This window comes from Mauremys mutica, chromosome 7 (assembly GCF_020497125.1).
Source record: "Mauremys mutica isolate MM-2020 ecotype Southern chromosome 7, ASM2049712v1, whole genome shotgun sequence".
NCBI classification, from domain to species: Eukaryota; Metazoa; Chordata; order Testudines; family Geoemydidae; genus Mauremys; species Mauremys mutica.
Genome location: NC_059078.1, coordinates 119,598,826 through 119,743,004, shown reverse-complemented (window position 1 = coordinate 119,743,004; position 144,179 = coordinate 119,598,826). Strand labels below are relative to the sequence as shown.

The 144,179-nt window shown below is 42.8% G+C and overlaps 1 long non-coding RNA gene across 1 annotated transcript; it reads right to left on the bottom strand.

Annotated features, from left to right (window-relative positions):
* Nucleotides 1-54,773: 54,773 nt before the first annotated feature.
* Nucleotides 54,774-118,469, bottom strand: LOC123373811. Its single transcript, XR_006580864.1, has 4 exons — nucleotides 118,255-118,469; nucleotides 62,076-62,210; nucleotides 60,917-61,140; nucleotides 54,774-54,868 (listed from the first exon to the last, which is right to left on the bottom strand). It is a non-coding gene; the product is annotated as an uncharacterized LOC123373811 (long non-coding RNA).
* Nucleotides 118,470-144,179: the final 25,710 nt, after the last annotated feature.

Below are 144,179 nucleotides of genomic sequence, written 5' to 3'. Positions count from 1 at the left end.
AGTCAACAGTGTGTCCTTGTTGCCAAGAAGGCTAATGGCATTTTGGGTTGTATAAGTAGGGGCATTTCCAGCAGATCGAGGGATGTGATCATTCCCCTCTATTCAGCACTGGTGAGGCCTCATCTGGAGTACTGTGTCCAGTTTTGGGCCCCACACTACAAGAAGGATGTGGATAAATTGGAGAGAGTCCAGCGGAGGGCAACAAAAATGATTAGGGGGCTGGAACACATGACTTATGAGGAGAGGCTGAGGGAACTGGGATTGTTTAGCCTGCAGAAGAGAAGAATGAGGGGGGATTTGATAGTTGCTTTCAACTACCTGAAAGGGGGTTCTAAAGAGGATGGATCTAGACTGTTCTCAGTGGTAGAAGATGACAGAACAAGGAGTAATGGTCTCAAGTTGCAGAGGGGGAGGTTTAGGTTGGATATTAGGAAAAACTTTTTCACTAGTAGGGTGGTGAAGAACTGGAATGGGTTACCTAGGGAAGTGGTGGAATCTCCTTCCTTAGACGTTTTTAAGGTCAGGCTTGACAAATCCCTGGCTGGGATGATTTAGTTGGGTTTGGTCCTGCTTTGAGCAGGGGGTTGGACTAGATGACCTCCTGAGGTCCCTTCCAAACCTGAGATTCTATGAAAGGCTGGGCAGATTTTAGGTAGTCTGGGGAAAACTGAAATGTTATTGAGATACGCTCATACAGTTTCTGTAGGATGGATAGAGGAATTGTGTAAATCATTGATAGATGTTGGTTTAAATGGTGGTGTTGAGGAACAAGAGGTGAAGAATGAAAATAGGATAAGGAATAAAGGGAATGGATATAGAAAGAAGCAGTCAATCTCTACTCGAAGGTATGCTACTAAAAAGGCCTGTTATAAATTCTATCAACAGTTGTTTATTAAAGATAAGAAAAGATTGCCACGGATAATTATGGGAGAACCGGATAAGTCAAATGTTGCATTCGCCTGAGTGAGATTGAACAATATTATGTAGGTATTTTAGATAATATTGGAGATGGCACTACAAGAGGATGGTTCCCCAGCCATTGAGAATGTGAATAATGATTTATTATGTGAATAATGATTTATTACTGAGTCCGATCTCTATGGAGGAAGTTAGGGAGGCCTTGCGAGCTATTCATAAAACTAGTTGCCCAGGCACCGATAGGGTAACTATTAATGATTTATGGGAAATTTTTAATTTGGACTCTCAGATTCTCTCAAAAAAATTTAATATATGTTTTTTAAATATGCAGATGCTGGACTTTTAAAAAGAAAATAGAACTATTTTAATCCCCAAGGTACAGGATGAGGAAGAATTAGTTAAACTGTCTTTGTTGTAGCTATGGATCCCTTTATTAGTTGAATTAGAATCGGAGGGGTCTGGGTTTTATGTTCAGGGAAATAGTATTACATCATTGGCATTTGCTGAAGATGTGGCTATATTAAGTAGTTCTTATCAGGGGATGAGTAAAAATCTTGAGATTTTAGATCGCTTTTGCATGAATACTAGTTTACAGGTCAATGTCAAGAAGACAAAAGGGTTTCACATATTACCTTAACATAAGACTTATGTGATTAACCCTAAGAAGAATTGGAAGTTAGGAAGTGAGAGTATCAACGATGTGCAACCAGGTCAGTTTGAGAAATATCTGGGGGCAAGAATCGGCCGCTGGATTGTGGTGTGGGAGGTGTCTCTAGAGGTTAAATTGACCTTAAGCCTACCCAAAAATTAGTGATTTTACAGACATATATTTTACCTAGGCTATTTTATCTTTTGCTTTTAGTCGACGCTCCCTTTTATATTTTAAGTGGATTGGTTGTTTTTGTTAGGAAAGTTGTTAAAAATATTTTACATCTTCCACGGTATACTACAGATGGGTTATTTTATGTTTGGGGAAGAGATGGAGGGTTAGCATTAGCAAAATGTAGTTTGCAGATTTCCAATATGTTGATTAGTAAATGGAGGAGGCATATAGTTTCAAGGGATAATTGAATTGATTTATCTTTCATTTATGCTGGAGAAAATTTAGTGGATAAGATTTTGATGTATAGTGCTGCTACTCTTAACCCGACAAAATGGAGAGATGAGGAATTTTTCCAGATGGTGTAGTTTGAAGTGTCAGGAGGTGGGCATTAGGTACTTTAAGAATATTATCAGTAATTCTTTCTTGAAAAGACCTTGTATGGCTAAATCTTCCTCCTTAATTGCTGCATGACAAATGAGGGCTAACGTTTATCCAACTAGGGAGACTTTAGCAAGAGGAAGAGAGAGTGTTAATGCTATATGTAGATGGTGTGGAAAGGTTAGGGAGATCATTCCACATATATCTGGGCAGTGCTATAAAACTATAAAATGCTCGGATTAAGAGACATAATAAGGTAGTCTCAGCTGTGATTGATAAAGCTAGTAAAGGTGGGTGGAAGACAACATTGGAACCACATCTTAGAAATAGTGAAGGGAATTTGCATAAGCCAGATGTTGTTTTTGTGAAGGGCGATTTTGCAGTTGTAGTAGATGTTACCATTCATTGGGAGGACAATTCTGACAGTTTGGAAAGGGCCCACAAGAGAAGGTTGACTATTACTCTGAGTTGGAAGAAGATATCAAAAAGATATCCGGGAATATAAATGTCCACTTCTTTGGTCTCATAACTGGGACTTGTGGCAAGTGGAATGAAGGTAATAATGATCTTTTAAAGCTGCTGGGAACTGAGAGAGGTAAGAATTTTAAAGAAAATCTTTGCAGGCTCATGCTATATGCCACCGCTAACATGATGGCCATGTTCAGTGATGAGTAGAGATCCCGGATTCCCATTCCGTGTATCCTACTAATATTTATTTCTCTTTTATTTCTCCCATATTTTAATTTCAGTGGATCACTGGTTCTTAGTACCTCTGTATCCATTGGCTACTTACTCACCTGTCCTTTCTTACATAGTGGTTTTAATTTATGAATCCTTATTAATTAGGATTAATATCCTATTTTAAATTATTTTTGTATCAGATTTTTTTTACTGGCTGCATATAATAACCCAGAAAGGGCAAGTAGTCACGCCTTTACAAATGTAAGCACTCACTTCAGGGCTTTGCTGAATCAGGGCCTAAAAGATTATAGAAAGCTACAGGCAAGGCAATGGAGTTGATATGAGCTAAGAGGGAGTCAGAGCTGTGGAAATAATACACACTAGTGCATTTGAATGGATGTGTGTCTGATCTGAATTATATCCTCCCGCTTCTGTAATGAAGAGGTAAACCATAGTCATGTTCATAGTCATAGGGTTCAAAGCCAAAAGAGACTACTGTGATCATGTACACTGAGTTCTAATATAAACACAGGTCATAGTATTTCATTGTATCAGGCTCTAGTAGTTGACGTCTGGTTAATTTTAAAAGGACTAATATGGAAGGGGGAAAGGGAAAAAAAAGCCCTTCCCCGGAATTGATGAATGCACTTCCAGCTCACAACTATTTTATAGCCGTGGTGGTGTCTGAAAGGCCTGGCTGTGTGTCAACCAAGCGTCAAAGCCTGAAGTCTTTACTAATTTTTAACTCCCTCCCTCCTCAAGGAAACGACCTCAAGATTTAGCTAAAATATATTCTATGTGGCTCTATAAATCTGAATTATGGAAACATTTCTCCATCTTTTGCCTCCAGGTCTTTACCGCATTTAAAGTCATTACTGGAAAGAGGATGAGGTTTTCAGTAGATTACAAGTACTGTGTAAGCAAACCACTGGACCAGAAGTATCTGCATAGCCAGGTATGTCAGCATCAGCATATCTCAAGACAGCACACTTGATGGGAGAGGGTGGGAATAAATTCTCAACTGCAGTTATTTCTGATGTTTCCTCCGAAGGAACTGTAATAGGAGCAATATTTTGTCATGATCAATGTGATATGCGACATAATTGAAAGTTTCACCTGGCTCTCTCTTTCTGCCATTTGTGTATAAAATGTAATGTCCTGGTTGCCCCCTGCCAACTAAAATCTGTATATCAAAGAGAGAGAACAGCATCCCTGTGTATGGCAATAAAGGCATCACATGTGAACGACAGACTGTGGCGAGAGGAAAAAAAAACAAGTTGCTAAAATGTTAAAAATGAGTCTAATGTGCCGCAAAGAGGAAATTGAAATTCCTTGGAAAGCAACAGTGGCATAGAGAATAATTAAACAGCTCGGAATGCCCATCTTCAAGCCTTCACTGGCTTTCACTGAAATGCATCATCATTTTTAGATGCTGGCATGGAGAAGGGAATGGAATCTGGAGTGATCTCATGATACTGAAAATGCATAAAAGGGTCTGTCTGATATTTTTGTTCTCCTGTCGCTTGGAACCCCATCCATTTTTGTTGGAAGCGCATGGACAGAAGCTCATTGTAGACATTAATAATGGGAGTAAATTAATAAAATGTTGCAGCATTTTGTTAAACATAGGGATTGGACAAACAAGGTTCTGATCAAATAAGGATTGGCCCATGCCCTCACTCAGTATTAACTATTGACAGTGCTGGCAAATTTTTCAAGAATCCAAAATTGTTTCCCTCACAAATCAGGATGAAAAGTCAAAATCTCAAATGTTTTTGCAAAATGAAAAGCCTTTTTTTTTTTTGGTTTGGCTCAATGGAAATGTTATGTTTTGATAATTTTGAACCATTGTGTTTAGATTTCAATTATATTTTACTGTTTTAAAAAGTTTGATACTATAATGAGCTTACGTTTCAAAGCAAAAATGGTTTTGAACCAGAAAACCAACATTTTTCATTTAGAAAATGTCAAAATGGGATGTTGCGACAATTTCAAAAAAAAATTTCCAACTTTTTTTGGGGTGACAAGTTCATTGAACTGACTCTTTCATGCAAAAAGTTTCGGTTTTGACAAATCGGTACTTTTAAACAAAAATAATTCCACTGAAATATTCCCACCAGCTGTACTATAAACGTTTTTGACATTGCAAAGCAATTATTAATTTTACTCTTGCCCTGATACTTGTGTGTTCCATCTGGGACCAGAACTGGAAATACTATGAGAAAACTTATCCTCAGATTCCAAATCTGATCATGAGCAGGAAGTACCAGAAATTTTACAAGAAGCCAGTTATTAAGATATCTGCAGCCCAATTTTGCATTCCCAGAATGGATAAGCATCCAAAATTCATTGGGTGCTTATCTCAGAAAAAAACCCAGCCTCCAAACCATTTGAGATGTGCTTCACATGAAAGCTTATCTAGACATATTCAGGCCGGTTTGCTTTTCACATTATGATAGAAATCTTGCAGGAATAGACTTCCTGGTGAGATTTTCAGGTCTTCCTGGTTTCATCTGGGCTGCAAATGCCATGGAAGCTGCCCTTCTTTTGTTTTTTTTGATATTTCTGTATTTGGCTGAAACTAGGACACATAGAGGTGCACAGAAGTTTAAAACAACGTCTTTGGGGCTCTATGCATTATATTCAAATGCTCACTTGGTTCCTGTACCAGAAAAAGACATGCTCTAGTTTGATCACAAGTTTTTGGGCTTGAAAACATCCTCTTGTGTAATAGGGATGAATAATTCTTTCCACTGCAGGAATCACAGGGAGAAATTCAACCACCTTCATTATGCAGGAGGTCGGGCTAAATAATCATTGTGGTCCCATCTGGCTTTAAAAATCTATACATCTAACTAAAGAAAATTGGATAAAGATGGATACATTTAAAAAAAGCAAGCACGGGCCTGCATCAGAGTAAGGAATTGGATATATCTGATAGGGAGGAAAATGCAATTTTGATTCTGAATTCAAGAAGTGTAGCCTATGCCTATCTTTAAAAGAAATTAGCTCAACTTTTTTAAAGAAACCTCAAAAGAGATTCAGTTCATTTCAGATTCTAGGCAAGGCTTCAGTTCAGTTCTTATTTCATCCAAATCAGCTGATCCTTTTAATTCTATTAAAAGTTAACTAGATTTTCCCCACCAGACCCACAATTCTCCATGTTATGGTTCTGTGGAGAGAGCCCCCAGACCCACACTGACTTTAATGGGCTTCAGATCAGGCTCCTAAAGCTGCTGAGAATCCTGGAAAACTTCTGCTCGGTTTAGTTTTGTTCCTTCCTGTTGTTTCCCCTTAATATAAAAGTAATGGGATAGGGTAAAATTATCCCCTGTGCAGAGGTCCTGCCCCAAAGCCTGTTCACGACATCCCTCTTAAGCCTGGAGGGGCTTAACTGGTGAATAAGCTTCATGTGCAAACTCTATAAAGACGGGGATTTCTCCCTTTTAAATATGTTCTAACAGCGATGACTGAGTCACAAGTGTTGTTACACGTATAATTGACATTAAATTTGTCTGACCAGTAGCTGCATTACTGGGGCCAGATTTTCGAGAGAGCTCACCATAAGCATCACAGAAGGGGGCCGCTGGGTGCTGAGCACTTTTCAAAATCTGCCCATTAGTGTCTGTGCTGTTGCTCTGCTTCGAACACTGAGGTACCTCAAGTGTGAAAGACACTGCAAAAGGCCAAATTCTCCTCTTGGTCATAGAAATACTATATTCCTATTCTCTTCTTTCCAGAGTTCTTGCTAGAATAATTGAAAATAAAATGCACCATTGTTCTATGGGAGACGCAAAGGGTCCAGTTCTGCAAGCTGAGCTGTGCAGAAGGACCCCTGCTGGGACTCTGCCCACATGGATCAATTTGCAGGATTGGGGTCTAAATGATTTCACTGCATTGTGACTCAATTATTGCATCTGATGTCTCAGCAACACCATCCCTCTCAGCAATGGAAGTATTGACTCACCCATTGCCCTCAGTTTTCTTGGTATGGATTTCCCTGCCCTATTTCAAGGAAAGCAATTCCCGCTCCCACCCACCCCTTTGCAGTGTTGATCCATCATAGCCTTGTTTGCAGGGTACTTAGGATTGAATTTTTAATAGATTAAATGAAAAGTGCAGCAACTTTGGGGACTTTTTTTTTAAACTGTCAGCATGTTCCCCTGGCATGCGGGACCACTGCAAGCCACTTCAGGGGCTCTTAAGGGAATCCGGGCCACATGCATAGAAATGAGGTTGGTGGATACACATAGACTGAAAGCCAGAAGTGAAAAGTGCAGAGGCACCAGTGCTAGAAAGTATAAGACCCGGTAATTATAAGAAAAGCTAGAAAAAGGTAGAAAAACCACCTTTGCTTGGAGCAATCAAACAATCGTATGAATCTCCATTTGTGCTGGAATATTGACTTTCACCCATTGCTCTACAAAAATAAAAAGCAGTTGAGAGAAAAATGAAAAGACTTTTCAATTTTATCCTAACAAACATACTTTAACCTCTCGGAAAAAAACACAGCTGGGCAGCTTCTTCCCCTGACTTATAATTATCTGCAGCAGGCAAGAAATTACCTCCATGACTATCAAGGAAAATAACAATAATAAAAAAATCCCCCATCAGACCATACTAGTTTCAAGCAAAGATTTCCCAGGGCACCCTGTAAATTTGAGTATGAAGAAGGAGCAATCAGATTCCTAATAACAGCTCTTCTGTTTGGGCCACTATAGAATCAAAGTAGTTAAGGAACACAGAGCTAGAGAGAGAGAGTCGTAAATGCAAAGAGGACAGGGAGACAGGCAAGGAGGTGAAGGGAGAGAGAGACAAGGGAGCAGCAAGGGTGCACGCTAGCAACTGGCCCAGAACCTCAACAGAAAAGACCGTATCAAATGCAAACAAGATGTCCGTGATTTCCGGGAATTGCTGACTTAGGAATGCTCAAGGCGGCCAGTTATCCCTATGCATCCTTGTCCATTAGTCCTGTACAGTTCTTGGAAACCCTTTTTAGGAGCCAAACTCTTATCTCCTTTCCCTCCTAGCCATTCCAAACCAGAGCAGCTAAGCTTGGCATGGCTTGGATCCCCAAAGGCAGGGGAGAAAGAATGCTCCACCCAGGGTTCAGCGAGGTAGCAGAGTCTCTGCCAGAATAGTGAGGCTGCAATAGCTCCATCTGCAGGGGGCCAAAGAATGGTGTGGTGATGGCACTTCACTATGACTTTACAGATGTAGGTTCAATTCCTAGTTTTGGCAAAAACACCAACCCTGTGTGACCTGGGCAAGGAATTTAATCATTCGGTGCCTTAGTCTCCCTATCTGTAAACTTGGGGAAGTAATCTTTATTTTGTGTGCCTTGACTATTTCGATTGTAAGCTCTTCTGGACAGGGACTGTCACTTATTCTGTATTGCTGACCACCTCCTTTCCAAAATCATGAGCTTCTAGTTGGAGCCTTTCAAGGGCATTATTTCTAGCTTTTCTCCGCCATCATGAGAAGCAGAAATTCCTTTTTCATGTATTTCTTTAAAAGCTGAGATTCCTATCCAATCACGTGACTTCAGGAGCTGGGGCTTTAAGAAAAACACTAAATATTGCATGGCTGGGGTTATAAGCACAAGAGCTGGTAATGCTGTTTACTATGAGTCTGTACAGCACCCAGCACAATGGGGCCCAGACTTGGAGTGGTGCCTTTAGGTGCTACTGCAATACAAATAACAACGATCTTGCCAAAGCAGCCCTGGCCCTCCCCTGAAACTGTCTTGTGTGGGAACATGGGAAGGGAGCATGTGGCTCTGAGCTTCATGCTCAAAGGTGGTGTGGCCCAGAAATCCTTCCCCATCCGCTTGAAGTAAAATGGCACCAGCTCTGCTGAATTTGGTACCCTGTGAGGCCAAGGAAGGAGAGGCGAGGTTCTGTCTTATGACTTTACACCTAGGACCCTCTGTGCAGCACGTCTCCCTAGACTGATTCCCTGGGAAGGAAATGAAGCCCAGCACAATGGAGCTGAGAAGTTCACAATACGCCTGATTAAAGGCGGCCAGAACAAACCAAGCTGAGGCAGACATGCCAAACCTGTGGAAAAAATGCAGAAATTGGGCTTGTTTTTGGCTTATTTGGTGTGTGAGTTGCTTGTTGGCTAGTTTTTGGCTTGTAGTTTGTTGCTTGTTGTAGATTGTTGCTTTTTTTTTTTTGGTCGGCTCCTGGCAAGGGGAGGCAAGCAGGGGCAAGGGGAGAGAGTGTCAAGGGTGCACAGAAGGCCCACCACAGTCCCAGACTGCACGCCGGGGGATCTAGTCACATAGAGAGTTGGGGTTCTTAGGGATTGGCTTGTTTTGGCCTTGTTTTGAAATGGGGTTCGCTTGATTTTTGGCTTATTGTGAAAGTTGGGGTGCTTCTTTACCGCCTGAAAGTTGGCAACTGTGATCTGAAGCCTTCCTCACCAGGAACGCTAACAGCAGCAAAGGCTGAGGATAAAACCGCACTGACAGTTCCTGGGATACAAACCTTGCTTTGAGTCCAGATCTTACTTGATGCTTTTCAGGCCTGGTAGTTTTAAATGAGATGGAAGCCTAATTTAACAGGCAATAAAAGTAATGTGGTAGAAAATTCTGCTCACTCTGGACCTTGAAGCTCTGCAGTCCTGCCCCTTTACCTAATTAATACTCACAGCCTAGCATTTTGGGTGGCTTTCCTGCACTGAATTCTGACCGCTAGCCAACTAGAGTCATAATTAGCCTTTCCCCATAAGTAATGATGGCAGGCTGTATAGGTGTCTGACTGAATATTTAAGCTTTATAATGCAATATATATAGTGGAATTAATGATTGTGACAAGAAAGCCATCCATGGTGAGTTGCTGTAACGACCACTAGAGTATTTGGGTCAGGGTCCTGGCCCGTTCTGACCCCTTTTGTGATGCTCCAGTGGTGCAAGGAGGCTTTAAAATGAGCTAGGCCAGCCAGCTAAGGATCATGCCCATGTGGGAGAACCTAAAGGCTTGTCTTCACTATGGGGAAGTGGTGCAATCAATGCAGGGGGTGTCAATTTAGCGGGTCTAGTGAAGACCCACTAAATCGATGGCAGAGTGCTCTCTGGTCAACCCCATTACTCCACACCTCTGAGACGAGTAAGGGAAGTCAACAGGAGAGTGTCTCCATTCAACACAGCACAGTGAAGACACTGAAGTAAGTCAACCTAAGCTATGTCGACTCCAGGTACATTATTCATACAGCTGGAGTAGTGTAACTAAGTCAACTTACCTGGTAGTGAAGTCAAGCCCTAAGATGCCACAGAGGCATCCTCCAGGATGAGTCCTTGACCCCTTTACTGATATTGCCAATAAGGATGCTAGTTATAATGGTGATTTTTGTGACATGAACAATTGTCCAGTAGACGCTGGATTGGAGGCCACTATCACATTCCACATAGGTCAACAGATGGTGGTAACTGATGCTGACCTGAGCTACATTAGAACCAAGAATAGTATCCCTTCAACCAATTAGTTGGGACCACCCTACCACTTTTACCTTGGAATTAAGAGGCTCGTAGATTTTAAAGACAAAGGGAGCATTGTGATAATCTTGCCTCACCTCCTGCATTACACAGTGCAGAGATTTTTGTACTGCATATAAAATTCAAGACATAATGATCAATCCAAATAAAACATTCTATAGATTCCACATTTCAGAATGACACACAGAGAAACTGCAATAGAAACACACAGCCCTGCATGTGGAAATCTCACCATGTAACAACAACCCACAGTGACAAAAATAACGAACCATTAAAATCCAACACAATCCTACCGGATGAAGGCAACATACAAATTCAGGGAAGTCAGCAAAGGAAATTCTGCATTAGTTTTTTTTCTCTTCTTACGTAGTTGACCTCACTGAAGCAGTTTCAAGGCTCATTCTTACTTGTGAAAGTAGCTTGGCCAGAACAGAAGCATTCTGGGAAAGGAGGAGTGGGGGAGTGGTATTTTAATGCTAACTGAGTTATCTGTAAGGCTTGCAGGAAGGATGCAATGACAAGCAGGCCTGACTGGGGTGGAGAATGGCAGCTGACAAGTGACAAAATCCTAATAAAAAATTCATTCCCCAAAAGTTTTCTAATTCAGAGAGCGGATGGATTTTTTTTTCTATTAAAAAAAACAAAACAAAAACACAGAGCTACAATTGTGCCATGGTAGTTTATTCCTCTCATGGCAGTAGCCCTGAAGGAGGTTGACTCTAGCTAGAGTGGATGGGCTGCAGGGCCGCCCAGAGGATTCAGAAGGCCTGGGGTCTTCCCGCCACCGAATTGCTGCTGAAGACCCGGCACTTCTGCGGCGGGTCCCGGGGCGGAAGGACCCCCCACCACGGGTCTTCAGGCACTTTGGCGGCGGGTCCCAGAGCGGAAGGACCCCCCGCTGCCGAAGACCCAGAGTGGAAGAAGCTCTGTGGGCCCAGGTCCCACGAGAGTTTTCCAGGTCCCCCGGAGCGAGTGAAGAACCCCGCTCCAGGGGCCCTGAAAAACTCTCGTGGGGGCCTGGGGCAAATTGCCCCACTTGCCCTCCCCTTTGGGTGGCCCTGTTCACAGAGGAGTGTCCTCCAGCCCACGGTCTTGGAGGAGAAGAAGGAGAGGACAACATTTCTATTCCACAGGTTCTTACACCATGCCCAGTACCATGGCATCTGAATGCCTAGATGATCATAATGAGGTTAACTAAAAATTACTTGGCCTATGCTCTAGGCCAGTCTATTGCATACATCCCATGTTTGACGCTACTGCTGAGTGACTGAGGACCGTAGAAGTTTAAGCCTCAGTTTATAACAAACAAGTGGCTGCATCATGGTCATCAGAAAGGACAGAACTAAAGATCGTCACCAGCCAGAGCACAATGCCTATCACTAGACTTCCACAGCGAATTCCTGTCTGTGCTCATGATTTCCAGGTATTGGTCACCTACTTCAACAAGCAATTAAAGTGGGAGAGATTTAATGTACTTTGGGAAAGTTTGCCATGTCTTGGAGTGGCTGACAGAACTGTGGTGTAAATTTAGATGGAATAAAGAGGCTCAAAGAGTCAAAGGTACAGAAAAATCAATAAAAGCATTTGAAATATAAAGTATTAAGTAAGGCTTTTATTTTATCAATGTTCCTTATTCCCTCTCCCTTTAGCAGTAGAGTGTTTTTAGACATAAAACCCCCTTGAGTGATAGGTTTTTAGGTGGCATTAAAGATGGTATTAACTGTCTTTTTGGGGGAAAGGAAAATTAGTTGAAATGAGCTGGAGCTATTGTTATTGCTGTTGTTAAAGTCCAGTGCTGTTTCATAGATGACAAAACAAGACAAACACACACAAAAAGAGAAAGAAAAGGCCAGCAAAGATAGAAAACACAGCTTCTGTCTCTGGTGGTGACTTTTGCATGCAACCTCACTGCTCGAAAAACACAGGCCCAGCACCTAGTCTTATCAGCCGCTCCAAGTCCTGGCAAATTTGTACCAGTGTTGGGCAGTTTAGGGCATTGCATTTAGCTGCCAGGCTTATGACAATGTTGCAAAATATGTGATCTTGACCCGCTAAGCTAGACTCTTATTAGACAGAAGGAAAAAGGAAAGAAATTCATGGAGCATAAGTCCATCAATGGCTATTAGCCAAGATGGGCACGGATGGAGTCCCTAGCCTCTGTTTGCCAGAAGCTGGGAATGGATCACAGGGGATGGATCATTTGATGATTATCTGTTCTGTTCATTCCCTCTGGGGCACCTGGCATTGACCACTGTCAGAAGACAGGATACTGGGCTAGATGGACCTTTGGTCTGATCCATTATGGCCATTCTTATGTTCTTTAATAGGAAAGAGAAGAAATACAGTGGGGATGGAAAAGGACACATTTGAGGATGGGGGAAGGGACAAAGTTTCACATCGCAGGCGGTGTTCAGGTTTTAGCAGGAGCAGGTAGGTGTCATTTGGGTCCCTCTCTCTGGCCTGGTCTGCTCAGAATATCTCCCAGGATTAGGACAAATAAGGTCTAGGATCCCAGAAGACAGTAGGGCTGGTAGCCATGATGGCAGCTTGCTCCTCCCCCATCTTCCAGTGAGCCAGTGTTGCAGTAGCCTCTTTTGTCCCTCCAAGTCTCTTCTTTTAAGGGCCCTAAAACATAGTGATGGGTGGAATAGCCCATCCTCTCATTTTGCCAACCAACTAGGCCTGGTTTCCGACACACACATTTTGATTCACTGATTTCCAGCTCCATATTTGTTTTGGTTACCAGCCATGATCTTAACAGAGTCCTTGAGTTATATCAGTAGGCCCTTTTGTTTGGACTATTTCAGTCTGTTTTCTTTTTGCAACTTTTCCCATTGACATTTATTGTTGTAGGTTATTATGACACTTTATAAACTTTTATTCACTTTCACATAGTTAGGTTTACAAGTGGGATCAATTTACAGGCCCAATTATTACAGCACCACTTTCCATGGCTTTATTTGACACTCTTTCTGAGACTCGATTAATTTGCTGGGAATGCTGCTGTCAGGGAAGAGCATTTGGTTTGTTCAATGATTTTCCCTAGCGCCGCTCTTCAGTACTGCCGAACACATGCAGTGCAACAACCCACACAGTACATTCAGGACTGACTGAGAACTTTGTACACTTCTTGTTCTGGAAACCGACAATCCATGTAAGGTAACACTTCACTTGCTCCCCTTATAAGTCAGAGGTTTTTTATTTTATTTTCCAAGGAGATAAAAGCTACTCATGCTGTAGACTTGAAAAATCACCCGAGCAAGGAAAGCAAAACCTAATTAGCAACCTAAAGAGAGTGCACTTTTAAAGAATTGTCAAGCTTTGGCTTCTCACATCAGCAGCAATCAAGCTTGGGTGTAATCACGGGAGGATGAGATAATCAGAGGAACCACAGATAACCCCTGTTATTGGCTATTTTAGGATAACAGCCACACTACAGCCAGGCTCCCTTCAGTGAAGTCGTAGCTGAGAGCAAAGGGGATATATACAATGCGGCAGAGCAGTATATATGTATATGAGGCAGGCCATGCTCACCCCTTCTGCTGGAAGTCAGTGGGTAGGACAGGAAGTATAAAAGGCGGGTCTGGGAGCTCAGTTGTGCTGCAGCCACAGGAGGAGCCAGATGCCTCCTGCTTGCTCCCAAGCCGGAAGACTGTGGCAGGCCCCTGTGGAGCTGAGAACTGGCCAGAGCCACCAGAGCCAGATGCTGACCAGACCACAGAGGAGTGGCCAGGACTACCACAGGCCTTCTACCCTGATAGTCTGGACAGCCCTCTGCAAATCCAGGCACACCCCGAGGGGAAGTTAGGAAGTGGCCCAGGGACAGCTGACCCTAGTCTGACTGCGTTATTGCTGTAGATCTGGTCAATGTGCTGCGGTCAGGATCCCTGCTGACCCAGTGGCAGATCCCTCTGCCACTGCTAGGGCCCTGGGCTGGGACGCAGTGGAATGAATGGGACTGTGTCCCCCCTGCCACCCCAACCCTGGGGCGCCAGTCTCCTCCTCTCTAGGCCAAGGAGCCAGTGTTGGTTGGCCATTAACAGGAGCTAGGATGCCCGAACCCCTTGCTGCTCGGCTCCTGACCACAGGCCTGAGCTATAGACTCTCACTGCCCTGCCCTGACTAAGGGTACGGGCTACTTAACCGTGTTTGTTGCTTGGCCCTGAACACAGACCTGAGCTATGCACTCTTATCGCGTCACCAATTCCCCACGATAGGCGACGTACAGAGACGTAGGGAGGCGGAGTGGTCTCCCATGGACCCGGAAGAGGGGGAGAGAATCCCACCGCTAAACCACTACAGACTAATAAAGGTTGCAAAGCATTTTCAAACAAAGCCTTTAAACTGTTGCGTTCTGCTCCACTTCTGAAATGACTTAGTGCCATAGATAAAGCTGAGCAAACAATTGCTTTTCTGGGTCAGTGGCCAATCCAAAAAATCTGAAAAAATCATTGTTTTGGGTTGAACCAAAACTTAATTTTTTCTCATTATCTGCCCCCTCTTCCCGTTTAATTTTGAGTCAAACAAAACATTTTATTCAACCTGAAACAAAAAATGTGATTGTTTTGTTACATCTTCAGGTGCTTTTTATGTTTTTAAAACAAATCTCGCTAAATTTCAAAACAAAACGTCACTTCAAAACAAAAAAACTGAAGTATTTCATTTCAAAAATGCTGAAATGGCCCATTACAATTAAAAAACTGTTTATTTGGCTGAAGTGATTTGCTGAAATTGACCCACATTACTGAATAGTTTTGATTGAAAAATGAATTTTGTGGTCAATCTGATAAACTGTTGGACATAAAAAGAAAAAAGAAGCTCTAGTTGCAGTATGCAGCCAGTGTATAGAGTAGGGATGAGTAAATACAGCTGAATAAAATACTTGTCCTTGAGTAATGCCTTCATGTGGACTTCCTAATGCACTTTTGTCTTCTGCATGTTGATCCTTTAGACAGGAAGGTTTTCCAGGGTAATGGTAGCCTACACAGTGCCTCTACAGCCCTAGTAAGTTACTGATGCTTAACAACTAACAGATATTAGTAATTATCCCCTCTTCTCAAAACTCAACTCAACATTTTTGATGTTAGAAAAAAGGTCATCTTTCCCATCTTTCCACTTTGTCTTGGTACGTCTTGGTTTTATCCAGCACTGAAAGCAGAAACACTGACCTACTGGGAGGAAGTGACTTGACCCAAGGCAGAAAGATACAGCTTGCAAGGGAGACTATTTTCAGCTCAATCCTAGATGAAAGTCAGCGTGAATATGATTTTCTGGATGCTTATTCAAACCAACCCGCTTGAGGAACACAGAGAGAAACAGATAAAAGAGTAACTGACATGGTGTGAGTTGGGGAAGGAAATGATGATGAGGAAAGAGCAGAAGAATTTAAACTGGCACAGTACAAGAGACTGACGAAGGGTGAATATGATTTGGGTAGGTAAATGCTACAATGAAGACAAGGAGCAATTGTTCTTGGATACCAACAATAGCATTAAAAATAATGAATTAAATCAGAAATAATGGGCCTGATTCTCCTTTCTCCACACTAGTGACAATAGGAGTACTTGTAGAGAAAGGAGTGAGTAAGGGAATCAGATACTGGCCCACAGGAGGGATTATGTGGGAATTAACATCAAATGCCGGTTGTTGAGTTTAGTGTACAGGTGACTGGGTAGTACTGGTGGCTCATGATACACAGGTCAGACAAGATGCTTTGATGGTTCCTTCTGGCTTTAAGCTCATGATTCCACGAACGTGCTGCTCAATTGGAGTAAAGGTGACCAAATCAGGCTCAAACCTTCTAAAGAACATATTTTCAAGAAATACACACTGGAAGACCAGGTGCCAGGTCATGCCAAGGCCCTGGGCCTCACCAGTCTCTGACAAATGCATACCTGGAAGCTAGTCTGGTTCACCTGCATTAGTATTGTTAAGAGAGATATTAGAGTTATCAGAATGTGATTAGTGTTTAGACTTTATGAAATACGTGTAAGATTCTGAATGTATTAATCTTACTTATAATAGCTATATCCCATGGTATAAGGTAATAATTAAGTGTTTTGCACTGTAACTATAAAAATGTTTACTAAAGCTGTAAACTCCCACCTCCCCCAGTTAGGGGAGAAGAATTATCAGGTGCAAAATACTAGTTTACTACAAGAGGTGTTATCTCCTCCCCAACAAAAGAATGCCTATAGACACCAGACAAGCCGTTGTGGGACATCAATAGACAGAAGACTTTGAGTGCTTCCCCCAACACCTCTGAAGACAGTCCATGCACATACGCTTGTCCCATCACAGTTTGAACACTGGGGGAAGGGAATAAATATGGCTGGCCAGAAGAAACTTAATTCCTATGCTTCTTGAACAGTAAGGGACAAAGATTTTTAAGCATAGGCAAAGGGTCCCCAGCTGTTTAGCTTGGGTTAGCCCTAAAGGACATATAGCGCTGGCATATTACAGCAGTTTCTATTACCTTTTGAAACCTGACTTTAATTATTTTTGTGTCTATGTTTACCTGCTTTAACCTTGCAAATAACTTTCCTATTTCTTTTTCCTAGTTAATAAACCTTCAGTTAGCTTATTACAGGATTGGCTCCAAGTGTTGTCTTTGATTTGAGATCTGAAGTACAGTTCACCTGGGGTAAGTCACTGGTCCTTTGGGACAGGGAATAACCTGGATATTGCTGTGATTTTTGGTGTCAGGGACCATCTACCACAAAAGGCAGGCTTGCCTGCATGGTAAGATAGACTGCAGTGCCCAAGAGGACCATCTATATTAGGGCTGTTACAGTGTATTAGGAGTTCACATTTGATACTGGGTTGGAGAAATCTAAGCATAGAACACACAACCAGTTTGGGGGTTTGCCCTTTTTCTTGACAGTCTGCCTTGAGGTTGGCTCATGGTTGTGATCCACACCAGACAGCGGTACATTAGTGGCTTGTGATATACAGTCAGACAAGAAGATTTGGTGGTCCCTTCTAGCTTTAAACTCATTGTTCCAAGAAGGTGCTACTCAGTAGCTCCAACCTTCTAAAGAACATCAAGAATAGCACACGGTCACTCCAGGGAACTGGAAGAAAGCAAAGAAATAGATAGTTCCATGGCGCTGGAAGTGAGGAGACCTAGGTGCTTTTCCCAGTTCTGCCACCGACTTGCTGTGTGACCTTTGGCAAATTCCTACATCTATCTTTGACCGTTTCCCTTCCCACCCTGTCTGTCTTTGAACCAGGGATAGTCTCTCACTATGTGTTTGTGCAGTGTCTAGCGCAATGGTAACCTCATCTAGGTTGCTCCTCTTGGTGCTACAGTCATATAAATAATTATAATGAAGAGATCATTTTCATTAGAGATGAGTGTTAAATAGAAACTCATTCCCAGTGTGTAAGCCTCATGTTGTGAATTTCCCTGACATACAACTGTGTTTGTGAACACAAGGGTTAAAGGAAACATTGTATGTTTATTTCAAATGAGATTATTGTCTAACACATATGTTAGCGCCAAAAGTCAAGAGGTTTAAGTCGGTTTCCACCTCAGAGATTGCCTAAATAATTATTTTTAGGCATACAAGCTCTTCAGAAATAGTTTGAAACAAAGTATGTTTAATCTAGTCTATTAGTTTAAGAGCTGATGTACCAAAAATATTTGACTTTTGTCTTTTTATAGATCTGGCAGTAAAAACGGTTTAAAATAATATCTCCTTTGAGATTATTACATTTTTGTCGGTAAAATATTTTGCTCCTTCGGTTGCTAAAAAACAAAATAAAGGAGGTTGTCAAAAACAAACATGCTACAGTTTGGGGGTGGAGGGAATTGTTAATTCTTTTTTTCCACCAGGCTTAGCATATAAATAGCTATTTCCTTCTTCCTTTTCCCAGCTCTGATGTGTCATGTAATGTAGGGACAAAAGAGACACAATCCTGTGGTTTCTCCTTCTTTGTGAGTTTATAACTGCAACAATCAGGAACAAATGGTTCCTGATTTTATATCTATAAGACCAAATTATTTCCACACCATTGGCTACCATTTATACACACACACACACACACACACACTAATATATATAGGTTACATATAAATACATACACATTCTCCTTCTGTCTATATGTTACATACACAAACCTACATTAAAAAAATGTTAAGGTTACCAAACCAAGCACTCAGAAGTTAAGAAATGTTGACATTAAAGTTGCAGAAACACATTAATTAATCCCTTGTGCATATGCATTATGAATGATAGTCTTTAATTATATTATTGATTCTTTAATTACAGGCTACTTGTCCCAATCTATTGCTGCCAGCTGCCTACCAGTTCCAACTATAATAAATTAGAAGTGTCTCTGAATAAATCTGATATCATTAGGCTCCTGCATTATGGGTGTCACTGCTTCACCATTGATTTCAACGGACACAGGATCAAATCCATAAAGCATAGCTGGCATTTGATGGAAAGTTTTGAAAAACTTTTCATTTAGAAATAATTCTGCTTTCATTTGGCATTTTCTCACAGAGAAAATGGGATACTTTGCTTTAAAACGGGATATTTTGCTGCTTGAGTTTATTCTACACTAGAAGCTGTAATTTTCAATTTATCACACTCTAATAGTTGCCATGGTAGCTAATGTGATGTCACAAACACAGGATGATGATTACAGCAGGTGAACTCTGCAAAATGGCACCTGTAAATATTTGTTTGAATTCCAATACAGCAGTTTGATTGGAACATGCTCATTTCCCGTGTTGTTTGTAGAAAGAAAACACACAGCCTATACAGCAGTTATCCTCTGGAGGGTGGGATATAAGAGGTGCACAGCCCTCCTGTTGGATCTCTGCACAGGGGCGAAAAGCACCTTTTCATTAGTATATGCACATCTAAACTTTTGTTCTCGTGAACACTTTGGGAATGGTCATTTTTTCATATTTTCCCTAAGACAGGGGACATGTTATGCACTATTGGTTATTTTCCAGTTTATAAACTTTGAGTTATCCAAGCAGCAAATAGAAAAAATATCATATGGTTGAGGTGACAGTCAGGAGTGCTAGTTTTATTATTTGTTGGGAATAAGATAACCAATGAATATAGGTTTGGGTTTTTTTTTTTCTTTTTGCAAATTTTCTTTGGTGGTACGTCTTCACCATATGTTTTGAATGAACAATTTTAACATAAGAACATAAGAATGGCCGTACTCGGTCAGACCAAAGGTCCATCTAGCCCAGTATCTGTCTACCAACAGTGGCCAATGCCAGGTGCCCCAGAGGGAGTGAACCTAACAGGCAAAGATCAAGTGATCTCTCTCCTGCCATCCATCTCCACCCTCTGACAAACAGAGGCTAGGGGCACCATTCCTTACCCATCCTGGCTAATAGCCATTTTCAGTAGTGGGGGGTTCTATCATATTCTGGAAGCAGCAACTTTGGTCAGACAGTGCTTAAAGTTTACCCACCCCCAGCAACTAGGCTCGGTTTAATTTTTTTTTTTTGAGGTTCATGATTCCTTGTGAACCCTTCCCTGCCACACTTTAAGTACCGCATGGGCATGATTACAGGCCATCATCAGTTCAGGAATGCTTTGGGAAGCATGTAGTCATGGGGTTTCTGAGAAGTTTTGGTGGCAGTCCAAGGGGGCTGAAGTTGCTTTCTCAACTAGTCTAACGTGAAACAGATTCTCTGTACAGAGCAGCCAAAGGCTGTTTGAGAAGGGTGATTTCACAAAAGGAGCACAAAATCAGACTCCTCAGATTACTATCAGCATAATGCCCATAACTGCCACAGTAAACTTAGTCACAAAATGGTATTTTAGTTTACAAAATGACTGTGGATACTTTTTATATATTCATCCGGTGCGAGTGTCGACCTCATATTTTAGAGAAGTCCCCACTGCAGAGGCAAAAAGCATCACCCATGAAATGCAGCAGGCAGACCCCAACATTGTGACTGCTGTTATTTCTAGAACAGGGGAAGGTGATGCTCAGTCACTTACAAAGTCCGCATTTAGACCCATTAAACTTTCCAAGCCCCAGGTTTGTGGGGCAGTCCTCAAAATAACAGGGAACTCTGGGATCTGCTGTACTTTGATCAGCCAATTGGGGGAGAGGGAAAGAGAGAAGAAACAGAGAGAGAGGAACCAAAGGGAGGAAAGTAAAGATACAGGTGGAATAGGGCTACTCAAGAATGTGGTGTAAAACTACAGAACATTAAAAAAGCAACCCGCCATTTGCAGCTGTCCTTAGAAGAACACAGGGACTAAGGTTGGGCAAGCTGGCTGGAAGAAAGTAAGGACTCTCTCGCCTTCCCTGAATCTTCATCCATTTCCAGAAGCAATTTTTTATTTTTTTGGTTTTTTGTGCCTGGCATTTTTAGATTGAAGACGGGCCACAGATAAAGGTTGTTTTTTTTTATCTCAACGCATCTCCTAATAGCTACACTGGAAGAGGACCCCTGACGCTAGAGGGCTCTTTAATCTACCTGACAAAGACATATCACGATCCAACAACTGGAAGTTGAAGCTGGACAAATTCAAACTGGAAATTAGGCTTTTTTTTTTTTAACAGAGAGAATAATTAACCATGGGGCCACCTTTTCAAAGGATGTCGTGGATTCTCCCATCGTTGAGAGTATTTACATCCAAACTGGCAGTGTTTTTATAATTATTTATATTGTGGTAGTCCCCAGGAGCCCCAGTCAGGGACTAGGATCTCATTGTGCTAAGCATTGTACGAACACATAAATACATTCCAGTACAAAGACAGGCTATTGCAATTAGTGATGAAATGCTACGCAGCCTGTGTTAATCATGAGACCATATGGAACCTAATGGTTCCTTCTGGCCCTAGAATTGATGTGTATATTCTCCAATACAGAATTTTGGTAGTCCAAATGAAACCCGCCTCCAAACCACAGCTGGTGAGGTGGTTCTGTTCAGACCACCAATAATCTGGATACTAATTTGTGTTTCACTTTCTGTGTCTAACCAGAACTAGAAACAGAAGTGCATGAAAGCTTGCAAGAAATTCTGTTGTTACAAAACTTTTAGAGCAGTTTTACAGATTCAAAAGGTTTAGATAATCTGTGGATGACAATACAGTAACTCCTCACTTAAAGTCATCCTGGTTAACGTTGTTTATAAGTTAGGGAACATGCTTGTTTAAAGTTGTGCAATGCTCCCTTCTAATGTTGTTTGGCAGCCGCCTGCTTTGTCCACTGCTTGCAGGAAAGGCAGCCCGTTGCAGCGAGCTGGTGGGGGCTTGGAACCAGGGTGGACCAGCAGCCCCCGCTCCAATCAGCTCCCCGCTCCCCTAAGTTCCCTTGCAGCAGCTGCCCAGCAGGCTATCAATTGCCAGCAGTTCAGCCGTCCCTCCCCCCACTGCCATGTGCTGCTCCTGCCTTCTGCCTTGGAGCTGCTCCCCAAGACTCCTGCTTGCTGTGCAGGGGGCGGGGGGAGGAGGAAGAGGAGGGCTAATGTCAGGGTGTTCCCCTCCCCCCTGCTCCTGCACCCCGCTTACCCCATCTTCCATAGAGTAGGGGGGACACACGACAGGGCTCAGGACGGAAGGAGCTTGCTGGCAGCAGCTGCGGTCTCAGCAAGCTGATCTAATTAACAAGGCAGTGTACTTAAGAGTAGGGTCAGCGTACTTACAGGAGAAATGCGCATCTCTCTCTCTCACACACACGGTGTGTGTCTCCGTCTCTGTCTGCGATGCTGTCTCCCCTCCCTCCATTCCTGATGCCTTGTAGAGTGTGAGAGTTAACCCTTGAGGGCTCAGCCAATTGCTAGTTCATCATTTAGCAGTAAGACATTCCCTGGAAAATATCCCACCCTCAGACTCCTCCACCTCAACCAAGCTTCACAATCATCATCACTGTGTACCAGTATTAAATTGTTTGTTTAAAACTTATACTGTGTGTGTGTATATGTGTGTGTATATATATATATATACACACACACACACACACGCGCACACACACACATATATATTAGTCTTTTGTCTGGTGAAAAAAAATTCCCTGGAACCTAACCCCTTCATTTACATTAATTCTTATAGGGAAATTGGATTCGCTTAACATTGTTTCGCTTAAAGTCACATTTTTCAGGAACATAACTACAACATTAAATGAGGAGTTACTGTAAAAAATGTTGGATGCTCATCTGAACTGAAATTGAATTTGAAGTTCATATATGCTGGGCATGGTTACAAAGATTCAAAGGTTGTCCTCTCATTCCGTATTTAAGATGTGAAAACATATTGCTTGCCACGTTCAAAATGTCCAAGCATGTGTTTTCATTTATCCTTCTTCATTAAAAGGAAATTGGTCAGACTTGCTTCTGAGGTGCAATAAATAGAAAGTGGCTTTTGAACATGCTGTTCATGTTAAGTTCTTCCTGGGAAACAGTTTTTTTTTCCATGCAGAAATTGCTTACAAAGCAAAGGTCTTGTTTATAGATTGTAAAATATTAATGCAAACATAATAACCTTGGAATTGTATTTTCAGTTTTTTGGTCCATTTGCGATTGTGGGAAAAAATAAGTGTGTGAAAGGTTTTCGATTAGTGCTGGAATCCTCTTAATTCTGAGAACACAGAAAAACATTAGCCTTGTCTTTTTGTATTCGCTCCCAAGAGCTGCATATTTCTATTATTTCTCCATAAGGAGCAAATCAGGCAATTGGTTTATACCCTCCAAGCTATTATTCCATCTGTCCTAAATATTAATATTTCCGTGGTTCCAATCCAAAATAACATGAGATTTTCAAATATGCTCTGGACCTGATAAGAAGCTCATTGAAGTCAAAGGAAAGATTCCCATTAATTTCAATGGACTTTGGATCAAGCCTTCTCTGAACTAATGATGGGTTCCCTGTTACTCCCTTTATGCACATGGAGTACCAACCACTACCATGAACGGGAGCATTTGTAAAGTCCGAGGCAAGCACTGCCTCCCTTCTCTTCACCTGATGTGCGTTATTGTTAACTGCATTGGGAGTAGCATGACAGCCCAATGAGAGCTTAGAAGGACATTGGTGAGGGAGTGTGTACATGAGCACAGGCACACATGGTCAATACTGGCAGAAGCTGGTATAGAGCCTGGAGACCTCTGGCAGTGGAAACTCAACCGGGGTTGAGACTGTGGATCTACAAACCAGCCACAACTTCCTCTCTGCTGGGGAGCCAACAGAGCCTAAAATGTGCATGATGCTGGCCATAATGAGATTGTGGTCAGGGATGCACGAGTTCAGTGCATTGCTCAGCTGCATCCGATGATGGTGGAGTTCCTGTGGAGCTCCTAGAAGAAATTAAAGCTCCGTTCCACTGGCTGAAACACCTTGGGGGAGGTGGGACACAGGCTTCAGCAACACCACCTGCCTTCTTTTTGGGTAAACTTCCCTTGTGATTCCAAGGGCCAGGGAGCTTAGCTATTACAGGGGTATTTGGCTTTAAAATACCTAGGCCTATCCAGCCAGCCAGAGTGGTGCTCTTAGTGTACACCCATAGGAGACTGATAGGCTGGAAAGGGCTTTAGGAGCTAGTGCAGCAAATGTAAAACTATATGGCTTGGATTTTTTGGGAGTGCCTAAGGGAGATAGGTACCCACATCCCAGTGAAAGTCAATGAGAGTTTGTGCCTAAATCCCTTAGGGTCATTTTAAAATCCCACTTTATAAATAAATTCCCCCTGCTCTGGAGGCCCTTGAATGCTTCCTACAAGGTCACTGGGAAAGCTAGATAAGATATGCCAGCTGCTCCTGACCATCTCTTCTGAACAACACGAAGAGCAGCAGAGCCATCCGGAAGTGTTGGAATCCTAGGAAGGCTGAGTCCTGGCAGCAAATCCACACTTGTAGTATTTCCCAGGATTGGAGGTCAGGCTAAAGGATACCATGTCCCCTTCCTCGGGCAAGCTCAATCCCAGTATTGTCATACCTTGAACTAGAAGATTCAGAAACTGGAGAAAGTTCACTCCCCAGTGCCCTAAGACTAACATGACCAGAATATTAACTGGTGAGGTCTTCACCTTAGACACTCAATGTGGGTTAGCATGCTAGACTGAAACGAGTGGTAAACAAACCTGATTCCCAGCTGTCAGAGAGGTTGTTTTTTTCCTAAGAATGTTTGCATTGTACATGTGTCATTCCACTTGTCCTCTTATACCTGAGGAAACTTCTGTCTAAGGAACTTGCATTGCCCTCAATCTGTATGCATGACTGTAAACCCCCATGTAAACCCCAGTTGGGAGCGGTCCTCATTTAGCCTGAATTGTGAAACATCTACTCTTCAAGACAAAGGAATCTCTAGTGACTCTGGGCTTTGTTCCCCTTTAAACAGAAAGCTATTGTGTTTCCTTGCATCTTTCATCTGCATTAGGCCTTCTCTTTTTCTGCATCTTCGCAAATGGATTAATTGAGCCCGAGGGATCATAGAAATCACACAATTAAGAAACAATGCTCACAAAAAACATCCTTGGCAGGATCAATTTGTTAGTTAACATCCTGAGGCAAAGCCCAGGCCAGATAACAGACACTACTCCAGCAAACTGATCATTATTATTCAGGGATGGCTTTGGAGAAGATTAGTCCATCACTGACAACAAATGAGGAATGATATGGCATAGCAATTTGTGTAGTGCCACTGGGAAGGTCTATGTTTTAACTGAGATAGAAAACGGCTATGGAGAAAAAATGAATTGTAATCTGAAATCAATTGGCCAACCCATTCAAATTCAGAATTCACACCCATCAGACCAAAGTCTGATCTCTACAGTTATACAAGTATGAAACTGGAGTCACTCCACAGACTACAAGAGAGTAACTCTGGATTTATCACTGGGGTAACGCAGAGCAGAAAATGGCACATTGTGTTTGGAACAGTCAATGACATCCTATCATTCTGTACTGGGCCCAAATACTTACTTCAGTAGAGCTACTTTGGCATGACTGAGATCAGAATCTCATTGAGTCTGAGCTGCAGTCTGGTCATTGCTTATTTTTCTGGGGTTACACTATCATTATTATTGGGTCAAGTCCTAAGATTTTCACTCAGTCCTTGCTCAGGAATACTCCCAGCAGGGGCGGCTCCAGGCCCCAGCATGCCAAGCGCGTGCTTGGGGCGGCAAGCCGCGAGGGGCGCTCTGCCGGCGCCACAAGGGCGGCAGGCAGGCTGCCTTCGGCGGCTTGCCTGCGGAGGGTCCGCTGGTCCCGCGGCTTCGGAGGACCTCCCACAGGCACGCCGAAGCCGCGGGACCAGCGCACCCTCCACAGGCAAACCGCCGAAGGCAGCCTGCCTGCCGTGCTTGGGGCGGCAAAATACCTAGAGCCACCCCTGACTCCCAGTGACCTTAAACTGGTGATCTTAGTCCAACAACTAGTTCATAGCTATCCAGATAAAGCCACCACATTGCAATTGCCACTAATTGGGTCTTTGTTGGCAGCCACAATAGAAGGATAAGGACTGAATGGGTAGATAGACCAGACCACCAGTTGACTTATGTTGGCCAGATGGTATAAAGAAGATTGTCACTCCTGTCCTGCACCTGTAAATAGTGAAACTCCTTCTTTATATGGGCTCAAGAGGATGTACATCATATTACTCTAAAAGGAAGAATAGCTGAATAATTTAAGTACCACTTGCTGATGCACTGAGTAGTAATTATGTGCTAAAGACTTGGCTCCACCAGGGGCTCCCTATGTAACTTTGGGGAAATTGCTTCTTCATCTGTGAAAGAGGGAGAATAATACTGCCTTTCTCCCACCCTTTGTTTGGGTGATTCACTATTTCAAATTGTAAACTCTTCGGGACAGGGTCCATCTTTAGCTGCGCGTATACACAAAGGCCTAGCACAATAGGGGTCTGATCTCAGCTGAGGCCTTTAGGTATTAGAAGAATACAAAATAATTTCAAAAGGTTACAAAGAAATTAGAGACGTTTGTGTCAAAAGCCAGCACCATGTGACCTGCCAGCTCTCGGTAGATGTAATAGATTTGGGCTATCTTATAGCAGCCTCCATCTGTCGGAAGAAGCTTTATTCTTCCGTGTCAGTTCACTCCCTGGGGTAACCATTGTCTGTGCTTCTCAAGGAATCCAGGGAAACCATCTTTAGCTGGGGTAGAGAGGCTGGAACAACTTGTATAGTGATGAGGCTGAAAGCCATTGAACTGAACTGTAATCCGTGTATATGATGGAAACCACTTCATGCCACGGGGTGCGACAGGAACCCCAGCACCCCTAGTCCTAGCACCTATGAGCTGGGGTAGTTTTTTTATCTGAGCCTTCTTAAACCATCGCACCCCTTGCAGACTCTTACTTCAAAGTCTGTGCAGCAGTCCCTTCCCCGCATGAGTCTCTCACACCAGTAATTTCTGTACCACGATTTCCTGGCTCTTCCATCAGAGCCTGAACTCGCCAGGACTCCCAGAACAGTCTCCTCTCTTGTCCATTTGGTCTTCTGGAGCAGTTCCTTTCAGGTGGCAGTCCCTTAGGAGCACCACCCAGCCATTTTTGCCTTATGGAGCATTTTGCAGTCTCATGTTCTCTTCCCTCTCCCCTCCCCACCATCTTATAAGAATCAGCTAATTAAGTTCCACTTCTTTCCTCAGGTGCAGAGGTGGTGGGCCAATTAGGCAACCAGGCCAGCCCCAGACCTCTGACCCCTTACTCCTCCTCAGTGGACCAGACTTGGAGAGCCTCAGGGTTATTCTAACACGTCAGTGACTTGCACTGTATTACTGTATCCACACACAAAGCTTTAAAAAAGAGAGAGAGAATCTAATCAGTAGGAACCGCTTCCTGTATTCATTGCACACCCACTGGATTAGAGGAGACAGGATTAATCCCCAGCAGGAGTAATATAGCATCACTGGAAGATAGCGAAATAAAATAAGCAATGCAGGAAGCATCAGGAGGGCTGCAGCTCTGCATAGGGTCTCTTATGCCATTGCACCTGAATCATGCATGCATGCATGCAAAAAAAAAAAAAGCAAGAACATCACAGCAATGTAAAGTTCTACGTATTAATCTCTCTCTGCTTCCTTATTGCCATATAAAGAACGCTGATTTGGCTGCTCCTCACTCCCTGCTGATCCACAACGTCAGTCCCTTGCTTTCATGAGCCACCCTTAGGAAGTCTCTCTTATTTACAGTCTGCTGTATCTGTTCTTGTTAAGTCATGAAAATATCGTGTTGACTCCAGCTTGCCAATCTTCTTTATACTTGACAGGAGCCTTCTTCCTAATAGTGTGCTGGTAGGAGCTGAGAAAACAGCAGAGCACTTTTTGTATAGAAAAACAAAACAGAAGGAAAATAAACTTTGTCTCCAGCCATGACTTTAGCCTACGCCGCCTGCACAATACAAAGGGACAACCAATGTTCCTCTGACAATAGTACAGAGGTAGCAGAAATTCCTGGTACACTGATACTGTAGACCCATGATAATAATGATACTGCTGTCTAGATGCTAATGGCTCTCAGCTATAAATGTCTCTCTTATCAGACCCAGTCTCTTGGTATTCTCTGTAGTTTGGGACCTGAAGGCAAATTGGCTCAAACGCAATCCAGACAAGATCGAGGTTATGGTGGTTGGCTGGGGAAAATAGCTGAAGGAGACTGAAGTGCTATCTACCCCCTCAGCTGAATGAGTTTGCCCCTCCCACCTCTTCGGTTAATCAAATTCATAGCTTTGTTTAGCCAACAGCAGTAGCTGGCCTGACCTTAGGACTGGCAAGGTCAGTAAATTCCAATCACCTCCCTTTGACTGCTCTGGCAAATAAAGGGTACAGCAATTAGGATGCAACCTTCTTATTCCGCAAAACAGAGTGGGTTAAGGAGCAGCTCAGTCCCCAGATTCACATCACATCCCTTGACCTGCTGTTCCCCACAACTTTTCTATCTGCCTCCTCAAACAATAACCACTAATCCACCCATAAGGGGGTGTCATGATTTATGGACTCACGGTCTACATCAAACAAGTGGTGTCTGTCAAAACAGCTACAATTACACAAACTTCCACCCAGCTTGAGTGACAGCGATGTCTCTTTTGTTTACCACAGGACCATACTTTGGCTATAACTCTATACACATATAGCACACAGAGATTTCTAGTGACAGAATCATATGCTGCAAGTAAATATATTACATAGGGGAATATGTACTGCAGCTGTGAAGCTTCCCAGCATGAAGTTTCCAAACTCCGCCTTCCATACCTCAGCACTTCTCTGGAAAGGTCAGCTGAAGTCTACCAGCACAACCCAAAGTCTTCATTGCCACCCTAAAGAGGAAGAGGGGGGGCTGATCTTTGTAGTTCATCTTTAATAGCTAACACACAGGGGCGGCTCTAGGCACCAGCAAAACAAGCTGGTGCCTAGGGCGGCAAAATGTAGGGGGCGTCCCCTGCTGCCGGGGAGGGTGGGAGGCTGGGCTGGCGGACCTGCCGCAGTCATGCCTGCGGGAGGTCCACCGGAGCCCCGGGACGAGTGGACCTGCCGCAGGCATGACTGCGGAGGGGGCGCTCGTCCCGCGGCTCGGCTGGACCTCCCGCAGGCATGACTGCAGCAGGTCCCCTCTTCCTGCAGCTCCGGTTGAGCTCCCGCAGGCATGCCTGCGGGAGCTTAACCGGAGCCGCAGGAAGAGGGGACCCGCCGCAAGACCGGGGAAGGGCGGCGCAGCGCACCGCACTGCTTGGGGCAGCCTGATTTCTAGAGCCACCCCTGCTAACACATCCCTCCTTCAAGGATCATTAGAAGAATCACCAAAGCCCATGGTTCGAAGGGTGTCAGCTATCACGTGTGGATCATAGACATGATTCTCCTCAAACATATGATGGTGTAAAGCAAAAGTAACTCCTGTTAAGTCAATGCAAAACTGGCATAAGTGAGAGGAGAAACACAAACCTTTTTGTCTGTTTTGTCACCATCTCACTGGACCAGATCCTGAGACTCTTAGGAACATTGAGCATCCAGCAGCCTCAAATGATATCTGCGGACTTCTCTGTGAATATGGGAATCAGGATCTGACGCAACGTGTTTACAAATGAGTGAGAGCTCCCTCAGTTCAGGTCCAGATCTGGATATGGATGGTCTCAAAGTTTGAGATCATTTCAATCTGGAGTTTGGTGTTGCTGGAGCCAAGCAGAAACCACAGGTCCGGATCTGGAACTCTAAGCTGTCCAGACGCAGGATTTTGCTTCAGGCTCATCTCTAAGTGTCATTAATATAAACACATTTTGCTGTTCTATTTTTATGGGGGGTTTTAAGGTTATGAAATGAGGATTGTTTATATGAAAAACCCCAAAGGTTTTGTTTTTCCGCAATATTTCACAAGAATCATCAGCAGGCTATCACTTCATTATTAAATTTAAAAAGCAAAACCAAAACCTAGAGCACTGCAATACTGAATATTTACAGGCAATAACGTGTCACTTCTGCAGTCTACACTCAGGCAAGACTCCCATTTGAAGTGTCTGGGAGTTTTGTCTGGACAAAAGAATGAAGAGTCAGATGAAGAGGGAAAACTATTAATCGCAGCCTCAGACGACTAATATCCTCACCACTTTAAGGACACCACTAGAGTCTGATTTAGAAGATATCCATGAGTAACTTCCAAACTTCCAAAAATTGCTGGGAAATTTATGGTGCAACTCTTAATTGCTTCCTATTTATGTTGACCCATTTTACTGGAAATACAATCAATTCCCTGTGGCAAGCCTTTAGGAATGAGGCAAATCATGGCCTCTGCTCACTTTAGCAATGCAATCACTTTTAATCAGCGTTTAATTAGGATTTAAACAGTATCAACTTGTCCCTGTTGCAAGGCGGTAGCTCCGCTTAAACTTCAATTACTCCTACATTTAAAAATCAATTGCAAATAAAATGTCCTGCTGATGATGCTAAAGAGATTAGAAAGACCAGAATATGTTCACATGGGAGGCTTGTCTTGTCAACACGATTGCCGCAAACGGCTACTGTAATAAAGGTAATTCTGCGGTAATGCAATATTAAGGACATTATCTAATCAAAGGCTGTATATACAGAGCTGCCAACAAAACACAAAAGTCTCAGAAGGCAGGTAGGTTCTTGTGCCTGACTTAATTGCTTACAAAGGCAATGGACCACTATTGATTTTTGGTTTTGATCAATTTGTAGGATATTTTTTTAAATCCATCAATAATAACGTTCCAGAGCAACTGAAAAATAATTTAATTTTTTGATGAGTCCAAGATTTGAAATAAGAAGCTAATTTGGTACTATAATTTATTATTGGTATTAAAATATTTCCTACAAGCTTTGGTTGCGAATTGGGTTTCATTGTGCTAGGCACTGGACAAACACATGGTATGAAAATTTCCCTGCCCTGAAGAGTTTATAATTTAAACAGGCGAGGCAGACCACAGGAGAAGAGAAAGGAACAGAGTTATTAATCCTATTTTACAGATGGGAAAATAAAGACACACATATATTAAATGACTTGGCCTCAGTCAAACAAAAAGTCTGTGGCAGAGCCAAAAATTGAACCCAAATCTCCTAGGCCTGACTCCATTACCCAGATCGTGCAAGCTCTCCTACTGCTAATGGTTGCAAAACCACGCCCTTCATTTTACAGCCTTCCCCTCTGTAAAAGAGAATAACACTTAACCAGCATGCTGGTGTGGCAGGAGGCTTAAAGTCAATGAAAAATGTTTGTACAGTTCTTTTTGACTCTCCAATGGAAGATGCCATAGATTCAAAAATTCATCATCACCATCAGAATGTTCTCACCTTCCAAGGGTCCTCTTCTAGGGCCTTCTCATCTCACCATGATGGAAATGAAGAGTGAGTTACTGGGGACAAAAAAGGACAACGTTAGTGGAAGGGAGAGGAAGACAGGCCCTAAATGGGTAGGTTGGGATCATCACATCATTTTAGCCACCATACAATTATCAACTGATAATTGTGCACAACCATCCCAAATCTCTTTATCAAGGAGAGTTTGGTAGAAAATATTGAGGCAGCTGGCAAACTAACAAGAGCAGGGGCATGTGCTACTTTCACCATTCATTTTACAGCTGTCGTTCAGAATGTTAGCTAAGGAAATGCCTTAAGCTGCTTTATTTACAGTATCCACTGTACAGGCACATAGATTACGACCACAGATATTATAATAAAAGAAAGATCAAACTCCACACCGATTACCTACAGACCCAACCTGCCAGGGTTGAAAGGGAATTCTCATGGCTATATTCTATTCTGTCATGCATCTGCATACTGAACCTCCGAAGCAGTGTTCCCCTCATGAACCACGCTACTTTGTTTTCCCTGTGAAGGGTTAAAATCCATGTGCATTTTATATAATAACCTGGTATATGGTTTGTGCCAGCTCTTTTCCAGACCCAAAGTCCAGAGTTTGGTCAAGAGACCAGAGGCCTAGCAAATAGTGATTAGCTAAGAAAAACGCAGAATAAACAAGATAACATTGCCTTTGCTAAAGGTATGCTTGGTCTGTAGAAATGCCAGATGTTGAAGCAATAACTGAATAATTATGTTTCATCCAATGTTTCAAATTGAACAAAGGATCTCTGTTCCTATTGTATTAGTCTCTTCTGTAGGGAGACGTCCTTCCCACAGATCCAACCTTGAGTTTATGAAAAGTTGGCACATGTCAGTATAAGATATGGCATCCTTCCACCTCACCTTCCAAGGGACCAATGCCTGCCTTTAGACACAAAGAAGACAATCTTTTTTGCCATATACTTTCACTGTTTCTTTGCTTTAACCCCTAGGAATGTACCTGTTGGACAGTCAAAGGAGTTGCTCCATTTCTATGGACCCCAAATCAGAATTCAACATATATATTTTATACTAGTCATAGTTTACCAACGTATTAATTAAATGTTAACTTGCTAACTTAAGACGATGGGCGGAGACATTATGTAACCTGTTAACCATTGGCTAATGTGCTATCTTGTCTCGCTGCAAAACCTATCCCGGGATGTGAAACTGCCTACCCCGTCACTTTCCCCCGCCCATGGAAAATCAATTGATTGGCAGTGTCTCTGAGCCTAATAAGCAAGGTGACACTCCGCCAGTGTTTAGTTAATAAGAATTGGCTGTAGCATGGTGTAGCAGGGTGGACCCTGCTTCTGCTGTGAAGGGGTTTAAAAAGTGGCCTGGCAGGGCTTGAGAGCGGTGGCTCTCAAGACTGAGTTGATTGGGGAAGTAGCTCCAGCTGGGGGCCACGCCCCAAACAGAGCAACAGGGCCTTATAAGAAGGCAGGGAAGCCAGAAGCCAGGCAGTCTCTCTCTGCCTTCAGAGGGCGATGGGCCTGGCTGCTGGAAACTAGAGAGAAGGTACCTGAGTGAAGCAGGGCTGGGGAAAGGCTGAGGAGCTGGGAAGCTCCAGCCTGGAAAGCCCCAGGCTGCGGCCTAGCTATAGGCCAAAGGTACTGTGGGTTGCAGAGGGCAGCCCAGGGGTAGGACAAAGCAGCAGGTCCAAACCCTCCTTTGCCGAGGATGAGTTGGCTGATACTGCAGTCTGCCCCAGAGTGTGGGGCTAGACAATGACTGGCAGTAGCCATACACTGAGGCAAGGTGGGGATAGAAGGTGGGGGTTCCCTGGGGAGGGGGAAACCCAGTTACAGGTTAAAGGGGCACCGGGGTCCTGGGAGGGACACGGGGGCCAGTAGTTGCAAACAGGTGGATCACCGGCCTGCAGAGGGCACTCCGGAGCTGGAATAGAGCTAATTCCCCAGAGCAACCAGTAGGAGGCGCCGCGGGGGTGAGTCTGACCTGTTTCACATGTATTTGGGTAAGATCTGAACTATTCATTAGCCTGGGAGGTAATGTGTCTGATCCTTTGGGATTGGTAGAACCTTTTCTTTTATATGATGAAATAAGATTTTCAGAAATCATCATATTTGACTTAGGTAGCTGGATGGAGGCCTGAGGCTGGATCACTTTAAGGGAACTGTGTTGTTTGTACTTCTGAGTAACCAGTGAGGCAATAAAGAAGCTGTTTTATGCTGGCTTTGTAAATTTAAGTATTGGAATATCCACCAGTTTTATAGGGACTGTCTGCCCCATTCTTTGCAGTTCCCCCTATTCGAGTGACCATAGCTGGCTCCCCACTAGGACTTCGGTCACAGATGGAATGAGGAAATTTGCATTATCAGAATGAGAGAAAAATGATAAAATACTAATGAAAAAGTTAAAGGCAAAGAAATCATGACATAACTCCATATAGCAAAAGATCTTGTGATAAAGAACTGAACTGTAAACATGAAAAATTAGAGTGGGAGAGAGCGTAAAATGAATATTATACATCAAGATAATGAATAATAAATAAAACTACCCTGGCTGTTAATTTTAGGCTTGGATGAGTAAAAATGTAGAGCAGCAGCTCCCACAGGCTGAATGCACTGGAGCAGCTATGAAAATCCAAAGTTTCTGTGTATTGCATTTTGACAGCATAAGTCTATCAGAAGTCAGTGGCAGGTATTTTGCATTAGGTGGATGGGATGTGCTTATTCACACCTTTGTATTGTTTATATTATATGTGTCTGTTTGTTTTAGGCTGTACTAGGGTAAAAGTAATCTGTTATGATTAGGGGCACATACGCTGAAAGCTTTTGATTTTGTTACGGCACATGGCTGCTATTCTCCAGTGTCAAATTTCCCTTGTGGACACAAAACAAAAGAATGGCATTGTGAGAGATTTATCAAGGGTTCCAGTGTTTTTGCTCTCCCAGAGATAATCTGCTTTCTTTTCATTTCCGTAAAGAAACAACAAATCCGAATGGCTGCTAGAACATCAACAACAGTGCACATTTAATTACAAATATAAACTCTGTGAGGTATCCCATCTACTGCTGATGTGTGTTTGCAATGCTGTTTTAATTTTCATAGGTTTGAAAAGCATCAAGGTATCTTACAGTAGAACTCATAGTTACGAACACCAGAGTTACAAACTGACCTCATTTGGAACAGGAAGTACGCAATCAGGCAGCAGCAGAGACAAAAAAAAAAAAAAAAAAGAAAGAAAGAAAGAAGAAAGCAAATGCAATACAATACTGTGTTGAGTGTAACTACTAAGAAAGAGGGAAAGCAGCATTTTTCTTCTGAATAATAATATTTCAAAGCTGTATTAAGTCAATGCTCAGTTGTAAAGTTTTGAAAGAACCACCATAACGTTTTGTTCAGTGTTACGAACATTTCAGTCACGAACAATCTCCATTCCCGAGGTGTTTGTAACTCAGAGGTTCTACTGTATATCCGGGAATATAGTCTGATGAATATGTCTACCTGTAGAGAAGTTTGCACTTGATTGAATCAACAGGCCATCCTTACAAATTTAAAGTCCAATCCACTTTCTATGGAAGACAATGGCAAAACACATGTTGACTTAAATAGGAGCAGCCTGGACTATGTCAGCTTTTGTAGGGTGTTAGAAACTATCACATTTGAACAAATAGTTTAGAGGGAATACAATTAAAAGTGCATGTTCTAGTTATATGTGATGTATTTATCAATAAACTGAGATGAGTTTGGAGGCATGACATGTCACATCCGTCTTTCTTGCACAAATGCATGTACTTAACACTACAGCTGTAGCCCATTGTTTATCAGAGAACCCATCAGACATGGAAGTGCAGTGCCAGTCACCTGTTTCATAGGTTTCTGGCTGTGAGCATAATGAGAAAACAGCCAGAGCTATCCTCAGAAACAGAGGGCAGAAATATCACTCTCTGGAGCCACCAGGCAATTCAAAGAGCTCTGAATGCTGGATCCAGTTAAAACAGCTGAAAAATCAAGGAACCATCACCGGGGGAAAATAATCATCTAATCTTCAGCGTGACTGGTTTGGCTCATGAATATCAGGGACAATGGGTAATGATGAAAAGAAAGGAAAGTGTGGACAGAGCAGTAGAAATCTTATCTGAAGCCTGCTGAAGTGAACTGGAGTCTTTTCAATTACTTCAATGGCATTTGGATCTGACCACAGCACACCACCTTTACCTCTCTCTCTCTTTTTAATTGAACTTTTTCCTCAAAGTTGCTGGGAGAACGAAATCCATCCAGATCTTTGGAGAATTCAGAATGACAGACACCCTTTCTACAGTTAAATGTGGAGGAGACACTTCATTCAGAAGATGCTGCATGGTGCTACAGATGCAGCAATTGATGAATGATGAGTGATAGCCAATGTGGGACATCATGTTAAGGTATGAGGCTAGAAGTTAGACCGTGAAGAGCACTGACTGAGGAACCTCCAAGGGTCAATGGTGCTGTTGGCCCCGCTGTGGATGGTTATTCACATTTTATCCCAACCTCTTTGATCTACAAAGTTTGGCTGGAAATCTGACCAGAAAAGGCTCAGTTATAGCAGAGATTGTCGAAAAGTGATTAAGCATTTTGGGGATTTTTTTGTTGTTGAAATTCTAAAAACTTCCAGTTTCATTTTCTGCCTCAGACAGAGGCACACGACACTGAATAATAGTAATAAACTCTGCCATTTTCAAAAGCTATTAGTGATTTTAGAGGTGCTTATTCTTTTAAGAGCTCTGAAAATAGGCACCCAAAATCACTGATCACTTTTGAACCTTTAGGTCACAATACAGTTACCTGAACGTTGCTGGAACTGTAAGAGCCGTTTTAGTCTGGGTTATGCTCAGAGTGCTAGGTAAAAGACTCAGGTTGGGTCATATTTTGGACTCTGAAGTCCACTACAGACTTTCTGTGGAACGTGCCAAGATACTACAAAGAAGGCAGCATTACAAAACCCTAAAACAGCTATTTTATCAGAACCGGTTCAACCATTCCCAAGGGAAAGTATTCATCAGAACATCTAATTTCCCCATACTATGATGATTTTATTATTTCCATATAATAGAATCATAGAATATCAGGGTTGGAAGGGACCTCAGGAGATATCTAGTCCAACCCCCTGCTCAAAGCAGGACCAATCCCCAACTAAATCAGTTGTGCCAATCAGTATTGAGCCTCCCCTGTGCTGGATACTGTACAAACACAAAGCAGATGGACAATCTCTGCCCCGAAAAGCTCCTGATTTAATTTGTATTAGCACTAAGAGCCGTGATTTTTCTGACTAGCTTGTGAGTAGAAGCCCAGTCACAATATAATGTTTCACCCAGTTGATTAATGTGGATATAAGAGTGGTTTGATTTGATTTTCCAGTAAGGTATGTTTTGGCAGAAGGAAGAATGATTTCTGTAATTCCACAGCAAAGAGGGAGTACACTCAAACATGGATACACTCTTGAAACCACCATAATTTTGGCATTACTCCCAGCTGCATGGTGACTGATCAGGTGAGTAACCCACTGTTATTATGCTCTGCTGTTAGACAGGTGGGTTGGCAAATAACTCTACTGCTTTCCCCCTACTTGTGGCCTCATTTCAGATACTTCAAAACATCCCCTCTCCTTCCCTAATCTCTTGACTCAGTAGTAATTGGCACCAAGCCACCCTGGTTTCACACAAACAAGCTTCAAAATAAGCCTGTGCACATATTTTTCTCTTCCTCGCATATTATTAACTCTCTGCCCACTCTGGATCCATATGTGCCTTCTTGCTATACCATAGACCCCACCCTGCAAGCCCTTAGCTGCATGAGTAGTACCATTGCTTTCAAGTAAGGGTTACTCACATCAGAAAGAATTTGAAGGACCAAGGGCTTAGACATCTATCCTGCATTGTGTCGTACTAGTGCAGACTCATGCATGCGCCAACGAGTCTACACCAGCTCAGGGATTCACATTAACAGATCTTTATGCAGGACTGGGGACTTCATTTGTAAATTTGGTTTTGAATTGCAAAGTTTCTATCATGATCCTATTTTTCCCCAGATGAGATGGTGTCAGATCAGGGTTTTGGTAGGGTCTATTTCTTAATTTGCCTGGCAAGTGAAAAACAAACAGAGAAAGCCAACATCTTAAGGTTAAAGCTTTTCCTAGCAATAGGAACCTCTGTTGGTCTAAAGAGCTCTTGCTTACTAGCAAGCTTTTCCTTTGATTAACTTCAGGGATATTAGACTTCATAGATATTAAGGCCAGAAAGGACCATTCTGATCATCAAGTCTCACCTACAAAATCCTGCTCTCTTCTTATATCGTGGAAATCAAACCCAAAACACATGGGTGAAAACCAGAAATCCTACCTTCTAATATTTTCCCTTTCATCCCGGAGATAGATTGAACTGCAGGGTTACCTAGGGTGACCATACAGCCCGTTCTTGCTGGGACAGTCCCTTTTTAAAGCCCTGGCCTGGCCTTCCCAACTTTTTTGGCAAACGTGGGTACTCGTCCCATTTGCTCTTGCCAGCTGATCAAACGGGACAACCAGAACAAATGCCCACTTTTGTCAAAAAAGGTGGGTGTGGAGGAATGTGGGTGTGTGCGCGAGTGGTGATGCCAACCCTGTGCAGGATGGGAGGCAGGACTCAAGCGAGCAGCGATCCTAGCCCCAACCTCGTGGGGGGAGGAAGGGCAGACAGGGCTTCGCCAAGCAGCTTGGGCCAGCTCCATGCAGGAGGGGCTCAGGTGAGTGCTTCGGGCCAGCCCTATGCAGGACGGGGGTTGGGAGAGCTTGGGGGAGCCCCATGTGGTGTCCCCATTTGGGCAATATGGTCACCCTAATACTAGACAATATGTTCTGGTGATAGCGGCATGAATACATTGAGAGATTCTTGCATTTAAAGCTATGTCTTGCCTATTTTGTTTATTTTTTATCTTCAAGGGAGTGTGTAAAAATGTAGACATGAACCCTAGTTCAGTAGAGAACACGAGCATATTCTTAAACGCGGTGCTGAATAGGAAATAACAACCATTTGCCTAAGTTAAGCGTGGACTTAAGTGTTTTGCTGAATCAATTTTGCTGGGCACAATTACTTCAGCAGCGTAATATAAACATACCTGGAAATCCTATTGATCCAAAACAACCAGGCTGTAGCTGCTATAGGGAAAAAGAAAACCTCTGTCTAGTTTTTTTTTTTAAAAAACAAAAGATCTTTACATTGCTTAATGGTCATTAATTACAATGTGTTCATTAAATTCGCCACTTCTAATTAGGCTGATGTGCAGAGAGTGCGTTAATGTTTGACAGTAGTACAGGCTACAGAAATAATACCTTCCATAATCAGACCCCTAGGCTAATAGTACCTCGTTTGAAACACTCCTTATCCACTCTATGTGATTCTTATTTCTACTGCTGCAATCTACCTTGCTGGAGAACTTTCGGTCAACAGGCTCTCCATCATCAGACCTCAGTTCAGACCTGGGAATGCAGCACCCAGCACAATGGGGTCTTGGTCCACGACTCGGGATCTTGGACGTTACTGCAATAGAAATAATAAATAATCATTCAGACCCTTCTCCAAACACCACGGGAGTAACTAAAAGGACTCCAACTGTTTGCAGTGTCCAAAATGGTAACCGTTTCTTTCAACATTTTTACTAAAAGGACAAACACTTAGATTCACAAAGGTATTTAGGCTCTGAACTTGAGCTAAATTGGTTTTTTCTTGACCACGCCACTGGATGGGGAGTTGGTCTGAAACCATCTATACAGCTGGTCTGATCATGAAAAGAATTATTAGTGAATCGTTTATTTAATGGATAATGCCAATTATTTCAGATAGCCTGTTTGTCATGAATAATGGGATGAGCACTAGTCAATAGTACAGACCACATAGCCTGGGTTAACATGATTTAACATGCTCAAAGAGAGACTTCAGCAAAATATCCTAGTGTGGTGGGGGCTAATTAGTTACAGACTATACAATAATAAAGACTTGCATGCACGTCACTGAACTAACATGCCATTAATGGGCTAAACATGCTAAGATTCAATCTAAGCAGTTTTTTAGAACCGAGCTGTAAAATGACTTGAAATACAAGGGGATTACAATGGAAATGCTGTCCAAATCCTTATTAGAGCCTCACAAACAGTGGTGCTACAGTAATACTGAAGCCTCACATAAATGGAAAACGCAGGTAGGTGTTATAAGTTTGTAAGAGTGCTGTGAGCTTGAAGCATTGCAGTAATGGACTGATCCTCTAACGCTCTAGCTGGGGTTATTCTGTGGCAGAGAATAACGTAGGTAAAACCAGTCCCCCATATTTTGTGCTAGTGTCTGTGTCCCTGCGCTGGTTGAAATTGCCACAGTTTCTCTCTTCTTTCACGTGGACCACATCCTATATACGTATTTGACAAACTGCAGACAATGTCACACCTCACAGGCTACCATAGAAATCATGGTCTCTTTCTTCTGTAACTTCCAACCTTTCATTATATTTTGAGGTGTCAAATTGCAGAGGGTCTCTTCAGGCCAGTCTCTTTGTGTGGACTTGTCACCCATCTCGAGGCCCCTTCCTGCCTTACAGCTCAGTGATTCTATGAACACCCAAGTGAACGGCTGCAAATAGGTGATGTGGAGGGAAACAAAACAAAACAAAAAGTAAAATGATCTGCAGCTTCTGTCTCTCTGATCTACATTCTATGTCATGCAGCTGAAACAAGAAGGAAAAAGTCTTCATTAAATTATATGCTGAATGCAGAATGGATAATAGGTTCTGGATGTGAAGCTGACTGTGCTCTCTGCAAATACATCATTACTAGGAGTCCAGCCGTCTTTCTTTCTCCCTCCATCAAAACTGATGGTCACTTCATCTGATTTATAGCCTCTCATCTGAGTCATGGCTAAAACTATTGCTTGTCAGGTACACTTGCAAGAGACACTTAGCTATATTAGATGGGGCTGTGATCTGTTTTCATCTTGCCCTAAATTTCATTTGAAAGTGTAGATAGAATGTCGTATGTTTTTCTTACTAATGAACCTGACAAGCATCTTTTACCAGGAAATAACATCTGGGAGGTACACAGAAGGCTATTTTGGGTATATATTTTTTCTGCTAGTAATAAAAGTCTTAACTGGAAGACCACTGGAAGGTCTATTGGAATTCATCATAATAATGTTTCATAACTCATCTCTTAATTATTTAGAAAAGGAGGAAATCTCAGTTAAGAAAAAAAATGTGTCTATGTTAATTCCGCTCATCTGAGGATGATAAGAGGCAGCATATATTTTCACATAAAGTGAAAATATGAACCTAATTATTTTTGGTGATATAGCAAAGAAATAACCATGTGGGATCTTATTATATTGCCGAAAACTGAATTACCTTCAGCATAACCATATCGAGTGAATTACTTTAATGGCCTGCTTCCTAACTCTTGCGAGTGATCTCATAGCAATCCTCTCGTAATCTGAGAATGTACATGAGAGCATAAATGGGTTTTCCTGGTTTTCAAACTCCTCTCTTGTATTCCTAAGCATGTCACAGAAGTTAGGGGCCATATTAATCACTGATATAAACAATGTTACCTCCACCAGAGTCAATCATGGCACCCTATTATGCCAGTGGGGAATTTGGCCCAAGGAAAAGGCCTTATTCAAAACATTTCCATCTTGATGTAGAATCCAAGATGGTGCCCCTGTGGAAGAGCAGAGGGAGCTGCCACTTTATTTGATTTGATAGTTATCTTGATTCATGGATCACAAAGCCAGAAGAGCAAAAACATTCCACCTCTAAAATTTGTGAGAAGAAAATGAGCTCATCCTAAAGCTAGCCAGTTTTTTCCCTATTGAGACATTGTTTCAGTTCAATGGAAATGTTCACAAGAAAATCAGTTTTTGGTGAACATTTTTTTTTGGGGGGGGGGGGGTTATAAAAAAAACCCCAAAGCTGAAAAATGAAGTATTTTTGTTTGTGGCAAATGAAAACTGAAATGTTTCCATTTTAAATAGATTTTTTTTTCATTTTTCAATGTGGTATTCAATTTTTTGATGAAAACTTTAAAAAAAACTTAGATGAAAATTTCTTTTATACTTAGCTACATGCAAAAGTACTTTCCTGAATGCGGGCCTGAAGGACTGAAACCTTCTTCCCTTAATTGATACCTTATAGCAGCCTGTTTTTCAGAGGGTGGATGCTCAGTATTTTCTGACAATCAAGCTCCTTTACAGGGCCTCAGTTTGAGCACTCAATAACTGGGGTACCCCAAATCACTAGTCACTTTTGAAAATATTGACCTAAAAGTCTACGGTCCTTAATCTCCACTAGTTTGTTGGTAAAATCAAATAAACCTTAATAGACTAATAGAAATAATAATATTCAACACTTACTAAAGAACACTTTATATCTTCAAAGCCCTGTGTAAACAATACATAATTATTCCTCACAACCCCTTTGTGAGGAAGTTTATCTTCAATGTTGCACACAAGGGATAATGAAACATAGGCCATACAGGAAATCATCCGTTAGCATTAAAACTTCCTGGCTTCTAGCCCCATGTTCAGTTCACTAGACTATGCTGCCTCCATGTGCAAGAGGGCAAATGATACTTGCTAATTTGCATAATACTAATTAAGTATATGATTGAAGAAAGTAATTAGTAGTTGTTCTGCAGTTTGTTTTCATTATCTCAAGTTGAAATGTTGGTAAATATGTAATTTCACGTTGAACTTTTAATTATGCGGCAGTTGGGAATAATGTAGTCACTTTAAAATTAGTCACCATGACTTGCAAAGCAATGGGAAGCCAGAAGGCATTTGCTTGAGAGAGATGAACTCTAAACACACAGTGTCCATATGCTGGCACCATTCCATGTGCTCTTGTTGATCATGGAGACCTTTGCACATAAAGGTTTGTTTGTCTGCATTGCTGTAAATAGTTGTTTATTATAAAATCCTTGACAAAAATAAAGTTCCTTCTTGAAGGTAATTTGTTGGCATCTAAGAAAGGACTGGCTCGTTGTGACACCAATTTTGAACAGCCTAACATTAAAGGAAAGTAATAATTTGTTTTACAGCATCAGGTTCAGACTGTTCAGTGGCTTTTTATTTATTTATTTATTTGGATAGCCAGCGGTACCCTTAGCCACTCCCAAACACACATTTAAAAAGAGAGACATCAACAAGACCGTGAAGAAGTAATGTGCATTATCCGAGCAGGTCAGACTTGGTCATTCTAATATTCATCACAGCACCCTGCTTAGCTGCCCGGGAATAATAATACTGGCAGCAAACATTCAAAGCGGCAAGGAACAGCTGTTTGCATCGTAGCCCTGAATACATCTCAACCCATTCATAATTGGAACAAACTCAACTTGAGTAACAATGGAACCCTAGTGATGGAATCTATTTTCTAAATTGGTCAGTCTCCCTGCTAATGGTTCATTCAGACGGAAAATGACAAAGCAGATAACCATTAATTAATCGAAGTAGATTCTCCTATAGATGATGAAACACCATTTGGCAACTCAGTAAATCAGGGAAGAAAAGAATCTGGATTCAGCGCATCTGATGCTGAACACGTTGCCTGAATGGAACTTTGATCTTTCACAGTAATGCTGTGCTTGCCAGCTACAGTAAATCCATCAGACCATCCTTGCTGCTGTCGCATGCACATAAAATAGAGCAGGAGCCTGCGTTTCTTCATAGTTCTGGGATGTCAGGCTTATTTGACGGCTAGGGACAAATGACATTTTCAGTCAGGATCCATGACGCGGGGCTACAATTAAACTCTAACCTTTGTGCTTCCACACGTAAAACCCTTGTTGACTTTAATGGGTATGGTTGCCTCTAAATAGGTGGGAACAGCATCCAAACAAAGCAATACATTAAAGTTTTAATGGATCATTATTATTATTTGTAGTACAATAGTGCTGAGCTATTGCATCCAGCATCACCTGTGGGGAAAATGATCTGAGGCTCCCCTATTTCAGCCTCACCAATCTTTTTTTGCCATTATTTCCCCCCCACTTTCCTTCACCTTCCTTCTCCCTGAATTTTCTCAGTCTAGTGCTGAACTGGGTCACTTCATGAGGTGGAATTTGCTGTGCATAGATATGCAGGAGGGAAGCTTGGGTGTAGTGAGATAGGCGGTAGGGTTGTGAGGAGGGAATGGGGCACAAGAATGAGTGTGAGGAGGAGAGAATTAAGGAGTAAAAGTTTGAGTGTGGAAATAGCCAGCAGAGTGAGAAATTAAGAGCCTGATTCAACATCATAGACGTCAGTGGGGCATATCTATTGACAACATTGGTCATTATATTGGCCTGGTGCATTGATACAGGAAAGCACTTAAGCATGCACTTACGTCCCATTAAAATCAAGGGACTTCTTGAATAGGGATGACATGTCTTTAAAAGTTTTTCTGAATCAGGACCTAAGAATATGAGGGAAAACCAATGAGGAAAAACATGAGAGGTTAGGGAGAAAGAAGAAATTAACAAGCCACTGTCAAAGAAACTGGAAGAAAGAGAGGGAACCATTGATAAATATCACAAAACAAGCAGGGGAGGAAAGAGTGAAGGAAACACAAAAGCAAGGGAAATAGAATCACTACAGATTGTTTTAGAGAATCATAGGGTTTCAAGGGACCTCAGGAGGTCATCTAGTCCAACCCCCTGCTCAAAGAAGGACCAATCCCCCGACAGATTTTTACCCCAGTTCCCTAAATGGCCCCTTCAAGGATTGAGCTCACAACCCTGCATTTAGCAGGCCAATGCTCAAACCACTGAGCTATTCAATACCACTTATAAATAAGTGTGCATACAGTTTCATCGAAGATTTAGGGCCAGCTCCTCTGCTGGCATAAATTGGTGCATTTCCATTAACTTTCAGTGTGACCATGAGAATTTCCACTGAAGAATCTTATTCATAAGTGTCTGAGGTGCTCTTTCTACTGCTACTTTTGAGGGTGCTGCTGGAGAGGAGCTCAGATAGGTGACAGTGGAATTGAGAGTCATTCTGCTTGTACCTGCCCGTTTTCTCTCTCTTTCCCTCCTCCCTGTTCTTTCATTCCTTTTTCCTTCCTATTTCTCCCCTTCCATTTCTCTCTCTCTCTCTCTCTTTGCCATCTCTATCCTCCTCCTGCTTTATTTTATTTTTATTTTATTTTATTTTTTTGGCTCTATCCCTTTTGATATTTTCCTCCTCCCATTGTCCCTTGTGTCTCCTTAATTTGCCTTTCTAAAATTATTGAATTTTAAGTCATAAGCCATCAAAGCTGCCTGCAACCATATTGATAACAAAGGCAATGTCATTAAATCATGTGGCCAACACCTACGAGAACGATTAAGACGACTCCAGTTACACCAGCCTGAGTGAAAACAGAGGTGGTGAAAGATGAAAGCTGCTATATGCAACAAAGGGAAAGAGGGGAGGAAGCTTAGTGACGAGAATTTACTAAGGCAGCATTGAATCATGTTTGCAACAATGCCAAGAAATCAGCCAGTTTTAAATCCTTCTTTTGGTAAATAGTCTGAATCTATTTTTCTTCTGATTCTTTATTCTGATTCTGTAGTGATACACTAAGCTTCTGAGAGATGTTTCACAAAGGAAGAGCATGAAATTCAGCGGGGCTGGAACAATTTTTTTAGAGGAGGTACTGAGAGCCATTAACCCAAACTGTAAACTGTGATATGATGGAAACCACTTCAAGTCAGGGGGTACAGCAGCACCCTTGCACCCTAGTTCCCAAACCCATGATGAAATTAGCATTAGTCATTTACAACCTAACCCCCTATATGACAAAATAGCATTCTGAATCCTGATAAGCATTCATGTCAATTTTAGCCACTGACTATTTTATTATTAATATTTGTAGTTTTTAACCTTTTTTGTTTTTTTCTAAAAGCGTTTTTTATTTAAAAACAAACAAACCCCACACAACCCTGACATCTAATGTACTGCTCCCTTTGGGGCCAAATCTTGTTGTCTTTTACAGTGGTGTAAATCTGTTGGCCTTAATGGAGTTACTCCAGATTTATACCAATGTAATGGAGAACATAATTCAGCTATGTATATAGAATTATTTTCTAGTGAAGTTCCAGATACAATCTAGATTGAGCAGTGTAATCTCGGAATGCCTCTTGATTCAATTAAATCTTACAGGAGTTACATCACCTTTCTCCAGCGATTCAATGTACAGTTCAAGCATTTTACCAGAAGTGTTAATAACTGTGGATTAAGAGTTAAGTTCCAGTTAAGTGCATCTCCTTGGAAGCTCACTGTAACCGGAGAACGTCCCTATCATATATACTTCAGTACATTACTGGTATCGCCAGTGTAGACCAGTGCTGCAAAATGAGTGATTTCTCTTTTCTGTGCTCATGAAGGAGACACTCTAAAAGCACAAGCTATACAGCCTGGCAGATTGTAAGGCTTCTCAGTGGGCAGGTTTCCCTCATCCTCTCTGCTAATAAATATTTCTGCCACTCTAGTTTCAAGCTGCTTCTGAGCTGAGAATGCCAGTTATGAGGAACAAGGCAAACTCTGTGGTAGCTTTTTGTGTTGTGGACCAAAGTCCACCAGAGCTCGTCAACTCATTTTCATTTGGGTCCTGATGAGTCATGCCTTGGTTTCCAGATGCTAGAGGCCATGTCTGCACTAGAGAACTTACAGCAGCACAGTTATACCAATGCAGCTGTGTTGCTGTAAGATCTCCAATGTAGCCACTCTATGCTGAGGGGAGAGAGATCTCCCATCGACATAATTAAACGTCCTCCAACAAGAGGCAGTAGCTATATCAGTAGGGGTACATCCACACTACCTGCCGGATCGGCGGGTAGCGATCGATCTATCAGGGATTGATATATCGCGTCTCATCTAGACGCAATAAATCGATCCCCGAACGTGCTCCCGTCGACTCTGGAACTCCACCAGGGTGAGAGGTGGAAGCGGAGTCGATGGGGGAGCGGCGGCCATCGATCCCATGCTGCGAGGATGGGACATAAGTCAAAATAAGATACATCAACTTCAGCTACGCTATTCTTGTAGCTGAAGTTGCGTATCTTACATCGACAGCCCCTCCTCCCCCAGTATAGACCAGGCCTAGGAGATGCTTTCTTGCTGACATAGCACTGTCCACCCTGGCGCTTCTTGAGTGTAACAGTGTTTTTTTCACACCACTGAGCAACATAAGTTATACCAACAAAAGTGATAGTGTAGACATAGCCAGAGTCTAGTGAAGTAACCCCCAAAACAACAATATTCAGGACCAATGTCCAACAAACAAGACCCACCCAGAACTAAAACTTTCCCACTACATCCATTCAGCTACTTCATTTTAGAAAAAGCCAAGGAGAACAATTGTGTAGATACTTATTTGCATGCACCTAATGTCTGTATGCAAATACCTGCCTTGTGTGGCAAATTATGTGTTTGCACTTCCCAACAGTCTATACGAGGGCAAGAAGAAACTGGAGACGAGAGTGCTATTCAGTCTAGCAGATAAAAGTCCAACACAGTTCACTGGCCACAAGTTGAAGCTCAACAATTTCAGATGAGAAATAAGGTGCGAATTTTTAATAGTGAGTTAAAAAAATGTACCAAGGGTTGTGGTGGATTCTCTCACTGACAGAATTTACCAAGGGTTGGGGTGGCTTCCCTGTCTCTGGACACTTTTAAATCAAGACTAGATGTTTTTCTAAAAGAGATGCTGTAGTTCATATGGGAATTAGTTCAGCAAAATCTGATGGGCAGTATTATACAGGAGGTCAGACTAAATGATCACAGTGGTCCCAGTTGGCCTTAGACTCTACAAAGTGTATGAAGGGAGAGAAAGAACACTGAGTGACTATTGTTGCCTAGGTTACCAATATACCCCAGACAGGAATGGGCTGACTCTGACCCAGGAACAGGGCAAAAAGTAACAGGATTCCTTACATAGCTTTAGATAATTCTATTAAGGAGTGTAGAATTCTCAGCTCAGGTCCTGGCAGAGAAGTAACAGAGGGAAACTGATTTTCAAATGTATTATTATTTATTTGTATAGCTGTAGTGTCTTGAGGCCTCAATCAGGGTTCAGGGCCCTATTATGCTAGCTGCTGTACACGCAAATACACAACACAAGAATTTACAATCTAAGTAGGTGAACACAACAAACAGATGGGTGCAGCACAACAGGGCCGACTCCAGGTTTTTTGCCGCCCCAAGCAAAAAAAAAGGGGAGAGGGGCAGGAGTGCTGCCCCTTGAAAAGTGCCGCCCCAAGCACATGCTTGGAACGCTGGTGCCTAGAGCCGGCCCTGCAGCACAAGGAAACAGTGTGATAATTATGCTAAGTGGAGTAGGCACAGTCCTAGCACACCAGCAGTCTAGCAGTTGTTGAATAATTGTTGCCCAGCAGCACCACCCATGTGAGTTTTAAGGAGAGGTTTGAAAGACTTAGCCAAGTTCAAGGTCACAGTCTTTGTCTGTAAGGTACTCAGTGGCCTGGGCCCAGGATATCTACAGGATCAAACAACACTTTAAGATAAAGACCCAAGGTAAACAATTCCAGTCCTCGGGCACAGTGGAACTTTCTGACATAAGGGTGAAGTTTGCGCTTTCTCAGGGCCAGGCCAAGACTGTGGAATAAACTCCCACAAGAACTAAGGGCGATCACAAACCTCACCGCCTTCCACTCCAAGTGCAAGGTACTAGTCTTTGCTCTGCTTTCCCCGAATATAAACACGGAGCAGTGTGCACATATATATTAAACCAACAATGCCCCCTACCAAACCAAACTCTCCTCTGTACACATGATTCTCCCCCTGTGAAAAGGATGAGAGAAAGAACAAATCACACATGACAGAGGTTAGTTACAGCACTTAATGCGCTGCTGCAAGACACTCAGACACTAGCGTGTTGTGGGTGGTACAAGAACCTAACTAGAACAGAATGACAATGTAATGGCTTTTTGGAGAACTTTTACGAGACGCTCCTCCCATGCTGGGGAGAAAGACAAATAGTGTTTGCGGGAAACTGAAGTGATAAAAGTTGGCATCATTCACGGAGCTGGAATTGATGGCTCCAAACCATATGAGAAATGATAGGTAGGTGGATGTTAATCTGAGAGGGCCTTAAAAGTACAGATGACAGATTGTTTGATCCTGTGGAAAAGGGGGACTAGTGACAAGACACAAGTGGGTTGGAGGGAAATAACGTATTTATCAGTAAATATTATGGGACTCATTCTCATTGCCACTAAAATAACATTCATTGCACAAATAGTGTAAAGGAGCCTTAAAGTGGGTGCAAATATAATTGTCTCTCTCTTTAAGGCCCCTTTACTCTGCCAGGCGCAAAGTCTATATATACGGTAAGTTTCTCTCTATGTGGGACTGGAAGCAGTTTAATTACATTTTTTTAAAGGGAAAAATTCATTTTGTCTTTAAGTTTCAGGGTGGGGGAGTCACTTGCTTTCATTATTGGCGCAGCAAAGGGAAAATATGAGGGAGAAAAAAGAAAACGAGAGGGTGAGGCATTAATTGGCAATTTCCTTAAATACACCTTCAAGCAAAATGCTAAAGCAGAATGACAGGATGGCTTCTTTTTCTCCCCTTTATTTATTATAGAACTGGTTCCTGGCCAATTACCGGCTTCTGTCTGTCGAATGAACAGCCGAGGCAGAAAGGGAACATGCCCTCTGCAAAGCGCATCAATTTCATAAATACCGTTAAACAATTAAGAGCTTGTAAAACCTGTTTTCACAGAAGATGGGCGGGGGAAAGGAAAAAGAATGTGTTTTTATTTAAACCAAGAGGCTCATAAAAAGGGAAAGCGCAAGGAAGACAAAAACAAAGTGCTTTTCCAAATCGTCACAGCCCTTTGATGCCCGCTCAACGTGAACAGTTGTCAAACATTAGGAATTTTTTTGAATATAGGACCACAATCATTATTGAAGTAAGCACATTGGGCCAGATCCACAACTGGCGTAAAGCTGCATATCTCCATTGAAATCAAACCCTCCAGCAGGATAAAAAGTCACTAGAGCTATGATGGTTAATACCCGCAGATGATTTAGCCCTATGGTCTCAGTGCTTAACACGAGGCATTAGTTTGGCCCATCAGTCCAAATCCTAAAGTTTGTCTGCAGGGTGGATCAGAGTGACACAGAGATAGACTATGAAGGAAAAGGAGAGGAAAAAGTCTTCCTGGCACCAGTTCAAAGAGAATTCAAAAATATTTTTATTGCGTCCTGTAAACTATAAAAGCTTTTTTATTTATTTTTCGTGTTGAATGTTCATTGAAATCTTCGAGAGAGAACACGCAAAACAGCGGAGAGAAAATGCTCCTGGCATTGTTTCAAAGCAAAACGACAAAAATAGCTGGAAAAATAACCAATACAAATATACAACCTATTTCAATGTTGCTTGAGTTTAAAAAACAAAATGTAATTATTTTCCCTGAAGTCTCAAGACAAGAATGACCAAGTGGCACAGAAATGGCAGTGGGTTTTTTCATTTTCTTTTATTTATATTACATGCGCCAAGCAAAACGCAAAACTGTATACAACCACTGTATAATGCAAGGTACTTGTAAATCCTCCCCTTAGTGTTTCATTGGCTTATTAAGTTGTGGTGGAGGGTTGGAGGATGACATTTTCTTGGGAAGATTCTCCCGGCCACATGCAGCTCAGTACAGCTGTTACTAAACTCAGATATTTATATAACTTATTTCTGGACTTATGTCCTGACCTAAAACCTACTGAAGTGAATGGGAGTCTCTCCACTGACTTTGCTGGCTTTCAATCCAAGCCTTAATTGCTCCTAGCACAGCACCCTTCCTTCCTTCCCCTGTAAAATTACCATAGCTCTAAGTGCTCTTAAATACGAAGAAAACTGAACAACTTAAAGGAGAGCCTCTACCCAAACTGTAGCTTTGCTACTCATCTTCCGAGTTATCGGAGAAAGTCACGTCTCTATGTGCTGCTGCTGTTCAAATGAAATGAACCAGATTTTCATATACTCGTTACTAGAACTGGTCAAAACTTTCCAAACAAGTTTTTGAAGAGAAATATGGTGTTGTTTGATGCATGGACTCTTCCAGCCTAGACAAGCTTTTTCCTTCCAGGGCTTTTGTGATGAGTTTGGTCACAGATACCCCTTGGGACTGTCACCCGATGTGTTGAAATTACCTCTGAGCCCATTTTCCCTGCCAGCTTAGGACTTCCAGAACCCCTGTCTTGTTGAGCCAGACACACTAGCCTGCTGCAACACAGACCGAGGGTCTGGTCCACGCCTGCAAAGCTGCAGACTTAACTGAAAACAGCTCAGCAGGTTACCTATCTCCAGCACCCAGACCCCCAGTTTCCAATGGGATCCAACCCCCAAATAAATCAGTTTTACTCTGTATAAAGCTTATACAGGGTAAATTCATAAATTGTCCGCCCTTTATAACACTGATAGAGAGATATGCACAGCTGTTGCTCCCCCGGGTATTAATCACTTACTTTGGGTTTATTAATAAACAAAAGTGATTTTATTAAGTATAAAAAGTAGGATTTAAGTGGTTCCAAGTAATAACAGACAGAAAAAAAAGTAAGTCACCAAGCAAAATAAAGCAAAAACACTCAAGTCTAAGCCTAATACATTAAGAAACTGAATACAGGTAAATCTCACCCTCAGAGATGTTCCAATAAGTTTCTTTCACAGACTAGACTCCTTCCTAGTCTGGGCCCAATCCTTTCCCCTGGTACAGCCCTTGTTAGTTCCAGCAAACATCTCAGGTGGTAAGCAGGGGTTTTCTCATGACTCGCAGCCCCCTTTGTCCTGCTCCACTCCCTTTATAGCTTTAGCACAAGGCAGGTATCTTTTTTCTCTCTGGGTCCCCACCACTCCTTCTAAATAGAAAAGTATCAGATTTAAGATGGATTCCGGTATCATGCGACATGGTCTCATGTCACTGTAAGACCCCTTGTCTCCATTCTTCCTGGGTTGGCTCACACATACACAGGAAGGCTTGCAGGTAAATAAATCATTTACAACCAATTGGCCTATCAAGATTCGAAACCACCATTAATGGTCCACACTTTGCATAATTACAATAGGACCTCAGAGTTCTACTTCATATTTCTAGCTTCTGATACAAGAATGATACATGCATACAAATAGGAGGAATATATTCAGTAGGTTATGACCTTTGTTATGATACCTTACAAGAAACCTTTTGCATAAAGCATATTTCAGTTACATCATATTCACACTCAAACATCTTTCCATAAAATATATGGAGTGCAATGTCACAGTTTTGTCTAGTCTAGTTTTAAAAATCCAAAATGATGGGGGCTTGGTCACTATTTCCACCTCTTTCCTTGGGAGACTATTTCGCAGACAAACATGTTTCACTATCAAGAAGTTGTCAATGTATTTAGCCTTCATTTGCCTTTTCTTAACTTTAGCCCTTTGCTACAAGTTGTACCTTCATGTATCCCCAGGAAATAGTTGGTGTTCACAGCCTTCAGATAACTGTAGACCCTGCTAATGTCCCTCACCTCCTTCAATTGCTGTTTATTTATTTACTATGCATATTTTGCTCATTTAACCTTTGTGTGTGTGTCAGTCCCCCAGTCCCCCTGATCATTTCAGTTCTCTTCTGAACTCACTCCAATTTATCAGTCTATTTTGGGAACTGAACACAGTATGCCACGTACCATCACACAGAGTCATATTATTCACCGGTTCTGTCACATGGACACTTTTTGTATGTGGAGAGCTGGCTTTAGCCTTTAGGCCACCCTCTGAAGCAATAATTTGCTGCCAACCCCCAACCTCAAAATTAAGCAATTTCTGTCCACATTCATTAAATGAAGAGACACGCTGCAGGAGGGCCAAACCCACATTTTCCTGACATGCTTTGCATCGATCTCCATTCCAGTTGCTATCTTCCCAAAGACAAGAGCTAGAGGCTCCTTATTTTTCAAAATTAAAGCTGAGATTCAACTATACATTTCCGGCTCTAATGGCAATTTTCAGATATGTCATCCAGAGTGTCTTAGACTATTTCAATTTGCATGAGCACAATATCTACCTATCTTGGAGGTTTGTATGGCCAACTATCACTGTGATATCTGAGTGCCTTCCACATAAAATCAATAGCAAAGGCCCTAGTGGACCTCATGGTACTTCAGCATGAGGTCAGGCTGCTGAACTTTACCTGGATATTCTGTTCTTCTTCACTTCCTGCCCTTAACTGCTTTAAATGGCTATTGTGTTTCATTGCAGAAATGGTGGCATTTCCTCTCTTGGGCAAAGTGAGTTATAGGCTCTGATTGTGCCCTTGTGTGATGCCCTACACCTAGCAGAGGGCAGCCCTTGGATTTGAGCTCCACAGAGCCCCTGTGCTGGCTCTGTGTATTCATAGAATATTAGGGTTGGAAGGGACCTCAGGAGGTCATCTAGTCCCACCCGCTGCTCAAAGCAGGACCCATCCCCAGATTTTTACCCTTGTTCCCCAAATGGTCCCCTCAAGGATTAAACTCACAACCCTGGGTTTAGCAGGCCAATGCTCAAACCACTGAGCTATCCCTCCCCCCAAATTTTGAAGCCCAAAATTCTATTGGCCTTTTTCACAGCCATGAGCCTATTGCACACATTGTCCAAACCTCTTGTTTCAGTGCCACTACTTCCCATTGGGTCTATGAGGTTTGGATTTTCTCCTCTAGATGTGTATGCCGTGTGTTTTCCTTATATAATCTCAGTTTGTTCCTTTATACCTAGGATTCAATTCCTGCTCTATTCCATTATATTCTTTCTGTCCGCACTGCTGCTCACAATTCCTCTTAGTATATTTTATTTATAAATTAAGCCTCACATCCCCTTGAGAGTTCGTAAGGTGGAGAAAATATTTTCATTTCCATTTGACAGAGGAAAATGAGGCCCAAAGATTGTGATGACTTGCCCAAGGCAAGTCTACCAGGAAGTCAGTTGTAGAATCAGGAAAAGAATCTGGCAGTCCCATGCCCTAGTCACTAGACAATACTTCCTCCAGTGAGACAACTTTTATGCTTCATGCTGTGCCACACTCAGAGTCAAATCACTGTAAATTTTCATGTGGCTACAGACCTGAGTGGGGAGATTGTCTGAACCAGTTTGAAGGATGGGGAGAGTGCTGGTATCTGAGACTGTCGTAGTTATGTTTAAAAGGATTGGACACGTGCAGTGGTAGTAGCTAGGATAAAATTTAAAAGGTTATCAAATTTCATGCTTCACAGCATAAACTGATCGTCAGCTGGAGTCAGGAAGAAAGTCACCCGTAGTAAATGTATGAGCTGAGGCAAGCAGAGTGATCAACCTTATAATTTTATTCTAGCCAATTTACTTTTAGTGACATGTCTGGAATTTTACATCTTCTTCTGCACCATCTGAAATTGGCCATTCTCAGAAATTAGATGAACCAATGGGTATCTTGTTGTATGGAAAATCCATTGTTTTAACTGGCCCTGAATTCCTGGATGATAATAGAGTAGTAAGCAATCTGGTCACCTCAAGAGGAAAGCTGGGCAAAAACTCCATGCTGAAAGGAAGAGTTTTCTATTACATTTTGCAACATTTTGCCAAATAGAATTCTATCAAAATTCTGAATTCAGCAGCACAAGGCTAAACATCACATCAAACACTGTGCAGAGGGTTAAATGTAAATCATTCTAGCAGCAGCTGAAACTCTATTTTTCAGGCTTTTGGGTTGTTTTTTTAAATACATTTGCAAGAATTTGAAAGGTGCAGGAATCACAGTCCTCTCTCTGGAGACTGCAATCCTTTTTTACAAAAGCAGGGCAAATCCCTGGATGGTGTGAGTCAGCAGAGTTTCACTGAACTCAATGTAACTAATTGCAGATTACTTCAATGAAACAACATCAATTTACATCAGCTGAGGATCTGACCCTGCACAGAGTGGGTGGTGTATTCTGGGTCATTTACTTGCTGTAGCAAATCGAGCACTCACCGCCGCGGCGCCTCCTGTTGGTCAGTCTTGGGAATTAGCTCCTCAGCCTCAGAGTGCCCCCTGCTGGCCGGTGTCTCACCTGCCAGGCCCCTGTGTCCCTCCTGGACCCCGGTACCCCTTTCCCTTGGGGTGCTGCAACCTCTTCATGGGCCACCTTAAGGAAGAATTTCTGGGCACTAAAAATCATGCTCTTAATAAAGACACTGGATTTATGACTTGTTACAACAATCTGTAAGCTACTAACCCTTTTTGTCCTGTGACTGGAGATGTAATGGCCAATTCATCTTGAATGGTCTCTTGGAATCTGTTCCACCTTGTATTTAGTTGTGACACCATGAGCACCTTTCCCAGACCTGAAGAAGAGCTCTGTTTAGCTCAAAAGCTTGTCTCTTTCACTCATCTCGACTCTCTATTATCCTTTTGTCCATTTATCTGAGAGTGTGGCCCAATTTCCATTACCTATTCAGTCACTGGCCTTTCTGCAAAGACTGCCAAGTTTGATAATGGATTTTATAGAGTGGACATCTTTAAAACATATCCACAGGAATTAGGTGTGACCATCAACACCTTTCACATAGGCTAAATAACAGGAAAGAGATGTTAAATAATATTTATTGGCTTTTGGATTTCAAACACTTCCTGGGGTTTGTATTGCTTACATTGAATAACTGATTTTAAGTTTTACCTAGCAGGTAAAGTAATTTGGAAACATACAGTGTAAATGTAAATTATTCTTGTCGGGTGTTGCAAAGCTCCCAGTATTAATTCTCCCAGCCATTCAGTCCACTCCATGCTCATCTTTTGATTGGGATTTTTTTTTGTCCCCAATGACTGAAAATGAGAGGAAAGTGTATCTGAGCAAGAGGTTACAGAAACAATTACTCAGAGAATAGTCAAAATAAAACACAAGATAGTCTCAAAAGTCAAATCTTTTCAACTAGAGCTATTTGCTGCTGCTCATCTATTTCAGATAATAGTGAATAGACTGTAAAAAATATCAGATGGCAACTATATGATTCCTCACAAAAACAGAATAATTTACTATGTTCACATCTCTAACAAACATGAAATTTGATGTAAAGAAACAACCGCTGCCATGTATTTTCTTGTGGAGATATAATTTCTAATGATAGGGGCTAATTAATACCATTCTCTGAATAGCATGAAGACATCAGAGATGGTAATTTTGGTCTGAAAAGGAAACAAACAAAGTGAAAATATTTTTGATCAATTTAAATGTTCCCTTTAAAGATTGAGTTAGAAAAATCACCAGGGTTTTCCAGACAAACATAATGAAAGTTACCCATATAAGGTTGTAGCTTTGATTTTCTTTACATTAATATAACCTCCTCCTGGAAATGTTCTGCTTCCTGCACTATTTTCTGATGCCAAATGTCGCAACTTAATTACTTGCTTTAAACCCCAAAGTAAAGATGTTTCTAAACCAGACAAGCAGATTATAAAAATGATATTGCTGCCTGTTGAGCTTGTGTAGAAACATAGCACGGAGCTGTTATTTTCCCTAAATGGTTTTCTAGCTCCTACTGAAAGTTTGTTTCCAGCTAAAAGTTTTGAAACAGTTTTCTTTGCCAAACCTGGACTATGCATTGAAGTGTTAATTATTTAACACTGGTAGTACAGAAGCACCCAAAAGGTACTAGGCACTGTACAGATGTACAGAAGGACAGAGTCCCTGCCTGACCCAGCCTATGATTTGGCACTGGAATGCTTAGATCCCATCTCAAGCTTTTTTTTATGTGGGAATTTACCCTGATTTTGGCCAATGGTGTAGCTGCAGCAAACCTCTAATGTCGACAGTCAAAGCCACTATTTGCATCAATTTGCTTGAAACACAGTTCAATATAACTAAGAAAATGCTGGCTTGCAGCAGTTTATCCTGCGTTCACTATGAGTTTGCACTGATGCATCATGCAGCTGCACTAATGGCTGGCCACTCAAATGGCTGCAACCTAAGGAGGGCCCACCATGGAAAATCCTAGTGTGTTGAGGTAGGTGATATTGGTGAATTTCTTCTAAATCAGTTTTGAGCCGCTACCTCAGTGTGGAGTGGTGTGCTGCAGGAGAGGCTGCCTTCCAGGTGAGCTATAAAACCAACATACTGACCATTAAATAGCCCATGGCATTTTTCACAAAGGGCAGGCTTTCACCCCAGTGCCATTGGCCACATTCCAATTATGGTAACAACCTAAATGCTGCAGATCAGGAAGAAAAGCAAGTGAACAATGCAAAGAAGTCGATTCTCATAATATTGTACAGCCCCGCCTGAAACAAGGAGGGCTGGAAATTTTTCAACTAAAATCCTATTTGTCATCACATTTTAAAGGCAGTTTGCTACAGTGGACAGAAGAAGACTGACTAACTCTGATAAGGTTTAGAGAAGCACCTACTTTTGGAATTCTTAGCCAAACGAACAGGGACAAGGAATACAAACAGAGGAAGAATGAAGAGTACTTGTGGCACCTTAGAGACTAACAAATTTATTTGAGCATAAGCTTTCGTGGGCGAGAACCCACTTCATTGGATGCATGCAGTGGAAAATACAGTAGGAAGATATATATACATAAAGGATGTGAAAAAATGGGTGCAGCCATACTAGCTATAACGAGAGTAATCAGTTAAAGTGGGCTATTATCAGCAGGAGGAAAAAAAATGTTTGTAGTGATAATCAGGATGGCCCATTTCCAACAGTTGACAAGAAGGTGTGAGTAACAGTAGGGGGGGAAATTAGCATGCGGAAATAGGTTTTACTTTGTGTAATGACCCATCCACTCCCAGTCTTTATTCAAGACTAACTTAATGGTGTCAAGTTTACAAATTAATTCCAATTCTGCAGTTTCTCGTTGGAGTGTGGTTTTGAATTATTTTTGTTGGAGTATTGCAACTTTGAGGTCTGGTATCGAGTGATCAGGGAGAGTGAAGTGTTCTCTGACTGGTTTTTGAATGTTATAATTCTTGACATCTGATTTGTGTACATTTATTCTTTTGCATAGAGACTGTCCGGTTTGGCCAATGTACATGGCAGAGGGGCATTGCTGGCACATGATGGCATATATCACATTGGTAGATGTGCAGGATAGTCTAGTGGTTAATGCACCAGCCTAGGACTTAGGGGTTTAGTTCCCTGCTCTGCTACAAACTTCCTATGTGAACCTAGGTTTAGTCTCTTAGCCTCCTTGTGTCTTGGTTCCCATCTATAAAATGGGGCTAATAGCACTTCCATACCTCGCATGGGTGTTGTGAGGACAAATACACTAAAGATAGTAAGGAGAGCTGCTTGGATAGTAAGGAGAGCTGCTTCTGTTTTATGGCCTAGATTCTGCCCTTGAAATGAGGATGCACATTGGAAACTAGATTGTGCCATAAAGACAAAGCTTAGATTCTCACTCCACTTTGCACCCACTGTTAGGGGTGCACAATTTAAATGTCCTTGTCTATTAAAAAAAACCAAATCCTTCACTAAGACAAATTAATAAAAAAGGGAGCTAATTTTCTGGAGTAGTAACACAAGATAGACTTATGGAAATGGAGACAAAATTTAAACAACTAGAAAAATGAGCACACCGCTAGCTAGTTCCTTTGTTTTCTTGCTTGTACTCCTTATGCTCATGCCCTAGATGTTGTTATTTAGGTGAACATCTTTTAAACAGAGCCGTGTTAGAATAGCTGATGCTTCAAGAAGAATATCTTCAGAGCACCTCTTTAAAGGCCTGATCCAAACCCCACTGAAGTCAATAGAAGCCATTCTATCCATTTTAGTGGCCTGGGATCTAACTTTAAGCTACCTCCATGCTATAGTACCTCAGTGCAATCTATTAGATGCTACCTATGCAAATGTACTTCCTCTAATCTAGAGGGAACATACAGCGTGTACACCATGTGAAATGGTTCCAGATCTAATCTATGCTGATCGGATAACCCCTTGCAACAGCTGTTGGCACAGGTGCTGTGTTTGTATTTCTAGCTTTCCTGTTTGCTTGGCCAACGTGGATTGCTATTAGAACTCTCTTCTATTATCAGCTTGGTTTGGTAACAATGCTTTAGCATTGGTAAGCCCTTCATTCCAAAAGAGGTCATGGGAAAAACTCTGTCTGCTTCAGTGTAACAATGGCAAAGTGTAGGCCGTGTCAAGCTAAACATCGTTGACTGTTAAGGCAGGCAGATTGAGCATGTGGGACCAATCCGCGACACAGTTAATGGTCAATGAACTAATACTGAAGCTTCATACACTTCTTCTGTGTATCTGGAAATACTATATAGAGTTAGAGCATTAATAGGAACAGTACAGTGCAGCATTGTAATGAATTGTACCTTGATATAGAATAATTGTAAGAACTAAGAAAAAAATCCCTTTGAAGCATTATTTGAGGCTTGTTCCTGAAAAGCTGGACTAGGCAGAGGAACATCTAACTAAATTGAAATGTAGTGGGCTGAACTCATTCCTGCTGGAACTCCACTTTAGCCAGGGGAGGAAAGGAAACCGCCTGATCTGTTTGAGACTTTGTCTCACAGGTAGACTATAGAATTGAGACTATAATCAGATCCACCATTTCATAAGCTGTACATTGTAAGGCACCGCTGAGACACTGAAATGCTTTCCATGTGGGAAACACAAATAAATAGAAGGCCGGAAAATGAAGGGGCGTGAAAATCAAACTGGGTTGACAAAAATGTAAACATTTCTCAATACCACTGCAATGTTCTTCATCTGCAATCTGGACTAGCTCAGCAGAGAGCCTCTGTTCATTAAAACCACATTCAGTTGATGAAGAGCTTAAACAAACTGAATGGAATAATCATTTGATTATTTTATATCAGAGGGGTAGCCATGTTAGTCTGGATCTGTAAAGAGTCCTGTGGCACCTTATAGACTAACAGATGTATTGGAGCATGAGCTTTCGAGGGTGAATACCCACTTCGTCGGATGCATGTAGTGGAAATTTCCAGAGGCAGGTATAAATATGCAATCAGGAATCACTCTAGAGATAATGAGGTTAGTTCAATCAGGGAGGATGAGGCACCTCAACTGCTAGAAGAGGGCCTCATCCTCCCTGATTGAACTAACCTCGTTATCTCTAGCCTGATTCTTGCTTGCATATTTATACCTGCCTCTGGAAATATCCACTACATGCATCCGACGAAGTGGGTATTCACCCTCGAAAGCTCATGCTCCAATACATCTGTTAGTCTATAAGGTGCCACAGGACTCTGATTATTTTAAGCTGTCATACACAGTATGCTGTGGGGATAATGTCTTATAGATGCACATGTTCAGCTAGGGAGACCAGATGTCCCGATTTTATAGGGACAGTTCCGATATTTGAGGCTTTTTCTTATATAGAAGCCTATTGCCCACTACCCCCATCCCAATTTTTCATACTTGCTGTCTGGTCACCCTATGTTCAGCAGTAAAAGCCTATACAACATGCTGTATGAAGGGAATCTGAAGGGAACCTTTTCTGACATCAGTAAATATCTGATACTGGTGGGGGTTTTGCCTTATTTTTGTGTTATTTTGGAATGTCTGTGTTCCAACTGGAACCAGAAATGCTGAGATACTGCTAAATAGTTCACGCTGAGGGTATTTCTGTCTGGGAGCAGAGGTGCTGGAAATCTCATGAGAAAGCATATTCTTGTGACATTGCTGGTCTAATCTGGGGAACTTGTAAGGTTTGGGTAACTTGGATAAAATTCTGGACTTTTAGATATTCATCCATACTGGGCTTGAACTACAAACCTTTTGAGTTGTACTTAGAAATGAATAATGGTACTTAGCATTTGTATAGTACTTTATATTTCCAGAGCACTGTACAGATATCAACTAGAGCCTGCCACAAACCAGACTGTTTTACTGAGGACAAATTAGATTAAATTTTTTTTTAAAAGTCTAAAATTTTCTATGGAAAAAAATTGAAAGCCAAAATATTTCAACTGTATCAAAATATTTCTGTTTGGAAATGTTCCTGTTGTATCACATGGGTGTTCTAGTTTCAATGCCTCATGCTCCATTCTCTGTCAGCTGGGCTCCCTGGTCAGATATCATCTCCCATGATACACCATGGTTTCCACTTATGGTGAGGGAGGCAGTTGCACCTTTCAGTTGCTTCCGATTCAAAGTCCCTTTCTGTGGTGCATCATGGGAAATGTAGTCTGGCTGAATAGCCTGGTCCATAGAGGTGAATACGGATATGAGGAAATCAAATTACAACTCCATGAGGTACAATGACAGGATGTCCTAACTCAAATATTTAAGCTTTCAGCTACGTATTTCAGTTTTTGGCATTTGTTTTATTGTTGAAAAGTCAAAATTTTCTACAGAAAGCAGATATTTTTCACAAAAAAGTCAACTAATTTTCCATCAAAAAACACTTTCAACTGAAAATTTTTGACCAGTCCTAACATCAAGTACTTAATCGTCACAACTATTCCGTGAGGTATGTAAACATTATTCTACCCATTCCTTAGGTGAAAAAAATTGAGAAGCAGAGTTTAAAACTACTTGATCTATCATTACACCTCCAGTTTTTGCAGACACAGGACTAGAATTCCTGGCTTTTAGCCCAGTGCTCAGTTTACTGAATCAGACTGCCTCTGATCAGAATCATTAATTATCTCTGGCCAAATTGTATGTTGTGAGGAAAATTAATTTGCATAAGCTCCCTGGAAGTTACAGAATCTGGGGGAAGAATCCAGACAGAAATGCTGCAAACATTGCTAGTAGTTGTTATCCACTTGATTTTAAATTCTGACTATACCGATGTGTCCCTGCTACGCGATACAGCTGGGAAATCCATGGGAATATGACTGAGAAGTGTGCAGATGTAACCACAAAATGAGACTTTTGCTCCCCCCACAATTTACCAGACAGAATCTTTGTGCTGCTGTTGAATAACTGAATGACACAAAGAAGGCAGATTGGTAGTGTCTCATCTCAGGTGATCAGGGCCACTCTAGTTCCCTGAATATCATCCTCAGTTGAGCTTGGCTGCATATTAATAAATGTGGTGGAGCCTTGAAGCAGAATATCTCCTTCTTTCCATCCCTGAAGTTGTTGGGATGCCAAAATTGTCAAATTAGAGATTCAGCTGGAAGAAAACAGGATACAAAAATAATCAAAACTAGCTGATCAAGACTAATTGTTGAGCTACCTGATCCCCTCTCCAACTTTGCCTAAAGTTCTACAGATCTGATCACTCATGATCAGGCTGACTTGTTGCATCTGCCATTAATACAGCTCTCCAATTATTGGTGAAGAGTGTCCATGAATTGTTTTGCGTGGGTTTTTGCTACATATAGCATGAGGTTGCCATTCAACTAAAATTTTGGAGCTGAAAACCCCCAATATTTTGGTGAAGTTCAGATTCATTTCTGGATCCACATTTTGTGCCTGGGTCAAAATGAACCCTTGTTTCCCAAAGTCTTTGAGGAAATTCAACTCTGGTCAAGGGCCAAACTCCTGACTGATGAATCTGGACCTCAATAATAAACTCTAGGATTTCTCTAGGCATCACCAATTTTCACTGCGGAATAACATGAAATGTACAAATCTGAGATGGGTGAACCGCAGAAGGTTGAATTTCAGTTGTGTTTGGATAGGCACCGAAGGTTAGATGTTTATCTGGACTCTTTGGACCTCTTCCATCTGGAAAACTGGATAGAAATCTCATGAAATCAAAGATTGTTGGTGTGATGCTGGCAGAGCAGCTCATGCCGAGGCCTTAAGCCTCATTCAAGCAATGACAAACGCATTGCTGGGAACCAGTCTAGTTCCCTTATGTGTTAGCATGGTTAAGATGGGCACTGGACTTATAACAATGTTGTTAGTGTTTAGACTTCATGAAATGCTTGTAAATTGCCGCATATATTTATCCTAATTATAATGTCTGTATCCCATGCTATAAGGTAATACTTAAATGTTTGCGCCATAACTGTAAAATGTTTGTTCTGAACCATGTAACTCACCAAGCAGAGAAAAAGCTTCACCTAGTGCAAAATGCTGAATTCTTACAAAAGGTGTTACCTCTTGCCCTTCAGGAAGCACTACTGAATCCAAATGGGCCACTGTGGGACATCCGAACACAAAGGCTTTGTTAATTGCCCCATAACACTCATGAAGAGGCTCTATGCAATAGGGCTTATACCATCAGCTTGGATTCTGGAAGACAGAAATAAAACTAGAGGACAAGAACATTTTCATTTCTCACTCCCTTTCTTTTTGCTGTTTGGACTCTCACAAGGCTGGAGCTCGGAAACACGAGCATTGATCCCCAGGGTCAACCTGGGTTAGTCCTAAAATACATTCAGTGCTGAAAGATTGCTACAACTCTGTCACTGTTTTGGAACCATAGACTGTAACACGTTTGTGTATATATGTTTGCTTTAACCTGTAAATAACTTTCTCATTTCATTTTCCTAGTTAACAAATCCTTAATTAGTTCACTATAGGACTGGCTACAAGCGTTGTCTCAGGTGTGAGATTTGAGGTACAAATTAACCTGGCGTAAGTAACTGGTCTCTTGGGATTGGGAGCAACATGAATATTTTGTGATCTTTGGTGCAACTGGCCATTTATCATTTGCACTAAACTGCTATAGTACTTTAGGAGTTCACATTTGTTACTGGGTTGGTGAAATGTAACGATAGAACATACCCTCCATTTGGGGTGTCCTGGTGGCTGGGAAAGGATTTCAAATCTCTTCGAGTTAGGAATTTTTAAAATGTGAACATGCAATTTCCTTCTACCCACTACCACTAACGAAACAGGAATGGGCAGACTCAAGGCTAGCTGAGGGAACCCAGCCTGGGTAAAAAGGTTGTTGTTTGTACACAAAACATACTGCATAAAATTTGACACTACTTGCTTCCAACTCACAAACCAAGACACAGGGACAGGAATATACAAATCCAGAGGTAATGAGCTGAAATGTCCATTGAAACAATGAGGGATAATTATTTTGTTTATTTTTAACCTGAGAGTCAATAAAAACAAAAATGAGTCAGAGACGGAGCTATGTGGACACTACGCACCTTACCACGGTGCCGCTACAGCCATGCCATTGTACGGCACGCAGTGTAGCTGCTCTTTGTCACCAGGAGAGAGCTCTCCTAGTGACAAAATAAAACCACCCCCAAGGAGGGGTGGTAGCTTCATCCCGCTGATGAAGCGCTGTCCATACTGGTGCTTTTGGTTGTTACAAGTTTTGTCATTCAGCGTCGTTTTCTCACACCCCTAAGCAACAAAAGTTTGAACAACAAAAGTGCAGATATAGCCAGAAACATCATCAAAGCTGATCAAAAGAAAGACTTACAAAAAACAATGAAAAGGCAGTGAGAGACACACCTAAACCCCTGGGACAAGGGTGACAGGATTAAGGAAACTCCCTAGCCTCATTTGCATTGAAGATTGGACAGGGAGGCATCTCCATTAGCATATAGAATAGAGAACAGAGATTCTACGGCAAGAACCACATGGAATTCTGGGACCAGAAAAGCAGGGAAGCACTGCATCATGGGAGATCTCTGCTCCAGATGTTAATGAGTCCACGCCTACACACACCCTGCTCAGTAGTTATCAGACCAATTCTAGTAATAAATCCTTTATTGGTATCCAAAATACTGAAGCTGCCTAACTGCATTGCGAGCTCCCTCCAAGGAACACGGCCAAATAGCCAAGAACGATCAGTTCCTATTGTCTAGGAACAAAACAACTTTGGTATACTCCCTTGAGCCTGGACTGGTGGCCAGGACCCGGGCAGTGTGAGTGCCACTGAAAATCAGCTCGAATGCTGCCTTTGGCATGCGTGCCATAGGTTGCCTACCCCTGCCTTAGTGGCATAAGTGATTTAAGACACCCAGGATCAGGTCCTCAATTGTATTTAGGCTCCTAACTCTCATTGATATCAATGTGCCTTCCACATTCCTATTGCCTTGGAGTGGTTGGGAACATGTGCAACGTGGTACACTGTTGTGACTAATGTTCTAATCTTCACCTGTCTTGGAGACACAGCTGTGTAGCTGAGCGGCTTTGACAAGCGTGGTGTCAAAAACCTGTGCTGGTTAGACTCTTTTCCCGCTCTGTGGGCTTGGCTGTTCGTCTGATCAAAGCTAGCCAGGTTGTTGAGGAAAATCAAACGGGTGCCTTGGGATTCTTTGATACAGAGCATTCCTGTTGCTTCAGAATCTCACTGGGTTTTTTTAATGAGCAAACTTTCTCTTTAGAAAATTACATCCTCCTTTTAACACTGTGCTACAGTTATGGCCAGGGAAGGGTTTTAAACTCTGTGGACATCCAGGCCGAGCGTTTCAAAGCAGCCTAAGGGCATCAGGACCTCAATGGCATTGAAATCTAAAGGGAGTGGCAGCTAGCTCCCATAACCCCATTTGAATATTCTGACCCCAAATGCTTCTTTGTAATAGTGATCACTCAAAAAGGTGATTTATTTTATTCTCAGTAACATAATGTGTTTAAATCAGTGTAGCCACAATGACTGCTTTAGCAGCTGTACAAAACAATTCACCTCACCTATGTCCTCTCCCCTATTAAAATAACTTCTATTCCATAACAATGGTCTCTAGTGACAAATCCACAAGAAAGAAATACATTCTCTATTAATTAATTCCATACAGAAAATCAATGGCATGGACTCAGTACACAATGTTAGACTTCGCCTTAATCAAATACACACAGGATCACACTCTGTACACATTGTGACAGTATTTTATTTTGTAGTCCCCAATGAAATGAATGGACCAAAAATTCCAATAGCTAAACCAGGCTGAGATTAAATGCGTGTACAGTTAATTCTGATGATCAATTCTAACATCCCTATGGGACTCTGACATCATCCCAGGTTCAGGCTGGGGGACATTCGGATATCACTCTCCTGTTTGTCTGGATGAGATGCACTTCTAGAGTAGCGCATCCAGTGTATGAAGGAAGTTTCTGTTCTAGATCCAGAACTATGGACTACGTACGTCACAATGCATTTTACCTGGATGTGTCAAGATAGGCAACTAAATAAAAATGACTCCTTTTCAAAATGGTGTCACTGCAGGTCCCATTGACTTCAATGGGATTTTGGGGGTTCTCTGCACTTGTGAAAATTAGGCCACTCTTTCATTTAGGCCTAAATATGAATTTAAAAGTCTAACTTTAGGCATCCCGGTTTGAAAGTTATGGTCTTTGTGTTTTCTTTTATAAAACTGATGGATATACAGACAATTGCATGGAGTTACACTGAACTGCATCCAAGTGGTTAATGCACAGGGGGCCCATTTTTAATTTTTGAATGGTGGAAGCAGTTCTCCATTACACTTTCTTAATTACTAGAAATGGTTTTGTCCAGTCTACACCAGCACTGAAGCCATTTCCAAATGGGTTAAGGGAGCGTTTGGGTATCAGCTGCAGCAGGACACAAAAAGATGGACGTGCCTCTGACAAAGGAGAAATATCCCCTTCTTTACTTGAATTTGCTAATGAAACCAACTAACTCAAAATCACTGTTCAGATTCTTCTCCTAGGAAGGCTAGTCCTGCAGCTCCTTCTCTCTTTTCCAGGTGAGGTGCAATTCTCAGGACTGAATGCTTCAGTTCATTCCAGAGATGGTCCTCTATCAGAGCAGTCAGCTCTCTGACACCTGCTTCTCTGAATAATGCATAGTGGATTTGGAGAACATCTGGAAGACTGGATAATCTCATGCAGACTAAGTGCTGTGTCTGCTTGGAAAAGAGTTATTTTTACATCTGCCTTGACACATGGAGCAGGGCAAGCCAAGAAGATGGAAAATAAAATAAAATAAAATATTATCAGTTGCCATATTACAAATCCTAAGCAATCTGTAGTGTTCTTAAAACCCAGAACCCTGTGGCCAACCTGACATTTATGCTGCAGAATGAATTGTTGTGATATAAAATGAAGTAGTACTCCATGTCCCATTGAAACATACTGCATTGCCTCGTTGTTACACTCTGCAAAAGAGTAAGTTGGGAAATAGGAAAAATATCATCATAAAATTTTTCCAACCAGCTCTCCTCTGCATACCACAAGCAGCACAGAATTCAGGGCCTGAATCTTCAGCTGGTGAAAATTGGCATAGCGCTACTGAAGCCAGTGGAGCTATGCCAATTTACATCAGCTAAAGATCTGGCCCATGATATCATCCAATCAGTTGCTAATTCAGAATCAGGAGATTCACCTTTTCTACTCCATGGCAGAATGAGAGACTGAAAAAACAACAACAAAAGACCCAAAATAGGTGAGTATGTTCATGCTGACATTATTAATTACGTTGGGGCACCACGACCAGGAAACAAAAAGCAGCTGCTGTACTTCCTGCAGCAAATATTAGTTATGTGCAAATGCATACAAACAGGTGCATGTGCCTCACTTTGAAGATCTGGTTCTTCTGATCCTGTCCATTATTTCTAGACTTAAGGTTCGGACTACGCTAGGTCAGAACTGGGGAGAAGTTAGGGAAGATGCTGATCCACATAGAAACCAGTCTTCCGCTTTCCAGAAAAGGCATGTAAGCTACTATGGTTCTGAGAAACAGACCCTCTGTGCCACACACAACCCAACAAGACAGCCATAGGAGTTTCTGTGGCAGCCAATGGTAGCATAATTTCACAGATGTTGCTGACATAGTAGGAGCAGAATAGGGAGTATAGGTGGCTTGTTAAACCTAGGGCTATCCTCTGCTAATCCTGCGTATTCTTGGTCTCTTCTCTTCTCACACTCCATGCTTGTTACCTCATTCCCACCACTAGAGGCTACATGTCACAGAGTGACTGTAGAATGTACTGAACTTTGTGTGTAGGGAGCAGTGGTGTTACTCTCCACTGGGTGGCCCATGATAGGCCCTACTATAACTATAGTATGGTAGCACTACCTATTAATGAGGTTGCCTGACACTTCCAATTATAAGCTCCTGTTTTCAAGAGTTTATAGCTTTACCAAACTTCAACCATTTGGGATGTAATTTTCAAATCCCAGGTGTCAGTCTGCCCTTTTTTTTTCTTTCTTTCTTCCTTTCATCCAAAAGAGTTCAGCCATTTCCAAGAATGAGGCTAGGGAAATATACATTGTTATGTCCCTCTTAAAAAAATAAATTCTGGTGACTTTTCCTTTGAGCAGGTTGAGTGCCCCTCATGAATTGGAGATACTTGAAATTTGTGGGGCAAAGGTGTCCTTTGTCTCAGGGAGGCACCTTTTACCATCCCTGAGAAAATCCATCCAAATTTGGCCAAATTTTAAGTCTTTGGAAAAGCACAATTTGCACAGGCTCGGGAGAGACTTCTGATGATTCCATCCTCACTGAGCATGTTCCATCCTCTCACAGCTCCCAGTGTATGCAGCATCTCCACAGAGCAACTGAGGAAGTTCTAGACCAGTGCTATGGGGGGAAGCAACAAGGGGTGACCTGGATTTTCCCTGTAAAGGCTGCTCCAGGGCAGGGTGGGGCCGGGCACTGGAACTGAGAGGAGTGATCCTGTCTCTCCTGTGCTCTCAAGATACCCTGCTCTCCTCCCCTACTGGTACCCAGGCAGCGTGGAGGAGGAAGCCATCTGATTTGAATGCAAAAAGAAGACAAAAGATGGACGATTGGGGTGGGGGAAGGAGTAGATTGTGACAAGGAGTCTGAAGAGACTAGGATTAGATGAGGGGAGAAAAACTAGAACTGAGCAAAGAGACTTGGACTGGCTGTGTAATAAAAGAGGCCATTGTCTCTAGGAGCCCTGCCTCATTTGTTGCAGAAGTTGGAAGGTGTGTGGTGAATGAGGCAGGGTTCACTCTCATGGTTAAGGAAGTTGAATGCTGCCCTGGAGAACTGGAGTCTATTCCTGCCTCTGCCACAGAGTTCCTATATGATGCTGGGCAAGTCACTTATACCAAGCTTTTCACAGGTGGCCGCTAGTTTGCGTGTTCCTCATTTTATGGGTTCCCAACTTGATATTCTGGGATCTGCTCTGCAGATGTGCTGAGCACTCACTGCTACAACTGAAGTCAGTAGGAGCTATGCTTTGAACATACAACATTATGTAGCACTTTAAGTACTATGAAAATTCAAGTCTTAGATCTCTCAACTTGGGCATCCAAAATTAGTGGTAACTTTTTATCTTAATCTCTCTGTGCCTCAGTTCCTCATCTGTAAAATGGAAACAATACCACTCCTTCTTGTCACAGGGGTATTGTGAACATTAATGTTTGTGAAGCCCCTTGGTCAGGGGTCAGCAACCTCTGGCATGCGGCTTGCAAGGGTAAGCACCCTGGCGGGCCGGGCTAGTTTGTTTATCTGCCGTGTCGGCAGGTTTGGCTGATCATGGCTCCCACTGGCCGCGGTTTGCTGTCCCAGGCCAATGGGGGTGGCGGGAAGCCGCAGCCAGCACATCCCGCGCCACTTTCCACTGCCCCCATTGGCCTGGGACGCAGTGGGTACCCTTGCAAGCCGCATGCCAGAGGTTGCCAACCCCTGACCTAGGTCCTATATTGATAAGCACCATAGAGAAGCCTATGAGGAAATTAATATTGCTGTCTTCAAAACATGCAGTAAATAAGGCATCAGACCACACACTGAACAATGAAGAGAAAACAAAATATTGAGTAGCTCATTAAGTCAACATTGTCCATCCTGTGTACTGAATGAAGCAGGGGACCTGTTGGGAACAAATAGTATGTGATCATGTAATTAAGACTGTATTATAATACATACACACAAGGATCTCAACAAAGGTTTCATGGACAACCTTAACTCTGGCATTTCTGAAGTTTTGAGTGGTTGAGTTTACAATCTTAATCATGGTCTTTTAACATAGATTTTTGTGTGTAATATTATCTAAGGAGCATGCTTATGGATCAAATAGTGGAAGCTTATGTTTGTGCAGATCAAGGTTCTACCCCAGCTCTCCTAGGTTTGCAATGCATGATTTGTATCCCATTTTCTACCACCCTAGGATACATTGCAGGATAAGAATCTGTCCAGGAGCCACACATTTTTTGAGGCAAATCCTCCCCACCTTCCACACACTTTAAAGTAGGAAGAGGACTATGTAGCTCATAGTCATCCACCATTTTGAGAGGTTGAACCTGTGCTCACGTCAGGGAATGTGCATTTTATGCCTATCTTATATCCTTGAGTGATTCGAGTGCTGCAGAGGCCTAGTAACAGCTTTACTGACATAAAGAAACACTTGTCTGTTCCTCACCCCCGCCCCAGTAATTAATATTAAAATCAAAAGTTCAAAAAGTACCAGGGCTACAGAAGTTACACATGCCAATCAAATGCCAAAGAACCATCTAGCAATCAGCCCAGAGTCCCAGTGAATGTATTAATAAAAACGTGACCAGAGCTTGATAGTGTTAAGTCATTAATTATGTAGGTGCTTCATGTTTTATTGATTTGTTCTTTAAGCGGTTGGAGGGGTAACATGAGTCTCTGAATCATAATGGTGTCAAAAATCTTCATGCTGCAACCTCAGGCTTCTTTTTGAACTCGGTATGCGCTATGAATAAGTCGGTAGGATGCTAAAAGATACAATACCACGGTGCAGCTCCTGCACCAGGAACATCCATCTTCCTTGTTTGTAAATAGACGCAACTTCCTAATTGCCCCCGTCGGTCATCATTCACTCCCCCCAGTCCAATGTCAATGGACTCAAGAGTTAATTTGGTGGAATGCTGACAGGGGCGATCTGAAATTTGTGTAGGAGTTTTTTTGGCCCTGGAGGAGAGAAAACGCTGTGTGATAAGCTGGGGGTGACTTGCAATCTGATTCTTGGTTACATGGAAAGTTTTACACAGTAATAATCCAGTTTCTGAGTCACACTTTAGCTTTCTCACATGAAACTCTTTAACTGTCAAGCTGGCTAGAGCAAGACGCAAGGCAGCCAGCATGATATTTATATCCTTTAAAAGTGTATTTTCAGCTTAATTGCAAAGGCCACATTTTTCTCAGGGGACCTACCCTAGCCATACCATGTCCTTGGCTTGGCTGTGCCATAGGCTTTGTACTGTGTGAACCATCTGGTTGGATAATCCTTGGCTTTGCACAGCTATTTTAATCTGTGCCTTTATACTGTGGGCCAGACTCTCAGCTGGTGAAAATCAATATAGCTCCAATGACTTCAGTAAAGTTACACAGATTTACACCAGTTGCAGAGCTAGCCCTGTACCAGCTCCTTTATTATAATCCAAAAGTCATATTTTGTTCATGGTCAATGTTCTGCTTCCCGTCAGAGTTACATGCGTACAAATATTGTCATGAACATTTCAGTCTAAACAATTACCCCGCTGGCATATATAGATGTTTACACCAGCCATTCTAGGTCATCAGGGATCTAAGAACAGGAACTCCCAAAATAACATGCCCCTCAACCATGGGAATAGAGATACAATTATCAGACATAATTCATAAGAAATATGAAAGTTCTGTCCCTAAGAGAAAACACCATCAAAAAAGTGACACATACATATACAAGTATCAGAGGGGTAGCTGTGTTAGTCTGGATCTGTAAAAGCAGCAAAGAGTCCTGTGGCACCTTATAGACTAACAGATGTATTGGAGCATGAGCTTTCCTGGGTGAATACGACGAAGTGGGTATTCACCCACAAAAGCTCATGCTCCAATACGTCTGTTAGTCTATAAGGTGTCACAGGACTCTTTGTTGCTTATACATATACAAGGCTCCGAAGTGATCTATTCTATTCATTAGGATAAGTGTACATGGAATATATCAAAATTGTGACAATTAAGGATTCATAAAGGTTTCAAGATGTGTTTCATGAGTAGTACTGCCAAAGGCAACTGTTCAAAGATCAGGAGTGAGCCCTTCCGCACCAAAAAAAAGAGAGAGGTGTCTTCAAAATCACAAGATTTTTCATCAGTAATTAATCTGGGGTTCTCTTTATTGCCATTCTTGTTTCTGAGCCTTCAGGAGTCACATTTGCAAGCTTTTCTCCTTAAATACAGAGGGTAAAAACGTATTTATAAAAAACTGGAAAGACCAGCAGCAATGCCACCACAACAATACCATGTGACTTAGGTAACCAATCACACAATGTGTCCAACAAATGCTCAAAGTAACAGCTGGAACAGGGCGTTGTTGGGCAATATGTAGACTGAAATCCATTCACCTCAACCATCCATTGGAAAATGTGAACAGCAAACAAATTCATGCAAGTCAACCTCTGTATCAGGATAATTCACAAACTGAAAAGGGATGAAAATTCATCCTGGTTCATATTTAACGAAACCACACTCATAGTCTCCATTAAGCCCTCCCCACTCTCCTTTCCGGTATAATGAATTTTTAATAAGAATTACTATTTAACAACATATAGATCCAGAGGAGTCACCAGCTTTACCACAGAACCAGATCAGGGCAGGCCTAAGGTTCAATGGTGAATCTACAGAACTCACTCCAGTGGAAGTTCTACTGAAGATACGCAGATTCAGCATATTCCCACCCTCTAGATAATTTACTTTGGAGGCCGTAGTAGCTGCCTTGGTTTCCCTGTTGGGAGGGTGGGCTGTTAGCATCTTGGGTTGCTGCAAATACCTGATGGAATTTCCTCTGCCTTCATTGAGGATTTATGCCAGCTTCTGCTTCTCTGGACCTGGGAATGATTCTAGCCCCTAAATCCTTAAGTTGTGAAATCATAATGCAACTCCAATGGCTAAGGATTCTGACTTCAGATGAGAGAAATAAACAGGAGAATTTAGAAACATAGAATCAGATTCTCACCTGGTATAAATGGGAGCTTCTCCATTGACTTCAATGGAGCTTCATCCATTTACCCCAGCTGAAGATCCAGCTGAGAGGGCCCATTTTTAAGCAAATGCCACCTACCCTAAAAAAAAAAAAGGGATGAGCAATGGAGCAAATATAATTATGCAGGCCTGTTTACAAGCAGAGCTTTCCTCAGTCTGCCATGAGGCCTTCAACTGATCTTTAAATAACAAGCCAATAAAAATACCAATTGATATTCATGTTCTCCCTGAGGCTATATAAATGACATTAGTGCTGAGATTGTTTTATGGTTGTATTTTGTTTACAAACTGGAAGGTGGCTGAGTAACAATATACCATAAGGATGGGTAAAAGTATAAATAGCCTAATCCCAGGACATTGATAAGAGTTTTCAGGCAGACGAGCTATATTTACAATAACGCAAACTAGTTACACTGTATTCTTTCCCATGGTAACGGGTTGCCCATTGTACATATCCTGTGCATGGATACACATGAAGCACAAGAATTATGTGCTGATCATCTTGGCTAGTTCTGCTCATCTCATCTACACGGGAGAAAGTCTCATGTGAATTTATTCTTCATTTAAAAAAGGATTGACTGAAGTTGATTTTGGGAAGACTTCCTCCAGGCTCATTACTGTGCCGTTTTGCCAGCCCCATCCCTCTTCTCCACCCCAACCAGCACACCAGAATAAGTAAATGAAATGAGAGTCTGAAAAATTATTGGGTGGGGTGATGGTGGTAGGAAGAAACGTGTGTCACTCAATATATGTTGTGGCTATAGATGTGCTGGTGGGAGCTCCTGGTGCCGGTATTTAATTCTCTGCCACTAAATTGAAGAGGGAGTTTAGATGATTTCATTGCGGCTACATATCCCCCAGTTCTTCACCTTTCCACTGGGAGCACATAGAACCCTGACATGCAGGGTTTTGTCACAGGCAAATTGGGAACATTTTTGTGGAAGAGGCTTGCTAATGCATTGGCAGCACATCACTGAGATGGGCTGAATTCTTGTTCTGAACCCATTGGGTTCTATGTTCACTACACACTTAGGGCCAGATCTGGGACTCTGACCTGGTCACTTCGTACCATCAGGGGCCTGGGCTGGTCTAAAGATAGCTATTCTGTCTTTACACTAGTGCCTGCAGGCCCTCTTTTCGCTGGGCCCAGTGGGCAACTGAGGGGAGGTAGCGAGCATTCCAGGCTGCAAATGAAGGAGGCAAGAGGGGGTGAGACTGGATTATGATATCCCTCTTGATCTCTGATGGGCAGAACTGTCCCTTCATGACTGTTTCTAGCCAGTGCAAGTCTGTGCAGCTTTTGGCCGTTCCCTGTATCAGGAGAGGGGTAAAGGTGGCTTTGATCCTCTTCCCTCAACCCCCAGCTGTGCTGGACTCTATGCTGCTGAGTCTGAGGATTGTCTAAAGTCATTCTGGGATTTGCCAAAACGTTTGCAAACCGTGGCCTGGTTTTGAGTGAAGTTGGCCCCATTGTTGCAAGAATCTGGACTAAATCATGGTTTCCACTGGAGATGGGCTCGCACTCAGCCATACATCGGAACAACCCGAACTTTAGAGACATTTAAAATCCAAATAATTATCAGAGCTGATATTTGGCTAAATTTGCCACTGTCAAGTAATGGGCCAAACCATAACCAAACATCCAGAGCTTGTGCATGCTTGAAATCCAGATTTTGAATATATGGCTTACGACCATCTGCAGTACCCCATTTTGCCATTGTAGACACACACACCCCTGCAGTAAGTCTTGCAAAATGTAGTCATTTTCCTAAAGCACCTTTTCTTGCAGCCATATAATTACGAAAGAGGCTCAGCTTTCATTTAAAAATAAAAATCTAACCCTCATCGTTGTGGAGAAAAAATTGAAAACATGAATCCTCAAGAAAAGAGGAAACCCAATAAAAACATATTCTTTCTAAAATCTCAAGATTTTTGAATGTTGGGGGTTGACAACACTGGACAAGAAATCAGCTGAAACTCAACTTCTTTAATTGGGCTGTGAGATTCAGTTCTTTAGAACCTGGGAGTTAAAGGCTACAATCTCCAGGGAAAATAAAGGCATGAACCCAAACATAAACTGAAGGTCTGTGTTTTTTCTGGGCTCTATGTCATGTAACGAAACAAAACAGGTTGTTTTTCCTTTGCAGCTACTTGAAAGTAGGTGTTTGCTTGAATCAAGTACTTAAAAGTTTAGCTGGAAGAAGGTGGATAATGTTTAACTCTTGCCGACATGTGCAACCAATTGATACTGAGCATGTTTCAGTTTTTTCACCTCAGGTCAAACAGACGCTTACTTGCATCTAAAATGATCAGCCCTGCATATCTCTAGTTAGTTGACTGTGCTTTTTATGTAGCTTTTGCTTTAATTAAGCCCTGCTCGATATGATCTGCACCAACATCCAGACAGGATTTTAATAATCAGGTCAGCAGACAGGTTAATACAGTAAAACCAGAATATTATTTTTTTATGTATTATAAGACTGACTTCAAATCAGATGCAGGTGTCCTCTTCAACCCCTCTGTTACATAGTCCAAAGTGACTCTCCGTCTGGAGGAGAGTTTGATGTGGCTGTTAGACAGAGCAGTGTGACTAGTGGTTACAGCATGGGAGTAGAAGCCAAGAATCCTGGGGTGCAATCCCGGTCCCACTGAAGTGATTGGCAAAGCTGCCATAAGATTTCAGATTTCTGGCCATGTTCCTGACTTTGCAACAGATTGGGTACTGGTTTCCTCATCTATACAAGAGCAGAACAAGATTTATCTGCTTGTGGGAGGAGGGGGCAGGCAGAGAGCTTCAGTTAGTTAATTGACTGTAAAGTGGTTCAGACAACAAGCTCAGGCAGGCACTGAAGGGCAGAGCTGGAAACAGACCTCATGAATGCTGACTCCCACTTTCTGTTCTTTCCAGAGACTGACTGTACCATACTCCCTCCTCCCTACAGACAGGCAGGACTCTGCCAGGGTTTTCCAGTGTCTCAATTTGAATTTATGCTCACTCAGTCAAATCTGCCCAAAGGACAAGCTGTGCGTGGGGACCTGGGAGGCTGTTGGAGATGGACACCCTATAGCCGGTGCCACCACCTGTCCAGGCAGGAAAGAGTTCCAGGAAACGAAAAGGCATCATATTGGCCAAGTCCTCTGTTCCAATATTGGTTGGGTGTGGAGCCCAGATGGGCAGGAGAGGTTATAACAACCCCTGTGCAGTCTGCACCCTAACTGCCACCAGGGGCGGCTCTAGGCATTTTGCCGCCCCAAGCACGGCAGGCAGGCTGCCTTTGGCAGCTTGCCCGAAGCCGCGAGACCAGCGGACCCTCCGCAAGCAAGCCGCCGAAGGCAGCCTGCCTGCCGCCCTCGCGGCGACGGCAGAGCGCCCCCCGTGGCTTGCTGCCCCAAGCACGCGCTTGGCGTGCTGGGGCCTGGAGCCGCCCCTGGCTGCCACTGTGGTAATGGCCAGTTCCACTGCAATGGGACTCCTTAATCAGTGGAGCAGAGGCAGGATTTACTACTAGTGAATGTACCTATATAAGCACAAAAGAAAAACAGCTCAGGGTATCTCAGAGACACAGCCACATCTCCAGCTGTGCAAAATGCCACAGGGAAATCTCCCTAGCTGAATTTTATATCTTGGGGTCTCAGAAAATTGCTTTAAAAGTTAGATTTCCCTGGCTTTCCTGTTACAGACAGTTTGCCAACAATAAGCCAAAGGATTGATGGCAGGGTGCACAGGAAATTGTATTACTCTATTTGTTGCTGTGGAAACACATTATGGGACTGACAAACTATGCAGTGAGATATTGAATAAACTTGTTAGAATTTTTTTTTTTAAATTAAAACTGAATATTAGTTTTATCCAAAGACTGTTTTACTTGCAGCAGAGTTATGTAAAGCCAGCGACTCAGAGCAAAGTTGATAGTGGGTCATTCTGTTTGGGTAACAGGTTTCCCTAGCATCTTATGGCACATGGTCAGCTGAAGTTGTAGGGAATGATTTTCTATTGGACTGCCCAGCTCTCCCAGGCACTTGTGCTATCTCCCTTCTAAGGCCTGCTTTACACACAGTGTTTGTAAAGTTGTAACTATAGCATTAGGTGTGATTTTTGACCAGTATAGTTATACTGTATAACCCCTAATGTGGACACAGTTATAATGACATATCACCTAAAGGTGCTGTATTCCCCTTCCCATATGGGAATACTATCCCAGTTCAAAGCACCTTCATACTAATAAGAGCATCCCTGCTAGGGGTTTGCACTGCTTTAACTATACAGGTACAATGTGTGTGTGCATACAAAGCCTAATGTTGCTGTTATCATGGGGGAACATCTTTGATTAGATGAGCGTGAAGCCTATATTTGTTTGAATTATGACCAACTGTATCCTAGTGACCTGTACTTTGGTTTCAGTTTAATTGCTGGGCAAAGCTGGACTTGCTCACAGAATGCATCCAACTCACAGCAGCCTTTGTTCCAGCACCTACTCACCCTCCGTGATTAAAGCAACCAGTCAGGTGAAACTGAGGTGGCTTGAACTATTTTGCCTGCTAACCACCACCATTTTTCCTTTTAAACAAGGCCAGTTTCAAGCTCTGGGGCCCACTCAAAGGCAGCACAGGTAGTGCCATTTTGAGTGCTTTATTCAACAAATCAGCAGTTCCAAAGAAAAGCGCTTCATTGAAAAATCCCCAACCAGCTCTAACAGAAAGCCAGCACAAATGTAAAGACATGGCTTTTTATAGGCATAGAGACTGAAGTGTGTAAATCCTCACCTTACAAGACCTGTACACCAATCTACCTCTGCTTACATCCCTGATGCTATTTCCTCCTCCTCCCACCTAAATTATTCCTATGCTTCCCTTTTTACCACCCCCCTTTGTTTGTTACTTTCTCCCACTAATTTCTTTTTTCCAGGCCATCCTTTCTGCTCAGAACTAGCTCTTCTCTATTAAAATTCCTTCTTTTTGTCCCCAGAAAGACTTTCAATAAAGATTTCCCTAAATGTGTCTGAAATACAGAACTTCATCAGAGGTATCATAGGTCTTTGAATTCCAACATGTCAGGGGGTCTTCCTTAGAGAAGAGGCTTCTGTGATTGTAAAGCACTGGACTTACTGACGGCACAAAACCAGTAATAGAGCCACTCCCTGCAGCTCACATTTGTATTAGAAGCTCTATTAAATACAAATCTTGAAAGCAGATAGAAATAGAGCTGGTATTAAAGAGGGCCTTATCAAAACTCTCCCAAATCCTGGAATATCCATGAACTGGCCTGACCTCTGTGGCTACACAGAAATAAAAAACAGGGGTGGGACTGTAAGATGGTACAGGGGGTTCCTATCAAGAGAACTTATAATAGTTTAAGCAAAAACAGTTGGGAGACAAGCTGAGTTTCAGAGGCTTAAAGAAAGCAGAGAAACTAACCTCACAGGTTTTAACTAACAAAGAAAAAGAGCCCAGCCTCCCTGATAATCCACTATAGAGAGCTGCCTGCTAAGTGAGCCATTTTTATAGGGCCTTATTTAACCCAAACATTTCCACCTGTGTGAGCTTAGATCTGCAATGATTGGAGCATGAATTTAACTCCTTGTCTTCCAGATCTAGAATGGGGCTCCTTCACCAGATTACAACCAAGGGGAAAATAATATATTTAAACAAAAAAAGTTTTCCTTTTCTGTGTTACAGTAATGCCTCAGATCAGGGATTCCCATAGTGCAACTCCTTTTCCCTATCACCCAGGGTCCCTCCCATCTGGCTGGGACCCATATCCCATTTAGCAATATGAGAAAAGTAAGGTGATAGCAACCCCTGGTACCTGTTGAGGACTCACAACCTCCAAGGTGAGAACCCTTGTCTTTAATGATCAAACTGAAAGGATTTGATTTATTTCTCTCCAGTTGTTCTGCTTGTTTCCCTTTCATATTTCATTCTGCTCAGAGAAATTACACCAGTTCATTAATAAAACAATGAAGCAAAATGTATTTTAAAAACATGTATGTAAACAAACACACCTGCCACCCTTGGCAATCCATCCCAGAGATTCTAAAATGAGTGAATTTTAAAATCAAACTAAAACAGAACCAAAATATGATCATTTGAAATAAGTTGCGGGGGGAAATATCTCCTGTAGGATTAATTTAGAATCTCAGAGTTGAAAACAGTATGATTAATTTTTTTGTTGATCAACATCTGAGAGCGTGATGGGGGGAAATACTAGGCTAATTCTCCTCCACTCTTTTGCACCAATTTATATCAACGTATCAATGACTTTATCAAGTTACTCTTGATTTACTCTGGTGTAAGTGAGAGGAGATTCAAGATCTGTAGAAACGAGAGGTGTTCAGTTCCAATTGTGACTGCGGCAAAGACAGCAATAGCAAAGCAGAAATGTGTGCCTAGAAGTGCCACGTATCATGAGTTTATTGCTTGCACAATGGCTCATTTGCTGACAACAGCGCCAACACTGACAATCTCCTTAACTGTTACATAGTTAAACTTATTTATAACGTATGGGGGAACCTGCTGGGCCTCACTTTTCTCCCTCCCACAGTTACATAAAGCTGGAGACAATAAAATCTTGACTTAGCCTCATATTGCCAGGAGAAAAATTGAGACTCATTTGTGTCGGTGGCTGCCAGGTGAAATATTTTATAACTCGTTAGTGTCAAAGCAGCTATTGCTTGTTTCACTTTGTGAATAGATCATGTGTTAGCATGCACTTCTTTGATAATCACAGCCAATTTAGAGCAGCAAACCTCATAGCAACACTAAGGTATTTCCTTCCGTAAACTCCATCACTTTTTAATGCTTTGCTTATAGTTAAGGATTTCATATAAGCAAGCCGGGTTATCTATTTCTAATACATCCATCACCCTGGGCACACGAAGACAACCCTGGCACGCAACTCCCATAAGAGTTACCCTCTCAGGGCCAAATTCACTGCTGTCAAACTCCAAGTGGATGTGAGGTGGCCTGTGCACTTTAGCAAATTTAGCCCTTTACCTATAAATGGATCGCTTCCCCTAAGCGGGAGTGCGGTCTGGTATTGGGTTTTGGGAAGGCCTTCACAGAGCTCCAGCTGCTGAGCCGTCCTTAGAAAAGATACTGTATGGGCTCACCTCCATGCCATGAGCTCAGCTCCTTCTTTTCCCCTTCACAGAGGCTGGTGCTGACAACAGCACTAGCTCAACAGCATGGCCAGAGAGCAAGTGTAACAACCAGCACAGAACCCAGGCACCTCCAGAGCACAAAACACACAGCTCCACAACTGGAGCTGGAGAAGCCAAGTAACCTGTCCCACCCCGTCACTGGTGGGTTACACCAGCACCTCAATCCACAAACTCTAACAGCATGGGTGGTGGGTATGATAGGCTGGGGGAGGCTGAACCTCTCCAAACAGCAGGCATGGCCCCATTTACACTCCGCCCTGAGGCCCCCTCCCTGGGCCGGCCGGTGCTCTGGAGCTGGGGACACTGCCTGCCTGCCCGACTCTCCACGGCTGGAGCAGCTTGGGCTGGCTGGTGGGAGTTGAGCCGGCCAATGCAGCAAGGGTCGGGCTGGCCGGCACAGCCTGAGACATGGCCCAGGGGTCGGGCCAGCTGGAGCAGCTGGGGCAGGCCGGCCAGGGCTCCTCTGGCTGCAGGGGGAGAGGGGCAGCTCGGGGCTCTGGCCTCAGGAGGGGAAGGGTGTTCGGGGCTCTGGCAGGTGGCGGGCAGGCCTAGGGCAGAAGGGGCAGGGCCGGCGGACTAGCCTCCCCAAAGTGGGGGTTCACCTGCTGCCCATGTCTAACAGACTCATACCCTTTGTGGATTGGACGCAGATGACAATACACAGCACACACTGGCCAGTGGGTTACATAAAGACACCCATTTCATTTGGCCCTTGCTTTGGGGTTGAGGTAGTGATGCAAGGGGATGATTTCTATCTACTCTTCTTTTGCATGCACCCTCTTTTCAAGAAATCTAGTCTCCCTATATTGCTGAAATGATTGTAGGAAAATGCAATCGGCTAAAAACCACAGATAAATATTGTTTTCCCTTTTTAAAAAACACAAGAGCGGTGATTATTATAACCAGGTTCTTCAGCAGTGGGTGCTAAATTATATAAGCTTTGATTATACATGGAATTGTCAGCTTGTTCTCAGCTGCAGCTATCGCTGTCTGCCACCACACAACCTATCTGTAATTAACGTCTGTTACACGTTTACTTCTCAGACATTATCCGGTTAGGCAACATTCCCTAGAACAGTACAAAGGACAGTGCATTATTGTTCTGATAAGTATGACCTGCCTGAGAGCAGCAAAGAATGAACCAGTTGTGCTTTATCCCCATGACTCATACCTGAACCAATATCCATCAACAGAATGACAAAACCCTTCATAGAGGAATAGTTAAACCACATGAAAATAATGTTCCTAAACCAAGGTACAAGTGCTGTTGTTTCAGAATAGCTTGCAAACAGATGTAAATAATGCATGGAAAACTTTTCTCTGTGGTGAGCAACAATCTTTACATATTAAAAATGCCCCTTTGGAGAATCATCATGAAAAACATTTCGCAGTCAAACTCAGAGGGCCAAACAGATGAATGAGAGTTGAAGCCAGGAAACAGAGAGCAGAATTCAGTCCATAATCTCTGTTCTCTCGCATAAATTCTTGCTGTTGCCAGGATTTCTTTTGGATGGGCAGGACAAAGTTAAATGAGGTGCATGTGTATGATGAGTGTTAGTTAGGCCAAAGTTTCAGTATTAGCAACCCTCCCAGTTTTAAAATGAATTACCCATTTTTCTTATTTTTTCTTTAAAGCCCTTGAAGTCACATGATTACAGGAGAATCTCAGCTTTTCATTTTTCATCTAGCCTACATGGCTGCAGAGAAAAGCTTGGAAATGAAACCCTAGAGGCTCAAAACCCATAAGGCAAGGAAAAAGGCCAATATCATGAGTTTTCGAGGCCTTACACATGATTTTTAGATGCTTGGAAACAAAGGCACCGACTCTGTGGGTGCTCTGGGGCTGGAGCACCCATGGGGAAAAATTGGGGGGTGCTCTGCATCCGCCAGCAGCTCTCCAACCCACCCTTCTCCCCTGAGCACGCCGCCCCTCCTGCTTCTCCCCCCTCCCTCGCAGCGCTTGCGCCGCGAAACAGCTGTTTCACGCGGCAAGCGCTGGGAGGGAGGGGGAAGAGGAGGAACGCGGCGCACTCGGGGAAGAGGCAGGGCTAGGGCGGGAATTTGGGGAGAGGTCCAATAGGGGCAGTGAGGGGGCAGAGTCAGGGTGGGGTGAGCACAAGCACCCTCTGGCGCCAAGGAAAGTTGGCGCCTGTGCTTGGAATTGGCGGTACTGAAATTTTCAGACCTATGTGCCTAGAGTGAAGCCCCAAAAGAACTGGCCTGAATTTTAGAGGTGCTGAGCACCCAAATCTCCCATTGACTTCTGGGGAAACTTGCCTGCAGATATTGACTGGTTAACTCTTTTATTATTAAAAGACTCATTGACTTTAATGGGCTTTGGATCAGGTCGCTAAGCAAGAAAAGGTCTGGCTTTAAAAAGAGCTACCAGAGCAGGTTCCAGTGCATAGCTGAAGGCATTTTCAAACCTGGGTACCTGAGTTTAGGCTCCTGAATCCATATTGAGGCATCTAAATGGGCTTGGCCTGTTTTATAAAGGGGCTGAACACACAGCTCTCATGGACTTCACTCATTTAGGGGGTTTCTCTGGACCCCTCAGTGTAGTTGTAGGTGGTTTGTACCACCGTGTCCCCATTTGAGACAGACCTATCCGTGCCGGAGGTCCACAATCATCCACTGGCACAACTCAGGGAGTTACTGTGAACCACTGCTAATGATGTTGCTTCCCTTTTCAACAGTACTTTTCATCCATCGATCCTGAGGCACTTTACAAGGGAACCTCATTTTACAGATGGGGAAACTGGGGCACAGAGAGGAGAAGCGACTTGCCCAAAGTCACCGAGGCCATCACTGGCAGAGTCAGGGATAGAATCCAGGCCTCCTAATTCCCATTCCAGTGACCTTGCCACTGGACCACTCTGCTTACAACATGTCAAGCTTCAGGTCAGCTATTTTATCCAACACAGCATTGCCTTCCTAATAATGAGAGTGTCTTGTCCTATTCCAAACCCTCCATGAAGACAACAAGAAATTCCATCTTCTGTCTTCCCATTCTTTGGTGATATTGAGGGAGGAGGCAGGTGGATTTAGGTTTAATATCCATCCAAGAAGGATGGGGCGAGTGGGACGGCCACCCAGGGCATGGAGCTGCGGGGGGCACAAAAATGGGGTGGCCTGCAGGATTGGGCCCAGTGGTGTCAGCGCCACCCCTACCCCCCCCCACAGGACCAGGCCTAGCCACATCTGGCCAGTGCTCAGGGTGCTCAGCGCCCCCTCTGCCTGGAAGATCATGGGCCCAGTGACCATGGCTGGAGCAGGCTCCCTGGCACTAGGACCCTGGATGGGCGGCAGGTGGGCAGGGCACTAAGCCCTCCTACTGAGCATGCTCATTGCTCAGTAACATCTGCTGAAGCTGCTGCACTCACTAGGGATTAAAACGGTTAAAGGAGGAGATGGGCAGGGTCTGAGCAGGGGGTGGAGCAGCTGGAGGCAGGGGCTGGAGAGGTGCTGAGGAGCAAAGTTGGAGGGGGCCAGGAGCCAGGGTTCAGCCCAGGGATGAGGCACTGCCAGATGGTGGCAGAGGGCAAACCCCAGACAGAGGGAGTGGAAGAGGCAGTAACAGTTACCCCGATGAGATAAGCCACCTGGGGGGAGGAAGGGGCTTCCATGCGTAGGAGGAAGGGTTCAGACAAGAAAAATGAAGTCGTCCCCGGCTGCTTGTGATTTACGCTTAGCGGAAGCAACAATAGAAACAAAGAAAGTAAAACACACCTTGTTAGTCCACACTCAGGAGGGGTAAAACTGTGTTTTCCTGTTATGGTGACCTACCCTTACTCGTTGCTGCGCCAGCCTGATTGAAGCGTTATTACAGGGAACAGAATAAGGAGCCTCCCTCTGATCCATTATTATAACGCTCCATTCACTGGCCAGCAAGGTGCACTCATGCATCAGGGAATTGACACCTTCAGGGCAGACTGGCCCAGGATTCTGAACATGCCTGGGCTTTTCTTTTCTTTTAAAAGGCCTCTAATTTTGGGCTAGGGACAATGTTCAGCTGTGCCCAGACAGATAAAAATACAGGCCATTGACTGTACAGGTGAAGACACCAATAGGGAAATCTGCATTGGGTGCAGATCTGGAGCGGGGCTGCTGGTGAGATGTGCTCTGGGGAAGAAACATGCCCACTGTGACCTGTGCTTGTAGCATTCTGGGCTGTGACCCAGCCAGTCTGTTCCTGACTCCCTTCTCTACGAGACCGGGGTTGTCACCTCAATGATCTGTCCCTCTAACCACTATAACCACGGCATTGGCATTGTCTCACACTGAAGCTCAGCATACTCTGATTTCACAATCACCACAGCCATATACTATCTTCTGTCTCCACATTTCGGTATGCAGGGCCTCGCCTGTCCAGACGTCAAATGTCATAGAACCATGGGGTTAGAAGGGACCACAAGGGTCATCTAGTCAAACCCCCTGCCATGAGGATGCATCATGCCTCTTATCAGCTGTCACAATATAGTTTTCCCAGCTGAATGATACTTTCCACACTGGCCATATACAAACAAACCATGCTGCTATAATCCTTCACCTTTAAAAGGGCATAATCACAATTTGCTTGCCAGGATTCAGCAGGAGAAATGATCAGGTAAAAGCCAGCCATAATATTGTACAAGGAAGCAAACAATAATCAATAGTCTTCTTAGAAAAATAAAATCACAATGCAGAAGGTAAAAGCCAGAAATCTTACAATCTCCCCCAAAGGGTGGCTTCTGCTTAAACAGAGTCAGATGCTATGGTGGTAATTCCATTGCTAGATAATCCACCTCTGTGGTAATTTCATTCTTCGTTTACTCTTGAAGTCCCTTTTATTCTCCGATGTGTCATTGAGAGAGGTAGTTGTTTATTCCAGCCACTGTCTCACTGTGGGGTGATGGAAAACCACCAGTATCACATTTTTTATAAACAGAAATGCAATGTAATGTCTTTCTGAATATGTTTCATGCCATTCAGTTGTAGTATCCATATTTATGATCTGATGATTTTCAGTTCATGTTTTTTTTTTCAATACCTATTAATGAGTTTACTTACTGGTTATATAGGAGAATACTATAGGGATGTTAAAGGATTGTGTGAAAATTAGTGTGACACCTAAAAGAATCATATAATAGCTTTTATTGACTACATACTGTACCGAGACGCAAAAATGAATGCATTAGCATTATTCTATATCATCTAAAAAAAACCAGGTAAGAGGCACAAATATGCTTGCACATCCAGGTGCTGAAATGCCTAGTTACAGCTCTGTCCATCTCCTTGTCATCAGCTAAATATTTATTCAGTATTTCTGAGAATGGCTTATGAAGCTTCCTGAGTAAAACGTTTACTTGGTATTCAACAGCTTTTCTATCTAACAATCCATCTGTCTTCAAACCCAAATTCCCCTTTGGCACCAGTTTGCTTTTACTGGTTCTACTGCAAATACAGGACAAGCTAGTAAACATATGTCATGCTTGTCCGTGTAGTTCCTTAAATGCTAGAGACACACGGCATTCACCATCATCCACCAGACATCTCTGGGAAAGAAAGAGTTGCTAACAACTCATTGATATGATCTGAATTTAGCATGTCTCTGTTTTGGTTCCTTTTTTTCCCTACAGTTGGGGCCAGATACTATAATGAAATCTGTGGGGCAGACCCCCACCTGAAGTCAATGATGGTGCAGGGGCTCACAGATCTCATTATGGAACCAGGTGTGTGTTAAGCCCTTGCCCCCACAAACATACAAACAAGCTTCATCATCTCCCCCTTCCCATTAGTTTTTCCTGCTCTGACTTATTCGGCCTCTTCCTATCCTTCTGGATTCTTTATTATTTCCTTCTGCTCTTGAGAGTCTCATCTCACCAGTACCTCTTCCTCCTCCACCTCCTCCTAATTACAGGCGACATATACTAATCTGCCCCCCTCCACAGCTCCTCCTCCCCTCCCCTCCTTTCTTTCTTGTTCTGACCCTCAGCACAGGGGCCAATTTCACCATCTAACCTTATTCTCATCTCCACTCTCCTCCCCCAATTCCCCCCCACACCCTGGTATAAAGAAAAAGAGCAGTGTGTTGGGTGCTGGTGCCGTCTCCAGGCACCAGCTAAGGAAGCAGGTGCTTGGGGTAGCCAATATCAAGGGACGGCACTCCGGCCACTACTGGGGCAGCACGTCTGGGTCTTTGGGGGCAATTCAGCAGCAGGTCCCTCAGTCCCTCTCGGAGAGAAGGACCTGCTGTCGAATTGCCGACGAAGAGTGGAGCGGCGCAATTGCGCTGCCACGGCTTTTTTTTTTTTTTGCACCGCTTGGGGCAGCAGAAAACCCGGAGCCGGCCCTGAAGAGACTGTCCATGCTCTGAAGAACCTACACTCCAAAGGAAGAAGACATACAAAGGAAGCATTATTACAGAAGGTTATACAAATGGGGAAAGAATTTTACAACACATTTGAAATTTTTGTTTTGAAATTTCCCATAAAAATTCACACAAAAATATAATTTTCCCATGAAGATATTCATTTTTGAGGAAACCTGACTTGTTTTAGCTGAAAATGGTTAACTGGTTCTAATTATTATCTCCAATTTACAGATGATGGAACTGAGAGAGTAAGTTCTTTCCCTATGGTCACACAGGGTGACTAGGGTAGAACTATGAATTGAACTCACATCTTTTCAGTTTTAGGCCAGTGTCTTAACCACAAACTCATCATTTTGCTCTTAAGGGCCCCCTTGGGGCATGAAGCATAGTCCTGCATTGAGCTGCACTATCCGCCCAGACATTCCTAAAGCACGCGGAAGAGATTGTGGGATCTGTGTTCTTGTGCATATTCTGTTTGTGGGAAACGATCATCCAACATGGTTCTAAACATAAAGCATAAATGCGCCTCTTTAATGAAAGTATTGCCATTGTTCCTAAGCTCGGAGTTAGTAGGTATACTATTCTTTTTTATAATAGTGCCCAGGGTTCCCAATGGAGACTGGGATTCCACTGTGTGAGGCACTATACAAACACAAAAGAAGAGACAATCCCTGACCCAAGAAGCCTACAGTTTAAATAACAATGCTATTCTTATGCAAATAGGGTAAGAGTCTGTTTTGGTGACATCACCATTGGTATCTTTGCGATGGGAGCAAACGCATTTTCCATACACCAAACAGGACTTCATGGAAAAGCAAGACTTTCTCATTAAGGGAAAATTCTATCTGCACTTATTCCCCTGTAATTAAGATACTACGTTTTGTAGAAATAACCACAACAAAAAGCAAACAAATCACCAACTACCCACAGCACTTGGGCATATTTTATTAATTATTTTTCAGCTTGAATACACAAGGATAAATGCAGCCACAGGAGGCTTTCACTTACATGACTCATCGCCACAGTGTCACAGTTCCTACTGACACAAACAGGCTAATATTTTCCTAAGAATGAACCATCGCCTGCTGTATTCATTAAGCCCATGCACACCATAAAACATAAGAATGGCCTTACCAGCTCAGAGCAATGGTCTATCTCAGTGGTTCTCAAACTTTTGTAGCGGTCACCCCTTTCACAAAGCCAGCCTCTGAGTGGGACCTCCCCCACCTCCACCTTGTAAATTAAAAACACTTTTTTATATTTAACACTATTATAAACGCTGGAGGTGAACTGGCATTTGGGATGGAGGCTGACAGCTCACAACCTCTCAGGTAATAATCTCACAACTCCCTGAGGGGTCATGACCCCCAGTTTGAGAACCCCAGTATCTAGCTCAATATCCTGTCTTCTGACAGTGGCTGGTGCCAGATGCTTCAGAGGGAACGAACAGGCCAGTTAACAAAAACCTGAAGGGACCATGTTTAGGAGGGAAGCAGTCACTTCTTCTCTTTGCTGATTCAAACATTGGACTCTGTTTTGAACCAGCCCACAGAATGTCCATTTGTTTCCAATCACCAGGGTGTGTTTTACTGTTTTTTAAAAAAGCCAGTTGGAGCTGCGAACAGGGATGGTTGAAAATTTTCCTTCCAAACTGTTTGTTAATAGAAAACTGGGTTTTCATCTAAATATATATTGTTTGTGAATATGTCTGCCTTCCATGGAAATTTTTGTTTTTTCATAAAAAAATACCCCTGGAGACTCCAAAACCTCAAAATATGTTGATTTTGAAATGCTGCTATGGTGCCTCCTGGGAGTTGCAGTTCAGTTGACCTCATGTCCCCATTCTCCTCTCTGGTTTGGGCACACTGGCTGGACTATATCTCCCATGATGCACCAAGTCCATGGACTTCCCTAATACAACCAGCTTCCCTAATCATCATGCCCCGTGTGTCATGAGTTGGGAATCCTGCTGAAAACTGAGGCTTGATCAAAAACAGAGTCTGATCATCAGAAAAATGTCATTTTTGTCAATATTTATGGGGAAATTTTAAACAAAGTGAAACAATCATTTTAGTTTAATTATGTTTCAAATTGATTTTTTTCTTTTGTTTTCATTTCATAAAGCAAAACATCTGTGAAATTTCAACATTTTGGATTTTTCTTTTTTGCCACTAAATGCATAGTGTTTCTTTTTTCCTTTTTCCACTTTGTAAACTTTTCCAAAGTCAGAGAAATTTGGAAGTTTGAGAGTTGCAAGTTTTCACTTTGCCTGTTGCCAATTTGCAACTTTTCCAGAGTTGGCGAAATTTTGAAAATTTGCACATTGGACAAAGGCTAAAAAGCAAGAGGAAAAACTGAAGAAAAAAACAAACCCTGGATATTTTTCAATTGATTTTACTCAGTAGCAAAAAGGGGAGAGGGTGCACATGGAAAACGGGAGAGGCAAAAATTCAAAATTTCAACTATTCAAAAATTTTCAAAGAATTTTTTTGCCAAAAATTAAAAAAAAAAGTCTCCTTTCTGAACTCTGCAGAACCGAAACAACTCTGAAATTTCAAAAAACTTCACTCACCAGCTCTGCCCTTAACCTCTGCCTCCATTTCTCCATATTAAAAAATTGGCATTTTCCTGCCTCTTAGGGCTCATGTGAGCATTAATTGAACAGTGTTCGAAAGCCTTCAATTTTTTTTAGTACTATTGGGCAAAATCCTGCAATTATGAAGAAATGAATAAGATAACCTAATCCTTCTGAAGGACCTTCCCTTATTTAATGTCTTATCCAATTTATTTCCTTGTTGTATCGAGACCTGGTGGGGACTAAGAAGGTGAGGGGTTCAGTCAACTTTAATAGTTGATTCACTCCCTGCAAAAAGCTGAGTTCAGAAAAATGGATCATTAGCACAGGTGATTTAAGGATACTTTCACATAAAAGTAAAGATTCTGTGAGATTCTAATTGAGAGTGTTATTCACTGAAGGTTAAGAGCATGATCTCAAATTACCCATCAAAACTGAATAGTGCTGACTGAAGAGGACACTTTCCTATCTGAATTTCAAATCATATAATACAGGAACTAGCAAAGAAATGCACTCTGCCTAACACAGCCACCTCTTGCCTAATTCACTGATAATATGGCAGATAGCGTCATTCATACAGAGGGGTATAATGTGAACGTAATCTTAGCAGGACAAGTTTGGCAAATAACGTCTTTGGGGCATCTTTCTGTTCTGTGTTTGTACAGCACCCAGCACAATGGGGTCCTGGCACATGACTGGGAATCCTAGGTGCAAATTAATAATAATAATGATTTGCAATAGCCCTTTAGCCCGTTAGCACCGGTAATCTACACTATTCACCAAAACAGGGCAGCAGTCCCTGTTTCACTGGGATCAACAGACTCCATCTTTATTTGAAAACAGCCCATGTGGCTCTTGATTTGGGGAAAGGAGAATGGCTTGGGGTGTAAATTATATTGTCAAAATACCATTTGCAAGTGAAACACAGTGGTTAGAATGACAAGGTATTGCTACATCAGTGTATTATTACAAAGAATTAATTTTGTGGAAGCATGGAGGATTTGACTTTTTCTGGCTCATTCAAGTGTCACAGATATTTGTCTCATTTCAGATTTTCTTTCTTTCTTTTGCATTCGCAGGAAGTATGCAGCCTTCTCAGCCATGGGCGCCAATTTATATGGGCTCCTGGGGCTTTAGCCCCAGGAATATTCACAGACAGGGGCTCTGCTCCAGCAATATTTGGAGCTAGGTTTCTCCCCTGCTCTGCACTGCCGGCAGCCCAGAACCCTTTAAATCCCAGCCGCGCCAGGGAGTCAGAGGGCTCTGGGCTGCCTGCAACCACGGGGAGCCCAGAGCCTTTTAAATCCCAGCCGCGGCCGGGAGTCAGAGGGCTCTGGGCTGCCCGCTGCGGCGGGGAGCCCAGAGCCCTCTGATTCCCGGCCGCGGCTGGGATTTAAAAGGCTCTGGGCTCCCCGCGGTTGCAGGCAGCCCAGAGCCCTTTAAATCCCAGCCGCGGCTGAGATTTAAAGGGCTCTGGGCTCCCCGCCGCAGCGGGCAGCCCAGAGCCCTCTGATTCCCGGCTGTGGGCTGGGATTTAAAAGGCTCTGGGCTCCCCGCAGTTGCAGGCAGCCCAGAGCCCTTTGAATCCCAGCCCCTGGCCGCTGCTTGCCCCCTCCCCAGACCCCTGCCCCAACTGCCCCCCAGGACCTCCACCCCCTATCTAAGCACCACTGGTCCTTGTTCCCTGATTACTCCCTCCTGAGACCCCTGCCCCTAACTGCCCCTTGGGACCTCAGCCCCTATCTAAGCCTCCCTTCTCCTTGTCCCCAACTGCCCCCTCTTGAGACCCCACCCAACTTCCCCCCCAGGACCGCACCCCCTACCTGTCCCCTGATAAACCTCCTAGACTCCCATACCTATCCAATTGCTGCCTGTCCCCTGACTGCCCCTTCGAACCTCTGCCCCATCCAACCCCCCCTGCTCCTTGTCCCTTGACTGCCCCCCGGAACTCCCTACCTCTTCTCCAACCCCCAAACCGCTTACTGTGCCACTCAGACCAGCGTATCTGGCTCCGTGCAGCTCCACACAGTTGCTGCCAAGCTCCCCCATGGAGCCCACAGCCCTCTCCCACCCCCAGCACCTGCCTTCCAGATTTGAACACCTCAAAATTCAGGAGTGCTCAAGCTCAGTTTGGGCAGCTTTTACTTCATTTCTCCCAAATCAGTTTCCCCTGCAAGGTGCCAACTGAAGGTGTTGGAGAACAGAGAGATCGGGTGGCCTCCTAATGCCTGGAAAAGAGACAAAGGCCGGAGGAGGGAGTGTCAGTGCCTGTGCGGACTTCTGGGAAGTGCACGGTGTGAAGGGGATGCTGTGATGCTTTGGAACAACTCCATACAAAGCCAGTCAGGACTCTGGGGGAGCCTCCTCTCTCGGAGAATACTGTCTCCAGGGCAAGAAGCTTACACCTTCCTGGGTCTGACCTCAGAGCATTCAGCCCTTCCACATCATGCACTTTCCAAAGTGAGTCTGCCCAGGCTGGTCCTGGGGCAACCAGAGGGCCCTGCACCCCAACTCCGCAGTCAGATGTGACTCTCAGCCAGACAGTAAAACAGAAGGTTTATTAGATGACGGGAACACAGTTTAAACAGAGCTTGTTGGTACAGAAAACAGAACCCCTCTGTCAGGTCCATCTTGGGGGGTGGGGAGCCCAGAACCAAGTTCTGGGTCTCTCCCCATTTCCCCAGCCAGCTCCAAACTGACACTCCCTCCTCTGGCCTCTGTGTCTCTTCCGGACAAGGAGGCCACCTGATCTCTTTGTCCCCAACACCTTCAGTTGGCATCTTGCAGGGGAAACTGAGGCACCCACACAGTATTCAGAGAAAATATTAAGAACATTCCCACTTCATCACAACAGGTGCAACAAAATATAATACTGTATATTGAAGTAGGCAAGTGCTGCTTCTGACTTTCCACTTTTAATTGACCCTTGTAATCTTGTGGCACTGACGCGTTGTAGCTTCATTTTATATCGGCTTACAGGGCGGGAGCGGGGGGGGCACCACCATTTTGGGCCCCACCAAAAATTATACAAACCTGCCGCCTATGTTCTCAGCATATATCCAGCCAGAGGCAGCATTCAGAGATTCACACTTACAACAAGATCATTTGAGCCAAACCATGTCTATCAATGAAAATCTCAGAAATGATCCTGTAGTAAATATTTCCAGGTTTGCATCATAGAGTTCTCTGATTTCTGCCGAGGTGAAACATGAATTCATTTAGGCTATTTACATATTTTACAGCAGCTCCCCTTTGTGGCAGAGGACCTGAGTGTATTTTTGCATTGCTAGCATATGGCCGCCAAGAAGACATGTGAGCGGCTGTTTGTGAGAAATAGATCTCTTTAAGGGTAATCTCCTCCTCCCGTGTTATTTAGACACCACTGCTCACATTATTTTCCAAGTTTTAGGGAGCAAAGTCAAGTTTGTGTGGGCTGTGCAATTTGGATGGGGAGAGAATGTGTGGCAAAGGATTATATGACAGTGGAGAGCTGGATGGATTCCCTCCTTGTTTAACATTTTATGTTTTTTTGTTAATGAAGTGTGGGGTTTTAGGAGCAAAAATGTCCTTTTGCTTTAGGGATGTTTGTTGGACTCCAGTGAAACTCTCTCTCAATCATAACTTTTTTCAATGAAATGTTGTGTTTGCTTGTTTGTTTGCAGATAGTGGGCTAACTTGTGCCATTTAGGCATGGCCCAAAACGAGGGGGTACACCAAGAGGCACTGTGCCTCTGAGACATCCATCTGCAGCACAGCTCTTCCTTGGGGTACCCTGTTAAGCTGTGGGAGGTGTAATTATGCAATATATTGTTATAGGGTGACTATGTATCTGTATTTCAAATGTGTGGTCACCCCCAACTAGCCCTTCAGATACAACAATGGAAAAGCCAGACAGGACTAATGGCCCATTAGCAAAAACAATGGTCTTTGAAAGTTTAGTCTTCCTGTGAAGGCTCCAGACAGCCTAGAGCAGGGGTCGGCAACCTTTCAGAAGTGGTGTGCCGAGTCTTCATTTATTCACTCTGATTTAAGGTTTCGCGTGCTGGTCATACATTTTAACATTTTTAGAAGGTCTCTTTCTATAACTCTATAATATATAACTACACTATTGTTGTATGGAAAGTAAATAATATTTTTAAAATGTTTAAGAAGCTTCATTTAAAATTAAATTAAAAGGCAGAGCCCCCCGGACTGGTGGCCAGGACCAGGGCAGTGTGAGTGCCACTGAAAATGAGCTTGCGTGCCACCTTCGGCATGCGTGCCATAGATTGCCTACCCCTAGCCTAGAGTAATGGTTGCCACAACCCTGCAGAGACATGGGTCTGAGTCACCTGGCACTGGACCCACCCCTTGGAATGCCTGTGTTCTTCCACTGGGAGACAAAGGGTTCCCGCCATACACAAGAGCTATATAAGGCAGGGGAGTGACATCATTGTGGTTCTCCTCTGCCTTCACACCCAAAGAGACACTGAAAAACACCTGGAAGCAGGAATTGAACTGAGGGGAGAAGGGTTAAGCCCACGCTGGAAGGACATCTAGCCTGAGAGTAATAATACCTGAGGTCTCAAGCTGGAGACCACCTTTCAAGACTTTCTGTAATCTGCCTGCAACAATATCTAGGGTGAGAAATTACTATTTGTAACCAATTTCTTTAGTGAAACAAGCTTAGCTTGCGTGTTTTGTTTTATTTGCTTAGTAATCTGCTTTGTTCTGTCTATCTCCTATGTTCACTTAAAATCCACCTTTTGTAGTTAATAAATTTATTTCTTGTTTATAATATAACCCAGTTCATGCAATTCATAATGGGGGGGAGGTGAAAGGAAGAGGCTGTGCATACTTTCCTCCACATTGAGGGAGGAGGTTAATATACCGTTGGGTCTGCACTCCAAGGGAGGTAGACACCTGAGTGCAGGGGCAAGTCCCTTAAGCTGAGCCTTCCCAGAACTGATCTCAATGTCTGTTTCGTTCTGCAGTTGGGTGTGGCTGGAGGAAGCTTAATAGCCTGGCTCAGCAAGAGAGGTAAACAGGGTCCCCAGGCTGGCATAACAGGTAGGCTCAGTGGTATCTCAGCACATCAGGTGACTCCTTAAGGGGTCAACCCATCACAGTCCTACCTCAGTGCTGGGGGCCTAGACTATGACCTATGAGATCCCATCCAGCCCTGTACTTCCATTTCCCTGCACACCACATTAGGGCGAGGCATAATTTAGCCCTATTGCAATGATACTTTGCATTTAGGCAGTGATCCTGTAAGGTACTGAGTACCCTCAGTTTTCACTGGCTGCAATACGAGTTAGGAGAAGTCTGCACTTTCATACAATTATCCCAAAATATTTAACAACATTAATGGGTAAAGACTCACAACACCTGTGTGCATTAGTTATTACTGTTATTATTCCCAGTGAAGCATAGACTCACCTAACATCATACAAGAAGTCCACAGCAGAATCAGGAATAGAAACCAGGATTCTGAATCTCTGTTTCCCTGCACCTTGTGTACTGGTCATTTATTCCAGTGACAACTTTGCACTGGTGTAAATGACTGCACAAAGTGAAGGGACTTAGAGATTCAGGCTCGAGATCTCTGGGCTCCTGGCCTTCTGCTATATCTACAAGCCCATCCTTCTCCAGCCCTTAGCGGTGGTAGATTTTACATTTCATCTAGCATCACCTATCCCCCGGAAAACTTGGTGCAATGATTCAGAGGGGAGAATGCTAATTTACTGATTCAGCAACATCTCTTCCTGTTGCATACTGGCCTTTCCTGAGAGTTTTTTTTATTCACCCAAGAATTGACTTAATCTAATTCTGTTTCACTTATGAGATCTGACAGGATGAGCACCTCAGGTGTGAAGAACCACGGGTAGTGACATTGTGTAGCATATGACTTGAAAGTAACCTCTGAAGCACTGAGTGACTAGGAAGAAGAATAAAAGATGTAGGGCATCTCAAGGACACTCAGCTACAGGTAAGGGCAGGGGAATGACAGGAGAATATGAGGAAAAGTTTGATACAGATAAAGGAAATTTAACAAAAACAAACTCACTGTCATGGACCTACGGTCTGGTTTAACAAGCTCCCTTCCATTTTTCCTTTCTAACATCCTACCAAAACCAACCAAACAAAAAAACCCCAGTGGAAATGTTATCCCTCCTCATCTGGAGAAGATATATAGAGCCAGAGGAATGGTGATACTTGTAGTGAGTGTTTACTAAAGAGTTCAGATATAATATAGAGGAAATTTATTAAGACACTATGGGGATAATGCTCATACATAGCTTCACCTGAAGTCAGTGAGAGCTGCAGGTGCTTAGGACCTCTGAAAATCAGTCCCTGTGTGTGGGTTAATACTACGATGGCGTTCCCAAAACAAAGTCTAATCAACTTGGTCTTTGTATGGGGAGGACTGGGTGGATTTAATCGTCGTGCCTATTGAAGTCAACAGAAATGGGATCCTGTAAGTTTCAGAATCAAGGAGCAGTATAGTCTAGTGGAGAGGACAGTGGACTGGGAGCGATGAGATCTGCACTCCAATCGCAGCTCTGTCACTGGCCTCGGGCACGTCATTCTAGGAATTACTTGGAGAGGTTCTATGGCCTGTATTAGACAGGAGGTCAGACGAGATGATCACAATGGTCCTTTCTGGCCTTGGAATCTATGAACCTGCCTGTGAAGTCTCCCTACACTTCTGTTAGTGTGTTAGTGTTCAAAACGTCTGTTAGTCTATAAGGTGCCACAGGATTCTTTGCTGCTTCTACAGAACCAGACTAACACGGCTACCCCTCTGATCCCTACACTTTGTTTGTCCTGTTTTGAAACATGCTTTGATTTTCCACCCTATCCCTTTCTTTCTTGCCTACTTAGCCTGTAAGCTCTTTGCGGCCAGGACTGTCTCTTAATATATGTACGTACAGTTCTGGTTCTGATCTCAGTTGGGATTTCTAGGTGCTTCCATAGTATAAATAATAGCCACACAGGTTAACTGTGCATTGTAGGTGGAGGAAGCAGTGCCCCTTCGCCTCTGCTGGACATGCTCAGCCTGGAGGCAAGATATAAAAGGAAGCAATCCAGCTCACTCTGGGCAGGCCGCTGAAGGGGGAGGATGCAGACTGCAGGCTCTCTCCAGGGAGGTGCTACGGGCCCTGACTACAAAGGCATGGCATGCAGAGCTCCAGATGCACTGCAGGCTGCCTGACGGGCTCAGAGAAGAGACTGTGCCAACAGGAGCTATGCCACTTGAGGACCCCAGAGACCCCAGGGAACCGTGGAGCTTCGTTGAGGGAGAAAGGGTAGGAAGCAGCCCAGGGGACTTAAACTTTTCTCTGGTGAGTGAACCAGGGAGGATCCCTGCTGACTCGGTGGTGGATACCCTCACCACCGCCAGGGCCCCGGGATGGGACTCAAAGGAGCACGGGGGGGGGCCGAGTTCCCCTATCCTGGGTGCCACATACCCCTGAGTGGTGCCACACATCCCCAATGGGCCAACAGGCCACACAATCCTACAGAAGGATGCAACTTTATTGACTCTGGCCATTAGACGACACTGCCATGACTGTAAGGATTGCGTTATTGACTCTGGCCATTAGGCCCATGCTACCCTGTCTATAAGGGCTGTTTTATTGACTCTGGCCAGTAGGCCATGCTGCCCTGAGTGGAAGGGGCACTCTATTGACTCTGGCCATTAGGCTACACTATCCTGACCGAAAGGGTTGTTTTACTGACTCTGGCCATTAGGCCATACTACCACATTTTATAGTAAGGGTAATCAGCATAGGTCCTAACCGGCTGCAGTAAAGCCTCTTCTCTTTCTTTTAACCACACATGACCCGACACCCCATGCTGGGTGACCCGACACCCCATATCATGACAGAGCAATATGAGAAATGACCAGAAAATACAATGGGGCAGATCCTCAATTTGTGTCAATTGTCATATTTGAAGTCAATGGAACTCTGCCAATTTACATCACCCGAGAACTTGGCCTGGTTACTGCTAGAAAACTCAACTTCCGTTTTAATTTCAAGTTGGCTATGGATTCTGAGTTTTTCAGCATTTCATAAGGAAAGTGATCATATAGAAGATTTTCAGTTAGTTTAGCTATCTTGGTGGATTTCTTTCTTATAATCTCATAGTCCCAATCCTATGAAAGTCCATATATTGGATCCATTTAACTAATACTTTTTGTTCCCAAGCAAGCTTCTGACCCTGCTCCTGATCTCACTTATGCCAGCATAAACGTGTCGCAACTTCAGTAATGCCAAATGATGTCCACTAGTGTAAACCTAGCTCAGAATCAGGCCCTTTGTTTCCTTAGTTTGAATTCCTACACTATATAATGATATCGTCATTGTCAAATCCATTTTGACTGCAACTAAAAAGTCAGAATGAATTAATTACTGCCGGCTATGAAATCTTTTCAAACATGCTAATCTGCCCCTGAACCTTTTACAGGTAGCATGTAGCACATAGAGGCAGAGCTGTTCGTTTCCCCACAATTACTCCTTTAGACCTTATTTACTCAATAAAGTTCTCCTAGATTATGTACTGTATATTACGTTTTCCTGCAGAGCATCTTTTTGTTAATGTAGTTGGATTTTTTTTAAATAAACAATGTTTGCCAATTATGAGACTACTATGAGACTAAATTATAGATTTTTTTTAAAGCCTGGTCATTCTATTATGTATGATTTTCATAGATGCCAAGTGCCCAATTCTCTCACAATATGACCTTTATCTAAAAAAGGATTTATGCATGTGGAGTATTTTGCCGGTCTGAAACCTTGGCTATTGACAGTGTAAGGCACCAGTATACAGGGAAATGTATACTAGACAGCACCAGGTTGAGTCAATAGAAGACAGACATCTATGGAGACTGAAATATGAAAGTAAGTTGTTGAAACTAAAATAACAGTCTTACTCTTTATCTAATTATCCTATAGAAAACCAGAGGCTAATGGGCTCCCAGAGTCTGGTTGTAATGGAGGTATCAAGCGGGCAACCATATAGTCTCAAAGCAGATGAAACAATAATAGAAAATTGCCTCATGCGTACTACTACTTATGCTCCCCAATTATCACATTTTAGAAATTGGAGCATTTGCTAAAACCACTGGCCTATAAATCAGCGCCTTCAACATCTAGCTTTTTATATTTGCAGTGTGACCAACTCATTATGCCCCATTGAAAGGGTAAATATGACAGGATAATGGATTCATTTGGTAGTGGCTATACACAGCTACAATGCTAATTCACTTGTTTTTTTTTATATAGTTTCTACTTTGCTAGGAGACAGACATTAACAAATTACAGTACTTTCTTCACCTTGTGCTAATCAAAGGGTGTGAAGTCCATTCTATACCAGGATTTGTATGAACAAAATGCAGAAAAATTGTCTGGCATACAAACTATCATTTCTTGCAAAGATAATACACAAAAATTTGACTCTCTTTATGTATGTTTTTATACTTTGCTTTAGAGATGAACCCAAACCAACCCTCTGGATCAGAATAATCCAGAATTTATGTACAATTTCAATCTGGATCCATATCCAGATTGCATCTTTGCAGCTGACCTATATACATAGACTTGGAAGGATTTGATTTTATCAGTGTGTGTCGGCAAACATCAATTGCGCTGTACCCACACAAACTGATGAAAAAACATGTCCATTGATAATAGAAATTTGCAAATAGGCAAAGTAAGGAAAACGCTGCTTAATAACTTATTACAATTTGATTTAAGGCTATTTACTTCGTACATTTTGACATAGCATGTTGACAATTTGTGTTTTAAGGATTATAAAAATGCAACTTTTTGAATTGCAATATCTACTGTCATTAAATAACCACTGTCTGATCCCTCCATGATTTCCTACAACTGTGAACATTTAAATTGATAAAAATAAAAAAAATACTTAAGACCCATAACTTCACGCAACTGTGAAAATGTCAACCAATTAAGATCTAAAAAAATGCTTAAAAATAAACATTGATATTATCCATTGAGATAATAAAAAATGAATTCTGCCAAGCCTACATTTACAGTGCCTAGGAGATACTGACTCTCCGCGATTCATTAGAAGCTGCAGCCTGAGATTCTGCTGGTCTCATCACTCTGAGTCAAAATGTATCTCTGAACCAACCATGCACACATTTGCTACTGTCAGTTTCTCTTTGGAGGGGGGAGTGAATTTCCTATTAGACTGCACTGGAATTAGCAAACAGATGCTCCAGCTTTATTTTTTCCTAATGAGATCCTTATAACAGTATGAAATACGGCATCAACAAAATGTACAAATTCTACGTGAGACATCTGTTGCCACCAAGCCGGCATTATCAGGGAGTCTATTGTTTCAAGTGTTGCAACTCCTGAGCATTCAGTTGAAGGAAATAAAGAAAAAAACCCACCCTTTTTAAATACACTCAAATCTGTTGATTAAATCAGTGAGTCAGGAAATCTTATTCTACCTTCTGTTTGCTCTGAAGTGAAAGAGAGTCAGTGGTTATAAGCAGACGTTCATCAGTTAAACAGATGCTCCTTGCATATAGGCATATTTTTGTTTAATGATAACCGCCCCATTGCAATTAGGCTTGTCTCATCTGCTGTTAAGTAAGAGTATAAACATGGGATTCATTTACTGCTTTTGTTGTAAAAATTAAAGATACTCATATAATTAAAAAAGCCCACACAAAATTGGGCTAGTAATGATATTTTACTTATGCTAATATGAGCAGAACTGCACTAGCAATAATGTTCTAATTGCCTAAATAACAGTATCTCCTAGTTGTCAAAATTATTTGCATTAATGGGTGCTGGAGACAATGCAATAAAGCTTCAATTCTAGCACATTGTGTACCCAGTTGTGATTAATGGTTTGATTAAACCTTGTATGTCTTCCTGTAATACGATTAAGAAGAATAGGTTATTAGATAAAAGTCCAGAATAAAGACAAATGCACCTTTTTAGTGAAGCTCCGAGTCTTTATATGAATATTTGCTTAAAAATAGGAAGTAGAAAAATGCCCTGGGCGAGATCCTCAGCTGCTGTAAATCAGCCTAGCTATCTGTAGAGGCTAATTTACACCTGCTGAAACTCTGGCCCTCATTTTTCTTACTTTAACATTTGGGCCTTATTTTTCTCTCTCTCTCTCGGTATAAATAAGGAGGAATTCCACTGCCATCTGGGAGTGGCACTCGGTGGTGTATATGAGAGGAGACTCAAGCTCTATGTAAGCTCAAAAGTGCGTCTCTTTCACTAACAGATGCTTATCCAATAAAATATATTACTTTACCCACTTTATCTCTCCAGTATCCTGGGACCAGCAGGGCTACAACAACACTGAAATTTAAACAGTTGTGTCAAACTATGAATTCTTCTGAACATAGAATGTGCCCTGCCTCACTGATCAAACCAGAATTCTGCTACCTGCTCTTTACCATTAAGTCATTGGCAATTGACAATTAAAGATTATGCAGTTGGTTGCATGGTACAGACAGTGATTTGGCAATATTTTGGTAAATGAATGTGGTAGGCTCACTCTGTGATTATTCAAGGGGGTTGTATTATTCTTTGCAGGAGATGAAGTCAGAATATTTTTAAGCCTTCTCTGCACTTGACATTTTCACCTCCATGTTAGTGAATTCTTCTGGAAAGCAGGTTTATTTGATAGGGTGGTAAAAACATTCCCAGACCAAGACGTTTGTCTGCACTAGGGCTGCTACCACTGCTAATAGTGGTTCAACTGAATCAGTGGTAGTAACAATGGGACTTTCTAAAAATTCCCTAGTTAAAACAAGGCTAAAGAATCCTCTCATCTTTGGCTCCTTCGTTTACCTTTGCATCCATCAACTGCAACATCCTTGTTGGGTCCAACTTGGTAGCATGTGACATAGGCCATAGCCTGCTAAGGAGTCTTTTGCCTTGGTGGGTCCTACATAGCTGGAGTTTTAAAGGGTAAGGACTAGACCCTCAAAGTGCATCTTGGACTAATGCTGTGGAAGCCAATGGAGGACATGGTGGACTGGTGCAAAGTGCTTTTGTCAGTCCGTCTTCTTTAAAATGTAGGCTGCTGACTGCTGAGCTGGTTGTAGGTTCTGTGCTGCTTGTCCAGTCGTCCCTAGCATACAGTGCACTGCAGTGGTCTAACCTGGAAGGGCCAAATTCTCATCGGACAGGAATGGGTGCAGCCTTTTGCTTGTGTTACATGGAAGAAAGCATTTCCCTCCCCTGGGGCATCCCAGGAGCAAGTACTAAGTTCCATAGGATCCCAGAATAAACCATTGTCTAAACTACTCAAGGGGGGGTGATCTTGCTAGAGGTTGAACTCAGTGTCACAACCAGCTTCAAGTGTTTCTCTCTCCCTACCAGCATTACCTTTGTCTTCCATGGGCTCAGCCTGAGCTGGGAGCAGTGATACTGAGTTTTGCCCGGAGCAATTTAGCAAGGTGAAAGACTTGTATTAGATATTACCGGAGACCATTAGACACAGACAGGCATATCCTAGCAGCGTGCTGTGCATGACTGTACCGGACAGTGGATGTATTACTTTTGCCACATACTTTTTATTAAAGCAGTGATTAGTTTTGTGACAAACCTGTTGTAATGCTGGGCCAGGGAAGGTTGAACAATCAGCAAGCTGGGTGACCTGCAAGCAACCCTTAAAGCACATAAAAAAAGGGTATTGCAATGGTAAAAAGGGCCATTCCTTGCAGATAGTCATCAAAGCCACGTTAAGTAGACTAACCTGTTTGCCTGTATAATTAGAGAATCAAAGAGTAAGCGCTAATTGTGTCTATGTTTACCTGCATCCTATTAGAAATCTAACAATGTGATCTAATTAGCTTGTAGATGCTAAATCCTGTTCCTGTCTTGTAATGCTTCATTATTGTATTTTATTGACTCGGAGATCAAAAGGGGGTATTAGCATTTAGATGGGGCTCGTGGTGTAATACTATTATTGTCCTCATCTTTCCTCCAAGCTTGTAATTCCATGTAGAAAACCACCTGTGAACTGTCGTGATAGTTTGAATGGCTATTGCTAAAGGTATTGTCGGAGAAAGGACCCACTGAGTAGAGATCACAACCTGTGGGCTCACTTTCATCATAGCCTGGTGGCGGAGTTACTTGTCAGCGCCCAGCCTGCTTCACTAGCAAGGAAACTTTGGGCCTGATCCTTTTCATCTCAGATCTGCTTAAATTTTAACTGGGACGGTCTAAGCCATAGGACCCGGGTCTCCAGGTTTACCCTGGAATTCTCATGGAAGAATTTGAACAGACTCTACACCTGGACTGCTGATTGGACATTAACCTTTTAAATTGATTCCAGTCCTGGAGCATCCATGGAGTCAATGCCTATCTTGGTACTTATTGATTGGAGACATTGCAGCTGGTATTTGCTGACTATCTTCCCCAGTGGCCTCACAAACACATTGTACCAGAGGGAGAGGAAGACAGAACACATGGGGCAGATGAGCAATTGACCTACATCAGATTCTGATTCATTTCAGCAAGAAAGAAAATACATCTATGGAAGGCTTGACAGGGGCCTTAACTGTGTCTGTAATGCCTTGATGTCAACAATATAAGAGACTCAACATGGACACTTGGAGCTCACCCATCACCAACAAGAGACCACTGATGATTGAAAGCTGCTCATCCCCTGATATCTGTCCATATGACTGAACAGCTGTCTATGTAGAGAAACTAATTTGATCTAATCTGTCTACGTATTAGAAGTAGCATGTATGCTGAATACTTCTGCCATGTGTGTCTTAGACAGAAGGACAGTTGAGATACAACAGGGACTTGGAGGGGGGAAAGGACCAGTTAAGTTAATAGGAATCTTTCCATTGACTTAGTGGGCTTTGGATCTGGTCCACAAAGAGCAAAGATGGGTCCCACCCAAAACATGGTAATTGTACTCCCCAGTGTTGGGAAAGTTCAGGTTCAGATCCAAAATGTGTGGCTCTGGCCCTTTTCTAATAAAGCAGGAGGAGGGTAAAATAGAGATGCTATTTCAGTATACCACCATCACTCACTACTTTACACACAGCTAAGAGAGAGCATGTCCCCTTCCCTACTTTTCCCCTGTGCAATTAGTCACTACAAGTTATCACATAGTGGGCACAGGCCTTACCCTTTCCCTTAGAATCATAGAATCACAGAATATCAGGGTTGGAAGAGACCTCAGGAGGTCATCTAGTCCAACCCCCTGCTCAAAGCAGAACCAAGACCAACTAAATCATCCCAGCCAGGGCTTTGACAAGACGGGCCTTAAAAACCTCTAAGGATGGAGATTCCACCACCTCCCAGTGCTTCACCACCCTCCTAGTGAAATAGTGTTTGCTAATATCCAGCCTAGACCTCCCCCTCTGCAACTTGAGACCATTGCTTCTCATTCTGTCATCTGCCCCCACTGAGAACAACCTAGCTCCATCCTCTTTGGAACCCTCCTTCAGGTAGTTGAAGGTTGCTATCAAATCCCCCCTCACTCTTCTCTTCTGCAGACTAAATAAGCCCAGTTCCCTCAGTCTCTCCTCATAAATCATGTGCTCCAGCCCCCTAATCATTTTTGTTGCCCTCCGCTGGACTCTCTCCAATTTGTCCACATCCCTTCTGTAGTGGGGGGAGACCATAACTGAACGCAATACTCCAGGTGTGGCCTCACCAGTGCCGATTAAAGAGGAATAATCACTTCCCTTGATCCGCTGGCAATGCTTCTACCAATACAGCCTAATATGCCGTTGGCTTTCTTGACAATAAAGTCACACTGCTGACTCATATCCAGCTTCTCGGCCACTGTAATCCCCAGGTCCTTTTCTGCAGAACTGCTGCTTAGCCAGTTGGTCCTCAACCTGTAGTGGTGAATGGGATTCTTCCTTCCTAAGTGCAGGACTCTGCACTTGTCCTTGTTGAACCTCATCAGATTTCTTTTGGCCCAATCCTGCAATTTGTCTATGTAACTCTAGACCCTATCTCTACCCTCAAACATATCTACCTCTTCCTCCAGTTTAGTGTCATCTGCGAACTTGCTGAGGGTGCAATTAATCCCATCATCCAGATCATTAATAAAGATGTTGAACAAAACTGGCCCCAGGACCAATCCCTGGGACACTGCTTGTTACTGGTTGCCAACTAGACATTGAGCCATTGATCGCTACCCATTGAGCCTGATGATCTAGCTAGCTTTCTATGCACCTTATAGTCCAAATCATTCAATGCATAATTCTTTAACTTGCTGGCAAGAATACTGTGGGAGACCATATCAAAAGCTTTGATAAAGTCAAGATATAACATCACATCCACCTCTTTCCCCATATCCACAGAGCCAGTTATCTCATCATAGAAGGCAATCAGGTTGGTCAGGCATGACTTGCCCTTGGTACATTATGAAACACAGCCAACACAAGAAGAACTCAAAGAATAAAGAAAGTGGCAGAAGTAGGAAGATAACTTTTGCTCTTTGAAAATCACTAAAAAGAAAAACAAGAATGATTGAAGACCAAGGCACCAACTCGCTGGTTGAGAGTTTTCCATTTTATATGTGCAAGAAGACGGGGGAAAATTGAATCATGTCCACTTTTAGGAGACCTAGGAGAATTTTCATTGTTATTAGACTGATCTGCAAATCACAGGTTAGAGGTCCATCCATATCTTCATGATGAAAAGACACCTTTGAGCAGCTCAGGCTCCTAAGGGACCATCTCCTTCCCTGTCATTTTTCACCTTAGTCTGTGCCAGCTTTTGTTCTATTGACCCAATGAGATTTTTTTTTTTTTAATGTTTTCAGAAGTTCTGGAGCATTGACTCCTCAGTTAAATTTTTGGGTTTCCTTCTGTAAAGATTAACTAATGCATAAATACTTTGGAAAGTTAGGAAAACCAAATAAACCGATAACTTTTCTACAAACCTAGTCCATCTGCTGGGATGACCAAATAACTAAAGATGGGCTAAAATGGCAAACTTTGTGTCACGATTCAGAGTCAAACTTCCCCAAGTTTCAGGAGCATCTAGAACCATTCAGGGTTCTGGTGTTGTCCCATCACCATTACTTAACAAAGCAAAACATGGACTAATAAGGTGATAGCCAATTCTTTGGTGCAACTGTTCCAACTCACTAAAGTAAGACAACTGTAACGGCCAGGTCATACTACAGTTCATGCTGCAGTTCATTCATTCATGTGCACTGTTAGTCACAATACAGTTTATTCTGCATCACTCTCCATTCTCAGCTTTGCATGAAGATAGCAATTGGAAGCTGAAATATGCACGGCAGCAGGACCAGCTGAAAAGGGAGCATATAGTGAAAGTACTTTGGGGTCTGTCATAAACAGATAGTTAAGGGTTAAAGTCTCTTTTACCTGTAAAGGGTTAACAAGCTCAGTAACCTGATGAACACCTGACCAGAGGACCAATCAAGGGACAGGATAATTTCAAATCTCTGTGGAGGGAAGCCTTTGTCTGTGTTTCTTTGTTTGGAGTTAGTCTCTTTTTGGATTTAAGAGAGGCCAGTCATATCCTTCAAGTTCTCCAAGTTTCCTGAAATAGCCTCTTCTATTCAATATAGTGAGTATTAGTTAAAAAGGTGGATTAGTCTTTTGAGTTACTTTCTGTATTTGCAATTGTGTGTTTGCTGGATAAATTCTTTATTCCTGTTTGCTGTTACTTTGATTATTCTGAGGAGGAGGGAGGGGGAAGTCTCTCCAGGTTTATAAGTCAGACCCTGTGATATTTTCCATCCTGGTATTACAGAGATAGTGTACTTTCTTCTTTCTTTAATAAAATCTTTTCTTTTTTAGAACTTGATTGATTTCTTCCCTTGTTTGGATTTTCAGGGGAAGGGAAGGGGGAAAAGTGAATCCCTCTTTGTTTGATTCAAGGAGTTTGAATCAAGGTATCTCTCCTAAGCACTAGGAGAGCGGAGGGGGAAAAGTGAATCCCTCTTTGTTTGGTTCAAGGAGTTTGAATCAAGGTATCTCTCCCAAGGACAAGGGGAGGGGGAAGAAGGTGGGGGAAATGGATTATTTCCCCTTGTGCTGAGATTCAAGGTGTTTGGATCTGTGTTCCCCAGGGGAAGTTTTTGGGGGAACAGGGAGTGTGTCAGACACTTAAAACTTGACTGGTGGCAGCGAGAACCAGATCTAAACTAGGATTTTAGTTTAGAGGAGTCCATGCAGGTCCCCATCTTGTGAACGCTAAAGTTCAAAGTGGGGAATAAACCTATGACAGGGTATCATTGTTAAGGTGAGGAAATGGGGTTAAGTTTTCAAAAGTGACTCAGGATTTGGGGTGCCTTGCTTTTTAGATGTTCATTTTGCGACTTTTAAAGAGGCCTGATTTTAGAGGGCAGATGCTCAGTACTTTCTGAAGATCAGGCTCCTTTAAGGTGTCTCTGTCTGGGCACCCAAAAATGGAAACATCCAAAATCATAAATCGCTTTTGAAACTTTAGAGCTTACATAGCTCTTAACAAAAGCCAGAAGTGCCAGTTCCAATTGGGAACCACTAGACTAGATGATCTACTTCCAGCCCTGATGATTCTCTGATTCTATCATCCCTCTTATAAATTCAGATAATCCAGCTACTGTTTTCTGTAAGCGGCTTTGTAATGAAACAAGTAAAAATGGAATAAATATTTCACATTTGAAGATTACGTGCTGCAATGTATAGCTTGATAGTATTGATATCTTAGAAATACTCCTGAGCTGAGAGAACGAAGGGCTGACTAAATCCTGGTATAATTTACAATCAGCTGTATTAGGCACTAATGTGATCTAAATGCTGACCTGACAAAAGTATCAATGTTATGCACCCTGTTTTCCATGTTATACTATCAAAGTAATAAACAGTTTCTCATTTGCAATATCAGATGTGATTCACTAATCTAGAAAATTAGATTTCTGAACGAACAGATAACATTTGCCAAATACCCAAAATCTAAGAGAATCACTCAATTCCTTTTAATAAACTTTCTCCGAGTAAAGGTAATGCAGGAGGCATCATTAGGATACAAAAAAAACCTGTTATTCATTCATTTATGCAAATAGGGTGCATGGGCTTAATTAAAATAGAACTAGAGAGAGTTGGGGGAAGCCCACACTTACTGCTCTTCTTATTAATTATTTATAATCGTAATTAAATATTTATTCTTCATTTTAATTTAAAAAACGCGGTGCCTTGCAAAAGTTTAATTAAAGTTACAGTGGAATCAGATTATGGTGAGCTCATACACAGAGCAATTCCATTTATCAAACTGAAGTCCAAATGTCTTGAATTAGGGCTGTCAAGCGATTAAAAAAATTAATCGCGATTAATCGCGCTGTTAAACAATAATAGAATACTATTTATATAAATATTTTGGATGCTTTCCACATTTTCAAATGTATTGATTTCAGTTACCACACAGAATACAAAGTGTACAGTGCTCACTTTATATTTATTTATTACAAATATTTGCACTGTAAAAATAAAAGAAATAGTATTTTTAATTTACCTACTACAAGTACTGTAGTGCAATCTCTTTATCATGAAAGTTGAACTTACAAATGTAGAATTATGTACAAAAATAACTGCATTCAAAAATAAAACAATGTAAAACTTTAGAGCCTGTAAGTCCACTCAGTCCTATTTTTTGTTCAGCCAAGTGCTCAGTTTGTTTGTTTACATTTGCAGGAGATAATACTGCCCACTTCTTGTTTACAATGTCACCTGCAAGTGAGAACAGGCATTCACATAGCACTGTTGTAGCCAGAGTGGCAAGATATTTACGTGCCAGATGCACTAAAGATTTATACGTCCCGTCATGCTTAGATCACCATTCCTGAGGACATGCGTCAATGCTGATGACAGGTTCTGCTCGATAACCATCCAAAGCAGAGCAGACCGACGCATGTTCATTTTCATCATCTGAGTCAGATGCCAACAGCAGAAGGTTGATTTTCTTTTTTGGTGGTTTGGGTCCTGTAGTTTCCACATTGGAGTGTTGCTCTTTTAAGAATTCTGAAAGCATGCTCCACATCCCATCCCGATCAGATTTTGGAAGGCACTTCAGATTCAGATTACTCCAAAGTCCTCTGTCTATTGCTTTGCACAAGCAGGAAATACACTTAAAAAGTTAAAATGAATAAAAGAGACCTAATTGTGTCTTCAGATATGGGGTGCATACGTGGCTCTCATTAATTTCACTGGAGCGATAGGTAGCGCTAAGGACAGTATTTGGCCACATGACACTCTGAAGTGTTTTTAAAGTGTAGCTTCACTTGGGACTGGCCCAGTAAAGAAGTAAAGCATCCATCGTATTTTACAGGTTTGCCCAGTGAAGAGGAAGGCTCAGCATGAAACACATTCCAGCAGTTTAGATGATGTTTTCCAGATTAGCGTTCAGCACAAACAACCTGGAACTCTTCTTCAAGAGCTGCTCTTGGCTAGTCAATACTTAACAATGAGTGTTATCAATACCAAATCCTTCTAGCGGGTCTCTGGCTGCCTGACCTGATGGAGTTCAGCTTCATTAAGCTAAAAGCAAAAATATTTATTCAGGCCTTATACAGAAAAAGCTCCTGTTGAAGAGTTCAGAATGTGACCCATTCATCCATAACAAGGCTGGGTTGCAGGAGAAAGAATCTAAAAGCCACCTGCTCCTGAGGGGCTACCCACTGGCCAGTGTGTGGTGGAATATTTGACTATCTTTGTAAAAGGTAAAAGAAGGCAGAGAAGAGGGGTTAGAATAGGACATTGTTTTGATTGCAATGTTTACCAAAAAAAGACCCCCAAATGAATGTAATTACACTGCAGTTAACAGTAACTTAGTGTAGCTCAACTGCTGTGCTTCCAGTTTGTCCCTGGAGATTAGAATCAGCATTTAAACTATTCCTTTCCCTTTGGTTCAAAGAACAATCAGCCCATTGCAGCTCTCATTTTTAGGCCTGCTGTACCATGTCTCCCTAAAACTTTTCTAATTCAATATTAGAGAAATTAAATATGCTTGCAATTACAGTCCATTACTCATGCAAACCATTCACACCTGGCTTAATGGTCTTTCATTCTCCAAGTTCATATTAATACATTAGCTTGTTTTTCTGTTACTTAACAGCACAATTGGGTCAATCAGACGAATTTATCTGCAGATAGTGAGTGAAATTAACTTGTACATTTTCCTTATTATATAAATCCATTGCTTTAGACTCTTCTGTATTTTTAGAAGACAATGTGCCATACACTATTATGCACATTGTATCTAGGTCTCTACAGTTTATTCTTTTGGCTCTTAGAAGCAAAATGTCCTGCTGCAGTTACAGACCTTCAGGAATGACTGGGATGGGGGTTATTTTTGGTGTGTAATTTGTTTATCACTGAGAATGTGCACTACACCAGGGTTTCTCAAACAGGGGTCGCCTCTTGTGTAGGGAAAGCCCCTGACGGGCCGGGCCGCTGTGTTTACCTGTCCCATCCGCAGGTCTGGCAGATCGCGGCTCCCACTGGCCGCGGATCGCTGCTCCGGGCCAATGGGAGCTGCTGGAAGAGGCGCGGGCTGAGGGACATACTGGCCGCTGCTTCCAGCAAGTCCCATTGGCCCGGAGCAGCGACCTGCGGCCAGTGGGAGCCACGATCGGCCAGACCAATGGACAGGGCAGGTAAACACAACGGCCCGGTGCGCCAGGGGCTTCCCCTACACAAGCGGTGACCCCTGTTTGAGAAACCCTGCACTACACTGTACAATGCACCAACGTAAAGACAGTCCCAATCATAAAGAGCTAAAAGCTAGTCACATAGAAAATGAGACGTGCTAGGAAATCTAGAGTTGGGGAGAAATTACTGGGGAGGTTTTTAAATTATAAACTCACTATTGTCTTGCATAAGATGTGAGTGTTTAAGGGTGACCTGACTGATGAAACAGGGGTTCTAAGTGCACTAGTACAGGTGTAGCAGTGGGACTCAGATACCAAGGTCAGAATATTTGATCATCTCATCTGAGCTCCTGTACAGCACAGGCCATAGAACTTCCCCAAAAGAATTCCCAGAGTATATCTTTTAGAAAACTATCCGGTCTTGCTTTAAAAATGGTCAGTAATGGAGAATCCACCACAACCCTTGGTAAATTGTTTCAGTGGTCAGGTACTCACACTGTTAAGAAATTATGCCTCATTTGCAGGCTGAATTTGTCTAGCTGCAACTTCCAGCCTTTGGACCATGACATACATTTCTCTGCTAGCTTGAAGAGCTGATTATTAAATGTTTGATACTTATAGACTATAATCAAATCACCCATTACCCTAGGCACCTAACTCAGCTTTAAGAACGAGGAGTACTTGTGGCACCTTAGAGACTAACAAGTACTCCTCGTTCTTAAAGCTGATACAGACTAACATGGCTACCACTCTGAAACCTGTAACTCAGCTTTGTGGATCACAGTGCAGTTCCGGTGATTTTTTAGGCACCTAAAAGTTAGGTGCCGTCACACTCAGCATTGCAATGCCTAAGTCCCTTCATGGATCCCACCCTTTGTTGTGACAGGAAAGGAAGGCTAGTGACAAAGGGAGAGGGGAATTCATAGATTTCAAGGCCAGAAGAAACCATTGGGATAATCTAGTCTGACCTGAATTTTGATGAACTCTAATCAAATCCCTTTTAAAATTCCACTAAGTTGTTGGCCTCACAGATATCTTGTGGCACTGAGTTCCAAAGGCTAGTTGTGTGAGAAGAATCCACCTCCTCAATGGCTTTATTTCTCCTTAGATCCAGAGCTGAGAGGAATGTGTGAACTATAACATGCTGCTAGAAGAAGGTGCGAAACTGAAGAACATATTTCATCTTTGTGGATAAGTAAAATGTAATAGGTATTAGGTGTGTCTTGGATAATCTAACAAGCCTACATGGTAACTAGAGATCAAAGAAACCACTCAGACTTTTTATTTTAACACCCAGGGCCAAAAATCTCATAACCTGCCCTCTGCTTGTACACATACAACTCTACACAGGCATACATTCATGCATCCACATTGTACACAAGTTAAACATAAACTGAGCTCAAAAGGGTTTGTGTTGGAGAAGAGCTTTTCTAAGAATAGGGCCCATTGGAACCCGAGTCTTTCAAGGGAAGTGATAGAATCTTCAGTGCTTGCGACATCTGAAATTGAACTGGGCAGAACAATTGAGAATAGGGAAGAGTCCTGCATTAATTCCAGGGTATGGTCAAAATGAGCTTAATGGTTTTCTTTTCTCTGTACCCTATGAATGAAGACTGGTTCTTTGCTATGATACCCAAAAAGAATCACAAGCATGCAACAACCAGCATATCATCATGAGAATGAGTTAAGTTTGTACCAGGCTTTAGTCTTGTTTCCAAAATTGATTCAGGCTCTGCCATTTTCTCTTCTTGTTATAATCTTTGCCACAAGAATGAGCTGTGGAGACAGTTAATGCCTCCTCTTTAATCACAAACTATATTACACTGACCTTTTCAATGTTCTCTAATTTGATTCGTTGGAGATTCCCGTTCTCTTCTATTTGCTTTCAAGGAAGAGGTGGAATGGACAGCCAATAAAATTAAAGAATATGGGGAAAGGGCAGCACTGTTACTGTTACCAGACTACAGCGGGTCCTAAAAGGCATGTGCAGCATCTTTGTGATACAGATTGCATTGAGACAGGGGGCATAAAGTTGTATGCATCTTTATCATTCCGGTTAATGACTGCTGAAAGATTCTGGCATTAACCTCTTCTAGTGATCTTAAGCTTAAATCTCTGCTTAGTGTTCTGTGCTTTAATCTTGCAACTTCTACTACACTAATCAATAATCACCATTTTTCTTGAGAATAAAGGACACTAATAAAATACCAGAAGTTAAAGAATAGGTTAAAACCCTGTTCCTCAATCATTTTCCCCCATAAATTGTGTGTTTTCAAAGCAAGCTGGCCTATTTTTATCTTCAGTGATTTTTTTCCCCACAAAAACATGATGCTTCATGTAGACTGATCATTTAAAGAGTAACTTGTTTTCTCTGTCACAATTATTATGTCTTAGAGTTATAGGTTGATATGCTGTCATTCTAGCAGCATATGATTTGATCTGGTCATTTGGCCACTGGAAAATATTGATTGGTCAAAGCCAAAACTGTTTACATAAAAGGGTTGGGTTTGACAAATCATCTGATTCTAATTAAAAAAAAAACTTTGGAAATTGTCATAAGTTCCATTTTGACATTACCGAAGCAAAAAGTTTGGGGACTTTTATTCCAAATTTTTTTTTTATTTTGAATTTTTTTCGTTATTTTTTTTCTTTAAAAAAAAGACCAACATCAAAATGAAATGTTATAAAATTACCTATGATTACCAAGAGATGCACTGTCTGCCCATGAGCTGCAGGAGGCGCTGTGACTCAGACAGACACAATCCCTACCAAAGTTCTAAGACATGAATAAGAAATGCAGCACCTGCTAGGCCCTTTGGCAAAGGTGTTGTGTGGACTGTGCTCTGTAGCCTGCCATCTCTGCTGGACAATGTGAGAGAGAGGAGAAGAGCAGAGGGCTTGTCCTATATCGTGTTGCAGTTGGAAGCACACAAGGCGTGCCATTGCACCTGCGTCCCTGCTTGGATGCACAAGTGAAAGAAAAGCACTTTGTATCCACTTCTTACACAGCTACACATGACCAGGCATAAACTTGCCCGTAGAATATTATTTAAGTTGAATCTCTCTAAGGAATACAAGAGATTTCAATGGAAGTTCAAGCCAAATTATAATCATGGTTTGTAGGTTCTTGAATGGTATAATTTCCACAAGATTTGTTAATAGGGTTGCCAAGCCTCCAGGATTGTCCTGGAGTCTCCCAGAATTGAAGATCAATGTTTAATTAAAGATTATGTCATGTAATGAACCCTCCAGGAATACATCCAACCAAATTTGGCAACCCTGTTTATTAATCACTTTGGAGAAATGCTGCCCATTACCTAGAATAACTTCATTTTATGAGGGAGTGACTCTTCACTAAAGTTGGAGACATAATATTTGTATTCACTGATTGAGTTTAACAAAATACACAGGACAAGTTGACATTCCTGAAAGTCAGCTTGGCTTTAATGGGGCCTTTGTCCTCTCAGAGCTAACACTCACCTATTTCCCTAACCTCTGATTTGTTTTAAAGAAGAGAAATTGCCTTGCTTTACTGTACTGACAAGATGAACTGGCAGCTGCAGATGAGGATGAAGAAAGCTGCCAAACCCATCCACTGTATAGTTCTATGTTGAAATCAAAAGCCCCTCCCTCCCCCCTGCAGATCAGAAGCTCCTAATCCCATCACCCCGCTGCAGAGTAGAAGCCCCAAGCTCCTCCCTCTCCCCTAGTCTGGCAGGTGGAGAATGAGGGAGCATAGGGGCTCTGCAAGCCTCATTTTAACCGTAAAAGAGCTGCATGCATCTCACGAGCAGCAGTTTGGCCACACCTGGCCTAGACCAATGCCAGCATTGAAACTAACCTGTGTTAGACACATCATGCATACTCTTACAAGAGTCATTACACCATGACATGCTTTGTTCAAATCTAATTCATAATACAAGTTTTCACTTTAACATTCTTTTCTGTGCAGTACAAGCAGCACATTCTCTCAGAGGAATACTCCCAAGACCTTACCCTTACTCACTGTGCAATCCATATATTTGCAGGTCTATTTTCATAACTGTGATGAAGTGGGACTGTTCTTAATGTTTTCTCTGAATACTGTGTGGGTGCCTCAGTTTCCCCTATGTATTTCTTAAGTATCTAGGTGGTGGGATAAAGGGATGTGATTGTTGCAGAGCCCTAGAGGGCAGAGGTGATGCTGTCTGCACAGAGAATGGCTGACACCCTATCTCCTGGCAACTGGGCCCCTCCCCTGCAAGGTGCCAACTGAAGGTGTTGGAGAACAAAGAGATCAGGTGGCCTCCGTGCCTGGGAAAGAGACAAAGGCCAGAGGAGGGGTTAGAGGGAGTCTCAGTTTGGAGCTGGCTGGGGAAACAGAGGGAGACCCAGAACCGGGACCTGGGCTCCCTGCCCCCCAAGACGGACCTGACTGAGGGGGTCCTGTTGTCTGTACCTACAAACTATGCTTTGGACTGTGTTCCTGTCATCTAATAAACCTTCTGTTTTACTGGCTGGCTGAGAATCACGGTGAATTGCAGGAAGTGGGGGGTGCAGGGCCCTGACTTCCCCATACTTTGTGACAATAACACAGGCTAAAATCAATACATACGCTCTTTCTGAGAGCTTTGGAAACTCTCATCACGCCACCACTGACCCTAGGATAAACTCTTGCAGTGAAATGACTGTGCACATGATGGTGACTTTCAGAAGCTTAATGTGTAACAGCTGGCTCCCATAATAAATGGCATGAGGCGTGATCACTATTTGTGAAGTACCTGGAGTTCCTTAGAGAAAAGGTACATTGGCATGAAAAGGATTTATCATAATGAAAGCAGTGTTGCCAACTCTTGTGATTTTTGTCATGAGCCTTGCAGCATCTGATATTTCCCTTAAAGGCCCCACACCTGCAGTTCAATAAATACAGACGAATCTCAGCTTTTTTAAAAAAAACATCAGAGTTGATTTCTAGCCCTTATAATGGTAGACATGAAAAGGTAACCCGGGGCACCCTACAGCCTCTAAAACCAGTAGGCAAATAAAATTTGCCCAAAATTTATGTGTAAAAAAAACCCCTTAGGATTTTAAATAAAATATGATTTTTGAGGCAGGGCTCATGCTTTTTAAATGCCTGGGGTGAGCAATATAGATACCATGCTTAGAAGCATAAAAAGCAAGGAAGGATTTTTGTGGTGGAGGCTGAATTCAGGGACTTATGAGTTCTGAAATCAATGTCTAGTTCTGCCACATGCTCTCAATATGGCCGTGGGCAAAGCATTTAATCGCTCTGTGCCTCAGTTTCCCAGCTGTAAAATGGGGATAATATATTCTTTCCCCATCTTTTGTCTATTTGACTGTATGGTCTTTCAGAGCAGGGCCTGTCTCTCTCTATGTTTATGGGAGAATCACAGAGACACTGAAAGCAACTGAGATTGTATGCAGCTACTGTGTGTTTAATAATGAGAAAATGGTTTCTTAAGCCCATCCTCCCTTCTTATACCTACGCACATTCTGACCTTTCATGAGTGAGAGAGGGAGCTGAATTCAATGGAAGTAGGATTTGGGTCAATATAGGTGAAAGTCCAGGAGTCCCTTATCTGACTTCAGATAATGTTTCTTTCCTGCATCGCTGACTGCACTGGCTTATATTGAAGTCACTCCTGCTAACATCAGAATTTATAATATCACTCCTAAATCTGGGGCCTGGTCACGCTGACGATGTGCCTTTAAACACCCACCAGATTCTGCTGGTACGGAGAGAGGATAAACAAATGAAGACATTCCAGAGGGAGTGGTTGCATCACATTAGGCGCCACTTCCTGGATTAAAGGCACAGTGGCATAACTACAATGATGTAAATGGTACAGTCGTACCGGGGCCCACAAGGTAATGGGTGTCCTACTAGGGTACGATTTTGGTTTAGAACCCAGGAGCCTAGAGAGATGGGGGAGTATCAGTACAGGAGCCTGTACACCCACTGCCTAGCGCTGTAACCAGATACAACTTAGATAATGTTTTCACCCCTCAGCCACGAGGCCGAGATACACAGATTATCCCCAGTGGATGGAACCCAGGCATCGGGCAAGCAGAGTGCGTGGGCTGTCTGTGCTGGCACTACTAGTCATGAAAGCTGCTCAGTTCTAAACACACACTTGTATCCCATTCCTGCCACTACCAGGAGGGGGATCAGGCCTGGGGTAGCGGTTTGGGACCCGGGAGGGGGTTGGGGTACAGGCTCGGAAAGTGTGAGGGAGATCAGGGTTGGGGTAGGGGGTTGGGACCCGAGAAGGATTTGGGTGCAGGCTCCAACCAGTGTTTACCTCAAGCAGCTCCTGGAAGCAGCAGGCATATCCCTCCTCTGGCTCCTACATGGAGGTGAAGCCAGGCGGCTCTGCACACTGCCCCATCCGCAGGCACTGCCCCTGCAGCTCCCATTGGCCATGGTTCCTGGCCAATGGGAGCTGCAGGGGCAACGCCTGGGGCAGGGGCAGAGTGCACAGTCCCCGGCTGCTCCTACGCATAGGAGCTGGAGGCGGGACATGCCATCCGCTTCCCGGGAGCTGCTTGAGGTAAGCACCACTTGGAGCCTGTACCTGAACCCTTCTCAGGTCCCAACTCCCTACCCCAGCCCTGATCTCCCTCCCACTCTCCGAACCCCTCAGTCCCAGTCCGGACCACGCTCCTACACCTGTCAATGGCCCAGTCAGTGGTGCTGACTGGAGCTGCCAGGATCACTTTTCGACCAGGTCGAAAACTGGACACCTGGTCACCCTACCTTCATTGCTTGACTTAGACATGTGATAAACTTTACCAGACTGAATAGACAACTCCTGACTGGAGTAGCTGAAGTTGTAAACACCGCAATGCATGCTCATATTAGTTACGTAAGTGTCTGCTCTTCAGAGAATGTATACATCAAGTTTCAGCAGCAGGAAAAGAACTGTGTCTGCACAAAGACACTACTCCACTATGTCTGCTTTATATTATAAATCATTATCAGCCACAACAAAAATCAAGAGGCCGTGTAGTAAGAACAAACTCTGTGAGGCATTCATCCAGGCTGTTACATGAGGTGCTCTCAATGCCATACGGGAAAGAGATTCTGGCCATTCTCGTGTGTAGCAGACATGAAAGGCAGTACGCTGCTAATAATTAACCTCTCCAGTGGATAGCAGATCCGGATATTTGAGGTGACATGTCTCACTCCAGCAAGTATGTCTTTTCATGCATATTTGTATTTTGGTCTGGAAGTCAAGGTCTCATAGCTCTCAGGGCTATTAGAAACTTGCAAAGTGTTTTCTTCATTGTGCTGCTAGCAAAGAGGTAAGCGGTTTAACAGCTATCTGAAACCCATCTGGTGTTCTTTACTATATAGGGCCCAGATCCAATGCATGGCAACAACTTCAGAACCACTGTCTGGTAATTTCAGCTTTCTGGCACACGTCTCTTCAAGTAAGGAGTTGCCATCTGGTAGCTTTGGAACCTCAAAGGTTGAGGAGAGAAATAGTGAAGCAGAACTTTTAGATGATAGATTAAGAAGATTCACATCTCATGGTATTATCAGGTTGTGGCACATAGTGCATGCGCATGTTAAAAAACAAACAACAACAACAAAAGACAATGCTTACAACCTGCTCAGAACCCAGCTGTGTTATCCAGTTATCCTTTTGTATTTGTTTTTCTTGTAGAAAAGTAAAGAAATAGATGAGAGGAAAGGATGGCACATTGATGGGATGCTTTCAGGAACTTCAAGGTTATTAGTTTTATTCTCAGTGGTAATTACTTTTATAGCCGCTGTGTATTTTCTGACTTTTATTTTTTTTCTGCCAAATGTTTGCAGGTTAGATACTTTGATAAGAACCACATAATAATGAGACAAGTAGAAGCAGCTGAGCCTACAGATGGCAAGAGTAGACTTCATTATGAATTCAATTCAATGCCTGTTTTAATGTAGGATTTGGTGACTAGGTTGGATAGTAAGTGGCTCATTATAACCATTGAAAAATTGGATGTTCACACTCCATGTGGTTTATATTTGCATGTAAAGTTAAAACCAAGAACCTGTTAAGTCTCATATTCCAAATAAGACAACCAATTCTACCCCGTGCATCCTCAGTGAATCCACATTGAAGCAAATGGTGTTATATGGGGAGGTGTTCATCAGAGTAACTCAGGGCTGAATTTAACCGAATATCTCAATCCCATGGCAAGAGCTGCTTTCTCCTACCACTGAATGTTTCAGCTGGATATTTGAGATGCTCATCCTACACCAAGCCACAGACTTCCTTGCAGTGTTTGCAAAGAAGGTTCCCTAAACTATCAAGCAAAATCATATTTAAATCCATTCCACTTACCTTTTGTAGGTAAATCAGAATAAGGCTTGCTTTGAATCCAAAGTTATTTTCCTTTGAAACAGACTGAGATCAGAATTATCTTATTACATGATCAAGAAGAAAGAGATTGGGTTTTGAAGGTGAATAATCTTATTCGGATGTACATTTTCCAGAACAGTAGGAGGTACACCAAAGAAAGCCTCAGAAAGTGAATAACTTTTGATAAAAAGAAATGGGGGTTTGTAATTAGAAAATTCCTCTTCAGAGGTGACTTAAAGAACGGTCCATTTGCTTCAAAACTAATTTTTTTTGTACTTCTTTGCTGAGGGTATGTTCTAGTTTGATGGTTAATAATATGAACTAATATTCATGATTAGTTATTGTACTCTTGAGAACAAAATAATACCATTAAATTCCCTTCCCACAGATTTCTTTCTGACAGGGATGAATGGAGAACAAAAAGGAACCACTTGCTACAGAAATAGCAATGATGACAACAGAGTTACAATACAGGCAATAATGGCACTATGTGCTGCACAAAATTATGTTGTGTGTCTCAGAACAATAGGTGCACTGAGGAAATATACCCTAATCACATGTAAATGTACAGTAAATTAGAGGGTCAGTCAAACCAACCTAGAATATCCTCTGTATTTGGAGTGCCATGCAGACTAGGAGGTGAACTGCATGGGCCAAGATCATCAAAAATGGTTGGCTAATTTTAACCTCCTAAGTCCATGTTTGGTCACTGATTTTCAAATGTGACATCATCAACAACTCCCATCATCAACCTCACCAACTTGAGGCAGCACTTTTTGAAAATCTCAGCCCACCTTTAGGGTTCAGACAAGGTTATTGCAGAGATGTAGCAGTTGCCATTAATAATGCAAATATTGTGAAAAACGGGAGTAAGTGTGGCCTACCAGATACCATTGTGTATTGTGTGTTAATGTTGATTTTCTAATGGCAGCCACTGTCCAGTGATAAACACTGATATGCTATTTTGCAGTCACTAACAAAAGAACTCAGTTCTGAACAATGGTAACTGTAGTGTTCCTATGTCTCATGGCCCAGGGTCTCCCCTTTGGCAGCATCAGGGAATCAGCATTCACAGCTGGTTAGTCTCTCAGGCATCCTGGCTTGTGGCTGTGCAACTGAGCACGCAGTAGCTTGGGCCTGAACAGGTAGAAAGTCAGTGGCTCCGGCCTCCTGGCCTAAGAGTTAGCGGTAATCCAGCCCCAAGTGCAGGACTGTGGTAGAGGGACCCAAGCCCAACCTGCTTCACTAGTTCCCAGCCCAGGGCCCTAGAAGTGATGGATGATCCGGTGACAGGGTTGATGAGAGAACATGGGGTCACTGTCTTGTCTCCCAGCAACCCAACAGGACCAATGTCCCTATCCCCAGGGTTACCTCCTACTGGCATCTGGTGGGGCTGATCTGTGGCCTGGTTCCCGGTCTCTTTGTTGGGTGTCTCGCTCTCCACCTCTTCGTTGGGTGTCTCAGTCTGCCGGGACACTGGTTTGCCTTCCCTCCAAGCAACTAGGGAAGGTTGTTGCCTGCCACAGCCAGTCATAGGCTCCACTGGCAGTTTGGGTCCCTGGAAAGAACATCTGGTTCCTTCCCTGGTCTGGTTCCAACTGAGCTTCTGGGTCCTGCTCTTATACTTCCTGCTCCGCCCCTGCACTTCCTGCAAGGGGAAAGGGGTGGAGTTAGCTGAGCCCAATAGGATGAGTTAACCCCCTCCGCACCAGAATGGGACCACTCCACCTCACTACAGTAATACTCTGCTCAGTTTTGCATTGCCATCAAAATAATTAATTACATTATTCCTGGAAGGATATTCCTAGGAATAACAGCAGGAACAACTTCACAGTGCCCTACTAACAGTCATTTTATCATGTAAAACTGATATGTAAAACTGAATTACACTGTACATGGCAGGAAATGCACCCGGAAACCTGAATCAAATTATTATCACCCCATCCACGAGACAACTATCAGGCACTGAACTCTCTGGCCATATCCCATTTATTACTCATCAGGTTTTCCAAAGAAACTTGGTTTAGTTCTTAAAGCAGGGTACTGGGAATCAATTAAATTCCCAGCTCATCCACAGAATTGTTGTATAATTTTAGGCAAGTTGTTGATGGTTACTATTGATATAGTGATTTGAGATGCTCAGATAGAAGCTATTATTCTATATGGTTATTTATTTTTTGCTTCAGAAAGAGATAACAGCCCCTGGATGCAGAAGTAATTTTCTCTCGCTGCTAGTGCCCTGTCTCAAAAAGCATACTGAATATCTGAAAAATAAGGGTAGTATTATCATTATCTATATTACATTAGCAGCAAGAAGACCTAACTATGACTAAGGTCCCACAGGCACTGGACACATGCATAGCAAAGACTTACCGCACCCCAGAAAACTTACAAGACAAAGGGTGGAAGAAAGGAAGTATTATACCCATTGTACAGATGGGAAACTGAGGCATAGAGTGATTGAGTGACTTACCCATTAGGAACTGAACCTAGAACTCCTGAGTCTTAGTCCAATGACTTCGCTACAAGACAGTGCTTTCTTTCTCACAGTGAGTAGATGATTCAGATAAAACAAGAACACCAGAGTAGAAATGGTAGGAAAAATTTTAACTAGAACAATTTTCAATCTGAAAATACACTGAAATTGAAACTTTGTGAATTTCTGTTGGTTTCACCAAAATTTTGGTTAGGCGAAAAAAAGGGAAAAAAGTTCTAACAGTGTGAAAACACCTCATTTTGATATTTTGGGAATGAAATATTTCAATTTTTCATTTTGAAATGACTGTTTAGAATTTTTCATTTTTTAATCATAATATAATATACAATTTCAAAGAGTCAAAATAGAAAGGAAACGCTTTGTTCAATAAAAAAAAATCCCCTCAGAATTTTCTTTTATGGAGAATTTCAAAGTTTGGAGTTTTTTGTTCCAAATCAGAATTAAAACATATTTCAAAATCTCAACATCCATCATGAAATGGAATTTCGATCCTCCACAGACCTCTATATCAGTGTCCTTTACCCAAAATTGGTACCAACATTTTGTTGTTGTTGTTCTAAATTGGTTAGCTTTTTATTGGAAGTGTCTAATTACTGAAAAATAAAGCCACTATACTGAAAAAAATTGATTTTGACTTGGTTAGAATGAAGAAAAATAGAGACATAGGAAAGAGCCTCATGAGTTGTTTGGCCATATTTTGAAGATTCCAAAAGTTCAGTTGCTTAGCTAAGGTTCGGATGAACATTCAGATTTTTAGGTGCTTATCCAAATCAAATCTTCTTGAAGATTACTCAATAGTAATGCAAATTTGAGTCCTGATCTGGCTCCCACTGGGATGTGGAGCAAAGCTTCCACAGACTTTTATGGGATCTTGATCTGTCTACTATTTTGAAAGTGTCATGTGATATTACGTCTGCCTCTGGTTTTACCTACTCTGTGTTTTGCAACAGACAGATGGAATGCCAAATGCACCCCAAAAGGCTTGCAAACAAAGTCACTGCACAGCTCAGTGGAAAAAAAATTGTAACTAAATCCCATACAAACCAAAGACAGATTTGATTTTTTTAGAACAAAGGCCTAATATCGTTAACATTTGTTAGACGTGTCTGGAAGCTTTTTCATACCCCATGTGATTTAGGAAAGTCCAAAGGCAATGTCCGTTGCAGAATCTTGCTTTGAACTCAAATTCTGTCACATATGGTAGGTCAATGGCATCAATTTATTGTATAAGAATTAATAGCATTACCAAGACTGCCTTTGGCAATAGGCTCCTATTACTGATGTGAGTAAATTGCAGGTAGGGGAAAATGTCATTAAAATTGTAGGCTTATTTGGTTATAAACAAGGTGAAAACTAACTTTCTTATGACATCAGTGGGTCTGAGGCCATACTAGGGAATTCAGATTAAATTGATGACAATGACTCAGAGGCTGGAAAGATTGAGTTATGAGGAAATATTAAAAGAATCAAACATGTAGGGCCAAATATCTTCACTGAAGCCAATGGAGCTACTTCGGCGATGACTTTGGCTCATGCGTCACTATTGATTTTGACATGTCTTACTGCTTCTTTACAAGAGGCAGTTCACCTTTAAACATCAGTGAAAGGCTAGGATAATAATGGAGGGTGGCCATATTTTATTAATTGTATTACTGTAATAAATTCCCCAGCTGTGATGGGGATACTAATTTTCTACAGTGGCTAGTACAAAGGTAAGAGACAATCCCTTCTCTTAAAATCTAAATAGACAAGACAAAGGATAGGGAAAAGGAAGCAGATGTGGAACAGAGGCACAGATTGATTATGGGGCAGATCCTCATCTGATGTAAATTGTCAGAGGCCCAGAGGCCTGTACTGCACTTTACACTACCTTAGGGAATAACCCCAAGTCAAACAGGATCTGTAAGAAAACCAGATACAGAACCTAAATTTCCTGAATCCCAGGCTAGGTCTACACTGGGGGATGGGGGAAGGGGTGTCAACCTAAGATACACAACTTCAGCTTTGCAAATAGCATAGCTGAAGTCGGCGTATCTTAGGTCGATTTACCTGGCCATGAGGACGGTGGCGAGTTGGCCGCTGCCACTCCCCCATCGACTCCGCTTCCGCCTCTTACCACAGTGGAGTTCCGGAGTCGACGGCAGAGCAATCGGGGATTGAATTTATCGCACCTACACTAGACGCGATAAATCGATCCCCGATAGATCGATCACTACCCGCCGATCCGGCAGGTAGTGTAGACGTACCTCCCAGGGTTTTACTCATGAGAAACTCGTGCTCTAAAATTCACTAAAAGTTGAAGAGGGACTTTGAACTGAATGTTATTTGGAGTAATGTGGAACTGTTTCTAACAGGAACATACTATAGCTGCAGGGCCGGTGCAACCCATTAGGCAACCTAGGCGGTCGCCTAGGGCACTAGCATTTGGGGGGGCAGCATTTTGGGTCCTTCGGCGGCGACTGCGGCGGCTGGCTCTTTGGCCGCCCTGGTCATCGTCGACATTTAGGCGGCGGGAGCTGGGGCGGGGGGGGGGGAAAGGGGAGGGCCGCCTGCTGCATGTAAGGGAGAGCGCAGCACGCAGGGGAACTCTCCGCCCCAGCTCACCTCTGCTCTGCTTCCTCCTCTGAGCACACCACCCTGCTCTGCTTCACTCCCTCCCAGGCTTGCAGCGCCAAACAGCAAGCCTGGGAGGCGGGAGAAGTGGAGCGGCGACAGCGTGCTCGGGGAGGAGGCGGAGCAGAGGTGAGCTGGGGCGGGGAGCTGCTGCACAGCTCCCCGGACTGGGGGGAGCTGCTGTGGGGGAGGGCGCCTCAGGGCGGGGGGGTGGGGAGCTGCCGTGGTGGGGGCACCTTAGTGAGGAGGGGGGAAGCTGCCGCGGGGGGGGGGCGCCTTAGGGCGGAGGGCTGCCACAGGGCTCTGGGGGTGGGGGGGTGCAAGGTGAAAGTTTCGCCTAGGGCGCAAAACATCCTTGCACCCACTCTGTATAGCTGGTGAAAGTATGGACCAATAGTCAAGGGAGGCTCCAGGCCCCAGCACGCCAAGCACGTACTTGGGGCGGGAAGCCACGGGGGGCGCTCTGCCGGTCGCCGCAAGGGCGGCAGACAGGCTGCCTTCGGCGGCTTGCCTGTGGAGGGTCCGCTGGTCCCGCGGCTTCGGTGGACCGCAGGCAATAATTATCAGAAAGAGCTTCAGCAATAATGCAGAAAAACTCCCTACTTGGTTTAAAAGAAAGACAAGCAAAGGGAGAAAAATCAGATTAGACATGCGAAACAAATTCTCCTATCTGAACGATGATGGACATAACCATTCTGGTGATTAATATAATCAGATGGAATCTCATTTGGAATGGTAGCATAAACCTACACTCTTAACTTCACAAGACAATTCTACTGATGAATAGATTCAGATATGCAAAAATCTATAGCAATTTTAGTTAATGATTTATTGTACTTGATCTAGAAATTCAGACTAGAAGTTATAATTAGATGGCTTATGTTCATTTTTCGTCTAACAGTAATGCTGGAATCAGCAGTTACCAGCTAACTATTGTAAAACGCTTGTAAATAAGTTTTAAATTGGTTTTATCAGGATTCAATTAGATTTATTTTCTTTTGCAAGCAAAATTGAAAAAAGTACCAAACTGATTTCAAGCGAAGACATTATATCATGTGACAAATTCTTAGCTGAGGACTAACTAAATCACTAGACTTTTTGAAAATAAATATATTTTATAATGATAGGGTAATGTTTAAAGAACAGTTCCTAACTTTGTGCCCCTAACCAATCATAGGCAGAAAAGAGCAGTCATAATTAACTAGTTGTGACTGTAAATAATAGCATCATAACATTAGATTGCAAGTCATCTAGCTACATGTCGAGCCCTGCAAATCTGTGAATATCCGCGGACCATTTTTGCGGCTCATGAATTGAATGCAGATACAAATTTTGTATCCGTGCAGGGCTCTAGCTACATGTCTAAATGCTCCCATTTGTGTTGGCAGTCCCATTCACAATTGATTATACATGCTATGTTAGAGGCCAAGTTGAAGCTATTTTAACATTTTGTCCCCAAGCATATACTTTTTAAATATACAGAAGTTTCATATAAATTGTATTAGTCAGTCTTGATATTGCTATATGTTTAAGATGCTATTTGTTATACACAGACAATGAGTGTATTATACCCGGACAATTGGGGACAATAGCCATACCTCAAGTTTCTTGGGCCTCTTAACTCATCATAACTCAGGCTATTCCCCATCTTGCTGTTCATATCCACTGAGGCCATTCGCCTTGCATCAATTACCTGACAGGGCTTTCTGGAAATGGGTATATCTTGGCTAACAGCCAACCTCCTGGCATCTGAAGTGTCATTCTTTACTACTAAAAGGATTTGCTCTCTCTGGGGAAGAAAAGATCATCATGACTTTTGTTCTCTCTTAGTGAGAAGCTGTTAATGTTTCCTTTCTTGTCAAAATTTCGCGTAGCTTTTAGAAAAGCTTCTTTTTAAGACAAAGCATATTTTGTGTGTTGATCTGTTTTTTCTCCAAGTCACGATGTGCAACACAAAATTATCTATCCGCCAAGTGCCACCCAAGATTCTCAATCCAGGAAAAGCTACAGTACATATAAGTCTCCAACTTTCAGTCTTATTAGTATTACAATAGGGCCAAGATCCCACTGTGCTAAGTACTAAGTACTGTAAAGAGAGAAAGAATTCCTACCCTAAAGAGATTACAGTGTAAGTAACTCTACACTGCCCTCCCTCCAGTTCTTTCAGGACTGTTTTGATTTCGACATGGGGCAGTTCCAAAGCTTGTAGGACCACCGGCGTGTCTTGGAAAATTATGTTTGGTGGACTCAACAACTTCACAGTGCAACATGATGGTGTGTCCATGATTTCATCAAAATGTGCTACATGATGAAGTAGTGATGTGATGAATACCTGTCACCACATGACAATGCAATAGGTTTGTCCTACTCAATAAACAGCTGGAATGGCAATCCTGACTCCATTTCCCAATACAGAAAGTCTATTGCTAAAGTCTACAATAGTCTCTTACTTCTCCCAGTATCAATTAGGGATCTCTCTGCCAGGTCTTTTTCAAGACATCTGAGAGATGAAAGCCACCAAACCAGCCATTATCATAGACTTTAAGTCTAGAAAGGACCACTCTGATTATCTAGTCTGAGCTCCTGAATAAGACAAGGCCATAACTTCTAGTTGAGCTACAGCATTTATTATTAATTATTATGTAGATACTATTATTAAGATACTAAGTCTTGATTTAAAGACTTCAAGTGATAAAAAAATCCACTATATCCTTAGGTAAGTTGTTCCACTGGTTACTTGCCCGAACTATTACAATTTGCAACTTATTGATACTCTGAGTTATTGATCTTCAGATTCCAGTTATTGGACTTTGTTATGCCTTTACCTGCTATGTTAAAAGTCTTCTAGTATCAGAAGTCTTCTCCCCATGCAGCTAATTAAAAACAGTGGTTAAGTCCCTTTGTAGCCTTTTCTTGGATAAACTAAAAAGTTAGACTTTCTTTAGTCTCATTGTAAAGCATGTTTTACTGACCTAGAATCATTCTAGGAGCTCTTTCTGAACCTTTTCCAACTCATCAACATCCTTTTCAGAGCATGGGCACCAGAACAGGACACAGTATTCCAGTCGTAGTGTCCCTATCGTCATGTGCAGTTGTAATGGCACCTCTCGACTTCAACTCACTATCCCCCTGCTTATACACTTCAGTAGTCTGCTCAGCTTCAGGGGGCTGTTAAGACGATTCAGAGAAGGGGAATAGGAGTATGGATTAGCGATTACAGAGCCTTAAGGAGAAACCATTCTGAGGAAGAGAGAAAACATCTGCAAGTAAGGAGCAGCATAAGAGCAGTCAAATATGCAGTGGGGACCCAGTGCCCCCTGGTGGAATCAAAAGAGGAGGATGTGGCAGAGGAACATCCCATGCAAATAATTTACACCCAGAGAGGATATCGATGAGGCCAAGGAAGCTGAGGAGAGTTTGATAGAGAGGACAGCTCTGGTGGAGCGTTACAGTAGAGTGATGGAGAGCAGAATATGGGCCCATGTATAAATAGATGCTCATGAACTTGAATTGCTTTTGCAAGTCCAAACAAGAGCTTCAGAAGTTTGCAAAGGCTCATGCATTCTGAAACACTAATGTAATTATTGCAGGGTTTATAAAGCAATAAGGAAGTGGCTGTTTTGGCTGCCAGCTGATGACAGAGGCTGGGGAAAAGCAGATAAAAATATTCTAGAGCCCAAATACCCATAATGAATTGTTCTGCTGACCAAAGTGATTGGCAGGAATTGCAGCTGGCAGCATTAAGAGGCAAAAGGGGGCAAGAGATAAGGATGCATGCACACTGCATGTGTAATTGAGCCTTTGGTAAAAAGCCTTTATAACTGGTGCCAAAAGGACACACTTAGAAGGAGTGTACACATGTCAGGGGTATGGAATGCCCTTATCAAAAAGCCTCCAAGGACAAATTTATTCATTATGAATTATTTGTTCAGGTTCAGCAAATGTATTCTCTCTACTGGAGAAAATGATAACAATGGTGCATAGTTTATGTCATGTTCTGAAATAACCCCTCTTTTGGGGGATGAGACACCCCACCATTTACAAACAATCCAGTGCAGGTGGACATTTACCAAGGGTAAATGTGTTAATCCTGGCACAGTGCTGAGTGCCCTTTAATTCCATGGATTCGGTTTAAGACAATACCAAATGGCAGTTTAAAAAATGAAGTCTGATACTCCATCCTTCAGGTCAAGAGGAGCCATTTTGCCATCAGCCATGCCACAGAGGAGCCAGGAAAGCGTGCGACAGGCTAACAACAGTTGGCTCCAAGGAAATCATAGGCCATCCATCCAGGTAAGATAAGCCATGCTTTCAGCTCAGAGATAGTCCATAGGGAACTGGAATAGACAAGACGATACTTTCAAATACTGTAATGCTGAAATGAGCTAATGGCTACCAGCAGGTGAATCCAAAACACTCACAAGACCTCAGTAAAGGCCAAGCATGCTCCTTCAGAATCAACAGAAGGAGCAATCAAGTCCTTTTGTGTAGTAAAAATATATAGGTTTCATCTACACTGCATAGTAAGCCTGGGCCTACGGGACCCACACCTGCAGAGTAGGTGTTTCCAAGCCTGCACTTGAGCAATGCGCACTCCATTGTAAACCTCGGCTCCCAACTGTACTGAAGCATCCGTATTGCACTACGCAGGCCCAAGTCAGAGCTTCTGCCTCTGGGGGCGTATCCCAGGGTTCCTAGTGCCCTTGTCAACTGTAGCCACTCTAGGACTTCGTTCGTAGTAGATTGTGGGAGAACCTGTCTGTCCATCCCGCCTGATGGAACCCCAGGAGTGATTTGAGCCTGCCAATACTTCCAGCTGAGCCATTTTTAAATCACCAGCATGGAGCCCAACCCAGTGGAAGAACCTCTCCAGCTCACACTGTCAGTCCTATTTCGGGATTCAGGCAGAGTATTTGAGAAATGCTGGTGGACATTTTGACAGTGGTATTTGAGCTGCTGAAAGCACCTGTCAGAAGGGGGCACTGGCACATCAGGTGTAATCTCCCGATGCTGCTCATGCCTGTTGCCAGAGTCACACATTCCCCATACATAGACCTGCACTTCTGGAGAAGGGTCACAAGCAGATTGATGGGATCACATTGTCATACAGACCTGGTATGACCAGCAGTGGCTCCAGAACTTTTCCATGAAGAAGCAGACTTCCTGGAGAATTGTCATTAACCTGCCTCTACCCTTCAGTTCCAGGACACACATGAAGGAGACCAGGCCAGTCCAGAAGCAGGTCACTATAGCCATCTGGTATTCACTCTGCTGATTGGTTTTATCGAGATTCTCTCCTGTAACTCATCTCAAACTCTTTCTCCTTCCCCAGACATGGTGGGTCTGCTGCCCCAGGCTGCTGGTACCGTGTATTTTCCCTGCAGGGGTGGAAGGGCCTTGCAGGGAAAGTGAAAGAGCACATTATTGTCTCACCACAATAAAAAAAATTACATTTTCTACTGTTTCATGGGGGCCTGGCTTTACCTCAAGGTCAAAAGATTATATTTTTAAAATAATTAGCTTTATATTATTCTCACAAAAACACTGGCCACTGCAGATGTCCTTTGGAACAACACTGAACGCCATCACACATCAGGATAAGATATACATACAAAAGTCAATTGAAATTATTTATAAATCCCCACCACTTTTCCCAGTGTCATAAGGGGTGTTTTCACTAGCTATAGGATTATGAAACCAGGCAGGGCAATCTCTAGAAAGCATTGCAATTTCTGGAGGTCCCTGAGTGGAAGTGTAAACTTTTGTTTCAGGCCATCATCCATGGACACCAAGGAGATTTTTACTAGTTACTGACTGACCAGCACATCTCCAAATGGAGGGGCCTCATGGGTTACAGAGGTGGCCCTAATAAGTATATGCTGCCTGGAACGTAAACCAACCATCTGGAGTTCCTACTCCGTGAGAAGTTTGCATTCATCACAAGCCAGCAATGGGTGAAAATTCATGCTAAAACCAATGAGATGCTGATTTAGCATGGAGAAACAATGGAGCCCCTTCACAAGCATCCTACATCCATGGACAGCCCTGACTGACTGCCAGCCATTGGGATGCCTAACACAGACAGGTGGCCACTTTCTGCTGTAATTGGGACTCATTTCAGCCAGCTATGGACCAAATAGGCAGTCTGGTTTTGTTTGGAATCATTACAGCTAGCTTTTTTTTGGACACAGTTTGGCAGACCAGGACAGTGTGGGTATGACAGATGGATAAGGTTCATAGATTCATCAATTCCAAGGCCAGAATGGTCCATTGTGATCATCTAGTCTGATCTCCTCTGCAACACACATCAGAGAACAACCCCCAAATAATTCCTAGAGCAGATTTTTTGGAAAAATATCCAATCTCGATTTAAAAGCTATCAGTGATGGAGAATTCACCATGACCCTTGGTAAATTGTTCCAATCGTTAATTACTCTCACTGTACGCTAATTACTCACAGGTGCACTGTTTAGCAGGGACGGGTATGTGAGGCTCATAATTATAGTGCCCCAATCCATGTCTAACAATCAGTGAGTAACTAGTACAAATTTAATCATCACTGTTTGTCTAACTCCCCCTCCGCCCCTCATTTCCTGGCATCCATAGTATCACAGGGAATGGGGGTGAGCCTAAGGGAATGGCGTGGGTTCCACCATGGATGGAAACACAGCATACACCCAGCTTGTATTAATAAGTGAATAGCGCCATAAGCCAGAAATGCCTCCCATCCATATATTAACAAACATGGCCTCAGAAATTTACCAGTCTATGACTCAGGTGGCTCTTCCTTTTCTGCTGGTTTTGCTGCGGGCTGCTTCCCAGGGCCATCCCCAAACAGTTCCTCTATGAACCCAGGATGTGCTGCAGCTGTTCCAGAGGCATAGCCTCCTCCATGACCAGTCTCAGCACCAGGGTCACTTCTTGCCCTTCATCCAGGGGTTGGCTCGTCTCCTCCGATGCTCTCTGTCATTTATAATCTCGGCTCAGCAGATTGCTCTATATCTTTGTGGGCTCAGTGATCACTAAGGTTTCCAGCACCTAGTTGAATTTCTCATAAATGAGGCAGGAAGACAGGGAGTTCCCACAGGTGCTGTTAGCATTCTTAACTTTGTGGTAGTCTGTTTTCAGCTGCTTACTTTGCTCTCTGCATTGTTCTGTGTGCTGTCCAGTACTGATATAGCTTTGTAGACATGATTTCTTGTGCTCTAGATGAAGATAGCTATCTTACTTGCCTCACACCAGAGGTTAATCAGAAACTGGCTGTATTTCTCTGACCTGTCAGCAGCATGCTTGACACAGGACTTTCTGGTTAATGCCGACCATAGTTCACACATATGAAGGTTAACTGTGTTTCTAATTGAGCAGTCCACATGGAAGTGAAGGGTGAAATGCTGAGCAGCTGTATTTGAACCAGGAGGTTATTTCCAGTTCCTGGGAGTCGAGTGGGAAGCTCTGGGATGGAAGGGCTGGGAAACGCAGGCCCAGAGACCTGTTTGATAGCGTTGGCAGACTCTCCAACTTGAGTCTGATGACTTGGACTTGAGCTGCATCCACACTGCAAAATGCCTGGGCTTGGAACTGCACCACACTGAGACTTGGACTTGGACCCTGGCTGAGTCCTGAGGGCTTTCAGGTCCAGGTCAGACTGATGTAGGAGATGCTTGGGCTTATATGGGAGTCACAGCTTGGATTCCTATGCAGAGTAGACAGACCCCTAGGGGCTGGAGGCCTACGCTCAAGGCACTAGGTCTCATGGCAAGCCAGAGCTAAGCTGTACAGACTGAGGAGTTTCCTTGGGTGCAAACACAGAGGCTAGGATATTGGTGTCAGGCTGTATGTGTGAGAAGGAGAAAGTGCCCTCTTTTACTAATCTCCTCTGTTAAAAAAAAAAGGTAGTAAAAGTTTTTCTGTGAATTTCAATGGCCTTTTTATATGCCTCAAGCATTTTTCAGGTTCTTAGGAGTTTTAAGTGTTTGAGGTTGAGCAAAATACTGTGTGTCCAACAAGCTGAAAAACCACAAAGGCAACAGCAAGATGTGTATAAGACAGATAGCTGTGATGGATAGTTTTTGTGAATACAAAAGCCCTTGTTAGTTACCCACGTGTCTTGCCAAATGTCTTTGTTGATCAAACATTTTTTCCTGAAGCTACAGATGAAAAGTTCCTCACTGTTTCACATATCCTGCTTTTTACAATCTGCTCCATCAAAACGACACACAGACTAGTTCCCACAGGAGACAGTTGAAAGTATGAAGTCAAAGACAAAGATGGTGTGGGAAGAGAGAGAACCTAGTACCACGTAGCAAGTTGCTCTTTCTCTCCAGGTCAAAAAGAGGACAGATCAGGAAACTCAGAAAAACAAGATCTGAACTATGAACCAGAACATTGTGTACAGTGAATTCAGTTTCATGGACATGGCCTGGAATATGAAATAGCAGAAGGGCTAAGGAAATGTTTCCAAAGTTAGCCTGGCACCACCTTTTAATTGCCCTGCCTGTAGAAATGGATGAAGAAATTGTTAGCATCGCCTGTTATTTAGAAAAAGGAACTGACTATGAACCTTACTCAGCCGCTTGTGACAAAGAGGTGGATGTTGAATGTGACTTGTTTTGCATAGTTCAAAAAAGCAGACAAAGGAAGATGCAACCACAGGCAATTGTTCTCACGTTTGTTTCAATTATTTTAGGCTGAAATAGTTGGAGTAGTGGCTCTCAAACTTTTACACACTAGGGTTCCTGGATTCTCCCTCCAATCTAGCCAGGCTCTAGGTGGGACCTCCACTCATATGGGAAGAACAAGTTTGTTGTGACTTCTTCCTGGAGGTTTGTCCATTACCCTTGCATTGAGAATCTATATAAGAGAACAGAGTGAGGTTTCACAGCTCTACATTGAAGCTCTCATGCTCTACTGTGACTAAATGAGCTCACTTCAAAATTAGTCATTGTAGCAAGCAAAGTAGCAGGAACAGAGAAGGGGTTGAAAGCTTTAAGAGTCAAGGCAAAGACTAGCATAGAGCTGGACTCTGCTGGGAGTAGCAGAGTATTCAGGAAGGGATGGGGCAGCAAGTTATTGACCACACTCCAAGATGACAGGCTGCATGTTGTCTGGATGGCTCCTGTCGATTAGGGTCTTATTTCATAGATGCCATTAAATACTTATTTTTGTGATGGTCCTGACAAAAGTTTTTGGTCTAATCACCCCCACCCCTGAGGACATTCAGATCCGGATTCAAACTCTGTACTTTGGCCACTTCCCCATTTATTTCATTTATATATGCCCTGGCTATTATACACTTCTAACAATTGCCAGATTCAATATCAATAATTGTCATAAATCACAGGCACTAACAAAAATATCTCAGCGTTACCAGAAGCTGAGACTGGGATAAATGCCTGAGCAAACAGCTGAACCTTGCACTGTAACCCAAAGGATTACAAGCCCAATTAGGTTCTGATGAGCCAGCAAGGGAAGCCAGTTCCAGAGTCAAGGAACCTGCATTAAAACCGCCTTGCCAATAGCCTCTGAAACATTCAGTCTTGCAGCTGATATCCTCTCTTGGAGGGTACATGAGGAGGGTGGTTAGTCTTTACGTCAGCAAGATCCAGACTATCTGGAGCCTTATACATTAACACAAACATCCTGAACGGCATTCCAGTCTGTGCCAATGAGCCAAAGGCAGAAGGTGGAGCATAGATGCAAGAACTTAAAATGACTGGCACCACTAACGCTACATTATATATTAGATGAAGCCACCTGGTGGTCTTCAAGCATTGCTCAGATTGGAAGGCATGGCAGTAAGCAACCTAGAGATGGCAGAGATAAGGGAAATGGCCATAATCTGCTAGCTAATGACAACTGGAATAAGGGACTCTTGGTCATTGCTCCTTTTGATACTTCAGGGGCAGACAAAAGTCCAAATGAACCCCAGGGCAGTCTTTCACGCGTACACATTTTAAAGGAGGGGTCAAAGAACGGGCCCATGCAAAAACCGTGCACAAAAGAGCCCAATGGGAAGATGAGCTATTTCTCAAAAAGCAGCAAAGAATCCTGTGGCACCTTATAGACTAACAGACGTTTTGCAGCATGAGTTTTCGTGGGTGAATACCCACTTCGTCGGATGCAAGCAACCTAGAGATGGCAGAGATAAGGGATAAGAGATAAGAGCTATTTCTCAGTTATACTATGGGAGATCTCGGGAGGAAAACAGAGACCATTAGAGCAACCTCAGCCACTTAGTAGTCCACAGGCAAGTCAGAAACACTCCATGATGAACAGTATTAAAGCCAGCTCTGACATCTGATAGCCTCTGTACTGACAGCTGATCACTGTCCATTGCCAGAAGCAAGTCATCAACCACATACGCTAGTCTCTGCACCATACCTGGGCTTAGATGCAAACTGACACCCTCTGTTTGAAAGAGCAATGGAACGTTGAAAGGGCAAGAATCTGGCAATATGACTTTAAACAAATACGTGAGAGAGAGCACAGCAAAGCCTGTCTGCTTTGCACCTTGTCACTGCCTGAAGTCATTGGCAACATGGGATTAACCTGCTACAAGGTGAAGGATTTCAGTGGAACCTTGTGAGAATGATATTGAAGTGGGGTTTGTAGCAATATGCTTGATGAAAAATAATGCTTATGCTGTAGGATGGAGGGATCTCAAGGAAAGAAAGGTCAAATTTTGATCCATTGCTATGTGCAGTTCACACTGGTTGACTTGACATTTAAAAACTCTATCTTGCTAGATGCAGAAGTGAGGGGAGGGGGAAAGTGTCCCACATTTCATGGCAAAACAGCACATGGGGAGTGTTGGATTGTCCCACTCCAATTTCCGGCATGAGTTCTATGCATACAGAGCTTGCCAGCTTCAGAAGAGAAAATTATATGAAAGACACAGCTCATAGATCAAGACAGGCAGGATTATAAGATGTTTTCAATATATTAAAGGGACTGATCCAAAACCTATTAAATCAGAAGACTTCCACTGACTTCAATGGGTCTTCAGTCAGGCCTGAATTCTACATATATATTTCTTGTTTTTAAAAAGGCAAACAAATAGCAGCAGTAGCAGCAGCAGCAATACGTTATGATATTTAGAGATGGGCAAATGGCTCATTTCCCCCATAATATTTGCTTGGATGAGAAATTGAATTAGGTCAGGCTGTGTTCATTATCCACAAATGTTCTAGTGAATATGCTCACAGGCAGGAATGGTCCTGGAAACAGTGGATTTTAAGAACATATGCATAAATAGTTTCATACTGTACATTTGGAACTCAGAGGTTCAGGTCCTCAGCTGGTGTAGTTCCTCTGCCACCAAGACAGCTAGGGCAACTTACATCAGCTGGGGATCTAACCTTGAATGATGAGAATTCACACCATCGACTTGATCCTTCTCCGATTGCTATCAAAAGGTGAAATTCCTACTTAGAATCCCTTGAGTCTAAGAGTCCAGCTCAGAGCACAGAAACATGCTGCCTGACCCGATTCTGCATTGCTTTGTACTTTTTCTAGCCATTTACACCCATATAGAGTGGCAAAGTCACATGCTGCTCACAGAAAATTCCCTAGCCGCTGAAGGCCAGATCCTCACATGGTGTAAAATTGTGTCAATTTAGTGACGTTAATGAAATGATGCGAAAACACACCAGCTGAGGCTCTGGCCTAGTGTTCATTGTCAAAATTATGTGCCAAGAACCAGTCACTCAGCTAGACTGGGGGAGGGATGCAGAGAGAGAGAGAGACAGAGACACAGACAGATAGACAGACAGAATAGGGGGGAAAGGGGAATTCTTACTCCCTCTATCTCCCCAACATGGCTGCATAAGGGCTGACCATGCTCTAGCTTAGTACGAGGCCAGAGCTGCAAAGTTCAAATCCAAACTTTCCCCAAATTGATGGGGAATTAAAGACTTTTAGGTACAGCTCAGCCTATTAGGCAGGGGGGAGGCAGTGTTTGGATCCAAGGCTTTAGTTTGAGCACTATCTCTAAACTGTCTTAAAAAAAAAACCTTTATCCTTTTAGACCTTTGGATCTAGATGTTAGCAGTTATTACCAGTAGTAGCATCAATGAATAGTTTAGGCATCCAGGGCAAGAACTTGGGTCATTCTGCACCCAACACATCTTGGAGTTGCTGGGGCTTTGCAAATGAGAATTCATGCCATGTTTATGCCCCTCCACATCTCCATTCGTGAGGTCACCAGATGCCAGGTCAATTCCAAGGCACAATTTAGAGAAGCCTTAAGGCTACTCTAAATTGCAGTAGGGTCCATGACAGGGATCAGCGGGATGTTGCAGCTGCCTGGCCACACCTCCTAGGCTCGCAGCAAAGTGAGGGATTGGGTAGGAGCTGCCTTGTGGATACAGAAGACTGGTGGCTTTTGCTTTCCAGTGGAGCTGAACCAGTGGTAATAACAGCTCACAGGATCAGCCCTATGATAAGTACAAATGTATGCTGATCTTCCATTGTTTACCATAAACACTTGTAATCCTATCTGCCATCATCCCTCTCTCAAAAGCACTTGTGTACAATATAGCTAAACAGGGTGAAAGGGTCTCCTATTCATTCTTCCTTCCAGCTGTGGCAGACTGTGCTCATGAAAGTGAAAAATAAATATGTTCAGTGCTTAATAGCAACAAGCAAAATAATGTATCATTTTTCTGAGCATGGGAGTATGCTCGATGCATGGTAACAATGCTCCCATTTCGTTGCTGTGGCAGGTATTCCAGTGCTGTATTTATTATAGCAACCCCAGAAGACACTATTCCTGCCAATGAGAGTCAGCGTTGTGCTTGGAATAACAATTTCTTAATAATGTGGAGGCAAGTTAATAAACAGATGTTTACTTGCCTGAGAGCTAAATTCAAACTGCACAAATAAAATGGAGCTAAAAAAAGGGGCTGGCTCGTTCTAGAACTCCACCCACACATCAGTCTATTTGGGGACAGCACACCCAACCAATGAAACACAAGATGGAAGCATGACATCATGAGAAGTATTACGTCAGAATACTTACACAAGTCAAACTTATATTCAGAGCAAATCTGTGACTTAGCAACTACTGAGAGATGCTGGCTTTATCAATGAACAATTCCCTGGAGTGTGACTTACACCAATGGTGCTCAACCCATACAAACTACTCGAGGACATTAGCATTTTTCTGCAAGTTTACGACTGTTGCAATATCACTAGTAAAAGCAGCAAAGAGTCCTGTGGCACCTTATAGACTAACAGACGTATTGGAGCATGAGCTTTCGTGGGTGAATACCCACTTTGTCGGATGCATGGGTATTCCCCCACAAAAGCTCATGCCCCAATACGTCTGTTAGTCTATAAGGTGCCACAGGACTCTTTGCTGCTTTTACAGATCCAGACTAACACAGCTACCCCTCTGATACTTAATATCACTAGTGCAGCTCTATGGCAGGGGGCTCAGTGTAGATTGTCCCGTGGTATTTTTTAACCACAACCCTACTCAGAACAGATCTAGACAACACTGTGGTTAAAACACTGATGGCCAACGCCAAATGTCTACACTAGTGATATTACCTTCACTAGATCCACCAGTGGCAATGCAACAATGGGAAATACTAGTACAGCAAGCCGTAGATGTCTCCTATGTTACCAGCGGTTGCAAAATAAGACACCTAACAGAATCCAGGGCCCGGCAAGCAAGTGAAGAAAACAGTGACTATAACTCTAAAGTGTATATATCTTGCAGCCCTTACTCAAGTGAATAAGACATGAAAATAGTTTCAGTGACTTTAATGGGACTAACTAGGTAAGTGTTGTGTGATCAGTACATAGGTCCGGAGCCAGCAAGGTGATCCACTGGAGGCAAAGACTGGCACCCATACACAGCACAGTGACTTCAATGGGGCTCCACACCACAGGAGGCTTCAGCTTGTGAAGATCCCATTCCAGGATGAAGGTGTAGTCTGTTAATCACACCGGATCTTAAACAGCAGGTATTGCTTTTCCACAAAACCTTTCCACGCTGACTTGACCCTATGGCATGACATTTGTAGGTTAAACGGCTGAACCCCAATGTTATTTTAGTGCTTTTTTATTGCTTTTTCTTCTTAATAGAAGGTGAAGGGCGATAACTTCTTCATTGCAAGGAAAGCCAAAACAGACACATTATACAGCAGAACTGCGCAGTCTGAGGCCTTGACTTTCTACTTTGTTTCTAGACTTGGGCCTCGATCCTGCAGACATTTATGCATGTGCTAAACTGTGCTCACAGGAGTAGTCCCACTGAGATCACTGGGAAAATGGAGCTGCCTGAAGTTAAGAACTTGCATAACCGTTTTGTTGGCCAGGGACAAAGCGGCCTGACCCTGCAATGAGATCCATGCAGGATGGCCCCTGTCCGTGCCTGTCTGGAGCCCCGCTGAAGTCAATAGTGGAATTCATTGTAGGATCAAGACCTTAGGCTGGAAAGTATTGAATTTAGCTTAATTCTAACTCTGACCCTACTTACTGCTTTTTGGGGTCCTCTGATAATCCAGCAGACCTCTTAGCTCCCCACCTGTCTTCCCCAGTGTGCCTTCAGCTATGCAAGTACTTGACAAGTCTCCAGTTTTCCCTTTTCACTTTAACATTAAAACCGGAGTTGGCTGAAGAAGACAAAAAAAAATCACCAGCAAAATTTTAGCTGAAAAATGTTTCTTCCTTTGTAATGAAAGATTCCCGACCAGCTAGTTAGAAAGGGGAGTGGGGGGAGTGGCAGAATTACAAGAAAGTGGGTGTTGGAAAAAAAGATGTCAAAACTTTAAGCAACAAAACAACTATCTCACAAAATATTCCAACCAGCGCTAATCAAAAGATGAATTTTAAACCAAGGTGATGATATTATTGTGTATTGCAGGACCATCTAGCGACCCCAGACACAGAGTTGGAACCCATTGTGCTCAATGCTGTACAAATCAGGGTGGGGGAAAAAAAAGACAATTCCTGCCCAGAGCAGTTTAAAATCTGAGGAGAGAAGGGAACCACTCCTCTAACATGGGACACCAAACCCTGATATTAAAGATCTCCTGCTCTGACTGAGTTAGCTGGGACACCTGTGATGCCAGCTATGACACCAGCTGGCAACTTGCAAAATTATCCCTACGTCTTGATGAGTATTAGCCTGGGAGATTTATTATTATTTACTGGAATTGCAGTAGCGCTCAAGGGATCCAACCAGGGATTAGGGTCCCGGTGTGCTACAGAGAAAACGAAAAGATGGACCTGGGCTAAACAGCTTCCAATGGAAGTATAAGATGCGGCAACAAGTGACCGAATACAGGAGTGCAAAGTAACAATGTGGTGATTACAGTCAACATGATAACCAGTCACAAATCTGAGTTTATAAGGAGAGTAGGACAGACTCTTGGCCAAAAGGACGTTCTGACTCTGGGTTAAGGGGAGGCAAGGCAGAACTTCCTCAGGGTGAAGCAGGAAGGCTGGAGGCCCTTTTAAAGATATAGTTCAGGAAAGGCGGGAAGGGGGGAAACTTTTCTGAACATGTCAGCATGATTACAGCAGGGCTACTGGAGAGAAAACTACTGCAGCTGTGATAAAATCATTTGCACATTTCCAGTTCATCACCATAAAGTAGCTCTTCAGGGTTTGTGTAATTTGAAGCAGAAAAGGGAAGACCAGCACGAAAAAAAAAAATCACAAAGGCGCCAACTTATCATGTTAATGTCTGCAGATTGAGATGTAGCTTAGCAAATGTTAATGTAGAGCTCATCACCTCTCTCACTCACATTTTCACCTCACATTCTCACCTTTCAGCTGCTGACTTACTCTCATTTTAGCACAATGCAAATGAAAGCAGAGAAGTTCTGCATTCTTTAATGGAGCCAGAAACTCCCCTGCCCTCCCACCCCCCACCATATTTCACAATACAGGCATTAAAATGGATATCGGTGTTCGATTTCTTGCTTTCACTGATATTATTATTGCCAAGTATTTGTACCAAACAAATATTAGAGACATCAGCTGAGGTCAGAATCCATTGTACTAAGCACTATACAGACACACATAAAGTGACAATCTTTGTACTAAAAAGCTTACAGATCAAAACAAACAAATTATTGGAGGAAAAATGGAGCCACATGAACTTCCCCAAGGTCATTGGCAGAGCAGGGAATAGAACAGATTCCCAATCCAGTGTATATCCACTAGACCACACTGCCTCACATTGACACACAACTTCAGTAAACAGACAGTAGACATGAAATAGGCAACATTTACCAGTGGTATCTAGGGCTGCTCAGATATGACAATAAAAGTACCAAGAGAGACAGAGTATTTCTCTATTCTGAATATTTCCAGATACTCCAACAGGGTAACATGGTAAATGTTGGCTGCTTAGTGGAGACCAGTGTGTCTGGCCTTTGTACCATCACTGAATTCAAGAAGTTACCAATGGAAAAAACTTGGCACAATGGGGTCATTAACCTGACTGGATCCTCTGTGTACTATTGCAATAAAAATATCAAATAATGCTAGTTTGAAAATCTGACCCAATATTAATAATATTAATTAGGTCTTCCAGTCTATCTCCCTGCCAGACTGGGATTTGTGTACTCCAGTGGTTGTTTAATTCAGTTTAAACTCTGAAAGCCATTGACTGACTTACCAAGGGTTTCTTCGCACATCTATACCTCCTCCTGCTTCCCTCTCTCTGCTCTAATGTAACAGAACGTCATAGCTTTTTAAACAGTTTTTGAAAGGTGATTTTAGGGTTTCTTTAGAAGACATTGACTTGCACGTATGCGGTTCAGCTACCAACCCCAGCTTTCTGTGGCCTATAATTTATTATATTATTAATTTATTATAACACCTCCAAGAAACTCCACAAAAATCTTTCTCCCAGTGGCTGCTGCTTTCCTCAACATTCTACCTCCTCTGTCTGTAACTGCACGTTCCTTTCTCTTTGGCAAGGTAGTAGTAGCTGTGTCGTGAGGAAGGATGTAGATACCTGTGAATGTGCCTGAGGTCAAGGGGATATATACTGAAACCCATCTGAAAAGTGCCATAGAACATATGACACAAATGGAAATTCTCTTCTAATAAAGGCAGAGCAGAAATGAACTCACTACCTTGGGGATACAGCAGATGGTCTCTGAACCTCGGGTCGGAGGGTGGTGGTTGGACAAGGTTCTATTTTTCAGGGTTCACTGGACATTTCTTCTGAGAATGTGTGTTCTTATTGAGATCATGGCTGTCATGAATTCATGAGGGCCCAGCAGGTGGATTCTTGATTTAATTTCCTGGCTGCTGTCTGATTTCTTGGCTGTATGAAGATTAAGGTTTGTTGGCTTTGTGGTTTGAGATGACTAAACTGGAGCAAATCCTGCCTGGTCTCATCCACCCTCTGAAAACTGAGTTATAATCACTTATACACAGAACCAACCCTCTGATAATGGTTTGAGTGGGATAGAAGCTGAATGCAATTCACATTAGCTTGATCCATCAAAGGTTTGCTGTTTGTCTGTTTTTAATCAAGTGAGGAGAGTGCAGCTGGCTGGGATGGCTTAGCGGCTCCTGTGAGTTTAATCGGGCTATTGAGATGTTTATTCTAACAGGATTGAGATACAGTCCTACAGATGGAGTTCAAAGTGGTGTGGGACACTTCTTCTATGCTGTGATTTTCTATGGGGCATGCAGGAAGCCGCCACTGAGCCCCTTGTGCTTTTGGGTCAGCACTAGGTGGTGAAGAAAGCTCCTAGTGCCTGCCCTTACATTTGTGCAAAAGCCAGGTACAATCTGTCCCTGGATTAGCCTCCAAACAGGAAGTTGTTGCAGCCTCAATTTAGAACTCACTGGAACTCCACCAGGTGTAAGGTAAGGCAAGAAGTGAACTCACTCTCAGCAAATTTAAACTGTAAAATAGCCATATTAACTCTTTATTAACTGAATCCTTATTGCATATTCAGTGCTAGAGATCAAATAGCTTGTTTCCCTGGAACTGCAAGTGTGAATTCTGGTAAGGCTAGTTCAGCCCTTCATTTTTCTAAAGGGAAGAACACCGAGTTCCATGCAGTTTGCAACAAACCCACCATCACATGCTGCTTACTGTGGACACTCAGAACTTTCCAGTTGCAGGAAGGGTAGAAGCCACATGCTTTTACTCCACAACCATAGATCCCTACCCCGTGAGGCAGAATAAAGGCATTAACTTTTAACCCACATTCTACTTCCCAGGCCCAGTGACACACAGCTAAGCAGTAGCGATTCCATCCAATAGGAGGCAGTGGTGCATGCACACACCTTCTAGCCTGATCATTTCAAGTGTATGACAGGATAATCTGCCGGTTGTTCATTTATCATGTACTGTGCCTGCCAACAACCTCTAAGCTCTTGCCAAATATGTAAAACTCAGAGTGAAAAACAAAACAGATGAAATCAGTGAAAAGGCTTTTGAACCCCTTAAGCAGAAATCCCCCTCATGGCTGGGTGCGGCATAGTAGGCTCTCCTCTTCTGGCACCCACTGCCAACAGCTGCTCTGGTCTTTTGCTGGGAGTCTGCCTCTTCTCGTGACTCAGCTCTCTGGCCATCTCACGTTTAGTCCCACCCCTCCCAGGGTAACAGACAGTCCCACAAACAATGGTGCACTGTCCTTATATCACATCTCCAGCCCCCAGCTCTCGAGGTTTCACATAGGGTAACCAGACAGCGAGTGTGAAAAATTGGGCAGGGGATGGGGGGGGGGGGGGAATAGGCACCTATACAAGAGAAAGCCCTGAATATCAGAACTGTCCCTATAAGATCAGGACATCTGCTCACTCTAGTTTCACACTGCCTTCCTCAGTGGGCAGTAGGGCAACCCAAGCCCTCCCTCTCATCAGGGTCCCAGTCCAGGGATCCTGTAGAAAGCAGCCAAGGTCCATCTACTCAGACCCCTTGCTTCCACCCTGGAACATTTCCAACCTTGGCCTGTTTCTCAACCTTTCCCACAGCCCCTTCCTGGGTTTAGTCCTCCACAGACTCTTCCCTCCTCCCAGGCTCTGCCAAGTTGTTTTCTGCTCTCCTTCAGAGCTCTACCTCCCTGGTCTTTCTCTCAGCTCCTACCAAGCCATTGACACTTTGAGTTTCTTCCCTCCTGTCCCTTCTCCTACTCTGTATCCTCAATTTCAGTCTATCCCAAAGGCCATCTGCCAATAGATTTGCTTTCTCTCAGACCCACTTCCCAAGTCTCCTCTATTTTTGATGCCCTCAGGGCTGGTCCCAGATTATCAATTTCCTTCAAAACTCCTCCCACCAACTGAGCTCTCTCAGCCTTTTGTGCAAACCTTCTCACTCTCTCAGCTGGGTCCAGTTACTCAAGGCCACCTGATTCCCAGCCAGTTAGGAACAGCTGCCAGAGTAGCTGGTCGTCACAGGCAAGGCTGAGCCTGATTCCCCTTTAAGAGTCAGTCAGCCTGTAACACCCACCTATCACCTACCACATAAGAATATTCCATAAGAAACTTCTCCAGCTGGAAACCAAATTTATTCCAATACCCACTCAAAAATAAACCCCACTGAACCCCTTTTCACAGGAAAAAAAAAGGCCCTTGCACCATGCCCTTAACCTCAACCACCAAATCCAAGCCCATTGACACTGCAAGTCTTTCAGCTAGAACTTTAGAAAACCCTAGGCCCTATCTGGACATTAAAGATGCCACTGCACCTTGTGTGCGTCTGAGTCTGCCCTGCTCCCCCGTGCACTACAATTCAGCGTGCTGTTCTTTGATTGCCTACCTCCATCTGCTCTACCCCTTCTCAGTGATTGCATTTCACTGGTGGGTGAAGTGATCTCTATTACTCACAGTTTGGGGAGTGCTTTGGGATAAAAGATATTATATAAAGTGAGTTATTACTGGAGCTGGTTGAAAAAAAATATTAAACAAACCTGTTTTTCTGTCAAAAAAATGTTGTTTCACTGAAACAGAAATGTTTCATGGAAATGTAGTTTGGAAGGTTTTTCAGGTCTGGGATGGGGTGAGGGAAGCGAGAGAGAAATAAAGACATACGCAAGCCTTGTGGTTAGGACACTTGTGGGATGTGTGAGACCAAGGTTCAAGTCCCTGCTCTCCCTTATTTGGAGCAGGGACTTTTTGGTGTTGTGAGGACTGTGCTGGAAATGCATCAAACTATCACTTTGAGAGTAGGTGGGGGAAGGGAGTGGTTCCTGGTCCTGCTGGCAGATAACAGGCCTCTGTAGGAAAATGTGATCCAAATCAGTCTGAAAGAACCAGTCCAGAACAAGGGGGGGTGAGTTGTGCCTCTCTGACTTAAGGAGCAGCCTGCTTGCTCTCTCTCTCTGTTTTTGATTATTGTGTGTTACTGTTCAGGATTTAAAAATAAAAGTAGTGCTACAGTGCAACCTTCCAGCGAGAATATTTATGTTTTTATCTAACTTCTCTGTATGTATGCAAGGAACACAACAGACTTGAACCTGAGTTTCTTGCTGCCCTAACCATGCTGCCCTAACTTTTTATCTGTCGTGGTTTATTGTGAAAAAATTTGACAGGTCTCAGTTTTGTTCCATGTCAAATGAAAACAAATTCCAAAATGTTGAAAAATTTCTGGTAATGGAGCTGCTGTTTTGCATCCAGCCTTAATTATTGCTATTTGATTGGTCTGAGCTATAAGGAGGAAATGTGGGTTTCTTCTTTTAAAAAAAAATCATAAGAAAAGCTAGCCAGAAGAGTTATGTTAACAGCTTGCTAATGAGCTGAGAAGTTCTTAAAGAATCCCATTACATTGAAAAAGGGATTCAGAAAACAGCACCTATTTATCAGGAGGAAGAAATTAAAAAAACCCTACTCCTGTTTGAATGTGGTAACACTGCATCACCTGGGTACGCAGGCAAGGGGTCTTTAAATCTCACTTTTAAAAAATAGATCTATTGAATTTGTTCCTCCAAAGGAAGAAAAATTCTTGCAGAGTCAAAATTCATTGCAAATGATAGGCTTCTAAACCAGTCAAATAAATGCCACATAATAAACCAGACAGTTGCTAGACTAGGTACCTAATAATTTCTTATATCTTCATCCTGTTTACCAAGCTCAATATGATGACATCCAGCAGCCTTACTGAAAAATCTATTCAGTAATTACCAGACCAGCTCTTCACATATATTGCACTTAGATAGCAGTCTCTCTGCCTTCGTTGTCATTTTTTTTCCCTTCTCCCCCGCCACCCTTCAGCTTAACAGTTACTTCTTATTTTATTTGGGAATTTCAGTGACTGGTGGAATAAACTCATCAAACAGCCACATTTTGAGAATGCTGATCCAAAACCAAAAGAGAATGGAACAGGAGGACACTGGGATCAACAGCAGCTAGGGGCAGGGACAGATTAAGTGGAAACAGGACGGGCATGGACAAAAATAAGTGGAATCCCAAAGCTGGGATGTTGTTTTATAGGTTGGGGCTTTCATGAATGTGAGGCCTCTTCAGAGAATGTTCGAATCCTCTTGGAATCATTGAGTTCAGACTGGTTGATGCATTCGGGTCTTCTTTAATCTGCCACTGGTAGCAACCCCAAAAGTAGCCTGGAGAGGTTTTCTACTAGTCGTCAAGGGAAATAATAACAACTGACTAATGTTAAAGACCAGGAGACCTCTGTAAACTGATTTTCAGCAGTTTTAAAAAGCAGACACATTTGTTGCTTCACATGACTCTTACTTTAGAATGTGTTCAACATCCAAAATATCTTACTGGAATGGGGAAAGAAAAATGTACTTGAGTAACGCCCTAAATTATAACAAACTGCTGCTAATCAGCGGCATAGTGATGCAAACAGGTGGCCCCTTTTTCTTTAACAGCCAGAGCCAAATTTTGTCAAAGAAAGTGAAATGTTGAAATCTGTGTGCAGATACAAGGGCAACTGCACACCTAATTTATGTGCACCATGAGTGAGACGACCAATTCCAGTGGCAACTTTTAACATGCAACTCTTGTTTCATCTGCAACTGGTTTGGAGATCTGGCCCTTTGGATGAAGATATTCCTAATGCAATTGGTATTTACATGGGAAAGCATTTCTATTCAGAGCTCACCAGGATGCTTCTCTTCAGACTGCACTGGGGTCTGAATGCACACTTACAGAAAATACTTGTCAGAGGCAATAGAAGTAGGTTCTTGCTTCTTAAAAAATGTATCTTAAGGACAAAATAATACTTTAAGGCATGAATGGT